The sequence below is a fragment of the Lithobates pipiens genome, unplaced genomic scaffold (assembly GCF_037356315.1).
Source record: "Lithobates pipiens isolate NorthernLeopardFrog02 unplaced genomic scaffold, aLitPip1_a1.2 Scaffold_19, whole genome shotgun sequence".
Taxonomy (NCBI): Eukaryota; Metazoa; Chordata; class Amphibia; order Anura; family Ranidae; genus Lithobates; species Lithobates pipiens.
Genome location: NW_027507764.1, coordinates 371,204,298 through 371,348,476, shown reverse-complemented (window position 1 = coordinate 371,348,476; position 144,179 = coordinate 371,204,298). Strand labels below are relative to the sequence as shown.

The window sequence follows — 144,179 nt, the reverse complement described above, 5'->3', positions numbered from 1 at the left end:
GTTGGCGGCTGGCTTGTCAGAACTCATAGCCCGCCAACTACTGCCATATAAACTGGTGGACTCGGAGGCCTTTCGCAAATTTGTGGCCATTGGAACACCACAATGGAAGGTCCCAGGAAGGAAGTATTTCTCAGAGAAGGGCATCCCAGAGCTATATGGCCATGTTCAGCGGCAAGTGAATGTATCTCTGGCACACAGTGTCGGTGCCAAGATACATCTGACCACAGACACGTGGTCTAGCAAACACGGGCAGGGAAGGTATATCAGTTTTACTGCCCACTGGGTGAACCTTCTGACGGCCGTCAAGCATGTAACCCGTGGCACCCGTGTAGATTTGGTTTTACCGCCACGGATTGCATGCAGGCCTGACTCTTCTTCTCCTCCTCCTACTCCATCCTCCTCCCTCTCCTCCTCAGCTGCCTCCTCCTTTTCCGCTGCTAGCGTCTCTTCCACTGCACCGCCCAAGCTCCCCAGAACCTATTCCACATGCCAGGTGAGACGTTGCCATGCCGTGCTGCGTCTGTTGTGCCTGGAAGCAAAGAGCCACACTGGCCCGGCACTCCTTTCAGCTTTGCGTTCACAGGCAGATGAGTGGCTAACACCGCTCAATTTGACAGTTGGTAAAGTGGTGTGTGACAACGGTGCCAATCTGCTTAGCGCATTGAAACAGGGCAAAATCACGCACGTGCCGTGCATGGCACACGTCTTAAACTTGGTCGTGCAGCGATTCCTTGTCAAATACCCTGGGGTCCAGGACATCTTGCGGCAGGCAAGGAAAATCTCGGCCCATTTCAGAAGATCTTACACGGCCATGGCTCGCCTTGCTGACATTCAGCGGCGACACCATCTGCCGGTCAGACGTCTTATTTGCGATTGCCCGACGCGATGGAACTCAACCTTCTATATGCTTGATAGGCTGCTCCAGCAGAAACGTGCAGTTAACGTCTACCTGTATGAACTCTGCGAAAGAAACGGTTCTGGGGAGCTGGGTTTTTTTTCACCGCGCCAGTGGCTGCTCATGCGCGACACATGCAGACTTCTGCGGCCATTTGAGGAGATCACCAAACTGGTCAGTCGCAGCCATGGCGCCATCAGTGACATGGTACCTTATGCCTTCTTTCTGGAGCGTGCATTGCGTCGTGTCATTGATCAGGCTGTGGAGGAGCAGGAGCGGGAAGATGAGGAAGTCGCAATGCTGGATGAATTCCCAGGGGGGGCTACTCTATCTGAGACAAGTCAACAACAGGAGTCTGATGAGGAGTCAGAGGAGGATGGTGCCGGGGCGGATGAGCAGGAGCAAGAAGAGCATGCTTTAAACCTTTCTGGGATCCCTGTTGTGCGAGGATGGGGAGAGGAGAATGAAGAGGACGACATTATCCTGGATGATGAGCAGGAGCCAGGCCACCACACCGCTTCCACTTTAGTGCAAATGGGGGCCTTCATGCTCCAGTGTTTTAATAGGGACCCCCGTATAAAAAGCATGAGGGTCAAGGACCAGTACTGGGTGGCAACGTACTTAGACCCCCGGTACAAACACAAAATGGCGGAAATGTTACCGCCGTCGCAGAGGGCTGTCAGAATGCAGCACTTCCAGGCCTTGCTTCGAGAAATGCTGCATTCTGCTTTTGCGTGCGCTGGCAGAGGAGCAATTCCCACTCCCAGAGAAGGATTTGCGGGTACCAATCCAACAGCGCCTGCAAGAAGAGGCCGGTTTGAAGATGTGTTGGTGACTTCGGATATGAGGTCATTCTTTCAGCCGACCCATCGACAGGTGTCATCCGGATCCAGCATCAGGGAACGCCTAGACCGTCAGGTGTCCGACTACATTGGGTTAACGGCCGATGTGGACGCTCTGAGGAGTGATGAACCCCTAGACTACTGGGTGGGCAGGCTTGACCTCTGGCCAGAGCTTGCCCAATTTGCAATCGAACTGTTGGCTTGCCCCTCATCCAGTGTCCTGTCCGAAAGGACGTTCAGCGCAGCAGGGGGGATTGTGACCGATAAGCGTACTCGCCTAGCTCACCACAGTGTTAACTACCTCACATTTCTAAAAATGAATGAGGCATGGATCTCGGAGGAATTCAACACATGTGATCAGTAGACCATGTATATGTCTATAAACAATTTTTGGAATCAAGCACACAGACCTTCTTAATTCATTTGGCTCACTTCCCTGACCCAAAAAAGCACACCGTACTATATGCCCCTACCCTCCTCTTTGAAGAGGTTGAGCGGTGTCATATTTCTACTGGGGCTGCTTATTATGAGGGGTTCCCACCATCCCTGTGCTGTGCTGACTTCCTCCTGGGTGTTCTTATTATGAGGGGCTCCCACCATCCCTGTGCTGTGCTGACTTCCTCCTGGGGGTTCTTATTATGAGGGGATCACACCATCCCTGTGCTGTGCTGACTTCCTCCTGGGGCTGCTTACGGTGCTGCTGTCAGCGCTGTATGTCACGGAGCTGCTGTCAGCGCTGTATGTCACGGAGCTGCTGTCAGCGCTGTATGTCACGGAGCTGCTGTCAGCGCTGTATGTCACGGAGCTGCTGTCAGCGCTGTATGTCACGGAGCTGCTGTCAGCGCTGTATGTCACGGAGCTGCTGTCAGCGCTGTATGTCACGGTGCTGCTGTCAGCGCTGTATGTCACGGAGCTGCTGTCAGCGCTGTATGTCACGGAGCTGCTGTCAGTGCTGTATGTCACGGAGCTGCTGTCAGCGCTGTATGTCACGGAGCTGCTGTCAGCGCTGTATGTCACGGAGCTGCTGTCAGCGCTGTATGTCACGGTGCTGCTGTCAGCGCTGTATGTCACGGAGCTGCTGTCAGCGCTGTATGTCACGGAGCTGCTGTCAGCGCTGTATGTCACGGAGCTGCTGTCAGCGCTGTATGTCACGGAGCTGCTGTCAGCGCTGTATGTCACGGAGCTGCTGTCAGCGCTGTATGTCACGGTGCTGATGTCAGTGCTCTGTATTACGGTGCTGCTGTCAGTGCTCTGTATCTCCTGCACCCTCTTGTTTGCCTACCCTGGTCCCTGACCTTCCCTCTCCTCCATTGCCTTCATTAGCTCCATAGTCCTGAATTGTCAGAACAATTTCCCAAATAAAAAAAAAATGCTTGTAGTTATCGATCCCAAATTCACCTCATACATGTATTATGCTATTGTCCAGGTGGTGGGACTACGTGCTACCCCCTAATAATTACCCCGTGGCCGCAAATTCGACCTAAAGGTTTGCGAAATTCGCCTCCCATTGAAGTCAATGGAGCCCGCGGCGAACGGTCGTTTTCGCGAACGTTTGTGTCCGTTCGCGTTTCGCGTTCGCGAAACGTCCCGTCGGAAGTTCGTCCATCACTACCCGTAACCTGGTGTCCTTGCTGAGATCTAAGAAGCCGTGAGAGAAGTTTATGGTCCGTGTTAACCCTTTTGATACCTGCTTGCATGACCACCTGTTTGCACAGGGGTCTATTCCAGTCTAATGCTGGAAAAGTAGGGGACAATAAATTGTGAGCTGCCAGGGGAGCCACGGACGAGGCAAGTAAGGGCTCATGTACACTACAGCTTCTAAAATTGAGTTTAGGAGCTTTTGGTGTCTTTTGCCTAAACTCAACTCCGTAAAAGCTTGTGTCCATGGACACTTAGCCTTTTACAAGGGTTTAGAAGCTGCTGTGGTTAGAGGTTCAGCCTCCCTCTCCTGAAAACGGAAGAATCCCGTTCAGGATAGGAACGTCTTGGTAGGCTGCGCTTTTCCTGCGGTCAACCTAGACTATCTACACATGAGCCCTAAGAACCCCAGTCACATCGAGGGCAGCTTTGAATTGTCGAAGTCACAACTGAAAATTTTTTTTTTTATCGTTGTGGCACCGCAAAGTCAGCATGGTATCAATTTGAACACTGCCATTGCCAGCCATAGGATGCGACTTGTCATGCGATTTGACCTGGTAACTTGTATGGCAAATCACTACAAGTGTGAACAAGGGGGGGCTAAAACTACTTTCCCCAGTCAATGTAAATTAGTATCTTACCCTTGCAGTGTAAGGGTGCAATTTAACTTTCTCTGGAGCTGGCCTTTTATCTTAGGAAAAATTAAGGGAATTCAAAACTGGTGCCAGGGGTTACTCATCACTGCTTAGAACTTTAAAATCCTCAAATTAAAGGTAGTCATGTTAAAAAAAAAAAAAAAAAAAAGTTTAAATATGTATTTTTCATTTGTAGAGAGCTATTAACTCATACTTTGAACCTGAAGTGGAGAGCATCTTGCAGCAGGGGAATACACAGCAAGAGACACAGGAGGGAAATCAAAGTGAACAAACTATCTCCGAAGGACAAAAAATGCCTGAAACCGCCCCAGATTGCTGGTAAGTTTAAAGCTCGACTGCAAGATAAAATTACCCCCCCCCCCCCCCCCAAACACTGCATTAAAGAAACTTTCCTAAGGCCACCTATAGTAGTTTTTACAAATCGATTTCATAACTTGTTATACCAATGAGACTTGTGAGACATGCTCTCCCTGCTTCTTAAAATTTGTACATCTGGATGTCTGCTGTATGTGATGTTGCCCTTTTTTTTAATAAAAAAAAAAAATTTAACGTTCATAAAGCCAAGGTCACCTATCCCTGTTCACGTAGGACACATGGCTGCATGCGCTGTGTAGGACCATAGGTTGCTGGTGCAAGGATGTACAGGTGTTGCATACATCCTTGTGCCAGTAGCCTCATAGATGTCTATTTGGACACATGGCTACACAGCCAGTGTCCCAATGTGACATTGGTGCAGGTGTATGACCATGAATGCACCCAGGGTCAATTTAGGGACACATACCCGCATGGATGTCACATTGGTAGACAGCAGCTGTGTTTGTGCAGCTGCGTGTCCCAATAGACCTCTATGGGATTGTCAGCATGGGGATCACCCATGCATCCCCATGCCGGTAAGACAAGGGGCACACAACTAATTGCCCTGTGTAAATGGGGCCTTATTCAGCTCCAGTGTTTTGCTTTTGTCTGTTAAGGTTGCTTTGCGCTCTAAAGCAGTGAAGGTCTACAGTGTATTCATGTGCTTTTACTAAATGAAAAATGCTGTACATGCAAAACTTACAATGTTTTCTCTAGTCATCTTCCAGAACGGCACACATCTGAGATGACTGGTCCACCTGTCAGCATTAAGGTTAAAAGTAAAAGGCCCCCTGCACCTCAGTTCTTGTTTCCCAGCAGCGAAACATTCAATTTTTTTTTGTTGGACCTTATGGTCGCCTGTCTTTTGGGATGATGGACGTGTAACCTTGCCAGTGGCTGCATGACATATCTTTTTCACTTATTCATGACACGCCTGGTCTGCATAGGTGTAGCCAGAGGGTGGCTATCGATGTTGGAGCCCTGAATCTGGAGCCTATAGCCACGAGTCTCTTGCGTCACTGCCTAACCAGCGGGTCATAGCTGGGGTGGGATTAGAGGTGGCGGAGAGAGGCAGACGGACGAGCAGAGATCAAATCATCTCTGTCCGCTCCATGTCACCACTCTTCCGCCCTCACAGCCGGGCCACTTCAATGTGAGAGCAATGTGCGGCGGGGAGCAGAGAGATTACATAATCTCTCATTGCCCGCCCTGCATCTCCACTCTCCTGCCGTCACTAAATGGACAAGTGCTGCCAGCCTGCCACCAATGCAACGACAATTCACATTTGGTAGCACTGGCATGGCAAGTGACAAGCCACATCAGGTGGCAGGAAATGTGGCAAGTGACACACCCAGGGCTTCCACTGATTCTGCATTATGGCGATTTGAACCACCTCATTGTATATTAGAATGTAACACTAGAAACAATGCGCTTCAATCACCCTGACACCATATCAACCATGGTGCCATGATGATTGAAAACACTACCACCAGCCTTTGCCCACAGAAAGTTGCTTACCAACTGTGTGGCCCCCTTCCTCCTTGGCCTGCAAAAAGGTTGGTGACAGCTGCTATGGGCTCTAGCCCCAGATCTTTTGCAGACCTAGCAATGCCCCCGCTGGTCTGTCTACCCAATGAGTGCCTTTTAGCCAGGGCTCGACAAAACCCGGGCGCCAGGTTGCATTTGCGACTAGAATTAGCGACCTGGGGCAGCACAGCTGGGGGCATGCTGTCTCCGCGGACCCCCCCCCCGCGCGATCGCGTCGGGCCGCGCTGCCGGCGGCCGGTAATTGAGCCCCCGGCTTTGAGGCCTTCTACGATCCTATGGTTACTTCTGGAATCTGGTGCCCTCTTGTGGTGGCCATTGGAATTACAACCAGAAATGCTAATGTATGCAATGCTAATTCCCTAGAGAATAAAATGGTGGTCGTTGCAATACTGTCTGTCACACCGTATTTGCACAGCGGACTTGCAAGCAAATTTTTTTGGGGAAAATGTATTTAATAAAAAAAAAAAAATAAGACAACAGTAAAGTTAGCCCAATTTTTTTTTATATTGTGAAAGATAATGTTACGTCGAGTAAATCGATACCCAACATGTCACGCTTCAAAATTGCGCCCGCTCATGGAATGGCGACAAACTTTTACCCTTTAAAATCTCCATAGGCGACGTTTAAAAAATTCTACAGGTTGCACTTTTTAAATTACAGAGGAGGTCTGGGGCTAGAATTATTGCTCTCTCTTCCGATCGCAGCGATACCTCACATGTGTGGTTTGAACACCGCTTTCATATATGCGTTCGCTTCTTGGCAAGCTTGGCGGGACAGGGCGCGTTTAAAATATTTTTTTATTTATTTTAACTTTTATTTTTATTTTTTTCACTGTTCTTTAAAAAAAATAAAAAAAAAAAATAAATAATTGTGTCACTTTTATTCCTATTACAAGGAATGTAAAAATCCCTTGTAATAGAAAAAAGCATGACAGGTCCTCTTGTATATGAGATCCGGGGTCAGAGAGACCTCACATCTCATATTTACACTAAAATGCAAAAAAAAAAAAATTTGTCATTTGGAAAAAAAAAAAAAAAAAATTCCCTCTAAGAGCTATGGGCAATGACTTGGAGACAGGTGAGGGGCTTGGGGCTATCTTCCCCCATCACTCGTCTCCATGTCAGGCCAGGGACAGGTCCAGATCGCCGTCACGGACCTGGCTCCTAACTTTTTTAGCTGGCTCCTAGATTCCAAGCAAATTTGTCAACCCCTGCTTTTAGCCATTTGGCTTAACCAATGGCAGCGCTTCTCTGTTTTGCCAATGAACTATATAGGGCAAAGCGTGGACGTGTGGGCGTACCTCTGATGAAGTTGGTTCTGACAAAACTATCATTGGACAATACACAATTGTGGACTTTTACCTTGTAAGGAATTCCATTTTTAACTATTTTTGCACTGGATACTCGCTATTGAGCCAGAATTTTTGTATGTAGCATTGCAAATACTCCATTAAATTACCAAGAGACAGTATTGGAGTCTTTGCTTCTTTGCATATTTGCACTTCCTGATATTAGGGTCATCTGACAAACACTTTGTGTGCGTGTGTGTGTGTGTGGAGGCTTTTGGAGGGAGACACACAGGACATCCGGACTTCTCAATGCGGATCTCTGATCCAATAAGCACTCTGTGGCATCCCCTCCCCCCACCCCCCGAATAAGGGTGGTCGCTGGCTTTCTGGTAAGCCTTTTAACTTGCTGTGGTGATGGGCAACACGTGGTCAATTACATAATCCAGGCTTCATATATCATGGAACTTCAGTAATGAACTTTTCCACTGTTAAAGGATTGATTTGGCACTGCACTTTACAGCATAGTGTTTATGCATTGTATTGGTAACACAGTGAGTTTTTATAGTAGACCGTCACTTTTTCATTTTTGTATTGGTTACACATGCAACTATCAGCAGACATAGCTATTTTTGCACATTTACACCTTATAGTCATGTACACATTTGTGTTTGCATTGTATAATTTTTAGCGCTGCTCTTTATATAGTGTTACAGCCTGAAGAGTAAGCAACCTGCAGACCCTTTCAATTAAGGTGAATTTTTTGTTGGTACTGGAGGATAGTGTGCTTCTGAGGCAAGACCCACTGTATCTTCCCAAGGTCACTTCCCAGTTTCATAGATCACAGGAGATTTTGCCCCCTTTTAATTTTTTTTGTGAAAACCCAAAAAAGAAATTGATTTGCTAGGTGTCAAGTGTTTACTGACATACCTAGATAGGGTGAAAGACTTCAGGAAGTAGTCAACTTTTAGTTCTATTTAGTGGCCCCAGAAAGGGAGGACAAGCATCTAGAACTACAGTGGCTCAGTGGATCAGACAAACGTTGGGTATAGCCTATGAGCAAGTAGGGTTCCCAATACCGGCAGACCTCAAATCCCATTCCACAAGATCTCTGGGGGCCTTGTGGACAGTCGGAGCCTCAATAGAACAGATCTGTTGGACAGCCACATGGGCGAAGCATGACACCTTCCTAAAACAGAGTGGAACTTCTATCGCCTCAGTATCTGACATTTGGAAGAAAGGTCTTACAAGCGGTAGTCCTACCCTAAGGTAGGCCTTGACATTCTTCATCCGCTCAGATGTGCCATCCTGGAAGATGACTAGAGAAAATTACCAGTTACACTTACTGGTAAATGCCTTTCTAGAAAATCTTCCAGGACAGCAGACTTGCTTCCCACCCCTGGTTTGACGTTAGTAAAGAAAAGTTTCCAGCACCAGGATACCCTATTACTTTGGCAGAACTGAGGTGCAGGGGGAAGGGAGGGGCCTTTTAACCTCATGTTGTGTTTCCTGTCAGGTGGACCAGTCATCTCTCAGGCCGCGTACACACGCGCGGACTGTTCGCCCAACCTTGTCCGCTGAACAGTGTTTGGGCGGACAGTCCGCTCGTGTGTGGGGCTTCAGCGGACAGTTTCAGCGGACAGTTGGCCGAACAAGGTCTTACGGAAATTCCGAAAAACTGTCCGCTGAAACAAGGTTTCAGCGGACTGTTCGCTCGTGTGTAGGCTTGTTCGGCCAACTAAGTCTCGCGCATGCTCAGAAAGGATTTCCACGTCGGAAGGTTGCATTGCAGTGTATAGGACGTCGTATTTTTCGTCCCGTCGTACGTGCCGTTCACGTCATCGCGCACGGTTTCAGCAAACTGTTCGTCCGTCGTGTGTGGCCATGTCCGTCCATGCTAAGTTTGAGCGGACTGTTCGCTCAAACTGTTGGACGGACAAAGTTGGGCCAACAGTCCGCGCGTGTGTACGCGGCCTTAGGTGTGCCGTCCTGGAAGGGTTTTTTTTTTCTTTTTCTTAGAAAAAGCTATGTGTAACTGGTAATTTTTTAGGAATAAGACTGGTAGATATAAATACAACAAACACAATGCAACCTACTTCCTAGCAAATAAGCAGAAACTATGGTCTGAGATCATTAGAAAGTTACTTAACTCAGTAGGCTCACAATACTCCATAGGCAATGGCCATCCCAGGCTTAATGTATAAGCAGATGCTAGAGATCAGCCGAATGCTTCTTTAGGTATAACTTCTGGCAGGTACATACTTTCCTTGGTGTGTCATTACAGGGTCCTCCTGTCAGCATAACCTGATGACCTTCCTTTTCTTAAAACTTTCCAAAAAAAAAAAAAAGACAATTCCACCTGAGCATGCCTTATTAAATTTGTCTGCTATAGGTGAAACCTCCAATTCAACATCTAGATGTCACTGTATCATTCATTGCCATAGGTCATATACCGTATATACTCGAGTATAGGCCGACCCGAGTATAAGCCGAGGCCCCCAATTTACCCCCAAAAAACTGGGAAACCTATTGACTCGTGTATAAGCCGAGGGTGAGATATGCCTGTCCATCCCTGTGTGTGTCCGTCCATCCCTGTGTGTGTCCGTCCATCCCTGTGTGTGTCCGTCCATCCCTGTGTGTGTCCGTCCATCCCTGTGTGTCCGTCCATCCCTGTGTGTCCGTCCATCCCTGTGTGTGTGTCCATCCATCCATCCCTGTGTGTGTGTGTGTGTGCGTCCATCCATCCATCCATCCCTGTGTGTGTGTGTGTGTGTGTGTCCATCCATCCATCCATCCCTGTGTGTGTGTGTGTGTGTCCATCCATCCATCCATCCCTGTGTGTGTGTGTGTGTGTGTGTGTCCATCCATCCATCCATCCCTGTGTGTGTGTCCATCCATCCATCCCTCCCTGTGTGTGTGTGTGTCCGTGCAGCCTTGTGTGTCCAGCCTACCTGTGTCCCAAGCCTCCGTCCGGTCCCGTCCCGAGCCTCCGTGTCGTCCCGTCCCGAGCCTCCGTGTCGTCCCGTCCCGAGCCTCCGTGTCGTCCCGTCCCGAGCCTCCGTGTCGTCCCGTCCCGAGCCTCCGTGTCGTCCCATGCCAGGATCGCCGCTCTTCGTCGGCGCCCTGGCGGCCATTCCCCTGTTCAAAAGCCGCGCCTCCCTCCTCCGCCTGTGATAGGCGGAACACTCAATTTCCCAGCAGTCTGTGTTCCGCCTATCACAGACATCGTCTCATCCTCGTCCGTAGTACGAGGATGAGCCGATGTCCGTGATAGGCGGAACACTGACTGCTGGGAAATTGAGTGTTCCGCCTATCACAGGCGGAGGCGGAGCCGGAGGCGCGGCTTTTGAAAGGTAGAATGGCCGCTGTCTGTCTGCTCGACACGCTGTTCGGGCAGTCAGACAGCGGTGACTCGAGTATAAGCCGAGGGGGGCACTTTCAGCCTCAAAAAAGAGGCTGAAAATCTCGGCTTATACTCGAGTATATACGGTATGTCAAAAGGTCAAGCTGTGTTTTGACTAGGTTACAGAACAATAGACTGATCCATAAGGAAATAATTCAGAATGGCTGCACTTCCAAAAATCCTTTTTAGTGAAGCTTCAAATTACCAGTGGTTGACAGATGGAGCAGGAACAAATGGGTATACCCTTTTTGCGCAAATGTTAGCTCTTCGTCATTACCTATTGGAACTAGTCGCCACAATTGCCTACAGTATCTCACAAGTGTGTACACCCCTCACATTTCTGTAAATGTTTTAATATCTTTTCATGTGACAACACTGAAGAAATTACACTTTGTCACAATTTAAAAAGTACCCAAAGTAGATGTACAGCTTGTATAACAGTGTAAATTTGCTGTCCCGCTTACACACACAGCCATTAATGTCTAAACTGCTGGCAACAAAAATGAGCACACCCCTAAGGCCTCATGCACACGAGACGCAGTTAAACGCGCGTTCAGATGCAGTTGGACAGTTTTTTCAACTGCCCCTGAACTCATTCAATGTTATCCTATGTGTCCATGCACACAGTCTCGTTTTTTTCAGTTTTTATGCAGTTGCGTTTAGTCTCGTTTTTCCAGAAGCAAAAAAATGCGTTCAGAAACAAAAATTTCCATATTTCAGACGCAAAACGCGGTAAAACGCCGCTACCGCGTTTAGCCGCGTTTGCGTTTATATGCGTTTTTAAAGGTGACCCTTTTTTTTACATTAAAAATCTCAAAAATGATTGCAAATGATGAAAAACCATTAGAAAAATATTTTAAACAATTGCAATTGCAAGTGGACAATCCACAACTTGTGGCAGGTGACGTGGCAAGTGACGTGGCAGGTGACGTGGCAGGTGGCAGGTGACGTGGCAAGTGGACAATCCACAACTTGTGGCAAGTGACCTGGCAGGTGACGCGGCAAGTGACCTGGCAGGTGACGCGGCAAGTGACCTGGCAGGTGACGCGGCAAGTGACCTGGCAGGTGACGCGGCAAGTGACGTGGCGAGTGGACAATCCACAACTTGTGTCAGGTGACGTGGCAAGTGGACAATCCACAACTTGTGGCAGGTGATGTGGCAAGTGACGTGGCAAGTGGACAATTCACAACTTGTGGCAGGTGACGTGGCAGGTGACGTGGCAAGTGGACAATCCACAACTTGTGGCAAGTGACGTGGCAAGTGACGTGGCAAGTGGACAATCCACAACTTGTGGCAAGTGACGTGGCAGGTGAAGTGGCAAGTGACGTGGCAAGTGGACAATCCACAACTTGTGGCAAGTGACGTGGCAGGTGACGTGGCAGGTGACGCGGCAAGTGACCTGGCAGGTGACGTGGCAAGTGGAAAATCAACAACTTGTGGCAGGTGACTGGCATGTGACGTGGCAAGTGGACAATCCATAACTTGTGGCAAGTGACGTGGCAAGTGAACAATCCACTTGTGGCAGGGGACGTGGCAAGTGACGTGGCAAGTGGACAATCCACTTGTGGCAGGGGATGTGGCAAGTGACGTGGCGAGTGGACAATCCACAACTTGTGTCAGGTGACGTGGCGAGTGGACAATCCACAACTTGTGGCAGGTGATGTGGCAAGTGGACAATTCACAACTTGTGGCAGGTGACGTGGCAAGTGACGTGGCAAGTGACGTGGCAAGTAGACAATCCACAACTTGTGGCAGGTGATGTGGCAAGTGACGTGGCAGGTGATGTGGCAAGTGGACAATCCACAACTTGTGGCAGGTGATGTGGCTGGTGACGTGGCAAGTGGACAATTCACAACTTGTGGCAGGTGGCATGGCAGGTGACATGGAAAGTGGACAATCCACATCTTGTGGCAGGTGACGTGGCAGGTGGACAATCCACAACTTGTGGCAGGTGATGTGGCAAGTGGACAATCCCTAACTTGTGGCAAGTGACGTGGCAAGTGGACAATCCAAAACTTGTGGCAGGTGACGTGGCAAGTGACGTGGCAGGTGATGTGGCAAGTCACGTGGCAAGTGGACAATCCACAACTTGTGGCAGGTGACGTGGCAGTTGGACAATCCACAACTTGTGGCAGATGACATGGCAAGTGACGTGGCAGGTGATGTGGCAAGTCACGTGGCAAGTGGACAATCCACAACTTGTGGCAGGTGCCGTGGCAAGTGACACGCTAAATACAAGTACACTGCAGCTCTCACAGCTGCTGCTACTCACTCTGGTCTCACAAAATTGCTGAAATAGTTAATTTTTGAGCTGGGGAGGGTCTATGATGTTAGCTTAACTAAACGCTTCTAGACGCAAACGCGGTAAAACGGCGGTAAAAATCGCGGCAAACCGCGCGTTTCTAAACGCCGGTTTCAACATGTGTCCAGCAGCGTTTGCATCTGCGTCTCGTGTTCATGAAGCCTAAGTGAAAATTGTCCAAATTTGGCCCAATTAGCCATTTCCCTCCCCTGGTGTCATGTGACTTGTTAGTGTCTTGGGTGTGAATGGGGAGCAGGTGTATTAAATTTGGTAGCTTGGCTTGTGTGTTTTCCTTTTTTTTTTTTTTGCCCTCTAATACCGGACACTGGAAGTTCAACAGGGCACCTGATGACAAAAAAACACCTGAGGATCTGACAATAATTGTTGCTATACATAAAGATGACCTAGGCTATAAGAAACTTGCTAGGACCCTGACACTGAGCTGCAGCATAGTGGCCAAGACCATACAGCGTTTTAACAGAACAAATTCCACTCAGAACAGGCCTCGCCATGGTCGACCAAAAGTTGAGTGCATGTGCTCTGTCATATCCAGAGGTTGTCTCTAGGAAATAGATGTATGAGTGCTGCCAGCATTGTTGAAGGGGTGGGGTCAGCTTGTCAGTGTTCAGACCATACGCTACACACTGCATCAAATTTGTCTGATGGCTGTTGTCCCCAAAAGGAAGACTCTTCTAAAGATGCACAAGAGAGCCCACAAACCATTTGCTGAAGACAAGCAGTCTAAGGACATGGATTACTGGAACCATGTCATGGGGTCTGATAAACATATTTGGTTCAGATGGTGTCGTGCGTGTGTGGCGGCAACCAGGTGAAGTACAAAGACAAGTAGGTCTTGCCTACAGTTAAGCATGGTGGTGGTAGTGTCATGGTCTGGGGCTGCATGAGTGCTGCTGGCACTTGGGAGCTACAGTTCATTGAGGGAACCATGCATGCCAACATGTACTGTGACATACTGAAGCAGAGCATGATCCCCCTCCTTTCGGAGACTGGGCTGCAGGGCAGTATTTCAACATAACGAACCCAAACACACCTCCAATTCCCCTGTCTTGCAGAAGCTGATGGTAAAGGTGATGGACTGGTCAAGCATGTTGAGACTTAAACCCGATTGAGCATCTGAGGGGCATCCTCAAACAGAAGGTGAAGGAGTGCAAGATCTCTAACATCCACCAGCTCTGCGATTTTTTTATTTTTTTTTTTTATTTTTTTTATTTTTTTTTTTTTTTTTTTTTTTTAAATGGAGGAGTGGAAGAGGACTCCAGTTGCAACCTGTGAAGCTCTGGTGAACTCCATGCCCAAGAGGGTTAAGGCAGTGCTGGAAAATCATGGTGGCCACACAATATTGACACTTTTTTGGCCCAATTTGGAAATTTTCACTTAGGAGTGTACTCTTGTTGCCACCGGTTTAGACATTAATGCCTGAGTGAGTTATTTTGAGGGGCAAATTTAGCTATACAAGCTGTACACTCAGGGCCGGCGCTACCACTAGGCGAAGTAGGCAGCCGCCTAGGGCGCACTACTACCTAGGGCGCAACCACGGCCTCTGTCCACTTGAGCTCAGCTCTCCTCTCCTGTGTTTCCGCCGGCGCCACCAATCCCCCATGTTTCCCCTTGAGCGCCCCGCTGTGCTCACATGTTTTCATCTCACAGCGCCGCTCAGGGACTCCTTTGCTCCATCCTGTCCCTGTGGAGCGGCGCTGTGTGTCTCTATGAGTGCAGCGGAGGGGCGGGGCGGGGCTCGGCGGAGATGGGAGCATTGAGAGGTCTGTCAGCTGACCTCCCGCCCGGCGGGGACATCATGGAGTGGATGGATGGCGCTGGCCTGGAGGGACATCGTGGAGCGGGTGGACGGCGCTGGCCTGGCCCTGGCGGGACATCGTGGAGGCGGAGCGGGTGGACGGTGCTGGCCTGGCCCTGGCGGGACATCGTGGAGGCGGAGCGGGTGGACGGCGCTGGCGTGGACTCCTGAACACTTCTGCACACCCAGTGCTGAGGAGAGGCCCGGATTATGGTCGCTGAAGCATCAAAGAGCAGAGGTAAGGAGGAGGGTGGTTCTTCCCTGATCTACATTGAGCTGTATGGAGGGGGTTTGTGTGTGAGTAATGCAGGAACTAGGAGTCAGGTAGGTCAGTGTATGTGTCAGTGTATGTGTCAGTGTATGTGTCAGTGTATGTGTCAGTGTATGTGTCAGTGTATGTGTCAGTGTATGTGTCAGCGTATGTGTCAGCGTATGTGTCAGCGTATGTGTCAGCGTATGTGTCAGCGTATGTGTCAGCGTATGTGTCAGCGTATGTGTCAGCGTATGTGTCAGCGTATGTGTCAGCGTATGTGTCAGCGTATGTGTCAGCGTATGTGTCAGCGTATGTGTCAGCGTATGTGTCAGCGTATGTGTCAGCGTATGTGTCAGCGTATGTGTCAGCGTATGTGTCAGCGTATGTGTCAGCGTATGTGTCAGCGTATGTGTCAGCGTGATGGTCAGCGTGATGGTCAGCGTGATGGTCAGCGTGATGGTCAGCGTGATGGTCAGCGTGATGGTCAGTGTGATGGTCAGTGTATGTGTCAGTGTGATGGTCAGCGTATGTGTCAGTGTATGTGTCAGTGTGATGGTGAGCGTATGTGTCAGTGTGATGGTGAGCGTATGTGTCAGTGTGATGGTGAGCGTATGTGTCAGTGTGATGGTGAGCGTATGTGTCAGTGTGATGGTGAGCGTATGTGTCAGTGTGATGGTGAGCGTATGCGTCAGTGTGATGGTGAGCATATGCGTCAGCGTGATGGTCAGCGTACGTGTCAGCGTGATGGTCAGCGTATGCGTCAGCGTGATGGTCAGCGTACGTGTCAGCGTGATGGTCAGCGTACGTGTCAGCGTGATGGTCAGTGTCAGCGTATGGGTCAGTGTGATGGTCAGTGTGATGGTCAGCGTATGGGTCAGTGTGATGGTCAGCGTATGGGTCAGTGTGATGGTCAGCGTATGGGTCAGCGTATGGGTCAGCGTATTGGTCAGTGTGATGGTCAGTGTGATGGTCAGTGTGATGGTCAGTGTGATGGTCAGTGTGATGGTCAGTGTGATGGTCAGCGTGATGGTCAGCGTGATGGTCAGCGTGATGGTCAGCGTGATGGTCAGCGTGATGGTCAGCGTGATGGTCAGCGTGATGGTCAGCGTGATGGTCAGCGTGATGGTCAGCGTATGTGTCAGCGTGATGGTGAGCGTATGTGTCAGCGTGATGGTGAGCGTATGTGTCAGCGTGATGGTGAGCGTATGTGTCAGCGTGATGGTGAGCGTATGTGTCAGCGTGATGGTGAGCGTATGTGTCAGCGTGATGGTGAGCGTATGTGTCAGCGTGATGGTGAGCGTATGTGTCAGCGTGATGGTGAGCGTATGTGTCAGCGTGATGGTGAGCGTATGTGTCAGCGTGATGGTGAGCGTATGTGTCAGCGTGATGGTGAGCGTATGTGTCAGCGTGATGGTGAGCGTATGTGTCAGCGTGATGGTGAGCGTATGTGTCAGCGTGATGGTCAGCGTGATGGTCAGCGTGATGGTCAGCGTATGTGTCAGCGTATGTGTCAGCGTATGTGTCAGCGTATGTGTCAGCGTGATGGTCAGCGTATGTGTCAGCGTGATGGTCAGCGTGATGGTCAGCGTGATGGTCAGCGTGATGGTCAGCGTGATGGTCAGCGTGATGGTCAGCGTGATGGTCAGCGTGATGGTCAGCGTGATGGTCAGCGTATGTGTCAGCGTGATGGTCAGCGTATGTGTCAGCGTGATGGTCAGCGTATGTGTCAGCGTGATGGTCAGCGTATGTGTCAGCGTGATGGTGAGCGTATGTGTCAGCGTGATGGTGAGCGTATGTGTCAGTGTGATGGTGAGCGTATGTGTCAGTGTGATGGTCAGCGTATGTGTCAGTGTGATGGTCAGCGTGATGGTCAGCGTGATGGTCAGCGTGATGGTCAGCGTATGTGTCAGTGTGATGGTCAGCGTATGTGTCAGTGTGATGGTCAGCGTGATGGTCAGCGTATGTGTCAGCGTGATGGTCAGTGTGATGGTCAGCGTATGTGTCAGTGTGATGGTGAGCGTATGTGTCAGCGTGATGGTGAGCGTATGTGTCAGCGTGATGGTGAGCGTATGTGTCAGCGTGATGGTGAGCGTATGTGTCAGCGTATGTGTCAGCGTATGTGTCAGCGTATGTGTCAGCGTATGTGTCAGCGTATGTGTCAGCGTATGTGTCAGCGTATGTGTCAGCGTATGTGTCAGCGTATGTGTCAGCGTATGTGTCAGCGTGATGGTCAGCGTATGTGTCAGCGTGATGGTCAGCGTGATGGTCAGCGTATGTGTCAGTGTGATGGTCAGTGTGATGGTCAGTGTGATGGTCAGCGTATGTGTCAGCGTGATGGTCAGTGTGATGGTCAGCGTATGTGTCAGCGTGATGGTGAGCGTATGTGTCAGCGTGATGGTGAGCGTATGTGTCAGTGTGATGGTCAGTGTGATGGTCAGCGTATGTGTCAGCGTATGTGTCAGTGTGATGGTCAGCGTATGTGTCAGTGTGATGGTCAGCGTATGTGTCAGTGTGATGGTCAGCGTATGTGTCAGTGTGATGGTCAGCGTATGTGTACGTGTCAGTGTGATGGTCAGCGTATGTGTCAGCGTATGTGTCAGTGTGATGGCCAGTGTCAGCGTATGTGTCAGTGTGATGGCCAGTGTCAGCGTATGTGTCAGTGTGATGGCCAGTGTCAGCGTATGTGTCAGTGTGATGGCCAGTGTCAGCGTATGTGTCAGTGTGATGGCCAGTGTCAGCGTATGTGTCAGTGTGATGGCCAGTGTCAGCGTATGTGTCAGTGTGATGGTCAGTGTCAGTGTATGTGTCAGTGTGATGGCCAGTGTGATGGCCAGTGTCAGTGTGATGGTCAGTGTGATGGCCAGTGTCAGTGTATGGGTCAGTGTGATGGCCAGTGTGATGGCCAGTGTATGTGTCAGTGTATGTGTCAGTGTCAGTGTGATGGCCAGTGTGATGGCCAGTGTGAGTGTATGTGTCAGTGTCAGTGTGATGGTCAGTGTAGGTGTCAGTGTCAATGTAGGTGTCAGTGTGATGGTCAGTGTAGGTGCCAGGTGGGTTAGTGTAGGTGCCAGGTGGGTTAGTGTAGGTGCCAGGTGGGTTCGGTGTAATTATCAGGTAGGTCAGTGTAGGGGTCAGTGTGATGTGAGTAGTGCAGGAAGTAGGAGTCAGGTGGATTAGTGTATGTGTCAGGAGGTCAGTGTAGGGGTCAGATAGGTCACATGTGTAGCAAGGGCAGGGTAAAGTGGAGTCGGGCGCAGCGGGGGGGGGGGGGGGGGGCGGCAAAATTAGGTTTCGCCTAGGGTGTCAAAGATCCTTGCACCAGCCCTGTGTACACTAGAGCTGCATGATTAATCATACAGAATCATTATCGCGATCTTGTAAAAAATATTTCCCAATTCTTTCTATGTAGAGAATTCTCTCTGCTCAAGCTGACAGCCATCAAGAGGGGAAGAAACAAAATGGGCAGTCTGCCAAGAATCACAACATTCTTTAGCCGTGGAACTTAAATCGGGAGTCCGCCGTGTTTTTTATTTTTATTTATTTTAAAAGCCAGCAGCTACAAATACTGCAGCTGCTGACTTTTAAAATAATGACACTTACCCGCCCAGTGCGCCCGCGATGTCGGCACCCGAAGCCGATCTCTCGATCGTCTCTCGGGTGCTGCCGCCGCCATCTTGGGTATGGGAATCAGGAAGTGGAGCCTTTCGGCTTCATTTTCCGGTTCCCTACTGCGCATGCACGAGTTGCACTGCGCAATAAGGATGGTCCCCGCTGTCTCTGGGATCCGTGTGTTTCCCAGCAGGCAGCGGACCTTCGGAAAGGGGCGTACCTTCTGCAGAATCTACGCCGGAAGTGGGTGCAGATACCTGTACTGTACAGGTACCTGCACCCCCCTCCCCCCTGAAAGGTGGCAATTGTGGCGCCGGAGGGGGGGAGGATTTCAATGAGCAGAAGGTCCACTTTAGGGTGGACCTCCGCTTTAAGTACAAACATTGTAACAATTTTTTTCTTTCCATCAAAGGAATATACTTTGGTGTGAAAATGAGGGAGGTTTTACACTAAACCTTTTTCTGACATTTGTTTTCAAGTTAAACCTTTTTCTAGTAAAAAAAAAAAAATTGGAACCCCCAAACATTGTGTATTGGTGTTGGTTTTTTAGAGACCCTAGAGAATAAAATGGTCATTGCAAATTTTATGTCTCACTGTATTTGTGCAGCAGTCATTCAAATGCAATTTTTTTTAAGTAAAAAAAAAAAAAAAAAAATAACTGGTAAAGTTAGCCCAATATTTATTTATTTATTTTTTGTAAAGATGCTGCGAGAATCGTGATCTTTTTATTCTAAGCAAAACATTATTCTTTTGGCCAGAATCGTGCAGCTCTACTGTACACTCACTACTTTTACATTGTAGCAAAGTGTCATTTCTTCAGTGTTTCTCATATAAAAAAAAGTGAGGGGTGTACTCTCTTGTGAGATGCTGTATATACTGCTCTGTGTCATCATTTGGGTTACAGGTGAACTAACCAATTTAAAAAAATGTACTCGCTGGTATCGCAGAGAAAACCCGGCTGGAGTTCACGGTGCATACACAAATCTAATGTGAAGCGTTAAGTCCACTGCCAGAAGAAATCTGATTCGTCAAGTGAACTTGAAGCAAACGCGACACATTCAAAATTGTTGTATAGTAACATACACAAAATAGAAAAAAAGGAACATGTACACAATCGCGTTGATGTTGAGAACAAATTATTTTAAAAGCCAAGTGTTAGAACATCATTAGGACCAATACTGACTCGGGGTGTGTGTATGTATATATGTGTATGTATTATATTTTTTGAGCAGCTCATCCTATGCTTCCAGGCCAGGTGTGTTAGATGCCTGTGTAGTTCATATTTGCCTCTATCTCGGCATACAATGCTTTCAGTTACTGAACAAGCATGCAGCAAGTAAATTTGTCTAAATGACTGATCTGTTTAGAATAGATTTATTTCCTCTATCTTAATCCTATTCTATGCATCTTCTCAGCTGCATAGGGGCTTAGGGCTGTAGTATTTTTGGCATTTGGTTACCATAGTAGTCGGGCTACTAGGCTTTTAGGAGTGGTAAGATGGCAGTGGCAGCCTGAACAGTCTCTTTGCTAAATATCCTTTTTGAGACGGCCTGTATTTGTGTGATTAAAAAATTTCCTTTTTTTTTTAATTTTTTTATTTTCTTTTTTCCAGCATAGATCTAACCAGCGATGAGCCAGTTATCATTCATACAGCAAAGAACACAACCGTGAGCCCGAAAGATGAAAGCCATTTTATCTTTGTTACATGGAATATTGATGGGCTTGACTTGTCCAATCTTCCAGAAAGAGCTCGGGCTGTTTGTTCATATTTGGCTTTGTAAGTACTTTTTATGAATACATTTTTAGTGCATTTAACTCTTCCATTTGCAATCTGTAGATAAACCTTCCCCTGCATGATGCCTTGTTCTAGGGGCACAGTAATCTACACCTTCCACTGTGACTGCTATAGAGGCATAACTAGAACCTTCCCTTTTGAGCCAAGTGACAGAATGCCTGGGCCTGGTTACAAGTATGACCTTTGCGACCCTGGTAGTTCTGCCACTGGTGCCGGTTTGGGATTTTATTTTTTTAAATATTTTTAGGCGCCCCTTAGAACTTTGGTGCACTATCAGGCATCAGACCTCTGTTCCCTTTTGAGACAAAGGAAACTGGGGAGCTATAAAGTCCTGCAGTGATATAGACTGGGAAGCTACAAATGAAGATTACCTGTTGCTGCCTAATACTGTCACGAGAGAGAAAGATCATCCCTCCGTGTGCAGAAGCGACCGCATAGGTAAGTTGCGCCCACAAATGTAAACAGTTTTCAAACCACACACGTTTGGTATCACCACGATCATTGAAGTGAGAGCAAGACCTCTAAAAATTTCTACAGGTTACCTGCTTAGTTAAGTGTCGCCTATGGATATTTTTAAGTATCGTAGTTGCTAACGTAGTGCCATTCCATGAGTGTGCGCAATTTTAAAGCATGACATGTTTGGTATCTACGAAGTGTAAAATCTTTCACATATAAATTTATTCATGAAAGTGTATTTCTTTCAAAAAATTACACTTGAAAGACAGCTGTGCAAATAGTGACATAAAATATTGTAAGCAACAAGTGTCAGAAAAAGGCTTGAAGTGGTTAATTGAGAACTCCTAGCATGGCAGTGTAGGGGTATGGTCATTCAAAAAGGTGGAAGTATGGCACTTTTAAACCACATAGAAGGGGACTACACTAGTGCCCAAACTCGCCTCCTCCTTCAATTGACTATGGCTGCTAAGCAGACCATTGCTAGAGCCTGGAAAACCCTGAATCTCCATATAGCTGAAATGAAAAATAGAGTGACCCAAGCTATGATCCATAGTAAGATCGAGGCAACGTTATTAGATTGTGTCCCTCGCCACTCTCGAATTTGGACTCCTTGGGCAGATAACTTTCTCCCTGCAGATTTCGACACAAGCCTAATTGTACCATAAATCTAGTCCACACTAACTTTGAATGGTTCGATGGTCCTCTGGGCTCCCGTGCGGTCCCGCCGACACTGACTCTTTCTATCCTTCTTTCTCTTGTCACCTCACTGCTTTTTCCTTTGTTCACCCCCCCCCCCCCCTTTCTCCTTAGCCTCTGGCTAAAAATTCTCTAGTTATGTTTCTTGTGACCAGAACAAGGTCCTTAGGCTGACTTTCCTCTGTACCTTACACTCTCCTGTATCTTACTGATTTGATTACTGTCCTATCTTGGTGCTGGGTCGGGGGTTCTCCTCTTTGATACTGGATATCCCCTTAGCAGATATATTATCGTGTCTCCTTGTTCCAAACTGGAGTGCGCTAACAATTTGGTTGGAGATGTACAGTTATGGTTGTATATGTACTAGGTTTTCCATATCATGTGTTGTGAACCATACTCGCAGACAGATTATTTCTGTTTGTATCTAATGTTCTTGTGGTGTTCACAATGAAAAGTTTGAAACAAAAAAAAGTGGAAGTATAAAAGGCAGATGCCAAACTTTTACAAACATAAAGGCCACTAGGTCAATAAAATAGTGTCATAGTTACAGAAGAGGGTGACATTTTATGCACCAGTATGCACCAATATTATGCGATAGTAAAGCAATAGTTATTAAATTTTCATTAATGTACACTATGTTCTAAAATGGAGAACGTCTTAATTTTTAAATGTTGAACTTTAGATGACCTCTGCTTCTTTCTGATATTTTTTTTTATAAGATATTTTACTGGGTGAAAAGTTTATTAGTATACTTCATAGTTTATAAATTCACTAATTGGAAGAAAACTTTTGACAGAAGTGAAATATAGCTGACAAGATACCGTCCAAGATAAGAAAAACAGGTGGTTAAAATAGGTGGAATATGGGAAAGTTTTGTACAGAACATTAAATTTAAGTTTGACAGGGTCAAACAAAGGTCTGCTTGAGCCCTCATTAAAACTGTTAAAATCATTCTATAAGGAAGTACACGTGTGTGTGTGTGTGTGTGTGTGTGTGTGTGTGTGTGTGTGTGTGTGTATAAATATTGAATAAGTAATTGGTATGTGTGTATGACATTACCTTAATGTATATAAACACAGGGTTGTATAGTGAAAAACATAACACATCTGGTGGGGTTATTGAAAGTTCATACTCTCAAGGTCATAAGTCTGTAATTCTTGAACTTGGTTAAATCTTAAAGTTGAGGAGGGTCTGATAACACAGGTGTCTTTAATTGGGCAAAGGCAGTTATAAATCATTTTAGTGAACATATAGGAATTCTGGGAGTAATTAAGTTTATCTGGTTGTAGAGCAGGTGTCAGATTTATGGTTGGTTACATTAACATAGATCTTGGCGACCAATCGCATGTAGGAGAGATGATTAAGATAAGCCTTGTAAAAGGGTATATTAATGCAAGCTCTAAAATTGCTAGTCAGATAGGAGCTCCTAAAGCTGAACTCTGTGTATGCAGCCCTATTGCAAGGGTCATAGAGGTCAGAACCAATGGGCAAATATCTGTCCGAAACTTGTCTCCTCGTACGAGTCAGAGAAGACTTCTTAACTTGTTCCAGAGTGTGGTCTCAGGTGAATTTCCCTCACGAACGTGGTCGAGCTGGAACCCAGAACTCTGTGAGGGCACCAGACCACTGGTCGATCAACTGGTCCCTATCGGGTGACGGGTTCCCAAGAATTGGCAGAGAAGACCCATTCTGCTTCAAGGTGAGAACAATTCACAATTGTTTCAATTTGGTTAGTGAATAAGTATACCTATATCTAATATGCTTGCATTGTAAGAAACTGTATAAATTATGCCTTTAAAAACAGAAAATGCACAAAACAAGTGAGGAACAAATGGTCAGACACTGGAGTCAATGTCTGTGACTGAAATGTTAGACATCGCCTAAAGGAAATGATTTACATACAGAAAAGCCAAACTAAAACCATTGTTAGAGGTAAACCTGATAAAACAAACCAAACCCCCCTGAAAGACATAATGAGCTGGTATGCATTTCCTACTAGCTCGTTATGAAATGCTTGCTGAACTAAGCCCTGCGGTGGTGCCCGCACACTGCTGAGACAGCTGACCTCTTCCCCGCTGTTTCTTCCAGGTTTGCGGGCTCAGGCACGTAGTGGCCCAAGCTAAACTGTGCAGGTTTAGGAGATATTTACAGTATCTACAGGCAAGCCTTGTTATAGGCTTACCTGTAGGTACAATTAAAGACTTCCTCTTAACACCTAAACAGAAAAAAAACAAGGTTACAGTGGGCTAAAGAAAAGCAATCATTGACTGGATGAAAGTGATATTTAGTGATGAATCACAAATCTGCTTTGTGCAGGGTGATGCGAAAATTAAATGTGTGAAGATTAGTGCCTGAAGAAAACATTCTACAATCCATTGATTTGGAGTTGCATGTTGGGTAAGGGTACGGGGGAGATGAGTCACTAAATCTTTAATAAATGCACAAGTTTATATTGGCCTTTTTTTGGCTGCTTTTCTTCCATCAATTGAAAGGATGTTTGATATAATTTTTCAGGATGATGCTCCTTGCCATAGGGCAAAAGCCATGAAAACTCCCCCCACTCCCCCCTAAATTAGGCATGTCTGATTTAGAGGTGGGTTATTCACAATTTTTTTTTTTTTTTTTTTCTTTTCCCCACCATTAAATCAACATTTGAGTGGTGATTCCATACTTTGTCAGGGGCTGTGAAAACAATTCGCAAAAGTGATGACTGAACAGATTTTAGAAGCAATCATTTTCATGTCTCAGGCACAATGATCAGAAAGTGATCACTCTGGGCCCTTAATAGGATATGAGCCTTCCAATACTGAATCTTGCATTCGCAAGCCACATGTCTGTAAAATACTGTTCATGCTTTCTACTGTCCTGGCTGTAGCTATGTCTGACAACTCAAACTAATGGAAAAATTTTAGGGCTGAGCCACAAAAATGGTTGAGGCCAGTAAAACCCTGCAATTGAGCTTTGCTTGTGCTGCCTCCTTTAGATGCAGCAACTATAATGTGGCTTACCTGTAGGTACTGTAAATATATCCTAAACCTGCACGGTTTAGGAGATATTTACCATTATATGCATGCGCACTGAAGAAATTGCTCGTGCCGTGACTGGCGGCTCCCGCACATGCGCAGGAGTGACGTCACTGTGGCTCCAGCCAATCACAGTGCCAGAGCCTGGAAGTAACTCTGGGAGACATGTTGCCAGTCACAGCAATGTGCAGGCTGCTGCAGAAGCTTTGCTCTAAGGTAAGTACGTCATAATGAGCTAGTATGAGATGCATACTAGCTCATTATTCCTTGGTCTGGGGGTTTGCAACCACTTTGAGTCACTACTATAACAGTTGCAGTCAGAATACATATACTTCTGTTTTCTGTCTGAGAGTGATAAATCCTCCGAGCTCTGCTACCTAAACTGGAGCAGCTGTCACTCTTGGAAGTACACTCAGTGCAGCAAGCCATCACCTAGCCGACTGGTATGTTCAGATTGATGGCTCACAGGAAGCCCAGGGTATCATGGGACTCAGTATGGTTGCAAATGGTACAAGTGGCCAGAAGCATGTTGGACATGTGCACAGCATGTGGGATTAATAGAAAGGTTTGTAGATTTTTGGAACATATAGTGATGCTGCTTTTTAAAGAGTCATTTTGTGTAAGGATAATGAACCATACTTCATATTTCTTGTATCCCTATAACAGGTACAGTCCAGATGTTGTGTTTTTGCAAGAGGTTATACCTCAATTGTATGACTATTTAAAGAAGAGAGCGGTTAGCTACACAATCATTACAGGTATGGTTTTCATTTGGAATCATTGAATTGTGGAATTATGACATGCTCTGCATCCTTAAAGGGGTAATAAATCCTAAAACAAATGTAATATCGCAGCTTACCACTCAAATTTGGCTTTTATTTTTTATTTTATCCTTTATTTTTTTTTAACGCTCCTGATTTCTGTTCACTGGCACCATACCAACTCTGGTCTTCGTCTGTCTTGTAATTTAGTTAAGCCCACAGTAGCTTTCCCTGTACTTAATTCCAAACATGTGCTTTAATAGCAGTTTCCGGTTACTACGGAAAACTAAGTGCAGTGAATCGGAGCCAATCCTGTTGCTTCCTTACTCCAGAATCGAGGTAAGGAGTATTGCGGCATGCCGACTGACGCAGCCCCAGCACAGCAGTTGCATTTTTGCAGCAGCATAAGATTGCTGAAAAACTGACAAATGGCTCAAGCATTGGTTGATGTCATTAGAAAAAATTACTCCCAAAGCAAGCAGGTAAGGAGATATTCATCTAGCGCAGTGGTGGCGAACCTTGGCACCCCAGATGTTTTGGAACTACATTTCCCTTGATGCTCCACTACACTGCAGAGTGCATGAGCATCATGGGAAATGTAGTTTCAAAACATCTGGGGTTGCCAAGGTTCACCATCACTGATCTAGCGCAAACAATATTATAACCTGAAATTGTCCATGTACAGAATACTAAGAATGGGGATACAACCCCTTTAAGGTTCTTAAAGCTCTCTGTTTTTACCTGGTGATCCGGCTAGAAACACTGTTCGTCTGTCTCTCAACTTGTGTTCAACCAGCCTGTTGGAAAATTTATGTTCAATTCATGCCTCCCGTTATAGCCACCGGTGCTGATGAGTGTATTCTAACATGGAAGTCTCCCAGCTGTCAAAATACAATGGCTCTTCAGGAAGGATTCCCCCTATCCAGCTAAAGTCTGCGGACCAGGAAATGTATTTTTTTTTTTCGCTCAATCAGCCCACTGGTTGAATGAAAGAAAATGAATCCTGTATGCATTAGCGCCCGGTTCTCTGTGCTGGCCCAGCTCCTCCCTACTAACCTTTTCATGTTGCTGCTACAGGAGTAACGGGGATTACTGTAGTGACAGTTGGCTGGGTCTGCAAGATGGCGCCCCGCAGCAGTCCTAAGACCCCTTTCACACCACACCGCCGATAGCGTGGGCGGTAAAATGCCACTATTTTTAGCGGCGTTTTACCGCCGGATTTGCAGCACATTTTGGCCGCTAGCGGGCGCTTTTACCCCCCGATAGCAGCCGCGAAAGGGTTAAAACCGGTGGCAAATACGCCGCAATAGCGGCGTTTTGCCGGCGGTATTACAGCGCTGCCCCATTCATCTCAATGGGGAGCAGCGGTGGAGGAGCGGTAAACACACCGCTCCTTTACCGCTCCAAAGAAGCTGCTGGCAGGACTTTTTTCTGATGTCCTGCCAGCGCACCGCTATAGTGTGAAAGCCCTCGGGCTTTCACACTACAGACAAGCAAGGAAAAAACCTAATCCTGTCCAGGCAAGATTACTGGATGTTTGCTGTACATGATTGAAGTTGGCACTGCTTAACCTCATTTACTAAGGTGAAAATCTACTTTGCAATGTAAACATGCTCTACTCCTTTACTGAATCAAAACCACCATGTCAGACTTTGAGATAAAATATTAGTGAACTCCACAATGAGGTTTTTTATTGTGATTTTTGCTTTATTTGAAATTGTGTATTTTTAGGAAATGACTGTGAATACTTCACTGCTATTATGCTGAAAAAATCCAGAGCGACACTAGTAAGCCAAGAAATTATTCCTTTCCCAAACACTTCCATGATGAGGAATTTACTGGTGGCTAATGTAAGTGGGTTTTTTTTTTTTTTTATGAATGGCAATGACACAATAAGATCAGAACATACAGCATTTTACATATTTCATATATGCAGCCTGTATGCTGAGTGGCAATGCATGTACTCATTTTCCCAAGCTTTAAGGTTTACCAGGTTTGAATCAAAACAGCACGTATTACATTCATTGCAACTGTAGTTTATTACTAATAATCTGTCACAATCTAATACAAAATTTTCACTGATTTCAATTTCTCCATCTGTATATGCACTGTCTGCATGTTTACCTGAGCAATTGTGCAAGTGTCTATGCCCGTACAGTATGTGTATTTATATTATACAGGATTTATGTAGCGCCAAACAGTTTGCACAGTGCTTTACAGCATGAGGGCAGACAATAGTCAATACAATACAAGAGGAATCGGTGTGTATTTAGGGGGGGTGAATATACATCTTTAACAAGCTTATAACGCAGTGAATGGCATGCAGGTGAATCATCTCGTGACTGTTCCTATTTAAGTCATCATTTTGTGTTTTTTCATATTCCATTCTTGGTACCTTTCACGGTGAAATTACTCTTTAACCACTTAAGGGCCGCCTCACGCCGATATACGTTGTCAGAATGGCATGGCTGGGCACAAGCACATACAGGTACGTTGCCCTTTAAAAGCCCAGCTGCGGGTCGTGCCTGCCACCGCTCTCGCGACCCGGTCCTGAGCTCCGTGACCCCCCGATCACCGCCAGTGTCCCGCGATCGGGTCACAGAGCTGAAGAGCGAGGCGAGGTAAGTGTAAACAAACCTCTCCCCGTGCTTCCTAGTGAGCTTGTCACTGATCGTCTGTCCCCTGTCATAGGGAAGGATGATCAGTGACGTCACACACCAAGCCACACCCCCTACAGTAAAAAAAAAAAACACATTAGGTCACACTTAACCCTTACACTGCCACCTAGTGTTAACCCCTTCACTGCCAGTGACATTTTTACAGTAATCAATGCATTTTTAATCGCACTGATCGCTGTATTAATGCCAATGGTCTCAAAATTGTCCGTGTCTGCCATAATGTCGCAGTCACAATAAAAATCGCTGATCGCCGCCATTACTAAAAAAAAAAAAAAAAAATTAAAAAAATGCCATAAAACTATCCTATTTTGTAGACACTAGAACTTTTGTGCAAACCGATCAATAAACGCTTATTGCGATATTTTTGGTAAGTAGAATACGTATAGGCCTAAACTGAGGAAAAAAAAATGTTTTACATATTTTTTTGGGGATATTATAGCAAAAAGTAAAAAATATTGCATTTTTTCAAAATTGTCGCTCTATTTTTGTTTATAGCGCAAAAAATAAAAACCGCACAGGTGATCAAATACCGCCAAAAGAAAGCTGTATTTGTGGGGAAAAAGGGCGCCAATTTTGTTTGGGAGCCACATCGCATGACTGCACAATTTGTCAGTTAAAGCGACGCAGTGCCGAATCGCAAAAAGAGGCCTAGTCCTTTAGCTGCAAAATGGTCCAAAAACGCGTTAGAGAGGGGTTGGTGGCTAGTCTTATCCTGTAGCTTCTCCAAATAAGCTAAAAATCAGGGTACAAAATAATTGCCAGTATTGGTCTATAGACTACCTGCAGGTGTTCTTTCCCCATTAGTGACCTGTCCCTTGGTCTAAACTATGTTGTGGTGGCCAGCTTGTCTATAGGAAACGACTTTACAGGTCATCCATTAGTCAAGTGTGAATGATGGCCCTAGAATTAATACTATGCACATTTTTATTTTTATTTTATTTTTATTTTTTGTACATGGTGCATGCATTTGCATCCCTAAAATGTGTTTTTACACAGGGCTTGTAATAAAAGTTTGTAGGTTGTGAAACTTTTGCTAGTAAAGGGAAAAAAAGGGGGTTGAGAAGACCCTGTGTAATACCATAGCACAGATGATGGGTTATTTTTAAAGTGGGAGTAAATTCCTATTATGTTTACCTATAGGCAAGCCTATGACGAGGCTTACTTATAGGTGCAGTAAATGCTTCCTTAATGTGTACTGTTTTGAGAAGATATTTACTTTAAATGCAGCCAGTGAAGTCACTGGTGCATGTGCTCGGAAGGAATGCCAAACCTATGCCGTTTCTTCAGTCGTGACGTAAACAGCGACTGTCGCATTGCATGAGTGACGTCATCGCTGGCTGGGCCATGCATATCGCCAAAGCCCTACACTCCGCTTGAGTGCTTTTGTCATATATACCACTTCCTCCCGGTCTGAATATAGATATCAGATATTCCAACCGCTCCCAAGCACAAAACAAGACGAGACTTGTTTCACTGCTAACATTACTGATTTATTAGAACCAAAATGCCAAGTATTTATAATACAGTAGAAGAGGAGGTTTCCCCCCCCCCCCCCCCCCGCTCATATTCTAACAATACAACTGTAGCCAGAAACAGAATTCACCTGAATGCAATTGCAGGACTAATTGGCACAAACAATAGATGAAATACTCTTCAAAATCTGTCAAGCCAGACTAGACTCATTTTACATTATACAAGACAAAAAACAGGTGGCTGGAGTTGATTATATTAGCATCTAACACTGTTTCAGTCACTATTGCTAATATGGCATATACATATCCAGAGTCTGTCTTGGCCTGACTCCAATCTAACACCACCTCAGGGGTCCTCAGGCACACAGCTCACAATGAACTGTTCCCCCAAATGCCAGGGACCATAATCGCAAAGCAAGAGGCTGGCATTCAGTCCTCTCAAAAAAACCTCTGTCCCAAGTGAGTCTGTCACACCCGCAAACACAGAAGACCGGGCAAGAATGGAAGCACCTTCCGCAGTGACAGCGCGCCATTGCGCAATGCATATTAGCACTTTATGACTTAAACTGTCGGACAATTTTTTTAAAATTTTATTTTATGCAGTTTGCTACCTCTTTAAGCCTTAAGGTTTTTCACCTTGATGCATTAGGGTGCTGCCGCTGTGACCCCCCCCCTTACTCCAAGACGGAACAGAGTTCCACTGCGTCAATGGACGCAGCAGCGGGACTCGGGAGCGAGCACACATGGGTGCCCCCAGGAAAAGCGGTTTTCCCTGGAGGCATCCGGTGAAGAGGTGGGGCCGGCAGGGGACCCCAGGACAAGGGGATTGGGTCTGCTCGGTGTAAAACCAATGCACAGAGCAGGTAAGTATAGAAATGTTTTTTTTATAAAAAAAATAAAAAAATTAAGCTTTATAACCACTTTAAGATTAGCATTCATATTTGCCAGAACACCAATTGTTTTTTTTTGTTTTTCTTTTTTTATTGAATGATCACATCACAAAAATACAATGTTTGGAGCTGGGGGGACAGGCGTGTGATGTGTGCATATAGTGAAACAAAGATAGATATATCTCTAGCCTCTCGACAGGGTGACACCCCCCCCCCCCCCCTTCCCGCCCTCTGAGATCAGGCACATCTTGTAAGAATGCCCAATCGATTCTATTTTTGATGGTATTCCCTGTGCTGGGTGTTTTTTGCAAGGGAATAAGCCTTGCTTTTACAGGTGACTAGCATGAATAATTTAGGGACTTTTCTTGCTGTGTAATTTGGCAGTGTTTACGGACTATATGGATTATACTGTGATGTCCTATGACATCAGATGGGGGGGGGGGGGGGAGAGACCCTTTATGTTGTGTTTTGATTGGGGGATAGCACTAATATATCTCTTATCTAGTCCTGTGTGGCTCTGAAACGTTGCACCTTTTCTTTTTTTTTCTTATGCAATTTTTCTGCAATATGCTATTCGGACAACATTGGGGATCTGTGGTGTGCTGGCAAATATGAACGTTTATCTGTGTTTGTTCCAGTTGCCAGCTAGATGATTCTGCAGCACCCGCTACTTTTGAGCCTGATCCAGAAATGTGGGAATATTAACATTCTCTTGTGACTGGGTTCTTAAGGGAAATTTAGAGGCAGTTTAGACAGCTTTTTTTTTATTTTTTTATTTTTTTGGGCCATCTTTCTCCCATTGATGGGTTTACCTTCAATTTTGGTCATGTAGACTAAGCCAGGAGTGAGAGGACCTATCTCCAAACTTGAGGAAAATCCCTGCTTACACAGTTGTTTCAAACCAGCATCCCTATCAGATTTCCCCACTAGCCCTGTTCTCACAACAACTTAAGAATTTGGATTTCCTATCACTTTCAGTGGTTACTGGGACAAATCAAGAGGTTGAATCTCCCCAGCAGGGAGCAAACCAAACACAAGTTTTGCCTTTTCATGCCCTTTAAATGGGATTTTACTTAGACCTAGCATAACTCAATTAAATTGTGCCTTAAAGTGTCAGTAAACTCTCCACGGTTGCTATCTGGTTTCTCTGCAGGCTACTACCTGATTGTATTCTGTGATGGGGGGCTTCCCTCGTCTGCAGTTTCATCTGGTGGTTGGCTCCACAGCATTGAAGGGTCTCATGAAGCCACCCTTGCATGCACACTCCAGCCTTTACAGGGTGTACTTGCATGTTGTTGCTCTGCTTATGCAGACCAGGGGGCAGTCATGTGACTTTTGTGTGTCTGGATGCACATGCTTCAGTCTCAGCCAGGATGCACATTTAATCAAAGGCCAAGGAACGAACTAGATGTGAAGGTAAATTGGCTACCTGGCGCTCCAGGAGGAAATGCCCTTAGTTTGTAATGTACATTTGATTAGTCAGTCTTTAGGTAAAAACAAAGTTAAACCACGGTAAGGGGGTGATTTGAAGAGGCAACTCTGCAAAACATATAAGAAACAAGGGGGAGGTGCCTCTCTAAGTGTAGTATTAAAACCGTATCATTTACTGAACAAGATTAAAAACCCTTACAAGATATGACAAGCATGACTCTCACTTATAAGTATGTAGTCCTGCCAGTTCTACTGCGTCCCACTGGCTCTCTTCTTTCCCAGCTACCTGGATCATGCGAGGAGCCTGTGGGACGCAGGAGAACTGCCAGGACTACCTACTTATGAGGAGCACGACTCCCACTTATATTGTGTAAGTGTTTATAATCTTGTGCAATAGATGGTACTGGTTTAAAATTACACTTATTATGCACTTCTACCTTAACGCTGCCTTTTGCAGCAGTAATTCCCATTTTCTTTTTTGGGCTGTTTATCCTTATATGTAAGTGGTGTTTTGTGTGTGTGTGTGTGTTTGTTTTTTTTTTTGGCTCTTTCAATGTTCCCTATTATCAAAAATGCTCAGCTATGATTTAGCCAATGTCTGTAAATCTCTGACCGGCTGGTATCTCAAGCATCCACCTAACCCCTCCTATATCTCATTAACTACAGTGCATCTGGAAATATTCAGAGCTTTACTTTTTCCACATTTTGTTATGTTACAGCCTTGTTTCAAATGGATTACATTTATTATTTTGCTCAAAATGATATAAACTATACCCCCATAATGACAACGTGAAATAAGTTTTTGAAATCTTTGCAAATGAATTCAAAATAAAAAAATGAAATCGCAATGCCACATGGGTAGCACAGTTGTGTAGTGGTTAGGACTCTCGTCTAGCAGTAAAAAAGGGTCCCTGGTTTGAATCCCAACCACGACACTACCTGCCTGGAGTTTGCATGTTCTCCCTGTGCCTGCATGGATTTCCTCCTGGGTACTCTGGTGTCCTCCCACACTCCAAAGACATGCAGGTAGGCTAATTGGCTTCTGTCCAAAATTGGCCCAAGTATATGAATGGGGACCTTGGATTGTGGGCTCCTTGGGGGTAGGGACCGATGTGAGTGTGCAAGGGATAGGGACAATTGTTGACACTCAGGTTGAACTGGATGGACTGGTGTCTTTATTCAACCTTACTAACTATATAACAAGTATTCACAACACTCAAAATTCAGCTCAGGTACATCGTTTCCACTGATCTTCCTTGAGATGTTTCTGCAACTTGGAGTCCACCTATGATAAATTCGGATAATTGGACATTATCTGGAAAGGCACATGTCTGCCTATATAAGGTTCCACAGTTAACGGTGCTTGTCGGAGCACAAGACAAGGAATTGTCTGTAGAACTCCAACACAGGATTGTATCAAGGCACGGATCTGGGGAAGGGTACAGAAAAATGTCAGCAGCATTTGAAGGGCCTAGCCTACATCATCCATAAATGGGGGAGGTTTGGAACCACCAGGACTCTTCCTAGAGCGGGCTGCCTGGCCAAACTGAGTGATTAGGGGAGAAGGGCCTTAGGGAGGTGACTAAGAACCCGATGGTCACTGACAGAGCTCCAGCATTTCTCTGTGGAGAGTAGAGAACTTTCCAGAAGAACCATATCTGCAACACTCCATGAGTTGGGCCTGTATGGTAGAGTGGGCAGACAAAAGCCACTCCTCAGTAAGGCACATGACGGCCACCTGGCATTTGCCAAAAGGCACCCGAAGGCCTATTGGACCATGAGAAACAATTCTCTGGTCTGATACAACAAAGATTGAACTCTGGCCTTAATGGCAAGTGTCATGTCTAGAGAAAACCAGGTACCGCTAATCACTTGGCCAATACCATCCCTAAAGTAAACCATGGTGGCAGCATCATACTGAGAGGATGTTTTTCAGCAGCAGGAACTGGGAGACTAGTGAGTATTGAGGGAAAGATTAATGTAGTATTGAGGGAAAGCTGAATGTAGCAATGTAGAGAGACATCCTTTGATGAAAATATGCTCTGGGGCAAATCATCTTCCAATGGGACAACGACCCTAAGCACACAGCCAAGAAAACAAAGGAGTGGCCCAGACTTGACCCTGTTTGAACATCTCTGGAGAGATCTGAAAATGGCTGTGCACCGACGCTCCCCATCCAACCTGATTGAGCTTGAGAGGTCCTGCAAAGAATGGAAGAAACTATCCAAAAAAGGTGTGCCAAGCTTGTAGCATCATACTCAAAAATACTTGAGGCTGTAATTGGTGCCAAGGGTGCTTTTAACAAAGTATTGAGCAAAGGCTGTGAATATTTATCTAATGTAAATTATATTGTATTTATAGTGTGTGTGTGTGTATATCTCTAATGTATTGTTTTTGAGAAAAATTAATTCCAAAATGGATTAAATTTAAGGCTGTAACAAAATGTGGAAAATGAAGCGCTGTGAATTCTGTACAGATGCACTGTATACCGTTATCTGTCTTTGGTCAAACTTGTTCCCACTACTCCTGTATGTACACTGAAGATGCTTACGGTTCCCTTCTAGGTTAAACTCTGCGGCAGTGACATCTGCCTCATGACCTCCCACTTAGAGAGCACCAAAGATCATGCAAATGAGCGGATGAAGCAGCTGGGCATTGTACTTCAGAAGATGTTAGAGGTTCCTCCATCAACCACTGTGATATTTGGTGGTGATACCAACTTAAGAGACAAAGAGGTCTGTATAATACACAACTCTGTTGCCCATTTTATCGCTTTCTTATTGATCGACCTTCTACATTAGAAGATGTCATGTACTGTTTTAACACTTCAGCTCTCATGCCTGTACACTGGCTATGAAACAGAGCAATTCTCCAATTTTACTATGGACTGATTGATTTCGTTTATAGTCATTACTTAACTTTTTATTTTTTTATTTTTTCAAACAATTTTTTTGTGATATTTGTCTTGAAAAATGGGTTTGATTTATGCAATTAACTAAAAGGCCCTTTCTTTTTTTTTTCAACTGTTGGCTTAACTATTTGAGCACACTGGACATGCTACCAATGCCCAAAAAGTGCAAAGTCAAGTGCACAGATCATGGGAAGCATGTCCATTCTTCTGCCCTCGAACTGCAGATGCTTGTTGGGATCGCTTGGTGCTCCTCATTCCAGCATCCGGGTGTTGGCTGTTGCATTTTCACTGTCTGTGTTCACCTGCAAGGTGATTGATCTGGTCAGTCACCCGAGATAAGCAAACTAAACACTCTATCTGTTGCTTGCGATGGACAGTTACCTGCATTGTAACTAATCAAGCCTCCCAATTGTCTGCCCTGCTTTGCTGTTGGATTTCCCTGTGTATTACCTGGATCGGATATTGGTCTATTCCCTGAACTCAGCCTGCCTTTTATCTAGACTGTCATAGAATCACGCTCTGTCTGCTAAACTGCAAGTCTGTTTGCTCTATTCATGTCTACCCTGGTGTGGTGGCCAGGCACTATAGCATTGTGTAAAAGTCCTGGGGGAAACAAAGTACCGGTAGGCCCGCTTGCCTTAAGGGAAAGGGGGCTGCTATAGGTGAAGCACATAGTAGCTAGCTATAGTGTCTGACCACCTACATTAAGGTAGATGTGACAATGCTGTTAAGTAAGCTGATGCCCAAAAAAGGGCTCCAGGTACATTGCAAAGTCAAAAGCCGGAAAAAATGCACAAGAGGGCCAATAGTGTAGTTGCTATAAAACATATGGGACGTACAAGCATTGTACAGAGCAGCAAGGGTTCTCTAGCAGTCTCCACGCGCTGGCCAGGGCTGACAGGGAAGCTGAACTGCTGCAGTGTATGAAGGGCAGGAAAGCCACGAGTCCATCGCTAAGCTCTGTCCGACAAGACCCCACTCTCCAATGTGATGTCAGTCACGTTGCTTGTGCAGGAATGCATTTCGACATGTTTATCTGCATAAAAGAATACAGGATGAATGATATGACTTGGATATTGACCCTTCCTTTCCCGCTGAGAGCTGCTGTACCAAGGATTACAAGTTCAGGCGTTTAAACTAGTTGCGCTTAAAATAATTTTTTCTCTAGTTGTCTGTCCAGGACAGCACTAGAAAGACAGGCTCCACCTCCGGAGGCAGGAAAAACATTAAAATCGATAAAGGGCAGCTTCCGTCCCTCTTCCCCAGTCTGTTTCCTCCACCGGAAGAGGAGGCTGGATGGGAGCTCTCCTTGCCTTGAGCCTAGGTAGGGCTGCCTGTGGGGGGAAGGAGGTCTGCAAGTACCTGAACAGGAATGGCAGGCATCCGAGTCCCCCGGTCAGGCTGCGTAGAGCTGATACCGGCATTGTCCTCTAGGATAGCCTCTAGGGACTTTGACACACCACTTTCAATTTTACGGGCATTGGAAAGTGGTGTGGGGGAATAATCGGATCCTTTGGATGCGCTAAGTGAGAGAGCATCCAAAGATATTCAGGGCCAAGGGACAAGTTCACCCAGATACAGGCTCTAGCTCGAGGAAGTGGATGCCTTATTGGGGGTTATCGATGAGTGAGGATCCCACCTGCATCTGGAACAAGGTACCTGAAGTTGACGCAGCCTTTTCCCAGTGCGCTAAATCAAGTGTCCTGAAGCAACCCATGGCCAAAAAGTTGGAGGTGCTGCTGAAAAGGTCATAGGAAGTAGCCATGACAAACCTAAAGCCTGTGATGGCCACAACAATAGTGGCTCGTAATCTAGAGGTCTGGCTGGAACAATTGCAAGGGCGTTTAGATAGTGGGACCTCTAGGAAGGAAACTTTGGCTTCCCTTCCTATACTGCATAAAGCAGCAGGCTACACGGCAGATGCTTCTGCAGAGTCAGTCAAACTTTCAGCAAAAACCGCTGACCTCAAAAATTCATCTCATAGAGCGCTATGGTTGAAATCCTGTTCAGGGAACCCGGCCTTGAAAGTGAGGCTATGTGGTATCCCCTTTGAGGGAGACCTTCTCTTGTTTGGGCAGGATCTAGAAAAGGTTCTGGATTGCACTGCAGACAAGAAGGCCTTCGCTACTAAAAAGGCACCAGGGAAACGCTTTTTTTCTTCCCCAAAGGCAGGGACAGTCACAAGGACAGACCTCTAAAGGGTCAGCTCCTAAAAACAGTGGGAAGGGGGAACACAGTTTTTTTTTGTTTTGTTTGTTTTGTTTGGGGGGGGGGGGGGGGGGAAGACTGGAGCAGTTCCTCCCACAGTGGGAAAAGACTAACCCAAATACTTTTATACTGAGGATAATCAGGGAGGGCTACCGAATGCACACTCCGCCTATGAGGATGTGTGTGACCAAACCTCCCAGAGATCCTCAGAAGGCGATGGCCTTGCTGTCGCACATTGGCGGTTTTGGTAGACCAGCGGGCTCTTGTGCCCGTGCCAAGACGGGAGGTAAACCGCGATTTCTACTCGCATGTGTTTGCAGTGAAGAAACCGTCAGGCAAATTCCAGCTAATTTTGAATTGAAAGTTGCTAAGCAAGTGGGTGACATACAAAAAATTCCAGATGGAAACCATCTTTACAGTAAGGTCAATTCTTCCCCCCAGATTGTTTCATGGCCTCTCTCGATCTAAGGGATGCCTACCTACACGTCCCTATCCATGAGGAATATCAAATATTTGAAGATAGCGATTCAGTTGGGAAGGCAGATCTGACATTTACAGTTCTGGGCTCTGCCATTCGGCCTATCCTCCTCCGCCAGGATATTTACACAAGTCTTGGCGGAAGCATTGGCTTCCCTGAGACTGAAGGGGATCGCGGTCATACCGTATTTGGACGACCTTTTATTCTTTGCCCCCTCCGAAATTCCAACTACAGGGAGACCTGCGGGTAGCCATTTCCTTTTCTAAAAAGTTTGGGGTGGTTGATAATCGAAGAAAAGACGCGCTTCATCCCGACTCGGGCCTTACAGTACCAGGGTTTCTTGGTAGACTCGGTGTCATAAAAAATCTCTCACAAAGGAGAAAGTAGAAAGGGTGAAAGCGACTGCAACTTTGTTGCAAAACTGGGCAATTTCCCTCTGCTCAGCTATGTCAGGACTGGGTCTGCTGGTGGCAACAATTCCTGCAGTTCCTTGGGCAAGGGTCCCTTTCAGGTGCCTTCAGGCCGACCTGAACAGCTGGGACGGGGCACAGAAATCCCTAGACACAACCATCCGCCTATCTTCAAAGACCAGGAGGTGTCTGTAGACAACAGACCCCGTACTAGATTCTCCTCTTTTCTCCACCACAGTGTCTGTCCGCATCACTACGGATGCCAGTGCTTGGTGCCTTGGGGGCCTATTTGGGGTCAGAAATAGCCCAAGAATGCTGGAGGAAAGCACGGTCCCAAAGGTCAGGCAACTGGAGAGACTTGCAGGCGATCTGGGAAGCGTTAAGAACATTCTGAAGGGTCACCACGTACAGGTTCTCTCGGACAGTGTGGTAGCAGTCTCGTATCTAAACAAACAAGGTGGAACGAGATGCCTGTCCTTAATCGGGCTAACATGGATGATCTTGTATTGGGCTTAGAAAAACCTAGGGTTGGTCACGGCAATCTGTGGCCCTATATGTTTTTTAGAGCAACCCCTGGCATTAGACCCGCTAGTTAGCAGGTTCTTTAAGGGGTTATATGTTAGCAGCATTGCATGTTTCTACTACCTTTTCTGATGTGATACAATATTTCTCTCTTCCTTCTCCCTCTTCACTGCTTCTATCCCTTTTTTCCCCCTCTGGGTTCGCAGGGTGTGTACGCTGGTTCAAGGTTGATGGCCGCCTAAAGCTGTCCCAATGACAATTAACTGGTTGTCCCTGAAGGTTCAGGGCATGAACTCTCCCCATAAGAGGGTGAAGGTTTTTAAATATCTGCGCAAACGACAAGTTGACATTGCTTGTTTACAGGAGACACATTTTTCTGAGACCTCCCATCCTAGGTACTTCGATGCTCAGTTCCCTCAGGTATTTTTTGCAAATGCCTCAACTAAACAAAGGGGGGTCCTCGTGGCTTTTCGCAAATCTGTTCCATTTAGTTGCACTAAACAGATCGCAGACCCTGATGGGCGGTACCTATTGCTCCAAGGCACTATTCATGGCATGGAGGTTACCGTACTAACGTACTATGCCCCGAATGTAAATCCGGGGCCCTTGACCCATGTCTGCACCCTACTTATGTCCCACGGCAAGGGCACCCTCCTTCTTGCGGGTGACTCTAACCTTCTACTAAATCCCAAACTAGATAAGCAGCCGCCCGAGAGAAACGGACAGTCGGCAGGGGCTAAAAAATTCATGTCCTCCTTGCAAACACTTGACTTGGTTGACCTGTGGAGGGAATGTCATCCTCAGGGCAAGGACTACACCCATTACTCTCACCCCCATCAGGTCCACTCAAGGATTGACCATATGTTTATGCTCAGACGTCACCTTCCGTTAGTGGTATCGGCCTCAATCTTGGCTGTTCCTTGGTCGGATCACGACCCGGTGCTAGTTGTCTGTCACTCTATTCTGGATAGACCTAGATTTTCTCCCTGGGTGATGAATGATTCCCTTCTTTCGCATGCAGGTGTGACAGCGGATATTGTTTAGGCTTCGGAGGACTACTTTCGTGAAAATTTGGGCTCGGTGCAGTCACCAGTGGTCCTTTGTGAGGCTTATAAAGCGGTGTTACGGGGTCGGATAATTGGTCTGGCTTCGGCCCGTAAGAGGGCAAGAGAGATAAAACAAAAAGAGCTTGAGTCCCGATTGGAGTCACTATCCGAGAAGTTTAAACAGTTTCCCACCCCGAACAACCGTAAGCTGTTGGACATAGCCAGATCGGAGCTTGACCTATGCCTTACTGAGGGTGCTGAGCGTATACTGCGCTGGTCCTGCCAGCGGTGGTATGTGAGAGCAAATAAGCCAAACCGTATGTTGGCTAACAGACTCCGAACCTTTGCCCCTAAATTGAACCCGATTACCCTACGAGATCAAAACAATGTCCTATCAGGGAACCCGAAGCATGTTCTGGAGGAATTTGGGTTTCGCCTTGCGAAGCTATACGCGGCACCAGAGGGTAATGCGGCTCAGAGCACGGCAGACTTCCTGGAAAGCCTTTCGCTCCCATCCTTAACGGGGGCTCACATTGCCCTCATGGATAGGGATATTCAGATCACCGAAGTTCTACAAGCAATAAAGGAACTTGAAGTGGGAAAACGTCCTGGGCCTGATGGGTACACCGCGCTTTACTATAGGAAGCTGGCATCGGTAGTAGCCCCTCACCTGGTGGCAATGTACAATTCGGTCAAAAACGGCTGCCCTCTCTCCCCAGATCTTCTGACTGCAAATGTGGTGATGATTCCTAAACCGGACCGTGACCACTCATCTTGGGCCAATTTCAGGCCGATCTCGCTCATCAATGTAGATATGAAACTCTTGACAAAAATCTTGGCGACTCGACTAAACTCTTTCCTCCCCCGTTTAATAAAAAAGGACCAGGTTGGCTTCGTACCACAGAGACAGGCGGGAGATGCAATTCGACGTATAGTTCAACTCCAGCATATAGCCCAGGCTCGCTCCCAGGAATCCATGCTTCTCTCCCTCGATATGAATAAGGCCTTTGACTCCTTATCTTGGCCCTATCTCATGTCTGTCCTACGGCACTATGGATTCGGGACTTCATTTATGACTTGGATGTTGGCCCTATATGATTCCCCCCCGAGCAAAAATTAAATATTACGGATTTGAATCCCCCATTTTTACTATCCACTGGGGAACCCGCCAGGGATGTCCGCTGTCACCCCTTCTTTTTGTGTTGGCACTGGAACCTCTGACGGAGGCAATAAGAGCTCACCCAGATATCCGGGGCATAGAAATAGCAGGTTGCCCCCATAAGATTTCCTTATTCGCTGATGACATTCTCATTTGTCACCTCTCCTAGAACTTCCCTGCCAAACTTACACACACACTGTTGCAATCCTTTGCATCTCTCTCAGGACTCCAGATTAACTCATCTAAATCGAAGGCATTGTCGACTAATCTCTCTGTGGAGTTACTGGGGGACTTGCAGTCGGCCTTTCCTTACCAATGGGTTTCCTCTTTGCCTTATTTAGGAATCCGTCTCACATCGACATACCAGGCTTTATATCAGGCGAATTATCCACCATTATTCAAAAAATTTACGGATATGTTGTCGGCGTGGTCCTCCTTACCTCTTTCATGGTTTGGGAGAATAACGGCCATTAGGATGGCATATCTCCCAAAATTACTTTATTATTTTAGGGTTCTCCCCATCCCAATTCCCTCCCATGTCCTCAATATCCATCAGCGTAGGATCCTGCAATTTATCTGGGGATCGTCTCGCCCCCGTATTAATAAACAAATCCTGTTCGCCAACAAAAGTAATGGGGGCCTCTCAGTCCCGAATATAAGAGGCTACTACGTGGCTGCTACCATTGCTCCGCTCTCTCACCTCCACGAGACGTATCAACTCCCGCTCGGGGCGACTATTGATCTGCTTGAGACGGACCCCGTCCCAATCTCTTCATTACCATGGCTCCCACCTGCACATCGCCCTAAGATTACAGGGCCTTGTATGATTCATACGCTACGAGTTTGGGACTCTGTGAAGTACTCGGCGGGGCTGGCTTCTCCCCATCTCCCGCTGTTGCGACTTCTACGTTGCCCACTTTTCCCTCCAGGCCTTCATGACTCCGTGCAATTCAAGTGGTGGACCATGAATGGCTTCGGCGATGTACACTCCTTGCTTACTCCCACAAAAATTTTACCATATGATGTTTTACGTTCATCACACGATATACCTCTACGGGAATATTTCAGGTATCTACACATCCGTCATTTCCTCCAGTCTCATTAAATCTCAGGACGCCCCATACAGGTTGACACCGTTTGAGAGCATCTGCAGATCCAGGCCCCACTCTCCTGGTCTGATATCTATGATATACTCAGCTCTGGTTTCTAAGCGGAGACCTCCTGTGCGGTCTTACCATTTGCAATGGGAGAGAGAGTTGGGGAAGAAGCTGGACCCGGAGGATTGGCAGGCAATGACCCTAGCCATATCCAACTGCTCGCGCAATGTGGTAATTCTGGAAAATGCATATAAGGTGTTATACCGGTGGTATTATACCCCGACGCGTCTGGCTCGCTTTGTTCCAACCTGTTCCCCACTTTGTTTTAGAGAATGTGCCCAAGAGGGCACTATGGCCCATATTTGGTGGACCTGCCCGCGGGTGTGCAGACTATGGGTCAGGGTGTACGCATTGCTCCGTAGCCTACTTCGAGTAAATCTTAAAAAGGATCCATTTGAGGCACTCCTTGGCAAACAAATCACTGAGCTGTTACGCCCAGAGCGCCAATTGGCGCAACATCTCTTTACTGCAACTAAGTTGACAATAGCCAGAGCATGGAGAACCCCGGCTCTGAGTTTCGAGGCAGTCAAGAACCGCCTGAATGATGTTATGGTCAATGAAAAATTGTCTTCTGTTCTTTCTGACACTCACGCCAAGTTCCTGCGTGTCTGGCAGCCCTGGATAGCATATAACTATTCTCCTAGATTTGATGTTGCTTTATTATCAATGTAGGGACCGGTGGTGCGCACCCTGTGAACCCATTCTCTTCCCTCCCTCCCCTCTCTCTTCCTCGACCCCCCCCCCCCCCCCCCTCCTTTTCTCTTTTGATCCTACCTACTCCTCCCCTGCTTCTCATTCAACAACCTCTTTTCATCTTCCCTTGACTCACTCTACATCTTCTTCTCCCCTTCTCTCTCTTGTCTCACCAATTACCAGTAGATGATTACTATGGGCTGTTAATGCACTGTATGACATGCTTCTGTTGCAGTCCTGTGAAAACCCGGGTTCACCCGCACGCAGGACATGTTGGAATCGTTCGGGCAACAGCCTGCTTTAATTACTACCATACAGTGAAACACCTGAACTGTTATTTGTACGACAGCCTATTGGATTGGAATGTAAACTTGTTCATTAATACTAATAAAAACCTTTGTAAAAGAAAATTCAGAAGGAAAAAATCTTTACGGTGAAGTCAATTCTTCCCCCGGATTGCTTCATGGCCTCCCTCAATCTGAGGGACGCTTATTTTACACATCCCAATCCACAAAGAATCTCAAATTTTGAGGGTGGCAATCAAGTGGGGAAAGCAGGCTGTCATTTTTCAATTCAGGGCCCTGCCACTCGGCCTGTCCTCCCCCTGGATTTTTATGAAAATCCTGGTGGAGGCACTGACCCCCTGAGACTGAAAGGAATATTGGTCATCACCTATAACCATGCACATAGAGAAATAGGAAAATTTAGCGGTGCTAACAAAAATGAAACCAGAACTGTGAATCAATACTTAAATAGTACAAGTAGCACATATATCACCCAGTGACATGTGACAAAAATAGTCCATAAAATGAAGTGAAGATAAATGAAAAAAAAATATTATATTATATTTAATTTATTTTTTATTTTTTTTTTACAATCTTCTTAAATCTTCAACCACACCAACGTGCTTGTGACACCTCTCCCTGTGAAAAACGCACTCCCCAACTTATATTGCCTCCCGCTCGTGTTTGGCTCGAGAGCAAATTTAAACCACACTTGGGTCAAACACGCCCATCCACTATATCTTCGTGGTTCTAATGAAGACCTCTCCATATGTGGGAAAAAAAGTGCTCCAAATAGCGTGATAACGTTTCAACCAGTTCATTCAAAATCACATCAACGCTTCAATGTTTACACTCACATTTCAAACGGTATAAATCAATCGGCATCAAACGACAGAAAACCACAGCAGACCGATAAAGATGGCTCAGCGGTGCACTACGGCCGCAGCGGACCTGAAGTGTGCGCTTATAGTATGTCTCTCACCCACTCCAAAGCCCCTGTTCTGAGTTGTTGTGCTGTTTTCAGCAAGCGGCGTCTCACGTCAGTAGAATTGAATGCCATGTAGCAACACATTCAATTCTACTGACATGAGATGCCATTTGCCGAGAACAGGGACTTTGTTCATTCAACATCACTTAATTTTATGGACTATTTTTGTCACATATCACTGGGTGAAATGTGATATTTATACTATTTAAGTATTCAGTTGTTTCATTTTCGTTGGTGCCACTAAATCATCCCATACTTGGACTACCTTTTTTTTTATTTTTTGCACCCTTTCTGGAAAAGCTGGGGTATTTGATAAATCGGGTGAAGTGGAACCTAACCCTGACACAGGCCTTATGGTACTTGGGGGTTCTTGGTGAACTCTGTGACACAGAACATTTATCTCAGAGGAGAAAGTAGCGAAGGCGACGGCAGCTGTTTTTCAGAACAATCTGTCAGTTGCCATGATGGGTCTGGGTCTTCTGGCAGCAACAATCTCTGCAGTACCATTTTCAGGTGTCTCCAGGCCAAATAGCCTGAACAGCTGGGACTGAGCGCAGGAATTGCTGGACACAACCTGCTGTCTCAGGGCCCAGTTCTATTACCAAAAATATAGACCGGAGAAAAATTGTCAGCTTGGTGTCTGAAGAAAGCCTCCTGAAGTCTAAGGAGCTCAGACAGGGTGGTAAACGCAATTCTTTCCAGTAGAAAGAAGGTAACCCAAGCAATTTGTTGCATTTTGGAAAGTTTTCTGTTCATGGTTAGATACCAAAAAGGTGTCTGCAAGTATTCCAGCTGTCTTGGAGTTTTTACAAGAGGGTGCGGCCCAAGGACTGTCCATTGGTAACTAAGTGACAAGTGCAGTTATTGGCTTCGTGTTGTGTGTTTTGGTGTGCGTTTTTTTTTTTTTTTTTTTTTTTTTTTTTTTTTACCTTTAACAAATGTTATACAATTGATCTCTATTGCCAAAATTATAGGGACGCCTGCCTTTACACGCACATTAACTTTAATGGCATCTCAGCCTTCGTCTGTAGGGTTCAATATTGTGTTGGACCACCCTTTGCAGCTATAACCACTTCAACTCTTCTGGGAAGGATGTCCACAAGGTGTAAGTTTATGGGAATGTTTGATTATTCTTCAAGAAGTGCATTTGTGATGGGCACTGATGTGGACGAGAAGGCCTGGCTCAGTCTCTACTTCGATTCATCCCAAAGGTGTTCTGTCGGGTTCAGGTCAGGACTGTCCAGGCCAGTCAAGTTCCTCCACCCCAAACGTGCTCATCCATGTGTTTATGGACCTTGCTTTGTGCACTGGTCCAAATCATTTGGAAGGGGGAATTATGTTGTGGGGTTGTTTTTTTAGGTGTTGGGCTTGGCCCCTTAGTTCCAGCGAAGGGAACTCTTAAGGCCTCAGCCTACCAAGTAATTTTGGACAATTTCATGCTCCCAAATTTGTAGGAAAAGTTTGGGTATGGCCCCTTCCTGTTCCAACATGACTGTGCATAAACTGGGTCCATAAAGACATGGCTGAGTTTGGAGTGGAGCAACTTGTCCTGACCTCAACTCGATAGAACACCTTTGGGATGAATTGGAGCAGAGACTGTGAGCCAGGCCTTCTCGTCCATCAGTGCATGATCTCACAAATGTGCTCCTGGAAGAATAGTCAAACGTTCCCATAGACACACTCCTAAACCTTGTGGACATTCTTCCCAGAAGAGTTAAGGCTATTATAACTCCAAAGGGCCAACACCATAATTGAACCCTATCAACTAATGACTGGGATGCCATTAAAGTTCATGTGCATGTAAATGCAGGTGTCCAATACTTTGGACAATATATTTGATCAAATAAGAACTTCAGACAAGATGCTGGATAGTGGGTGGGATGGATTTTTAAATCCGGTTTCAGATGTTGGTCTGAATATTGAAGAGTTTTTTGCTTCTTGTACCTCAATCCTGAACTGGGACAGGAAGGGAGAAGATATCTCAATGAGGCTACAGCAATAAATACATGACACTGGTTCTAACCCTGTTGCACTCCAAAGTGTAAAAGAAAATGGTTGGTGTTTCTCATTAAGACACTACACTGATGGACTGATCACATTCTATCACCATTTTGTATTTTTGCTTGTTTCATTGACAGGTTGAAAAAATAGGTGGCCTGCCCAGTCCCATCTTGGACATCTGGGAATTTCTGGGGAACCCTGAACATTGCCGTTATACGTGGGACACAAAAATGAACAATAACTTAAAGGCTAAATACACCTGTAGGATGCGCTTTGACCGAATACTGTACCGCTCTGCTGTAGATGGCATCCTAGTAGTTCCTCACTCTTTGGAATTGATTGGGACTGAAAAACTGGATTGTGGTAGATTTCCTAGTGACCACTGGGGATTATTGTGTGATTTTAATGTGATTTTATGAGCTGAGAAATGTTTTATAATTTGCAAATTAAATGTTTTTTTAGAACATGAAAGCATTTAGAAGTTTTATTGAATTTTCAAGTAACCTCTCAAAAAGCAGGTACATGAATATAAGCTACCAACACTATTTATTTAGTAGGTTGTACCAACTATGCATCTGATGCCTTGCATCACCTATCATGAATACAAATACAGAGCTTCATATAACAAGGAGTGTACCTAGTAGGCAGATTTGGTGTTCTCAATTTATGCTCTAAGCATGTTCAGTGTTTCTGCAAGATGGCAGCCTACAGGATGGATTAAGTAGAAATGGCTTACTTACAAACTTTCAAGCAAGTGGGGGTTTGTTTTCTAACAAAATTCATATCCTGCAACCCAAAATGACGGCCTTACAGAACTGACCGTCCGTGCTGTAGATGTCATTTAACTATAGTGAGGTCAGCAAGTGGTTAATGGTGGCTTCACTCCTTCCTTATTCTAAGACAGCCTGTGACTGGCAGAAATCCTCCCACACCATCACATTTCTACAAAATAATAAAGATTTGAATTCAAATATATAGATTTGTATGCCAATTTGAAACAGTTTGTTTATTTTTACTCTATTCCAAAGGCTGTTTTTTTTTTTTTTTTTTTTTTTTTTTTTTTATATTTTTATTTTTTGTGAGACCAGCAGTAGAGGACTAGAAGCTCCTCCTGATTTTTCCCTGCAGACAAGCTAGGCAAGAGCTGGGTCATGTGATGGCTGTACTTTTTTCACATAGGAAAAGGGTACTTGGATGGTGTGGGTTTTTTTTTTTTTTTTAACCATTTCAATACAGGGCACTTGTATACCCTGCCTGCCCAGACCAATTTTCAGCTTTCGGTGCTCACTTTGAATGCCAATTACTCAGTCATGCAACACTGTACCCAAACAATTTATTTTTTCACACTAGAGCTTTCTCTTGGTGGTATTTTAATCACGACTGGGTTTTTATTTTTTGTAAGCGAAAGGGCGAAAATTTTGAAAACTTTTTTTTTTTTTTCTAAGAATATTTAGCAAATGAGTAATTTTTTGTTCATACATTTTGGGCCAAAATTTACACTGCTACATATCGGTAAAAATAACCCACATAAGTGTATGTTTGGTCTGTGTGAAAGTTGGTCTACAAGCTGTGGTACAAATCATTGAAAATTGATCACACCTGATGTACATAGTTACATAGTTGGTAAGATTGAATAAAGACACCAGTCCATTCAGTTAAACCCAAGTGAGTGTCTACATTTGTCCCTATCCCTGTACACTGTATCTCATTAAGATGCTCATCCGTGGTCTTATTTATTTAAGGCGCCCATATAGCGCCATAAATTTGTATGCAGTGCTCCACGCATACATCGCACACTCGCATCAGTCTCTACTAGGGGTGCAACGGAGCGGCACCGATCCGCGGTCTCCGCCTTAGGAAAGGCCGCGGCTTCGGCCTAGTTCTGGAGCGGCGGACATCTTGGTACACCCGTCAGCGTTTACAATGTGATCGCTCCATCACGAAACGATCACCTGTAAACAAACCGTCAAGACGCTGGTTCCTTTCTCCCATCTCTGTACTGATTTGTATAGTGGAGGGGAGAAATCGGATGGCAGCCACAGCCATCCCAGCAATACATACCCTGCCAGTACTCTGCAATACATACCCTGCCGGTGCTCTGCCAATACTTACCCTGCCATACCCATCCATGCTCATCCAATATTACATTGGGGGAGATGACGTGGATATTACAGTGGGTGAGATGTATATTGCAGTGGGGACTATATGGTGGTGGCATTTTCACAGGTTTTTGCAAATTCAATTATTTGCTGATCCGAAAAATGATCCGATCCTTTACTTTGATCCGAGGAATGATCTGACCTGTGAGGTTTTTTTTGATCCATTGCACCCCTAGTCTCTACCCTCAAGGAGCTCACATTCCAAGATCCCCAACACGCATTCATATATTGGGGCCAATTTTGGACAGAAGCCAATTAACCTACCAGCATGTCTTTGGAGCATGTACTGAAGGCCTATCACTTCTTGAGGCCCTGAAATGTCAGGAAAATACAAATGACCCCTTTTTTGAAAAGTAGACAGTCCAAGTTAAGATGTGTGATGTGTGTGGGTTTTTTTTTTATATACAGTTTGATAACTTTTCTCACAGCATATGCATACTTGCAATTACACCCCAAAATACATTCTGCTACTCGTCCAGAGTATGACGATACCACATATGTGAGACTTTTTCCCAGCCTGGCCACATAGAGAGGCCCAACATGCAGGGAGCACCATCAGGTGTTCTAGGAGCATCAATTACACATACAATTTCCTAACAACCTATTACATTTTTGAAGGCCCTGAAGCACCGGGACAGTGGTATTACTCACAAAATGCTTTCCAAAATGGGGTCAAACACCCCAATATATAAGCGGAAGCATAATGAGTCTTTTGAATGGTTAATTTTTTTTTGTTTTTTTTTTCAAAAAGTTTTTGGAAAAACGTGGAAAGAAAATAAACTGTGTAAAAAATAAATATATAATAGAAACATTTTGATTAGAGGCCCAACGTGCAGGGAGCGCCATCAGGCGTTCTAGGAGCATAAATTACACATTTAGTTTCCTGAATACCTATCACACGTTTGAATGCCCTGGAGTACCAGAACAATGAAATTGCCCACAAAATGACCCCATTTTGAAAAGAACATCCCAACTGGTGATAGGTACTCCACATGGACTGGTGAAAGGTCCTCCTTTATTTGGGGGGGAGGGGAGGGGGGCGCAATCGCATACATTCCTGCACTTTTTCCTCCAGGTCTCCTCCCCATACAATGAGGAGAACCTCAAAATTACACTACAGCCGTTTGACTTTTATGACCGGCTGTGATTGGAAACAGCCGGTCACGTGGTAAAGGAGCCAATTTGTCTCTTTACTCTTTATCCTGATTGGGCAGGGGCTCTGTCCTGAGGAACATGCCTGGTCCCTGATTACTGAGCTGCGGGCCCCCGGGTCCTGCAGTGGTTGCAAGAAGCTGAGGCCATCATGACTTCCACCCTGGATGGCAGGGTGTTTTTGTGGATGTCATTTGACAATGGCCCGGTATGGAAGTGGTTAAAATGAGTGTCCTCCATATACAGAAATGGAAGGGACAATGTAAATTAAACTGTGTGTGTGTGTTTAGTAACACTTTAAAGTGAGTCTTTGAGCAATGTTTAATTTTTTTAATCCTTCATAAAAGACATATGCTTAGTGACTGCTCTGGCCCTTATTGTTCAGAACAGCCTGTTTGCACCCCTTAGATCTGATGTTGCTTTTTTAGCCCCTTGATGCCACCACTCCTACATACTGCCCAGTGTTAGACCCACAGTGGGATGGGGGTCCTTAGTTTAGAAGTCTAGACCCTAGTAAAAAGGTGAAACCAATATCAGAGGGTGCATAGATTTGGCTTTTCTAACCTCCATGTGGTGCTTGGTGTTGGGTGGGACTATAAAAAGTCTGGCACGGTTCATTATTCACGCAGATATACATTGGTAAAGCGACACGGGTGCACAAAACAACGTACCTGTACGTTGCTGCGAGGTCCCGTGGACTTTGTCTGCCATTGGCACGGAGAGGCAGAACTGTGGAGATTCCTATGTAAACAAGGAATTTCCCTGTTCTGCCTAGCAACATGACAGGGACCTACTGCTCCTAGTGATCGGGAGCAGTGATCTGTCATGTTCTAGTGAGCCGCCCCCCCCCCCCCCCCACAGTTAGAACATGCTGAGGGAACACAGTTAACCCCCTTGATTGCCCCCTAGTGTTTAACCCCCTTCCCTGCCAGTGACATTTACACCGTAATCGGTGCATTTTTATAGCACTGATCGCTGTATAAATGCCAATGGTCCCAAAATAGTGTCAAGTGTCTGCTGTATCTGCCACAATCACGATTAAAAATTGCAGATCGCCACCATTACTAATAAAATTATTTAAAAAAAGGCATAAATCTATCCCCTATTTTGTAGATGCGATAATTATTGTGCAAACTAATCAATATATGCTTATTGCGTTTTTTTTTTTTGCCAAAAATATGTAGAATAATACATATTGGCCTAAACTGCGGAATCATTTTTTTATATATATATTTTTTGGGGATATTTATTATACTGTAGTAAAAAATATATATATTTTTTTCAAAATTGTCAGTTTTTTTGTTTATAGTGTAAAAAATAAAACCTGCAGCGGTGATCAAATGCCACCAAAAGAAAGTGCTATTTGTGGGGGGGGGGGGGAAATACTTCATTTTTGTTTGGGTATAACGTCGCATGACTGCGAACCCAGACTGTATTTTGAAGAGTGATCAGATGAATTGCACTTAATTGCAAGGTCCCTCTTTGCCGTAAAAACGAAGTTAATCCCACAAAAAAAACATTTCCACTGCATTTCAGCACTGCCACAAAAGGACCAGCTGAGATGTCAGTGATTCTAACACGGGTGTTAGTGTTGATGAGGACAATGCTAGAAATCAATCCTTAATGCTGACTGTGTTTAGATTGTTAGAATAACAGACTGTAAGCTTTAAAAGGAGGGTGGTGCTTGAAATAATTGTTTTTCCGCCTGTTAACAACGGTTACTTGCAAGGAAACGTGCAGTCATTGCTTTGCACAAAAATGGATTCACAGTCAAGGATATTGCTGCTACTAAGATTATACCTAAATCAGCCAACCATTTATCTGATCATCGAGAGGTTCAATTGTTGTGTAGAAGGCTTCAGAGGGCCTAAAAGTCCAGCAAGCGCCAGGACCATCTCCTACAGTTGATTCAGCTGTGGATCGGGGCACCCACCACCCATGCACAGCTTGCTCAGAAATGGCAGCAGGCAGGCGTGAGTGCATCTGTACACGCAGTGAGAAGACTTTTGGAGGATAGCCTGGTGTTAAGAAGGGCAGCAAAGAAGCCACTTCTCTCCAGCAAAAACATCAGGGACAGATTGATGTCCTGCAAAAGGTACAGGGATTGGACTGCTGAGGACTGGGGTGAAGTCATTTTCTGCGGCGATTCCTCTTTTCCATTGTTTGGGGCATCCGAAAAAAAAAAAAAAACCTTGTATGGAGAAGAAAAGGTAAGCGCTACCATCAGCTGTGTGTCGTCATCCCAGCAGTAAAGCATCCTGAGACAATTCATGTGTGGGGTTGCTTCTCAGCCAAGGTCAGGGATGGTCAGGGACTGCGGACATGGTACAGGAGATGGTCAGAGACAGCAGACATGCTACAGGAGATCACTGCAGCCTCACCAGTGCCCATCATATGCAGCCTCACTGTGCCCAGCAGCTTACCAGCGCCCATCATGTAGCCTGCCTGTGCCTCACCAGTGTATATAAACACACATAAAAACACACACACACGTATATAAACATACACACACCTAATACTCACATGCACACATATAACACACATACATATAAACATACATACACACACACACACACACATATATGTAAACATGAACAAATATAACACACACACGTAAACATGAACAAATATAACACACACATGCACAAACAGAGGCATACAAACATATCTATATATATATATATATATATATATATATGACAGTCTTTTTAAAAATTGGCATGCTGGGTACTGCACTCTAGGGGGAGGCAGAGAGCACAGCACACACTGCTAGACGCCTCTCCCTTGCTTTCACTTTTATAGTAAACAGCGTGCCCGAGCTCCTGCACAGCTGATTTACACATCGGCTGAGGAGCCATATGCAGGCACCACTGGGGAGAGGGGGACTTTACAGCTAGACCCCACGAGCGCCTGCAGCATGGGGGAGGAGGGAGGAGATGAGGAGAGACTAAAGATGGAATGACACCCCTGTGATGGGCGGGGCCAAACCCAGCAGGCCCAGCCCCATTTTTGGCACCAATATCTGTGAAAATTCTCTTTCGGCTTTTTGCTGAAAGGGCCTTTTTCGGCCGATATGTTTCAGCGGCCGAAATTTCAGTGCATCCCTACATTTTGGGTCCGTGGCCGGGAAACTCTCAAGACCTTAATCCCATTGAGAACATGTCAATGCTCATAGTTACATTAGTAGGTGAGGTTGAAAAAAGACAAGTCCATCAAGTCCAACCTATGTGTGTGATTAGATGTCAGAATTTACATTGTGTATATCTCTGTATGTTGTGGTCATTTAGGTGCTTATCTAATAGTTTTTTGTAACTATCGATGCTCCCCGCTGAAACCACCGCCTGTGGAAGGGAATGCCACTTCCACTTCCTTGCCGATCTTACAGTAAAGATCCCTCTACACAGTTTAAGGTTAAACCTCTTTTCTTCTAATTTTAATGAGTGGCCACGTGTCTTATTAAACTTCCTTTCGCGGAAACGTTTTCTTTCCTAATGTGGGGTCACCAGTATGGTATTTGTAAATTGAAATCCCCTCCCAAGCGTCACTTCTCCAGAGAGAATAAGTTCAGTACTCGTAACCTGTCTTCATAACTAGTCCCTTTATTAGTTTTGTTGCCCTTCTCTGTATTCACTCCATTTCCAGCACATCCTTCCCGAGGACATTGCTGAGCCTATCATCTACTAGGACCCCTTTTCCATCCTTGATTCCCTCAGAAGTTCTCCCCACAGTGAGTAGATTGCATTCATATTTTTGCCACCCAAATGCATAATTTTAAATTTTTCTACATTAAACCTCATTTGCCATGTAGCTGCCAATCCCGTTAATTTGTTCAGATCTACTGGCAAGATTTCCACATCCTGCGAATAAGTTATTGCCCTGCTTAGCTTAATAGCATCTGCACATACAGATGGGTACCAGGACAGAACTCTGGGAGTCCCCACTCTCCACCCCTGACCATTCTGTGTACTCCCCATTTATCACTAACTGCTGAACTCGCCCTTTTTTTTAATCCATGTACTCCCCCCATGGTCCATGCCAAAAGACCTCAAATTGTACAGTAAATGTTTATGGGGAACTGTGTCAAATGCTTTTGCAAAATCCAGATACATGACATCTACTGGCCTCCCTTTTACCTAGATGGTAGCTCATCTCCTCATAGAAGGTTAATAGATTTGAGAAAGAGAGAAGTGTTTACAGGCAAAACCTAATTTCTTCAGACACAAGGCCCGGGTACCATTCAATTCAGCCTAAAAAACCCTTTGAATGGATCCGGCTTCATAGCTAACCCCAGCAAGGATTGCTCCAGTGGAGCTCAGCACAACATATCTTCACTCATGACCATCACCTTAGACACTGACGAAAAAAACTGAGGTACTCCCAGTAGTGGGAGGGGTTATATAGGTAGTGGACTTCATGTCTTAGGGCGTGCCAGTGTCCATCACCTGAAGGTGGCCTATAACCCACATAGTAACTACTATGGCTCTGTGTCCCGTGTGTATGTGTGTGTGTGTGTGTGTATATGTATATGTATATATATATATATATATATATACACACACACATTTTCATTCTTGATTGTTTTTTCAGTTGAATTTAACTGCAGATAATGACCATAAGGTATTCATTTTTACAGCAGTAACAGCAAACATTTCACACTGGGGCATTTTTTTTGGAGCTAAAGGGCTAAAAATAGCGCCTTTAAAGCGCCTGAAAAATGCCTCTCCTGCAGCCCCAGTGTGAGAGCCTAAGTGCTTTCACATTGGGGCAGTGCGCTTGCAGGACGTTAGAAAAAGTCCTGCAAGCAACATCTTTAGGGCGGTGGGGGAGCAGTGTATACACCACTCCTTAACCGCCCTGCCCATTGAAATCAATGAGCAGCGCTGCCGAAGCGGCTGCAAATCACTTTGGCAGAGGCACTTTTTCGAGCGCATTAAAGAACTTTCACACCCGAGGGGTTCCACAAGTTACTTTGGCACCAAAGAGTGAGAGATCAGACTTGAATGACTTTGCCAGATATATGGTACGCTGTGAGCTCACTACCCTCTCAAGGTTTGATGACTGTCCAGAGAGCTACAGGGCCTGGAGATCAACCTTCAAAGCTGCTATTACTGATCTCAACCTTACTACCAAGGAGGAACTTGATTTTCTCATAAAGTGGCTGGGGTCAGAATCTGCAGATCATATTAAAAGACTGAGAACAGTGCATGCTGACCACCCAGATGGGTGCTTCTCTTCAGATGTTGACACGTCGCATCCTCCGCTCACAATGACGGGGACCGGACATGCGGCGACTTATATAGGGACATCAGCGGATGATGTCCCCGCCCATTATGGTGTCACAGTCCCAGAGGATGCTGGGACTGTGACATCATAATAGGCGGGGACATCATCCGGCGATGTCCCTATATAAGTCACCGCACGTCCGGTCCCCGTCATTGTGAGTGGAGGATGCGACGTGTCAACATCTGAAGAGAAGAACAGAAGGCGACAGAAGACCGGGCCACCGCCTGTAAAAGAGCTATAAGAAGGCGCGGTGGCCCGGCAGAAGAACCGAAGAGGGGGACAAGACCCCCGAAGTCGAAAGAAGGGCGGCGGCGAGGAAGAAAGCCGGGCTCCTCTGCTAGCAAAAGAGCTAGAAGAAGATAGCGGAGGAGTCCGGCGAGAAGACCCCCGAAGACGGAAGACCCCCCGGAGCTGTGCAATAAACTATTTTATCTTGTGTGTTGTGTTTTTTTTGTACTTTATTTTACAGGTGAATGGGTAGGGGTACATTGTACCCCATACTCATTCACATAGGGTGGGGGGGGCCGGTATCCGGGGGCCCCCTTATTAAAGGGGGCTCCGGATTCCGATAAGCCCCCTGCCCGCAGACCCCGATAACCAACGGCCAGGGTTGTCGGGAAGAGGCCTTTGTCCTCATCAACATGGGGACAAGGTGCTTTGGGGTGGGGGGCCGTGCGGCCCCCCCTTCCCCAAGGCACCCCCCACGTTGAGGGCACGCGGCCTGGTATGGCTCAGGAGGGGGGGGGCACTCGCTCGTCCCCCCCCTTTCCTGGCCGGCCGGGTAGCGTGCTCGGACAATGGTCTGTTGTGGACCTGGGGGGACCCCCACGCCGATTTTTTTCGGCGTTGGGGTTCCCCTTTAAGTCCATACCAGGTGGCGGGGCCAGCGACGTCTCCTTCGCGGGCCCCGCCTACCTGGAGACCCGCTCGAAATGAGCGGACTTTCCTCCGCGTGTGTGGGCGAGTCCGTTCATTTCAAAAGTAGGGCGGATAGTACGGCGGACTTAGTACGCCATATTAGTCCGCTGAAAAAGTGCCGTGTGTGGGCAAGTAGTCCGTTCAGAAAGTCCGACGGATAGTCCGCTACGTGTGTACGCGGCATAAAGAACAGGCCTGAAATGAAAGACCATTTCATCACCTTTATGAAAAGGATCTTTGACAATGATCACGCCAAACCAGCCCCACCAATTCAGACACGATGAGTGCTGGTACCTGCCTTTCTTCGGAGTGTATCATCCACGTAAGCCAAAGCAAATCAGGGTAGTATTTGACTCCAGTGCCGAGCATCAAGGTGTATCCCTGAACGATGTTCTTCTCACTGGTCCGAACCTAGCCAACAACCTTGTAGGTGTACTTATGAGGTTTAGAAGAGAGCCGACACTGAACAAATGTTTCATTGCTTCACTGTGCGTGAAGACCATAGGACAAGACCCCCGAAGTCAAGTCTATTTGCAGCCCATGCCTCATAAAATATATACGTTGGGGTGTTTGCTTTCCAAAATGGGGTAATTTTGGGGGTAATTCCATTGTCCTGGTGCTCCAGGACCTTCAAAAGTGTGATGGGTAGGAATGAAATGAAATGTGTCGTTTATGCTCCTAGAACGCCTGAAGGTACTACTTCAATGTTCGGCCTCTGTATGTGGCCAGGCTGTGTAAAAGTCCTACATATGTGGTATCGCCATACTCGGGAGGAGTAGCAGAATGTGTTTTGGGGTGTAATTTTTGCTATATACATGTTATGTGTTAGAAATATCTTATAAATTGACAACTTTGTTGGGGTGTTAGCGTTCCAAAATGGGGTAATTTTATGGGAAATTCCATTGTCCTGGTACTCCAGGGCCTTCAAAAGTGTAATAGGTGGTTGTGAAATGAGATGTGTCATTTTTGCTCGTAGAAAGCCTGAAAGTGCCACTTCAATGTTGGTGCTTTCTATGTGGCCATGCTGTGTAAAAGTCTCACACATGTGGTATCGCCATACTCGGGAAGCGTAGCAGAATGTATTTTGGGGTGTAATTTGTTGTATGCATATGCTGTGTGTGAGAAATAACCTGATAATATGACAATTTTGTAAAAAATTATAATAAAAAAAATCTTCATTTTGCAAAGAGTTGTGGGAAAAAATTACAACTTAAAAAAACTCACCATGTTACTTATTTAATACATTGGAATGTCTACTGTCTAAAAAGGGGTCATTTGGGGGGTATTTGTACTTTCCTGACTTGTTAGAGTCTCAAGAAATGAGGTACACCTGATGTACTGAAGGCCTGATCAGATGTGATCAATTTTCAGTGATTGGCACCATAGTTTGTAGACTATAACTTTTACAAAGACCAAATAATATACACTAATGTGGGTTATTTTTTTACCAAAGATATGTAGCAGTATAAATTTTGCTATTAAATTACTAATTAGCAAAAATTTATGACAGAAACAAAGAAAAAGGCATTTTTTTTTCCACAAAATGTACGTTTTATTTATAGCACAAAAAATAAAAAACCTACTAGTGATTAAATACCACTAAAAGAAAGCTCTATCTGTGTGGAAAAAGGGACGCAAGTTTCATATGGGTACAGTGTTGCATGACTGAGTAATTGTCATTCAAACTGTGAGAGCGCTGAAAGATGAAAATTGGTCTGGTCAGGAAGGGGGTGTAAGTGCACTGTATTGAGGTGGTTAACCACTTGACCACTGGGCACTTAAACACCCTTAATAACCAGACCAATTTTCAGCTTTCGGTGCTCTCACATTTTGAATGACAATTACTCAGTCATGCAACATTGGACCTATATGAAATTTTTGTCCTTTTTTTCACACAAATAGAGCTTTCTTTTGGTGGTATTTAATCACCGCTCGTTTTTAAATTTTTTGTGCTATAAAAGAAAAAATACCGAAAATTCTGTAAAAAATGAATTTTTCTTAGTTTTTGTTATAAAATTTAGCAGATTAGTAATTTTTCTTCATAAATTTTGGCCAAAATTTATACTACTACATATCTGCAATTTCTGTCATTGGTATGCTATTTGTGTAATATTACTCTAACAATCAATAAAAAATTATATAATAATAAAAAAAAAAAAAGAGACAGCCCTGACTGTGCTAGCTGTAGAAATGGCAGATTTCATACTGCGTGAGCTAGACATTCAGATAGATGACGCCTGATTCTGCACAAACAGCAAAGTTGTTCTGGGCTACGTAGACATAGAAACGTTTAGTCTGGTTGTATATGTCAGATGCTGGTTAAATGGTATGTTCACATGAATGGTGTGAAGTGGGCAGTTTAGATAATAAATGGATCAGGGGGAATTTGGCCTGTGGGCTAGTATAAACAGTGGCTGAGGAAACTTTTTACCATTATCAACTTTGTAGCTCTTAGGCCCCTTTCAAACGGGCTCTCCGATCAGGTCCCCCTGTCAGTTTTTCAGGCGGACCTGATCAGACGCTCCATTCACTTCTATGGAGCGGCGGATGTCAGCGGTGACATGTCCACCGATATCCAATCCGATCCTGTCTGTGCAATCCAGACGGATGTAAACCCTATTTTCCATCCATCTGGAGAATTGGATAAAAACGGACAGGCGGTCCATTTTCATCCGATCTCCAATAGTGGACAGTGATCCTCTGACAGGTCCGTCTCTGCACAGTGAGCGGAGACGGACCTGCCATCCTCCTGCTCAGCGGGGATCAGTGGAGCAATCCCCCGCTGCGCAAAATGGAGTCCCCCGGGCAGAAAGCCTGTGTGAAAAGACCCTTAGATGTTATGCTACCAAAATGCTAGGAGCTGTTAGTCCGTGCTAAATTCAGTGCTGAATCAAAAAAATTTATTTGCGATTGCATTCTAATATTTTTACATTCTATTTGGAGCCCATGTCATGTATAAAGAGCAGTCTTGAATCAAAAAAATGTATTTACGATTGCATTCTAATATTTTTACATTCTATTTGTATATTTTGCCATGTATAAAGAGCAGTCCTCCTGTCCAGCATATAAGGCACTTTTAATTGTTTAAAATATGATATAATATAAACCTGACAAAAGATCGTCACCGGCTTTCGATGGAGCCGGTTCACACATCTCCGGATTGGCTGCAGAGTGGATTGCACAGGGGTCATGTGCATCTTTGGCTTCATTTCAGGTCCCAATTCAGGAAAAAATTTGGACCCGATTTGTCCCTAAAATGGTGAACAGGGATGCACCGGACCCCTGCCGTCAGCTGTATCTGTTTCAAGTGTGAACCGAGCTTTAGACAATGCCCACCTTTTACAATGGCCACCAATCATTGCAAAGCACAAGGCCACAGGACACTCCCTACCATTTAAGAGCCAGTTGATTGTGTTTTCTCCTCAGCCCAAATGTTTCCAGTCCTCCCCTGGACTGGATGGGCTGGTAAATAGAGATGTATCATGATTACATCTGCCAACTTCTTTCTTTCTTTCCTGTGATTAAGAAGCTAGCTGTGTGCATTGACATTGCATGTGTAAAGAGCCAGGCTCACCTGCAAGTTTCATTATATGGTTGCAGATTTTTGTGGTCTGCTAAATTGCCAGTTAAAATATACTCTCTTTTCCATTGACATAGGAAGTCTTTTATATTTATCATATTATTTATTTAGGATATTCTTCTTTCTACAGGATGATTGGACACTTATAGAAAACTATAGGCCAGCTCAGAATAATTGCCTCCCTCCTTCCTACTACCAGCAGGCCTATGTAGCAGGCATGTTGTAATGTAATTTCTCCTTTTGGTCACAAGATAGAGACAGAGAGATGCTGACTGGTCCTTCCAGAAACACTCAGACACAGAGCATACTGGGAAAAAATGGGAGGTTCAGGAAGTGCTGAGGGGATGGAAGAGAGGGAAGTACTAAGGAGAGCAGGCTTACAAGAAAGAGTGCTGACAGAAGACAAAGGAGAAGAGATTGCTTAAAAGAGAGGGAGATACCAAAGCTCAAAGTCCTTTTCTGGGACACAGTCAGGGCCGGACTTACCATTGGGCTTGACTGGGCTCAAGCCCATGGGCCCCGACCAATAGAGGGCCCGTGGGCCCCGACTAGAGTATTTATACTGTATATGTGTGTGATTTTTTATTTTTACACAATTTTCATTCAATATTTGACATTCATGAAGATATTTTTCTATTTACTTTTTTGAACTTGGTAGTTTTTGATATACCAAGTGCAGACATCTCAACTCTCCCGCGAGTCACGGGAGTCACCTGCATTTTGGGTGCGGGCTCCCGGTCCTCCGCGAGCACTGGGTGATCTCCCAGCTGCGCCTGTCACCCAGCCACAGACAGAGCAGCCCCAAGCGGCACACACAGCGGTCAGAGAACACTGCGTCTATCACATGAGCTGGTCTAGGAGGAGGGCAGAACTTTTGTCACAGAGCGGCCAAAGTTTTCACACTGAATTCCGAGACACAGCAGGGATGCCTGCTGTGTAATCCAGGCACTGACCGTAGTAAGGCACGGTAAGGCTGCGACTATGGGCACGGTAAGGCTGCGATTATAGGCACGGTAAGGCTGTCATTTTGGGCATGGTGAGGCTGCGATTATGGGCACTGTAAGGCTGTGATTATGGGCATGGTGAGGCTGAGATTATGGGCACGGTAAGGCTGCATTTATGGGCATGGTAAGGCTGTGATTATGGGCACGGTGAGGCTGCATTTAATTGGGGGGGGGGGGGGGGGTTCAGCGGTGGCACAAAACCTCCCTGAAATGAGTTTGCCACCTCCCTGAAATTCGTTTTTGCAGGTTGGGATGTCTGCAAGTTTGTCCTGTGAAAGCACTTGACTGGTATTCTTTTTCTTTTGTATTAATACATAGGCTGCATGGACCACACTGACTAATGCTTAGTACATATGATGAGATTACCAGATGAATAATCGTCTGTTTTTTTTGTTTTTTTTTCTTTGCATGCTAGTCTCATATCGAAAATGAAGAGTTAACTAAAGTTCCGAAAATCCTCATACAACAATAAAAATTCAGAAGTGATGTAACGTGTTGTAGTGTATTTGAATTGTATTTTTGAACGACAACCACAGTGATTAAATGAAAACTGTATAAAAAAAAAAAAAATAGAAAAAACAAAAGAGAAAATAATAAAAACGTATTTGAATATAAAAAAAAAAATGGCCGTAGGCAGGGCTCTATGGACAATCAGCCAACTGTCTTAGTATTAATTGCAGTGTGATAACAATAAGACCACAGAACATGATATCATTGCAGTTTTAGATCAGGGGTGCCCAACCTTTTTAAGAGCGAGGGCCACTTAGGCAACTTGGTAACCAGTCACGGACTACAATGAGCGGAGGGGGCGGATGACAGGTCACAGCTACTCTATAGGCCAGTGATGGCGAACCTTGGCACTCCAGATGTTTTGAAACTACATTTCCCATGAATTCTCATGATGCTCAACTACACTTCAGAGTGCAGGAGCATCATGGGAAATGTAGTTCCAAAACATCTGGGGTGCCAAGGTTAGCCATCACTGCTATAGGCCCTCCGATCCGATCCACCCAGATGGAAGGGGGCGAACTCCCTTCTATTATTTTTATCAGATTTTTAGGACCAGATTGGAGGCAGGCGGGAGTAAACGGACAAAAGTCTGTTTACATTTGCCGCTCTGTAGAGGTGAATTGAGGGTCCGATTGGGTAGGGCCATCGTGTGAAAAGGGCCTAAACTGCTTTCACACTGATGATTACCCACACCATGCGTGCAGGGTAGTGCTGTGGGTTAACTGAACTTTGCCATGGACTCTGCCTGTGGCAAAAGCCAGCGCTGTACAGGAAGCATCAGCTTATGGGCTCTGCAGCTGTTTTCTTTCTCTACCACCAGCTTCATTCACAACACCTATACTGTGGTATGACGGGTCGGCAACCTACTATCTGGGCTTGCTAACCTGCCATTCCAGAGCAGAAGGTCGCGGGCCACATCCAAGGGGCCCACGGGCCACATGTGGCCCCAGGGCCACTGATTGGCCACCCCTGTTTTAGATGAACCAAAACTCTTCCTAGACCAAGTTCTGGCGAGGTGTGTGGCGGATTGCCATAGCTCCGGTCGAAATCAGGATAAATAAAAGCTTTCACCATCCCCCTCCCCCAAAAAATGAAAATCGTATGATCTGGTTTCGTACGAGAACATTTTTTCATGATTGTCCCATCGGATAATATCGAATGCACTGTAGTCATCAGCTCTCGAAAGCTGTGTACTAACGATCAGATATCATACTATTGCAGTACTTTTCATACGGTTTTCTGATCGTGTGCACGGGCCATTAATGAGTTGGCATATTAATACAGTTTAAAACATTTTTACCTCCTTTATTAGCAATAAAAGCTGACAGGGGTTCTAATTCTTCTCTACTGTATCCATCCCACTGCTTGGTTTCATGAGATAAATGCTGAATATTTCGGAAAAATACCACATGCAGTATTGCAAGCGTTTTTATTTTTTTATATTTTTTTTAGTGAATGGCAAAACATTTTTTTTTTAAAAGCTATGCAGCATTATAGCATTTCTTAAAGCGGTAGATACTGCTTTGTGAATGGAGCCCTATGCCATCAGTGCCTGTTGAAACACAGGAAATGGGATTGTGGAAATGTATGTTAAAATATTCTTTTAAATATAAAAATGAATGAGGTTTGGGGATGTTCACACAGAGCAGCATGCAACATCAGTTGCTTGTTTGGGGATAAAGGACAGCTTTAAATTGGATTTGTCATCATCCACATGTCATATGAGTAAAACTGCTTGTCATTGTCATTAATATGTAATGTAAGGCATCCAGCACATTAAAATCAGTGAGCGCCTCCTCCTTATCTGCCATCATCTGTACCCATAGGGATGCATGGATCTTATCCACAGGGCCTTCTGTGTCCCGGCCCCACCTCCCACCCCCTGCAGCATCAGCAGCTCCACCACTCCTCTCACCTCCAGCTCATCTATGAACAAGAGAGAGGCATTGAGAGAAAGACATCAGGCAGCGAGGGATGCATGGCCGTACTGACTCTCAAGCAACTGCCAGCATCTCATTTCCACCATCAGCCTACCAGGTAGGAAACAATGGACTGTGCCTTTCTTTTCTGAAGCAACCATTATTAGTCTTGCCTTGCTAATCACAAATCATTGACATCTCTGTGTCTGTTACCCTAAGGCCAGAAACTGCACTATCATGCTCTATGTGCAATATTGGTTCAGGGTGATTACCGAAACACAATATTGCAATGATGCACTTTTCTGCCTGACCAGTCTTGCTTGTAAAATGAGGTTTGTGTATCAATCATCTGACAGCTACAAGACGGTTCTACCAGTACCATCTGCAGTATACATACACTTAGCAATTCAATTACAGTTAGTAACGTGTAATCCAATGCTGTACTTAGAATTGGTAATGTACTGTACTTCTATTTGGTTATGGAAATGATCTGTTACTGTAGCTTTTGAATAAGCTTAAATAAGACAGCCATTTTGGGAGATGTGTAATATACACTGTAAAGTAATATATTGATGTATGCAAGGGTGATGGATAATTAGCAGTGCTGCAAAAGAAACTTTGCAAAGGATCTAGAAAGGTCTTTAAACCCGTGGTTCCTGACATTATTGAGACCAGGGCTTGGTCAATTCTTCCAAAGCCTACCATGCCCCAACAATAAAAAAAAAGAGAAAAAATGTTTATATTCACACAGTAAAAGTATGGGCTTAAAAATATGTACTGAAATCCTGAAAGACACTGGATGGAGTGTCACTGCATGGAGATGAGACTTCTGGAGGGGGTAAGGGGACTTTGCAGCAGATTTGGTGTCCCTGTAGAGGGTGAGATTTCTTTATGGGGTTATGGGACTGTGCAGCAAACTTGATGTCCCTGTAGAGGTTGAGATTTCTGGAGGGGGTTGAGGGACTCTGCCGCAAGCTTGGTGGCCCTGTAAGGGATGAGGTTTGTGGAGACAGCAAGGGGGACTGCGGGAGCTAGGGTCTCTCTTTGAGTCTAGGGGCACTGTAGGCGGCTGGTAGGAACTGGGGGCACTATGGGACAGTGTTGGAGGTTTGGCACACCATGGAAGGGCTGGAGGCTCTACACAAAGCTTGGAGGCATTGTAGAGTGCTGAGTGTCATGGTAAGCAATTAGAGGGCACTTTGGGGGCTGAGGTCTCTCAGAAGGCCTGAGGGCATTGTGAGCAATGGTGGGAGGTTGGGTGGCACTATGGGAACTGGGAGGCATTGTATAAGCTTAGGGGATCTGCTGCTGGCTGGAGGCCCTGGACGATGGAGGCCATAAGAGCGAGGGGGGGGGGGGGTTTAGGTCGCGCTATGGATTGTGATTCTGGTAAGAGCGGCCCCTATTTTAATTTCAACCCAATGTGGGTGGAAACAGAGAGGTAAAGTGGGGGGGGGGGGGGGGGGAAATAGGCTTGGCGCTATACCGTTTAAAATTTAAAATTCAGATAAGCAATAAGCAGGAATTTTCCAGCGTGCTGTATAATAAAATAAAAATAGAGATAAAAATAAAAATAAATATGTGTTACCAACTAGTATAAATGTGCTTATCAATGGATGTCAACAAACGATCATTATATCTTAGAAACCATAAATGTCATTGGAATCATAAATTAATGAGCCATAGATCAATTAAAGCAACATACAGTTACTAAATGCCAATATTAAAGTGCAGAGTGCCAGTGAACGAATAGTGTCAATGTCAAAATGCAAAAATACAATCACTAGTAATGTGAAAAAAAGGAACTATAAGGGTAAAAGGTGAAAACCAATAGTATGAAGATTGGAATATAAAATATATAATATATATAGTCCGATTATCTGTTCCACATATCGGATCCTCACATGGTGCAACTGTGGTTAAAGGTACGCGCAAAAGTAATTACATAGGATAAAAATGCGTAAAAATACAAAAGGTGAAAAAAATGTGATAAAATTAAAAATAAAAATAACACTAAAACTGAAAAGTAAAAATAGAAAATGAAATAGAATTGATGGTAAATAATGTCCCAAAAAATGATGTCCTAAAAAATGAGAAAAGTAGTGGGGTATCCTCTATAAGTGGAGGTGAAGGGAAGAGGGAAGGTGACTTCAACTGTTGCTCCCGGTGCTCTGTGACCACTTATGCAATTGCTCTCACCAGAGTTATGACCCCGTCCGGGGTGGATCAGCCTTCACAGTATCAGCCACTGTGTTGCTCTCTGGCTTGCCTCTATTGTGGTTCTGGGAGTCCCTCGTTCCTCCGTTCGTATGCCGTGCTCGATTATATGTAATGAGTAAGAGGCATATCCATGGTGTAGTATATTTTTTTTAAATTCCATTTTTATTAAATAGACAAAATTACTCACAAACATTCGTTCGTATATGCTTCAAAAGGAAGGGAAGGAAAGATCCCGTTCGGCTGCCTCGCCGTATGAGTTAGAGGTGTATGCTGTCTGACCACGCCCTACGCGTTTCGTCATCAAAGACGTCCTCTGGAGCGGCCATCTGCATACACCTTTTTCTATATATAGGGTGTAATGTGCCAACACGCATGCGCGGAAGACCCCGCCGCCATTTTGATTGAGGGAATGCCCTCTATTAGTGTAATACTGAACTTATTAGGCTAGGCAGGTGATTGTTCAATGCGCCTGTGTTGATATAAATATATAATGCCGAAAGATGGTTGGACATTACTCCTGTATATATAGGGGGAATCTATGTGTCTGGGATTTGGCTATAAAAATACTGACACTCCTTACATTAAACAGAACATGATATAAAATACAATGAAAATGGAACATGGAATAAAAACATTAAATGAATTCGTAAATAAAGGGAAAATGGAAAATGCAGTGATATAAATATGAATACAACAGAGTGGTGTAAAGCATTTTTTTTTTTTTTTTTAAAAGGAGTTTTTTGAAAAAGAATTTTTCAGAAAATTATGTGTGTACATTTATCCCTTCATGGAAAATTGGGAAGTTCCTAAGGGAAGTGATATGAATATTACAATTAGATTATGGAGGTGAAGTGTTGTGCATTAGTTTACTTATGTTTAGAAAATATTTCTTGAAATACTAAAATTATTTCTAGAATAATTAAAAGTTTCGATTGGGAATAAACATGAGGGTATTGTGAAAATAATGGATAAAAGAGAATATGAAATTGAATAAGAGAAATTATAAAATATAAAAGATATATATAAAATGTAAAGGGAGAGAAAAATATAGTAATGATGGAAATGTTAAAACTCCCAATGATTTTGTGTTCTTTATCCTTATATTTTACCAAGAAAATAATTAAAAAGAATTGAAAAGAAGATGGGGTATATGTTATTTAGGAACCTTGAATGCATAACATTCGACCCTTTATGCAGACTGTGTGAGTAAAATCAAGAATAGGGTTTAGGTGGAGATGGAGTTAATGGAATGAATATAATATTGATATAGAAATTAATATAAAATAGTAAAAATATTAAAAATATATGGGTATATTCTAGACCTTGTTGAATGTATTACATTCGATCTGTATAAGGTATTAAATTGGTTGAAAATTAAAAATTTGTTAAAAAACAGTTAAGATCTAGATCAATATTCATTCCTGCAGGATGTAAAGTTTCCATGTTAAAAATCCATCTGGTTTCATTCTGTGAGACTTTTATAGTTTTGTCTTCTCCTCTCCAATGACCCTTAATCTTGTCAATTGCGTAAAAAGTCATTTTTTTGGGGTCCTGATTGTGAAAGTCTCTGAAATGCCGTGAGACGCTATGTTTGTCATATCCGTTTCTGATATTTTTGATGTGTTCCCTGATTCTTTCGTGTAGTTCACGCGTGGTTCTTCCCACATATTGCTTGTGGCAGGGACACTCTATGACATATGTGACGTGAGTGCTTCTGCAGGAAATGAGTTCTTTTATGGAAAATTTCCTTCCGTTGGTGGTAGAGGTGAAGGTGGTAGTTTTTCTATTAGTTTTTTTACTCTTACGGCAAGGAAGGCATTGACCGCACTTGAAAAATCCTTTCAAATGTTTAGCGATCTTTATATCTCTTGGGGGGTCAATTGTGTTCTTGACTAATTTATTTCTTAAGTTAGGAGCTTTCCTATAGATAAAAGAGGGATTGTTGGGTAAAAGTTGTTTCAATGTATCATCTATTTTTAGAATGGGCCAGTGTTTCTTTATAATTCTTTCTATTTCCTTATGTTGTCTGTTAAAACCCGTAAGGAAAGCTGTCTCTATATTCTTTGTTTTTTTCTTGGTTCTTTCACTTTCTAACAGTTTTTTTCTTTCCATTCTTATTATACTTTCTTTAAGGCTTCGTAGATGTGATTCTTTATATCCTTTCTTCATAAATCTTCCAATGATCACTTCAGCCTGGGTGTTGAAATCCTCTCTATTTTTGGGTATGTTGCCAATCCAACGTGGATGGTGGCAGCTTGAGGTAGGTATATACCCATTGCGATCTGTGGATTTGAAAAAAGTCCTTGTGCCCAAGGTACTCTCTGATTTAAAAATCTGTAGGTCCAGATAATCAATGCTCCGTTCATCCCAATTTCCTGTGAAGGTGATGCCATATATATTGTGGTTAATCTCCTCTAAAAAAGACTGTAGTTCTGAATGTGTGCCTCCCCAGATGATAATAATGTCATCTATGTACCTTTTATACATTTTAAGGTTTCTCCTCGGTATGCCGTAAATCTGTTCTGCTTCCCAATGATCCAAAAAATCGCTTAGCCAATCAGTGGTCTCCAGTGAAAACAAACTAGGAGAACCTGTTTTAGAGTGTACAGATGAGCACTAAGTGCACTGCGCTGAAATAAGGACATGGCTTATACTGTCCATAGTATAAAAGGGAATATCTAGCAGACGTAGAAAGTTGTGTAGCACACCTGGATACTGGATAAGAACAGATGACAAGAACCACTTCCTGGATGCAAGTGCACTGATGTTCTGTAGTTGAAATGCAAACATATTAAGCAGCTGCTGATTGAGAAAAAATTTCCTTTCTGCTAAATGGCGACAGTTACATGCTTATGGAAATTTGGCCATTCCCTGCTGCACTGGCCAGACTTCCATTAATGTATGGTCAACTTGGTCAGACGTGTATTCTTACTTGAATCTTGGTGAGCATGAAACCTTGCCTCTGTGCAGGAGCTTCCTGTAATAAAGACCTGTCAGTGCAGCTATCTCTCCTTTAGCAGGGTGAATGGTCTTGTATCCGCCTCCTCCTGTAGTTTTGTACAGACAGCCTGTAGTGGGTGGGCCTGCTGAATCCCTCCCATTGCTCTACTAATATTTGGGCTTGTAAAGGCATTTGGTGCACTCAAAGTGGATTATATCCTGTGTGGCAATAAAGGAATACATTTAAATGAACATTAAAATGGCAGGAGTCCTACATACATTTGCAGTTGCTGAGGAGCATTAAAGCTGAACACCAGGTATGATCTTTATTGCTAACTTACTATGGTCCAGCTTGGAAAAATATAAGAATGCAAGTTTCATAAAGGAATGGTTGTGGGGCTTTAAATTAATTGCATGAATCAGTCATGTACCTCCATCCCTATAATGTAAGAATGCATATCTCATGTCTGATGGACCAGCTGGAAATCACTGTAGTAGTAATCGGGGCTACTAACAGTGAAAGTTGCAATCTTTTGGGTTTACACGAGGGGGTGTCCCACTGGACACTGACTACAGAGGTTGCTCGATTGGCACCACCACCATACAATGCTTTTGTGTTTTTTTGTTTTTTTTATCAATGAATAAAAGCATTCTCTGACATAGATAATACTGACACTCACTTTCGAGACACATGCAATGCTTTATTGAATCAGGATAGAATATACATGATTTCCTCTATGCTCACGCGTTTCAGCTCTGTGCACGCCTTAATCATAGCTGAAACATGTGAGGGTGGAGGAAATCATGTATATTTTATCCTGATTCAAAGCATTGCATGTGTCTCAGAAGAGGGTGCCGTTATTATCTATATCAATCATAGAATGCTTTTATTAATTTTCATTAATAAAAAAACAAAGCATTCTATGAATAGTAGTGGTGCCAATCGAGCGACCTCTGTGGTCAATGTCCAGTGGGGCAGCCACTCGTATGAACTCACATGTTTAAAATATGATTAAGGCCTGTACAGGGCTGAAACACGTGAGCGTGGAGGAAATCATGTATATTTTATCTAGATTCAATCAAGCATTGCATGTGTCTCGGAAGCAGGTGTCGGTATTATCTGTGTGTATTAAGGGTTGAGCCTCCCCCACCGTTCACCGTATCTTACACTGTCAGCAAGTTATTTCAGGTGAGCAGCAGTTTGCTATTTCCCTATTCTTTGATTGACCAAGGTAGAGAGGAAGGAAGGTTATGTCACGTAAGCATGACCTGCTGACAAGAAGTAACTCACACCGTTGTAACGCCGACTACTACAGTGATTTCAGCTTCCCTTGCAGTCCATCGGTTATGAGTAATGCATACTTGCATAGTGCCAAGCAGGACAAATGTAAGTATGCACTAAATATCATCCTTGGAGTTTATTTTTAAGGTACACTGCATTAAGGCATTGCATCCATTATGAAAGAGCTGAAAATGGACAAAAAAGAACATGAGTCTTTTTATTACCACAATGTACAGCATATGTGGCCGATGCATTGCCTGCTAAATTTTGTTATGGTGTGCCATTCATAGCTTTATGTAGCGCTATTTCTAATCAAGTTTTTGCACCTAGTACCAGTTGGGTCCAGTACCGGGGGAGGAAAATGTGTCTACATGTGTATATGGTGGTCATGGTGAGGATCTTGGATAGAAAGGAGTCTGCTCAAATACGACAATTATCCTGTAAAATTTCTCACTATGCTCTAGTGATCAGGTGTGGTTCCAGCGATAAAAACTGGCCTACTCAAATAAGACAAGGCTAATTTTCATCTTGTGAAAGGATCTCATCATGTTTAATAGCCATAAAGGAGTCAGTAAACCTTTGTGTGTGTGATCTGGCATTCTTTTGAATGTCTTCTAATTCCACAGTCACAGTCATGCTATTTTACATTTAGGTGAATGTGCACCAGGTGAATATGACAGCTGGCATGCACCTACAGCTTTCAACAAGGCTGGCAAATTTATTGAACTGAGCTCTTCATAATATTTCAACTGTGTTGCGGGCTGGTATCTCCATAGCAAGCGGGCAGCGAGAGTGCAGTCCCCTGCCATGTAAATACCAGGCCTTAGAGTACTGGGTGAGTACATTAAGGGTAGTCCTGCCGAAATACAATGGCTTTATCCAATTTTGACTACCTTTACTGACATAACTTCCAGGACCTTCTAATTGATAGGAGTTAGCTGCTCATTAATGGACATATATTTTTACCCCCCCCCCCCCATTTAGCTAATGTCCAAGGTACATAAACTTTTTAAATTATAAACAAGAAACACAGATAAAGAGTAAACATTCTGATATCCTGAGAAAATGGTAAAGGCTCTCTGGATATCTTTATGCCAGTCAGATGGGGAGACTTGAGGCGCTTGTTGGTTAGTATCAGGATTTTTCATGGGCGAGTTAACTGCTCTGGTATATTTGTGGGCAGGTTTTAACAGTTAGGTGCTGTCCCGACTGGGAGGATAGAAGTTAATCCCATGTCCAGTTTCTTGGTCTTTTTGGCAGGTTCCTGTCTGGGTCTGGCCCATTTGTCCTTTGTCATATAGATTAGGTGAGTGGTCCAGCTCAGGGGGCTTAGGAAGTTCAAAGAGTTCTAATGCAGCTGTGGGTTGTGAGACCCATAGGGCATTGAGATGGAGGATTAGACCCGGAGTAGCAGAAGGCTGTTGTGCATCGCTGTCCACATGGAGGACTAACAGTTGTGTGAGAGAGTCTCTGAAGGGCTATGATTACTGGATGACACTTTTACAGTTATACTGGGGCAGCACTCAAGCCTGTAGGAGTAGGGATGTTGGAATAACTTGGTATATGTATGATGGACTCTGAGATGGTTTTCTTTTTCCAAGTAAAGTAATAAACCTTGTCCATGCTTGGTATGAAGTTATTAAGGAGGTGTATTGCAAGTACCTGGTACACACAGTTAACCAGTCAGTCTTAACACGTTGGGGGATGAAGGTAATCTTGTGGAATGGATTAATTTGAAAACATAAGTGGTTGTCAAGAGTAACAGAAGTTTAACAAGCAGCCTGTCGAAAGCATGTACCTGTTATAGGTGTAACGGCCTCCTTCCACCAATGGTCTGTCCCCCATGGCAACCGGAGCGTATTGCACTGCAGAGGTTCCCATCTTGTAAAGCGGTGCTGAAGGTCAAGAGTTAAGTTGAGTGCAGGTGTGGAGCCTGCAGAGAGGCCACAGCAGGGCCCACTCCGCTGCTTGATAAAAGGAGTGAAAAACGCTGGACAGGCAGTTGCGGACATTGGCTCAGCGTGTCATTCCAAAATGCATGTTACGAAGAAGGTGTACATTGTCATGTCAAACCGAGAGTTGACTGGAAAACAGTGTCAAGTGTACAATGGGGTATGTCCATCTCTAAGAGTAGAGGCTCTCCATAGGGTTGAGCATTCCCCCATGGCAGTCTCAGCCTTGTCCCAGGGGGGTATTGATGGAGATGACGTAGAGCAGCGGTACCTCATGTGTGACCCATCACAAAACATGGAGGCTGTCACAAACAACTACACATACAGTACTTCAGTCAGAAATGGACATTTAACATTTTTACTGTCTTTGGAAACCGTGCTTACCAGATAAAATGTCTTCAGCTTTCATACTGGTGAAATGGATATTTTGATGATGGGCAACTCCTATCCTCATATTGATTAGTTATTCCAAATTAATAACTACTGCAGTAGGGAACAGACACAAAAGATATGCTCAGCATCTTTCCAAATAACCGTTCTTTATTATGACGCATTTGAAGGTTTTTATACACATGATTACGTAGGTATCACATTAATATTACAATTGTACGTTTATGGTAACAAGGGGCGTTACATAGGCAGGCTAATTCTAATCAGGACATGAAAGAATGCAAAACATGTACTGAAAACATTATTAGTGCCGTGTGCACAGTGAGGGCATTGTGCAATACATATAAAATAGAATACAATTATATAAAGAACCTACAAATTTCCATTACACTGGCATTAATTTTTTGGCTAAATCATTATGTTTGTTGTTATTATTAGCTTGTCTATGGCCTCTTTGTTTATACTGTGTCCATTGTTTTCAGGTCACACCTGTTTACTAGACTTAAAGTGGTTCTAAAGCTAAAAGTTTTTTTTTTTTTGTACCTTAATACCTTCCCTACATTAAGATTAAAAAATGTTTTTGCTGTGCCCCTCCCCCCCAAACAACACTTACTTCACTGGTAAGTCGAGGAGAAGATCAATTCAGTGCTGTGCCCATCCTTCTATCCTACTTCGAATTTTCTTGTCACTGCTGTCAAAATGAATATTATAACAAAAATGTTAGTACGAGCTGCTAGTGTATAGCTAACTTTAATGTTTAGTACTTGCAACAATAGGGTCCTCCTTTAGGGTCTTCCTTTGAAGTGTGGGCAGAATCCCACACAAGTAAACACATGCTGGTAGGCCAGTTTGCTCCTGTCTAAGTTGGCCCTAGTATGTGTATGTATTAATCTGGAAAGGTAGTAACCTTAGATTGAAAGTAGGAACTATGTATTGTAAGCCCCACAAGGGCAGGGACAGATGTAAATGTACAATATGGAAAGTGCTAAGAAAATTGCTGGTGCTACATATATTCCTGTAATAAATAAATTATGCAAAGACAATATGAGCATTTAAAGGAAACGGATGTGTGCATAGTCCCGTCCACCTGTTTGTGGATTTTCACAAGCAAATTATATATATATATATATATATATATATATATATATATATATATATATATATATATATATAAACACGAAGAAGGATTGCTGCACAAAAAAATTATTTGTAAAAAGAAGATTACATCAAAAATATCAAATACCATATATATATATATATATATATATATATATATATATTATTTTCTCTGCATATCAATAAATCCATCCATGTATTGATAGCAGCAGCAGCAGCAGTGTTAAAGTATGGACCGCAAGGCAAATTGTGTCACTGAAATGATTAGTAAGGGTTGCCACTTGACTTTGTGCTGAAGTTTGCGATAATTTGTGAGTGAAAGCACAATATGATTGACTATGATTCAAAACAAATGCAAGGTAGGTGGAGGAGGCAATTACCAAGAAAAGATTGTGGGGTAAAAAGGCCTGAAATCCCAGCACTAGCTGGAAATGTCTACTGCTAAGGCCACTTTCACACTGAGGTGCTTTTTACCGCTAAAACAGCGCCTGTAAAGTGCCTCTCCTGTCACACTAGTGAGAAAGCCTGAGTGCTTTGAGGCTTTTTGTTGCTTTAGTAGTCTTTTACTTTTGATAACATTCCAAATTCTGGGTACAGATATTTCAGATCATGGTTAGTCAACTTCTTCAATACTATAATATTTCCCACTTGTAACGAAGTATGTGCATAGTGGTACATACACCCTTGTGTCTGCTTCCAAATGGACCCTCATAAGGAGATTCTGTAGAGTTTGCCAGTGAGGGGAAAACACACAAAAACCCTCTCCGGGACCCCTCTCCTGCGCAGACCACAGACCCAGAACCCCGAACCCCAGAACCTCTCTCGTGAAACCCTGCATCATCACTTCACCTCTGAGAAGCAACCCTAAAAGGGGACTCTACCTGCCTACATGGGGTTAGGGCCATACGTGTTTAGGGACATATACCACAAACATAGAATTGTCTGCTTTTAAATGTTAAAAAACTTTAATGTCATTTTGTTTCTAAAATAACATTCATGTTATTCTCTTCTTATTTTACAGGCATAATACAAGAATATGAATAAGCCACAAAAGTGTAAGAGAGATAATTGAGGGCACACAGTGAAGTAACCTAGAATCATGACTCTGTGCCTTTGTACTTGGTTTATTTGGCTGTGCACTGTTACTGGTAAGACAATTCACTTGTATTTAATATGTGTTAATAAGTATAATTTAATACATGATTTTCATCACATGTTTATTAAAGCTGGTAATAACAGTGTGCAGGCACCATGCAGTGCTGGCAAGTACCTGTGTTAGTCTTAATACTGGTCACTATGGAACTCCTAGGAACCTAGACCTAGGCTTTGCATGGAGCTTTAACTGCACATTGAAGTACTGGCATTTTACAGTTGATTGACAGGAGGTGGGACAAGGATCCAGAAGGGTGGGCTGAATCTTGACTTCAGAATCAAATTGCCTTCACAGACACTCAGGTTTCTAATTTATGATTATCGCAGATAATTGCAGGCAGAAGTTATCTGCATTTCAGCACAGGTGTTACCTTAGGAATGTTTTTGGCCAGATCTGGTTCATTTTAGGCATCAACTGTTACCTCCTCTGGATAGGTTTTACATTTCTGCAATTAAAGATGATATAAGGGAGCCAAGACTAAGTTAATCACCTGTTACCTAAACTAAACGTTGAGATAGACTTCAAGTAGCACTATAGGCAAAACCTTTTTTTTGTTTCATTTTGAATCAAGCAAAGGAGGGTTCTTTTTTTTCTGCCATCTGTGTCCCATTGCGGAGATTAGCCTTCACTTCCTGTCCCATTGCCAAATAGGAAATGAAAGGAAATCCCTGAAAATTTAGTGAATTCCTTGGGGACTCACAGGTCACCAGAACTATTCCCAGTCCCCATTGGAAGATTTATCCTCTATTACGTTTCTGGGGACAACCCAAAATGTTGAATTTTTCTTTTACTTTCAATGATATTGGTAAACAGGACAAATCGAGATGGTGAAGCACAGACAGCAGTAAAAACTGGCAAGCTCGAATCCCTCTCCACTCTATCCAAAAAAAAAAAAAAAAAGTTTTGCCTTTTAGTTATACTTAAAGATTACCTTCAGACCATAACTAGTGCTAAAATATGTGCACGCTAATATGCATTGTATATGTACACAATACCATGTCTGTATTGATGAGCAGACAGGCTGTGGGGAGCAACATTCCACTCCAGCCAATTAAGTTTTTTTCTTGATGAAACCCCACTAAGATTTTTGCAACCGCTACAGTTATCCTGTTTTATCTCATGATACTTTTCTCTAAATAAAAAAAAAAAGTTCAAGCTACAGCCATTAAAAAGACAAATTTGGTTATTGGCTATTTTTTCATAATTATACCCCAAATATATTCTGCATGCTAAAAAAAAAAAAACACTCAACCACCATTAGCAATGTAATTGTTTAAAGCAAATGCCCCCTTCCATTGGTGGTTAGTGGGAAGAATGCCCCCTTACAGTGGCGGACAGAGTACAACCTCTTCAGGCAGCTTGAAGGATCATTGGTTTCATGCAGCTGGCTCTGCCAAGTGACATTGACCCCAGAACAATGGAGGCACCATCAAATGAGAGGTCAATCAGCCACAGCTCTAGCAATCCTGGTTGAGAATGGCTAGTTGAATTAATAACCTGCTACTATTGGGTCAGGCTTTACAGCTCTGGCTGTTATACTCCGACGTACTGCCTTAATATGAAGTGGCTCCATATATTCATAAAATACTCCTGACTAATTGAAAGTCAGGAGATGGTTAGTCATGTATAAACTGGGGTAAATAACCATTTGACATCAGTGTGCTGATACATTTTATTATGAATAATATTGGAATCATAACCATAATATTTCTTCATTATGTAGTGGTTAATTTGTAGCACTATGGACACATTCATTACATTGATGCCATGCTGTATCTCCTTAAATACTATATTATGATTGTATTACTATTAAGATTTAAATAGTTCTTTCTATAGCCTGCACTGTTTTAGCTAACTGTACATCTGTAATAACTTAAATTTGGTGGTAGGGTTTTATTTTTGTATAATAAAATTGTAAAACCTAATAAAAATGTACCTGATTAAAAAAAAAGAAAGAAAAGAAAATTAGGAAAATGTGTAGTATAACACTTTGTTTTTCACAACCTCCAGGATATCTATGTGACCAGTGCCGAGAGGGTGCCTCCTTTGCCAATGCAGCTATAACTGCTAATTTACAAAATACGCACCTCATTAGAATTCCAAATGCCAGGACTATGTCAGAGTGTGCTATAGCCTGTTGCAACCACTCAGGCTGTGACCTTGCCTGGTTATTGGGCAGACAATGTTACATTGTGGACTGCCAACATAAAGAGAGCTGTGAACCCCAAAAATTCGAGCACATGCAGTCGTACTTAACATTTGTTCTTAGGCCTTCTCCGAGATTTATTTCCTTACCACTTTATGATAACTTTGTGCCTAATGGAAAATATTTGCTTGGAGATCAAAGTGATCCAGAGGAGGATATGGCCAGTTTTAAGGATCTGTCCTCCCTAATCAAGAACCCTGGTCTGGAGGAACTTGCTGACTACACAGATGATTATGGTGCTCCTCAGCTGGATCTTCTCCATCCAAACCTAAATGAAGCAGACAAATTAAAGCCTGATTTGGACTTCATAAGTTGGTTAATGCCTGATGCAGTTAGGAACACCACTGCTGTAGAGGTTGGCAGACGTAATGATGATGATTATGATGCAGAACATCCAAAACAAGATTCCATAGTGAATAATGTTGTGTTGAGCAACGTTTCTGAGACATTATCTGGAGACCAACTAACCACTGCAATAGCAAAAGCAGACACAGTTTTGCACAGAGGAAGGGAAACCAATGAGGAGGTAAGCTATTTTCAATTTTTTTTTTCAAATTCATTATTTATTTGCAAGCTTGCAGACAATGGAAATTTTATTCAGAATACAAAAATAAAATATTACAATATTGCAAAAGTTAAGGCAGGGCTGGTATCGAGCCAAGTTTAGATATTCAACTTTATATCACATTTGTTGTTGGTCTTATTACAAAAATCTAATGAAGTGTTCAGGTACATGTTTTCACTGATTGAAAAGCTATTTTCAGTATGTAAAACAGGAGGTTAAGCGGACCATAGGTGAAGTGGTAAGAATATAGGAATAGAGGTAAGTAAAAACTAGGGTGAAGGTGCATGGGTAGGTGGGGACTGGGATGATGATGATGAAAATCTGTTCAGGAGAAAAGCCAGGTAAGGGGAAAATGAGAGAGGAGGAAAGCAGAGAACCACTGGAAGAGGAATAGGGATGTATAAAAGGGTCATAAAAAGGGGAGTCCACAGGTAAGGCCCAAACATGGTGGGTTAAGAAGAGGAGAGATAAAAAAAGAATTTAGGGTGAAGGAAAACTTGTACGATGCAGAAAACCAGTGCAGATATTTCCTGCCAATAAACATTTGCCTTCCTGAGAGTAGAGAAATCAGATTCATTAGTGCCATGTCTTATTGAACACGTCTAAATTGTTGTTTGTTGGGAGTGAGAAAAATCTGAATGCAAGGACGGGGTTCCTTTTGCCACGGAACCGGAAATACAAACATTGACTGCATTTAGGATGTGTCTTAAGATTTTCAATATATTTTCGTGGATACTGAGTTCTTGTTCAGGAGCAAGAATGACGGTTCAAAAGAAGTATGGCAATTAATTGCTGGAAGATTGAGGATTTCAAGGTAAAGAGCAGTATTTTCCGGACCTGTTGTGATGTGAAAGCAGTTACTAAATCCTGTTCCATTGTGGAAGAAGTTGTGTAGGAATTTCAGTCATGGAGCGTGCACCTTTCAAAACAAATCAGCAAATGTAGTTATAGTTACCATATTTTCTGATAAGTGCCTTTTAAACTGTATGTATAGAGTACACATTTTACAGTGTTCACCTTATAACATCTTTTTTTTTTTTTTTGATAAATCATGCTTTTAGCTTCCAACACTTATCCCCCAATCTGCTATACTGAATGAAGTCTTAGTTGATGTTACAGAGAGGAGTGCAAACCATTCAACTGAGCAATTGGTATCAGCGCACCAGGTGGATGCAGAAAATGCAACCACTGCTATGCCATCATATCCATCCATTACCAGCAATGCACTGGCTACCTCCACTGCCCAATATCCAAGTAAGTTGATGCAATGAGGACAACAATCAATATTTCAAATGCATGTATACAATAACTGAGAGACTGTATAAGCGCACACAAAGGATACATGTACATTTAGATAAAGTACACTTATCCTGACTATGTAGCCCCTCTGATAAAAAGGTGTCTGAACTCCCTTCCCCAGCCTAAGTACCTGACCATAACAGCTGCAGCCAACAGCAATGTTCACAACCTCCTGCTGAAATCTTCCTTACTGCCAGCCAAATAGACTTCCTGTGGCAGAGAAACTAATCCTTCCTTGCTCTATCCAAAATGAAAAAAAATATTTTGGCTGTAGTTCTGCTTTAAGCTTATTAAGTACAATGAAAGGTGAATGCAGAATACAAGCAATTCTAGCTGCACTGCATCGCATGACAATAGAAATCACATTTTCAATGGTGCCCAATGCCCATTCACATCAATGCAATTCTGCATGAGACGATTATGGAAAAGGCTCCTGTACTACTTTGGTGTGATTCCCGAATGTGATTGGCCCCATAGATTATTCAAACTACTTAAAAGTAGCATCCAAGTTGTTCTAAATAATTGCACTAAAATTGTAATCAAAATTGTATTTTAGCAGTGTGAGCCTAGCCTGAGAAAATTCTATTCTCTAAAATGATCTGGCTGGTAAAAACATTTTAAGGAATTTCTATTTTTTCAGAATGAACAGAGTTCAAATGCAACTCCCATGTAATTTATTTTTTATATATTTTTTTACCTGGTATGCATTGCAAATGAAAACATGTTAATTCAGAATAATAAGAATCCCTAATTCATAAACGGCTTAAGGGTCCTTCCACACAGGATGCTAGGCTCCGTTCAGCAGGAGATCCATGAGCAGATCAGCTCCTGCATTGAAGGATAACAGGATGGATGTCAGTTTCATGACATCCATGCCTCTCCAGTTCGCCTTTTGATGGCAGACTGTGGTGGACCAATAATGGCTGTATGGCAAATGTAAATGGGCTTGTGTCTGTTTAGATCAGGCTTCCTCTGATCCAAAACATTTAGGACAGACTGGGAGGCAGGTGGTTGTAAACAAACACAAGCCTTCCCATAGACCAGCATGGAGCTTCTGATCAGGTCCACTTGAAACACAGGTCCACCAATTGGGCCCACACTGAAGAAAGACTAGACCTGACCAGACCAGACCTGATCAGAAGGCCCTAGTGAAAGGGGCCTTAGGATGAGCCAAATGAATCATTACATTGCTGAAACATTATCAAATATAATTTTTTTCACCCTTAAAATGGTTGTAAATGTAGAAGGATTTTTTAACTTAATGCATTCTCTGCATTCCACCCCCCCCCCCCCCGACCCCTTATACTTACCTGAGTCCGTTACTGATCCACCGCTGTGCCTGAGAACAGCGGCTCTCTCCACTCTATCCCTCCTTACTGAACATGAAGGCAGCAGCAGGAGCCTTTGGCAAGCTCCTACTCTCAGCATCTCTGCCCGTTCAGCGAGTTTTAAGGTATAACTAAAGGCTTTTACTAAACTTTTTGTTTTGTTTTGTATAGAGTGGAGAGGGATTGGATTCATCCTCTCCATTTGTCCTGTTTACCCTCATCACTAAGAATAAAAGTCAATGAAATGCCAACATTTTGGATTATCAACAGAACAGGAATAGAGGGGAAATCTTCCCATAGGGGCACCAGGTCAGGTGACCCTGGTGACAACCAAAGATTTCCTCAATTCTGAGAGATTTCCTTTCACTTCATTCTTTGGCTTTGGGACAGGGAGTAAAGGAAAATCTCCCAAATGGGGCAAAGAAAAAAACCTGACAGTGGTTATAACCATTCCTTACTCTATCGAAAATGGGAAAAAAAAGTTTTCCAATATCAAAAGAACAGGAATAGTGAGGAAATCTTCCAATTGGGGTTCTGGTGACATCCAGGGATTCCCTCACTTATGAGTGATTTCTTCTCACGTCATGCTTTGGCTTTGGGATGAGAAGTAAAGGAAATCTCCAGAATGGGACAAAGAAAAAACTGACGGGTTATAAACATCCCTTGGGCTCCATGCACACTATAAGCTAAAAAAAAAAAAGCCAGAAAAAATGCTGGATGAAAAATACTGATAATAGGAGTATTAGCATTTTATTGGCATTTTTGCAGTACAAGAAAGAGCTCAAAAAAGCTGTTAGTAGCATTTTAGTAGCAACTAGAAGCAGCTAAGAGCAGTTAGGAGCATTCAGCATATTTTTCTGCAGGAAAAACACTCAAAGAAACTCTACAAAAACATTTTTTTTTCTGCTCCTAAGAGCTGAAGCTCAAAAAATGCTAATAGTCTAAAGTAGTATTCATGGACACATAGGATAACACTATTTAGCTTATAGGAGCAGAAAAAAACTGCTAATAACCGCTTCACGGAGCTCAAAAAAACACTAGTGTGCATGGAGCCTTACTCTATCCAAAATGAAAAAAGAATAAAGTTTTACCTATAGTTTTTACCTTAAACATAAATAAATACAGCAGGGGAATAATTGCAATCATTTGATGGACATTTTTGCGTTTGCTTGGGGTGGCTTCTGTCAAATGAAAATAATTAAATAAAACTAGATAACTTGACACATAATCTTGATGGAAAATAGTTGCTGATATTAATAAAATTAGGACAGGGCGTCTTTGAGGCAAACGACAAAGTGCTTGATGCTGAAATTCTTTACATGTGTTTGTTTTTTTCTTGTTCATATTAGTGCTCACAGTAACCACAGCTGGCAAAATGGATGTGGATTTACCAACTCAAGAAGTTCAACTTAATGTCTTTGTAAGCCCCGAACCCCAGGCCAGTGAGTTCCTATATACAAACTGATATGTAGATCTGGATGCATTTATCTGTGTACTGTATGTTAGTCTTTAGTGTCACCTTACCAAAAGGCAATATTGTTTATGGCTAACTGCAGTTTTGTGTATCACTTGTAGATGTGCCTTATGCATATGAATGGAGTTTGATAAAGCAGCCGGCAGAATTCCATGGTGAATTGAAATTGAAAAACACAAGGTCACCGATAATGTCAAATGTAAGCAAAACCTTTGTTTACTATGTGCTAATCTTCTTTGCATAATCCATACATTCTAGTGTACATGTTTTGCGGAGGTCATTTAAAGTAGAACTATGGCCTACCATCGTCACTTATAGTTTTCTCCTGGTTCCCCTACAAAGTTTCACAAATACCTGTAGATCCTGCCAATTGAGTCCACCAAATTCAGCTTCCTGTGATGGTGTGGCAACAATGCTGCACTGCTCCTGAATTCAGAATAGAGTTGCCACCCCCATGTAGGCTAAGCCTGCTTGAATTACAGTGGAATGAAAACATGTTTGAGGGGGCAAGGCTGTCAGCAGTCTTACTGCTAATGTACAAGCCTATAAGTTTATCATTCCGTAGCTGGCCACACCTAGTTCTGCTTTCTGAATTGACAGCAATGCCCCTTTGTTTAAACGCTCTCACAGTGTCTGGGAGGGGGAACGTGTGAGACACAAATAAAGGCGAATATGGATCATTCAGGGAAGCTAAAGGAAGTATTTGGTATACTTTAAGGCTTGTGCATCACATAGTAATTTGATTTGGTACTTGTTCAGACAAGTATAGCAATACCTGCCTTTAGTGTGCTTTAAAGGCAGATTAAAATAGTTTCAGATCACTTTTAAGTTACTGTTAAATACGTTTACAAGAGAGAGAAAGAGAGACTGCGGACAATTCTGCTTGTCAGTGTCTCACTATATATACACTGTGTGTGTATGTATGCAGGGCCATCTTTAATTTTGATTGGGCCCTGGGCAAACATTTTCTTGGGGCCCCCCCTCCATTCTGAGACATACAAAAAATAGCAGGTAGACTCAAAATCAGTTTACTGCAGCAGATCACGCAGTGATTGCAATTGTTTGCCAGAGGTTACAACCTATCCTTACTGCTCGCTGGCTGGTTGCTAGAGGTTACAACATATAATTTCTGCTTGCTGATTGGTTGCTAGAGGTTAATGCACATCATTACCACTTACTGATTGGCTGCTAGAGATTAAAGCAGATCACTACTGTTCGCTGATTGGTTGCTACAGGTTAATGCACATCATTACCTCTCACTGAGCAGTGGAGCAATCCTAAATAATTGAGCAATTAAATTTAAAAAAAGCCCCTGAAGTAAAGGGGCACATTAATACACATACTACAGGAGAGTGTCAGAGAGTGCAGACATACTAAAGGAGAGGTTCAGAGACTGCAGACATACTACAGGAGACAATCGGAGACTGCGGACATACTGCAGGAGACAATCGGAGACTGGCGACATACTGCAGGAGACAATCAGAGACTGGGGACATACTGCAGGAGACAATCAGAGACTGCGGACATACTGCAGGAGACAATAAGAGCCTGCGGACATACTGCAGGAGACAGAGACTGCGGACATACTGCAGGAGACAGAGACTGCGGACATACTGCAGGAGACAATCAGAGACTGCGGACATACTGCAAGAGACAATCAGAGACTGCGGACATACTGCAGGAGACAATCAGAGACTGCAGACATACTGCAGGAGACAATCAGACACTGCGGACATGATACAGGTGATGGTCAGAGAAGTTTCAGCAACACACAGCTCAGGGTTTAAGCAGTCAGGCATTTTATGGGTGCAAGGACATACCTGGCCAGCCAAACTCACTACATACATTTAGAGGTATGTGGGCGGGGCTTCCATTCTCTGATCTCACTACAACAGCTGGGAGCTCCACTGATGCTTTGTAGGGGGGCCCCGTTACACATGAATTTAGGCCCCGATTAAGGTTTTGCAGAGTGCACAGAGGACACGGGAGGCTGTATTCTCGTGCTAGCCAGCTCAGAGGGGGGGGGGGGGGGGCAGGAGCTCCACTGACGCTCTGACCCCGCCCCGTGCAGCCTGTATGCTTGGAACAGAGCGGCTGTAGTGAGAGCCAGTGATCGGAGTGGGAGCGTCAGTGGAGCTCACGGTCCCGCCCCCTCTATACTGGCTGGGGAATACAGAGGTCCGGGGGCGGGGCCGGGAGCTCCACTGACGCTCCCACTCCGATCACTGGCTCTCACTACAGCCGCTATGTTCCCAGCATACAGGCTGCACGGGGGCAGGGTCAGAGCGTCAGTGGAGCTCCTGGCCCCATCCGCTCTCAGCTGGCTAGCACGGGAATACAGTCTCCCGTTTCATGTCCTCTGCCCACTCTGCAAAACCTTCATTGGGGCCCCAATTCGTGGGTAGAAGTGCGGGCCCCCCTACAAACATTAGGCCCAGGGCAGGTGCCCCGTTTGCCCTGCGCTAAAGACGGCCCTGTATGTATGTATGTATGTATGTATATATATATATATATATATGTGCACATGTACAAAGCAATGCACAGAACAATACAATAAAATCCAGTGAAATCACCACCGCACTCTGAAGCTATCAGTATAAAACAATCAAAAGAGGTTAAAATCCAATTCTTCTGTATTGATAACAATGTAGGGATACATTTTTAAAAATAAATCCATTGTAGTGAATGGCAGCATGCCCGGAAGGGATACTTTGTATATTAGCTGCATTATGCGGCTTAATGGCAGCGGGAGGGCTGGGCAGGAGAGCCATTCTCATGATAACAGGGAAGGAGGGGGAGAGAGAGGACAGAGGGGAGCTGCAGATGACGGAGGCACGTAAATTAACCATGGTAATTAGGGCTCAGAAGCCACTGGAAGCTGTCAACTGCTTTATTGAAAGCCACATAGGGAGATTGGTGCTTGTAACTCCCACCACAGCCACACCGATCATCCCCAACTGGCCATCAAATGTCCCTTAATCTCTGGGCCCCTGTGGTCTTACTCTGGCTCTCTGGGCCCTCCTCTAGCTTGCTGTGTCCTTCACGTGCTCCTCTGGCTCCCCGGGTCCTCTTCTGCCCCCCCCCCCCCCCGGATCTGTCAGGATGGAGAGCGGAAGAAGGAGCCAGTAAATATGTCATTTACCGGCTCTTTCCTTTTTTGAATAAACAGAGTCGGTGATCACTGACTCCGTCTATTCATAACTGAGCATTGTAAACTGTGTTCATGAGGCTTCAGTTTATGAATGAACAGGAGCCTCTGTTTCCTGTTCATTCGTCTTCAGTGCAGCTGAGGCTGCTGAGATAGGGACTGGGGAATCTGTGTCCTCAGTCCCTTTTCCTGTCTCAAAGGGGAAATGTCAGGGGTCTGTTTTAGACCCCTGATATCTCACCAAAACCCCCCACAACAGGGCTGATTAAAAAAATAAATGAAAGTCTTGTAATGAATACATATAAAAAAAATGTCATTGTAAAAATAATAATAATAATAATAATAATAAAAAACTAAAATAAAATAACCACTGACACCCTCCACCCCCCCCCCCCCCCAAAAAAAAAGAAAGCATTGTAACAAAAAGAAAGTAAAAAAACAAAAATAAAATAAAATGACTGACACCATCCACTTCCCTACTGATATGATTCACTGCCATCCTCCTCCCCCCTAAAGGATTTGTGAAATAAAAAAAAAGAAATTAAATTGTAAAAAAATAAATACATTTGTAGAAATTGTATAAATAAATAATAAAAAAAAAATACTAACACTGTCCACTGCTCTACTGACACCAGCCAGCCATAACCATCCATTTTTTAAAGGCAGGGCCTGGGGAGGGGCCAGGGGTGGGGTTGAGGGTGGCGTTGAAGGGAGCCCCATTAGGTAGGCTGTACGGGGCCCCATGATTTCTGTCAGCAGCCCTGGGTCTCCAGTGTGATTTCAGTCCAGCTAAAGCATCTGGTTGGATGTGATGATCTCAATTAGATGAAAGAATGTCTTGTATATTTATATTTATTATGTGAATTAAATGTTTTAGGTCACAGCAGGCCTGTATAGATTGAAAGTGGCTGTGTTTGGAGAACATGCCTTTGGAGAAGGATTTCTTAACGTTACAATCAAGCCAGGTACAAATTTAGGCATTAGGAATGTTTTTTTATGTTGTATTTTCTGTACGTTTGGTATGTTTATGCTCGGGAAGTGTAATGCTTGCCCCTATACTTTATGTGCTTAAGAGTTTTTCCAGGATTTTTTGGAAGGAAGTTTTATTGCATTTTACAAGATAAAATGCATATAACCATACATAGAAAGGTCAAAGTTTGCATCAAGTTACAGGTGCTTCTTTTATACCAGTAGTACAAATACCATAGGGGTACCTCTGATAATTCTGATATGTAAATTAAACTCTTTAACAGTTTATTAACAGTTAACAATTTTTGAAACCACTCAAAAATATTTGTTTTGTCATTTAACACAGCATCTTATTTAAAAAAAAAAAAAAAAAAAAAAAATATATATATATATATATATATATATATATATATATATATATATATATATATATATATATATATATATATATAATGCCTACAGATTGCAGATAATATATCTAAAGATTTTTTTGGTACTTTTATTCTTATTGATGTGCACTTGGGTGCACTTAACAAACGTCTGCTTTTCTCAAGGGGTACATATTATAGTTAAAAAAATAACCTGTTGGACACTAAAACTAAAGACAGAACTCTATCCATCTGCAGCCTATCCCTGTAAAAGCATTACATACAAGGAATCAGAGGTATTCTATCAGCTGATCTAACGGCGATACATTAAATCTTATTGATTATAGCAGGCAGTGCCAGATTTATACTTCTTGCACCTATCCCCTCCTGCTATCCAGTGCACCAGGGATATGCAATTAGCGGACCTCCAGCTGTTGCAGAACTACAACTCCCATGAGGCATAGCAAGACTCTGACAGTCACAAGCATGACACCCCCCGAGGCAGAGGCATGATGGGACTTGTAGTTTTGCAATAGCTGGAGGTCCGCTAATTGCATGTCCCTGCTGTACACTATGTTGAGCCACCCCACCTCTAGCTATTCAGTCATAGTATCACAGTAACAAGAGCAGGGTTAATGGCTAAACTTGAAATGCTGAGGTTGGAAGCATATGGGCTGAAAGTGACAATATGGCACAGTCTGTTTCAATAAACCCAAGGCCAACGTCTGGAGAATTAAAGCAGAGCATTATGTAGTACATAAGTAGAGAGGTAGGCAGTGTGTCATAATATAACTTTTTATTATTCTTGGGATAGTAGTGTTGATAATCAACAACATGATGTGTGGGTAGTTTAGTGCTTCCCCTGGCAGACAGTCCTGGTGTCCCACAGCCCCTTTTCACGGTTTTGGGTTTACATCGAATGAAAACCAAGGTGAGCCAAACCGCTGTAGAATGGTTTGTTTTATTGCATTTACATGAATGATTGTACACTGCTTTTATTTGTTACTTTTATTAAAGGCTAAGTTCACCTTTTGTTTACTTTTTTTTTTCTAAATTCCTGTTTTTCTATGTACTAGTATAGCATTAATGTACTTCTTTTTCAAAAATATCAAAGCTTTCCATTAATTCTACATACACCTACTTCACCGTCTTCATTGATGTTTCCCAAAAATATCCATTAGTTCTGCCTTACTTCCTGGGCAAGACTATAGGCCATGACACAAGAAGCAGTGGACCAGACCTAATTAGCACACACCCTGCATCATCCACCCTCCTACCTACCACCCATTTCCAGGTGTATGATTACATTTCATTGAAAAACAATCAGTGATCACCCTTCTCACTAAATACATAGGCAACAATTTGTTTTTTCCCTTCCCTTATTTTAATCTTGCATAGATTGTTCAGTTGCCCATTTTGAAGTGTTTAGGAAATGAGAGATGAGATAACAGCCTATGCAGAGATGTACTTATATAAAGATGGCCATACACTATGCAATCTGATTGTACAAACTCTGTACAATTTCGTTTAGTTTAACCAGATCTATGGTTTAGGATTACCCACTTATCTATCCATTCACTCTGTATCCAATCAGACAGATCCTTGCACTACAGAGTTGATGGTAGATCTAAAGGAGATTGAACAATCAGATTGTATAGTGTTTGGTGAACCTTACAAAACCCAGGACACACTTCTCTTGTTTTCAATACTACAGCTCTATCCACATGGGCTGTTATCTCATCTATCATTTCCTGCACACTTCAAAATTCCAAATGAACAATCTATGCAAGATTAAAATTAAGGAAGGAAAAAAAAATCTTTGTCTGTGTATTTAGTGAGAAGGGAGATCACTGATTGATTGCATTTAATTTAAAAAACATACAGCTGGAGATGGGTGGTAGGTAGGAGGTCAGCTGGTCAACACCTTCCTGTGTCATGACCTATAGTCTGCCCAGGAAGTAAGGCAGAACTAATGGATATGTTTGGGAAACATCCACGAGGACAATAAGGTAAAGTGTATGTAGAATTAATAGAAAGCTTATTTATAAAAATTTTTGCAAAAGAAGTACATTAATGCTATACTGGTACATAGGGGAGCTGGAATTTTAGAAAAAAAAAAAGTGAACTTAGCCTTTAAAGTTGATTCACTAAAGCCAAAAAGACTGTGAACTTTTCAAGTTCAGTTGCACTCATTTTCTCCAGAGCTTTGTAAATGTGGTAAGGCTTCATTTTGTAACGACTACCCAATCAGGTGCAAGGAAAGTAAAATAAACAGCATTTTTGCTTGCACGTGATTGGATGATGGAAATAAGCACAGCTTTACCACATTTACTAAGCTCTAGGGAAAATTTGCGTAACTGCACTTGCAAAGTGCTCAGTCTATTTGAATTAGTAAATCCACCCCAAAGTTTACTTATATTTCTAATTATTTTAGCTGCTAGAGTAAACCTGTGGCCAGTTGCAGTTGTGTCTCCAAGAACACAAGAAGTGTCCTCACCTTCAACTTCTGCCTTTATTGATGGACGCCGTAAGCATAATTATTTCCTTCAGTTTAAAAAGTGCAATGTGGTGTTTAATTTTCTTATTTTATCAAAGCAATGAGTTATCTTATGTCTCCAACACAGAAAGTAGCGATGATGATAAAATCATAGCATACCTATGGGAAGAAATTGGAGGACCTTCAGATGAACTGAAGACTGTAGGAGAGGAATCCGTTTTGCATCTTTCTGATCTGGAGCCTGGAAACTATACATATAGGTGGGGATATAGGAATATTTTGGTTTACCTTTAAATGTAATTTTCACATTAAGGAATGCACAGAATTGTTTGGAGATGTTAAACAGAAATCATTATGGGAGTACTGACTGCCATTTAAAAAAACAAAAAACAAGCAGTCTTTAGTAGGTGTTGAAGCAGAGCTGAAGATCACCAAAAGCCTTTTTTCTTAGGTAAATATTAGAAGAATATTTTGTATTTTCATTTCCATGTATTGCATGGAGCTCTAGACCTTTTTTATGTGTTTTCCGGGCTATCTTTTCCTGCTTTGTTGAAAAATGCATGTTGTCTACATAGCTCAATAGCTCAAAGTCAGAGTTAGATACTTAACTGAACGGTGCAGTAGCTCAACCCATCTCCTCTTCCTTTATACAAATGTTCAGTTGCAGACAGACAGTAAAAAAGCAAAAAGCTTATACTGTTTTATAGCTGTACCCTATAGTACACATTACTGATAATACTTAGATTTAGTGAATTCTATTTAGTCGTCAGCTCTTATCATGGGCTTGGGTATTCAAGCCTTGGCTGGGTTCACTCTGTTTATTTGTCTATGACAAGTATTAGAAACTAATGTTAAAATAAAAATAAAATACGCTGCGCTAGATAAGTCCTATACCTAATAATCTGTGCCTTAATCTTTAATTATAGATGCACAGGTGAATAATAAAGTACATAAATAATAAAGACACAGCTGGTATAAAGTGCAATCTGTGGCAAGCAAATAATGCGCACTCAAATGTAAAGACACAACTGGAAAAAAAGTGTACAAGTGCAAATAGTGCCAGAACCACACTCAATAAATTTGATTAAAATATATAAACCTAACCATTACGTGGTGCCAGATAGCAGACTGTGTTAAGCTGTGATGAGAAACAAAGTACTGATGGTGGTGAGATAGATGCAAAACGATGTGATCTCCAGTGATCAAATTAACAACATGCTTCTACATCCAGCCGTGATTCTGAATCACGCATAGGTGAAATCCAGAAACCCCTTATGGTAATGAGCTCACCTTGGAGCATGTGACTAGCTTTTACACTAAGTCAAATCACGCATATGAACCACTATGGGTTTCTCAGCTGTTTCCCTGGATCAGAAGTTTCCTCAATGCAGTATTCAAAAAGTGCATGAAAAAGGAAAAAAAGCTGCAATATCATTTTAAAATTTTATTACACACAAGTTAAAAAACGCTCCCCCGCCGGGTTACTCACATATATAAGGTGCGTCAGTGCACCATACTTCATAGAGCCTAATAGATACTGAAAACAGTATGGGTATGGCTTGTATTTCCTCTAGGCAGGTATACTGTCTCTCACTCCGTCCTGGCCCCTCCCCTTAGAAACGAATGTATTACTTTTTTCTTTAGCATATATAGTGCTACCCTCAAAGGGGCCACTGGTAATGAGTCCTAACCTAAAAGTACAGAGGCTGCCCACCACCACAAGCACCAGTCCATTAATGTCTTTTTCTAAATGTATTGTTTGAAGAAAATATACCAGGATAAAGATCGGGCATGGGATAATCCAAAATGATTAGCATATAGCATTTACAGGACAATTTTCTCCTTAAGTAAATGTGAATGTTGGACAGTCTAAACTCCCACAGTGAAGACCATGAGCTAACTTTCTGAACAGGCTAAGACCTCACAGCTAAAGACCATGATGCAAGTTTCTGAGCAGTCTAATGCTGCGCACACACGATTGTTTTTTCCGCCAACAAATGTTCGATGTGAGCTTCTTGTCGGAAATTCTGACCATGTGTAGACTCCATCGGACATTTTTTGTCGGAATTTCCGACAACAAAAATTTGAGAGCTGGACAACAAAATCCGCTGTCGGAAATTCCGAGCGTGTGTACACAATTCTGACGCACAAAATTCCACGCATGCTCGGAATCAAGTGCAAGACGGAAGTGCTGATATTCACACAGAGTTCTGACAAACTAATTTCTTTATTATTTCTTGTGATCTCATGAATAAATTTTTTTGTTTTTTTTCGCCAAATCTTCAGAATAATGTTTTTAATTTTTGTTTATAATAGTCCTTTTCTTTTTTTTTGGAAATCAAGATCTCCTGTTTTTTTTTTCTAGTGATCTCTATAATCTTTTTAGTTTTTTTTTGTTTTGTGTGTCAAGTTACCACAACACCATTATTATTTTTTAACCTCAAAGAGATTGGTAGGTGTTAGTGTCCCTTGTTAATTTGACATTATATTTTTGAAATGTACCTGCCTACTTACAAATAAACTGTCCTTTTTTAATTATAACACATAGCCAATGATTTAAGAAAAAATATATACATTTATTAGGGGTCCTAACAAAATAAAGAGGAAGGCAACGCTGGATAAACTGGTGAAATTAGCGAAGCCTTTGCACCCCAGGGCACACATCAACTATTTGACAGGCAAAATTGGGAGCCTAAGGACTCCATTTAATAGGGAGCACAATCCAGTCCAGGACTTTGAGAGATCAAGAACAGGAGCAGATGGCATATATGTCCCCAGGCTGTGATCTTACCACAGCCCGAATATTTTGCCAGACTAGACTGAACCCAGGCCATCACTTTCTTGTCTTCCTTACACGCTTGCTTCCACCCTTGCTTCCAGACTGTGGTTCTGGTGTTAGAGTTGTGGCAGGAGGTGTAGGAGGAGGAGGATGGTCCAACTCACACAGGTGGATTTTGCTTGTGATTTCGCCCCTCAACCCCTTATTTAGGGCCATATATATCAGTTCCTCACAAAAGAGGCATTGGCCCACCTCCATTTGCTGCATTTTGTTGGCAGCCATGCAAGCATAGGCCTCCAGAAGACTGGTGGGGGTTCTGAGGGCCGCAGAAGCCTGCCAAATTAACCCAAGTTCTGACTCTTCCACGCTCCTCCCCTTCCTGGGGCCTTTTTTGTTGAAGGTGGAGGGGAGGTCTTTCATCAAACTTCTAATAACACAAGATTAGAAGAAGGAGCCCAAAGGGTAGCGCACTGGCTATTGAACTTCCTCTTTATAGTGTCGTTGTATGTGTTTTACGTCAGAGCGTTCTTGGCGATCAGAATTTCTGACAACATTTGTGTGACCGTGTGTATGCAAGACAAGCTTGAGCCAACCTCCGTTGGAAAAAAAATCCCAGGATTTAGTTGTCGGAGTGTCCGATTGTGTGTATGCAGCATTAGGCTTCACAGTTATAAGACTATTGTTCAAGAATCTTTGGTATCTGGTTACCTTACACCTATGCACAAGTAGGTAGACAATGTGATGTCCAGAACACTGCCCATTCACAGGGTTCAATCTAGGGTCTTTAATCACAAGTCCTCAGGTCAGCTGCCACCTTACAGCTTTCTGTGGACACAGTCCAATGATTAAGACAGTACTTCTCTAAACCAGATCCTTTGTGGTGAGGTCCTGCACACAGCTTCTAAGAAAATCCATCCAGGCTCTCAGCTCTGACACCAATGAGACCTTAAGAAGATATATATATATTGTACATTCACATCAGTCCCTGCCCGCAAGGAGCTTATAATCTAAGGTTCTTATCTCACATTCCTACATACCTCATACACATTTAGACAGGAACCATTTTATCTACCAGCATGTCTTTTTGGAGTGTGGGAGGAAACCGGAGTGACTGGAGAAACTAATTGTGACCGATGACTGATGAGTGTGAAAAAAATAACTTATTAGCCACTACACTGGTGTACTGTATAGTGGTTGATAAGCTCTTATTTTCAATGGTCAAAAATATGGGTAGATGTCAGCTCCAAATTGATTAGAAATAATATGGTACCAACATCCCTTAATTTTGTAGAACTGGTAAATTGGAGATATGGGACTTTAAAGGTACATCATATAGACAATCACTCAAGTTTCATATACAAAGTATAAATTATTTATTTAATAAACTGATAAAAAGTAAGGAATACAGTTTAATCACAGTCATAGGTACATACACACCGCCTATCACTGACAATGAGATACTGTAGTCACATACATATTGGTATCACGTCCAAATATTTCGACGTGTTTCGTCGATGTGGCTTTGTCAGGAAAAAGGACGTAAAGATTTAATTAACAAGTATAATGGAGCACATTTCGCTCAGCTTTAGGTGTATATGAAAAAGAGAAGAAAACAGTGTTAATATACAATATACCTTCAACTTAATATAGTACAAGTTTGCACACACGTGTCTATGAATCATTCACAAATCAAGTAAAAACCAAATGAAGAGAACCCCCTACCTCAAAAAATGGGGCATGAGAGTAAATTCAAATGGGAAATCCCCCTGAATAGCCTAACTCCAGTCCAGAAACCTTTAAATGTACCTTTTAATGTCCCATATCTCCAAATTACCAGTTCTCTTATTTTCAGTGTTAGCTACTTTTTAAGTATATGACTAGGAATATGAGCTATACAACTTAATTTATATTAAAAAAGGTTTTATAAAAAACATTACTAGTTGGAAAATGGCAAGTTTTTTTTGTGGGTTCCTTATTTTTTTTTATTGCAAGTTAGTGTATTTATATTGAGTTTGTAATGATGCTAGATTTAAATATGTTTTTCATCTTTTGACAGGTTAACTATAACTGACTCAGATGGGGCTAAAAATTCTACTGAAGCCTCTGTAATGGTTTACAAACCTGTAGACAATCCACCCATTGCCAATGCTGGACCTAATCAAATTATAACACTTCCCCAAAATCATATCAATCTGAATGGAAACCAGAGCGAAGATGACCATCAAATTGTCAGCTATGAGTGGTCGCTGAGCCCCAGCAGTAATGGGAAAGTGGTGACTATGCAGGTATTATGGATCATGTGTATGCCTGTTGTTGGTATTTGAGGACAATAGCAAATGTGGACACATCTTATGTAGGAAATTGCAAACACTGCAAACAGACATTTACCTTATTCAGTTATCAGCACAGATGTTTTATGAAAATCAAATTAAGAAAAACTGTAAATCGCCATCCAATCTTTTTTTCTCCTAGGTTTCCAGTATAGATAAAAATATTAAAGGGGGATGGGAATGGCTTATATAAGCAAAAAGATTTTTGTACTTACTGTAAAAGCTTTGACTTAGAGTTCATTGAGGGAAATAGAATTGTAGAATAGTCTATGACATGCCGTTTATAGGACACTTGCAGCAGTACATAAGGCCACATAAAAAAGGGGGCTCTAAGTAATATACAAGTGTAAAAATCGTATTTCCTTTATCATCTTTCGAGGAACACATGATTGTAGAATAGTCTGATATGTGGGACCTCCAAAAGCAGGGATGGGCAAAGCCAACCAATCGATGTGGAATTTAAGTAGCATCAAGGCCTAGAGGCCTAATTAAGAGCAAGTTGCTCAATATGGAGAAGAATTTTGTCTGGAGGAGACATATTCTATCAACCTGGTGTTTTAGATCAGATCCAACAGACTTCCAAGAGGGTACTTGAAGAAGCATAGAGTTTCTACCAACAATATGGATGAGAAATACAGGTGGAAGAATACTTCTCAAAAAGGAAATTAAGTTAGACCAGCAGTTACATTTTTCAAAAAGAAAATAACTTTGAAGGCCTAAGCCTAGTATTCCAAACCCCCGGGAGGCAGCCCAAGGTGATTAAGTCACTATAAGCAGTCAATTAGTGGAACCAGATGATTTCAAAGTAATTACATAGAAAAGGGATCCTCAAACTACGGCCCTCCAGTTGTTGTGAAACTACACATCCCATGAGGCATTGTAACTGAGCAACTGGAGGGCCATAGTTTGAAGACCCATGACCTAGAAGAAGCCTAAACAGAATAATGCTTCTTTCAGGCTGAAACAGTAGTAGAAAGAAAGGGAAATTTCAGCCCCAGAAGAATTTACCGCCTTCCTGATCAGGCCATTTTTTGCGATACGGCACTGCGTCGCTTTAACTGACAATTACTCAGTCGCATGACATTGTACCCAAACAAAATGTAAATAGAGCTTTCTTTTGGTGGTATTTGATCACCTCTGCGGTTTTTATTTTTTGCGCTATAAACAAAAACAAAGCGACAATTTTGAAAAAACACAATATTTTGTACTTTTTGCTATAATAAATAAACACATTCTTCATCAGTTTAGGCCAATATGTATTCTTCTACATATTCTTGATAAAAAAACACCGCAATAAGCGTATTTTGATTGGTTTACGCAAAAGATATAGCATCTGCGAAATAGGGGATAGACTTATGGCATTTTTATTATTATTATTTCTTTTTAGTAATGGCGGTGATCTACAATTTTTATTGGGATTGCAACAGACACATCAGACACTTTTTTTTGGGACCAGTGACATTTATACAACAATCAGAGCTAAAAATAGCCACTGATTACTGTAAAAATGTCACTAGCAGGGAAGGGGTTAACACCAGGGGGCGATCAAGGGGTTAAATGTGTTCCCTAAGTGGGGGGAATGTGGCTGACTAAAAACAGGCGAAAGATCGTTGTTCCTACTTAGTAGGAACACACGATCTGTCTCTTCTCCTCTGCCAGAACCAGGATCTGTCACGAGTGATCGTGCGTGACTGCGGGCGCACCTGCTACAGCATCTTAAAGAGCCGACGTACAGTTATGACGGCTCACGCAGAGGAGCCATTCTACTACAGTATAACTGCGGCGGCTGGTTGGGAAGGGGTTAACCGTCACCACCCAAGGAGAAAATTGCAAGAAAATTTAAAAACTACTCAACAGCTTCAACTGTAAACTAATTTGTGGTATATCATTCAGCCCAGGTTCATTCACTAAGTGAGTTTTATAAGACTAGGCATACCAGAGGTTGCGTTGATCTCTGAATCTTGTAAAAATGTATTGTAAACTGAGGCATAATAGTGGGAGGCAGTGTTATATGGCAGCCGGCTTAATGTTTTTTGCTGTGCCAGTGTTCAAACATCCTGTATGTGGCAGTATAACTTTTAAAGACTGTTGTACAATCCTGGTAATGTAGACAAAAACCCACCCAAGCTCTACCGCATGATTGTAGAATGATGTGCAAAATAACGGTGCTCAGGCTTCTTTTGTCCCATAAACATCAAAATAGTAGGAAATGCCGGAAACTCGATTGCTTCTTCTTAAATCTTTATTGAGCACTTTATGTGCCAGTAAATGTCCTGTATCTCTAAGATGATTGATCAAAGGTTGTAAATAATCATCAACCCATTCACTACGTTTTCCTAATAGGGATCCAATACCCGCTACTATCGGGCATCCCTTAACAGGGGATTGCTCTTGTGCACATTTGGAATGTAGTGGAATTTTGGGGTCACAGGTTTATCTGCAAATAAGAAATCAATGATCCGCTATTATAATACCCCAATTTCTCCACCATCATCCAAAAGTTGAAACAAGCCCCTTTTGAATACGGTCAGTAGGATCAGAATCCAGTGGCTTATAGGTGCTGGTGTCATTGTGCTTTTAACTTATGAGGTCTGGAACAGGTGAGAAGATCTGTTGGGGAGGGGGATACATACCATACTTCAGCGGGAGGTGTGGTGGATACACAGATTGAATGCTCGATTTCCTAGAGGAATGAACAGTAGAAGGGATGTGAATTTGTTTTTAACCACTTCAGCCCAGGAAGATTTGTACCCCCTTCCTGACCAGAGCACATTTTGCGATTCGGCACTGTGTTGCTTTAACTGACAATTGCGCTGTCCTGCGATGTTTTACCCAAACAAAATTGACGTTCTTTTTGCCCCACAAATAGAGCTTTCTTTTGGTGGTATTTGCTCACCTCTGCGGTTTTTATGTTTGCGCTATAAACAAAAAAAGCGACAATTTTGAAAAAAACTCAATATTTTTTACTTTTACTTTTTGCTATATTAAATATCCCCCAAAAATATATATATATAAAAAGATTTTTTTCCTCAGTTTACGCCAATATGTATTCGTCTACATATTTTTGGTAAAAAAAAAATCTCAATAAGTGTATATTGATTGGTTTGCACAAAAGTTATAGCATCTACAAAATAGGGCAGTTTAGGGTTTTATGGCATTTTTATTATTATTATTTTTTTAAATTTTTTTTACTAGTAATGGCGGCAATCTGCTATTTTTATTGGGACCGCGACATTATGGCAGACACATCGGGCACCTTTGACACATTTTTGGGACTGCTGTCATTTATACAGTGATCAGTGCTATAAAAATGCACTGATTACTGTAAAAAATGTCACTGTCAGGGAAGGGGTTAACCACTAGGGGGCGATCAATGGGTTAATGGTGTTCCCTCTCTGTGTTATAACTGAAGGGGGGAGGGGACTGTCTAGGGGAGATGACAGATCCTCTGTTCATACTTCTCCCCTCAGAGAACCGGAAACTGTGTTTACACACACAGACCCCGGTTCTTGGTGTTTCACCAGCGATTGCAGGAGTCCGGCAGTGATCACGCGTCCCCCTAGTGGCCATAGGGCGAAGCGACGTGGCATAACGTTATTTTGCCTAGCCGTGCCATTCTGCCACAGTAAAACTGTGGCAGCTGGTCGGCAAGTGGTTAAAGTAATACAGTTTGATTCCACAATGGGTTAATTTTTCCCTAGAGTTTTCAGTCTGTGTTTCCATTTTTCCCTCCTCTCTTTCTCTGGTTCTGCAAACCTCACATGATTTTATTTGTTAATTGATTTTAAATTGAATTGTACCGCTCCTTTTTTTGGAGCCTTGCCAGTGTCGGCTGCCTTTGGCCGTTGGCGACTTTGGGACGCTCTGGGCCGTTCTTGGCAGCTTTCGGCGGCTTTTGGCCGCACTCTGCCGACGAGAGCGCCCGAAAGCTTTTGAGAAATGCCGAAGGCGGCCGGAAGCTGCCCACAGGCTCACAATCGGCGGGGGATCGGCGTATAACACGCACCTGCGATTTTCCCCTGATTTTAAATACGGTATGTGATTTGGAACTGTCAAAACAGTGTGAACGGGGGCTAAAAGAACATTTTCTGGCAGCCATTGTCTTTGAACTCCACTGCATTGCTGATCCCTGGCTGCTGCAGGTTTTTGACACCTCCAGATGTGTCAATATCCTTTCCTTCCTGCTGCACACTGTGGTTCTCCTTTTAGAGGCTCGTACATCCTGTAAAGCAGGGATATGCAATTAGTGGACCTCCAGCTGTTGCAAAACTACAAGTCCCATCATGCCTCTGTGTGTCATGCTTGTGGCTGTCAGTCTTGCTATGCCTCATGGGACTTGTAGTTCTGCAACAGCTGGAGGTCCGCTAATTGCATATCCCTGCTGTAAAGATATATAAACTGTCAGAAGGGTCTACAGAGTGTGCTGGGAAGAACAGTTATTGAAAGCCTAGAAAATGTTGAATACCTGAAGAAGCCAGGGATAAGAAAAGTGTGTCGAGCACAAGCCACTGGAAAGGTTAGTATATAGCATCATTTTGATGATTTTAGTACCTATCCTGTATTGACCAGGTCACAACAATGGGTTTTGGGTGTGTGTGTGTATACGTTGTATATACATTTTTGTATTACATTTAAATATTTTATACTGTAAATGACAAAGTATTCACAAAGCACCATTGTCTACAAGTGATGGTGTTTGTTGGTTTTATTTATTGGCGAAACATTTTTAAAACATCCTTGTGGTTCTTGGGTTAAATGTGATTTGAACTTTTATATTACACAGGGTGTACGTTCCCCATACCTTCAAGCTAAAGCAGAACAGCCTGGAGAGTATATATTTCAGTTGACGGTGACAGATTCTGCCAAGCAGCAGTCTACTGCTCAAGTAATTGTAACTGTGGAGCCTGGTAGGTGAGGTGACGAATCGTACGTGTTCTTGTGAGTGACTTGCTAAAGGGACAGCTCTGATTGTTTGCTTGCTCAAAAAAGTTACGTGTGGTATGGTATTCTATATGATGTAATGATAAACATTAGTGTGCCATTATTCTATAAAATAAGAGTGCCTGCCCACATTCCTGTACTCTGCCCAGTGAGACTACCCTTAATGGCCAACTAGCTGGTAGTTGGGCAGGACAGAAGGCATGGAAGTGAGTTTTCTAGTAGTAAAGTAAAGCCAAGCCAATGTCAGAGGGGCCCAAATATGAGGGTTTTGTTGGTCAGTGAATGTAATAGAGAGGGTTTTTTGGCTAAAGAAGGTAAGAGATGACATTTTCTTTTTTGTTGCTTTTGGAAAGAGCTTTCATTTTAACTACTTCAATACTGGGCACTTTCGCCCCCTTCCTTCTAAGGCCAATGTTCAGCTTTCAGCGCTCTTGAATTTTCAATAAGAATTTTGCGGTCATGGAACACTGCACCCAAATGAAATTTTTATAATTTTGTTCACACAAATAGAGCTTTATTTTGGTGGCATTTATTCACAAATCAGTTTTTTTTTTTTTGTGATATAAGCGAAAACAGAGCGGAAATTAAAAAAAAAAACTATATTTTCTACTTTCTGTTTTGAAAGAAATCCAATAAAATCAGATTTTGTCATAAATTTAAGACAAAATGTATTCTGCTACATGTCTTTGGTAAAATCCTGTTAAGTGTATACTAATTGGTTTGTGCGATCAAGGACATATGTGCGCAGATGATCATGTGCAGTACAGATGTGCGCAGATGATAATTGGGACATATGATTTCACTGTTACATATGGGGGACAGGTATTTTTACTATGTGGGGACAGTGTTTTGGGGACATTGTGATTCTACACTGTGTGGGGACACTGGACCAGTGATCAGTGTGTAAAAAGCTGTAAAAAACAGCTCATACTCACTGATCACTGGCTGGCTGCAGCGATCTCCTCTCCTCACTGACAACTTCCATGTGAGGAGAGGAGTGCCGATTGCCTAGCTGATTGGACACAGTCGTCATGTGATCAGGAGGGTCCATCACAGAGGCCTCCTGGTGATCGGAGATGCACAGTGTCTGCGTGACATGAGCGCATCCGGATCGCGCCGATGCGAGGGCATGCACACGAGCGACCCCCCTTCTTTCTGGGGGACGTTCCTGAACGTCCACTCAGAAGGCAAAAGCTCCCACCCACCCGTATATGTGCAGTGGCCCGGTGGGAGATGGTTAAGCATTTAAAATGGCAGGATCCCAATAAGGTCCCATAAATAGTCCAGGCAGATTAAGTTTAGTTATACTCCATCTCCAGTTATGTACTTTTATAGCACCCAAAACTGACATCACAGCAAAATCCATACCAATATTTTTTTGGACATGAATAACTTAGTTACTGTATATAGTGGCTGTATCTTTAAGTGCCCATGGTTGTTGCCTAGTTTCTTAATTTCTCCCCTGCCTGAGCCTTAAGTTTTGAAAAACTGGGAGGGCGCACCCACCTTGTGCATTACCAAACATAAAATGTATTAAAATAGTAAACCCAAAAGTCATACAAACAAATGTTAAAAGAAAGGCTTAACATTGCTCCAAACATTCGGAACCATGTCTTCTAGACACCTGCAACCTGGACCGGATGTTGGGAAGAACCAGATGGCATCACAAACGGCTTACACGTTACGAGAGAGTACCCCCTTCATCAGAGCCTCAGCAGTAGCCACACAAGGACCATGTATTGTGTTGAGCCTTAAGTTTACCTGTTCTGAACACTTTCAAGAATACATATGTATATATAGTCTTTCTTGACATGGATATGTGAGTTGTATCCTGAGATAGACTGTTCAGGAGGCTAATATTTCAGGATCTCAGGTTTCCCACACAGGTTGCACACCTAATAAAGTAATGGCCAATATTCTCATGTTAATTTAGTTATGTTTTATTCCTGCAGAAAATAATAGTCCACCAGTAGCAGAAACTGGGCCAGATAAAGAACTGACTTTTCCTGTGGAATCTACAACACTAGATGGAAGCAGAAGTAAAGATGACCATGGCATTGTGTCCTATGAATGGGAGAACATCAGGTATCAGTTTATAAAGCAGAAGAACAGAGTGAAGATAAATCAGAATCAATAATAAAAAGATAATGCAGGCCTAATATTATCTATGATCCTTGTACAGTTAAAGATTTCTGTGCATACATAGAAAAATAAATCTAGTTCTTAGCTGGTAGCAATGGATACGTTAGTTCTGTTACACCATGAATATCAATAATCCCTTATCATTCTCTATCTGCTCTAGTTCTAAAGAGAAGTATAGGTTATGTTCAGTGAGCATTTATTTTGAGTTATTATTGTATATTATAGGGAACGTCCAAAAATGTTAATTGTGACGAAGTAGTAGCCTAAATCAATGTACATTTTTTTTGGTTTGAATTATTTGTGCAAAAAAGCAGTCCACCTCTTGGAATGTGATGGTGTCTAGGCACTGCTATGCCTACAGCTTCATAACTGTATACGCTATATTGCCGAAAGTATTGGACCACCTGCCTTTACGCACACATGAACTTTAATGGCATCCCAGTCTTAGTCTGTAGGGTTCAATATTGAGTTGGTCCACTCTTTGCAACTATTACAGCTTCGACTCTTCTGGGAAGGCTGTCCACAAGGTTTAGGAGTGTGTCTATGGGAATGTTTGATCATTCTGCCAGAAGCGTACTTCTAAGGTCAGGCACTGATGTTGGAGGAGAAAGCCTGGCTCGCAGTCTCCACTCTAATTCATCCCAAAGATTTTATATCGGGTTGAGGTCAGGACTCTATGCAGGCCAGTCAAGTGTTTATCAAAATTATTTAAAAAAAAACTGTGTCTTTGATAACTGCACTAATAGATTCCAATTTTAGTAGGAAACACTTTTCAAGCTTGTTTGATAAATGGGCTTATGGAGGTACAATGGGAAAAACAGCATCTTGCAAAGGGATCTACTTATGCAGATTTTTTTATTTTAATTCTACACTCATTTTGCTGTTGTGTTAACATAGATTTGTCCCTTTTTACAGTGGGCCCACCACAGTGATAATTCAAAACAGTGATAAACCAGTGGCTGTTGTTTCTGATCTGCACATTGGAACATACCGCTTTCGTTTGACTGTCAAGGACCAGCAAGGGTTAAGCAGCACAGCTGCTGTCTCCATTACAGTTAAAGAAGGTAAATACTATCAGTCATATCTCATTACAATTAAGGCGTGATAATGGCCTATGGTTAGACACACAAACTGTGCCTCTATACCTGCTGATGTACAGAATGCAACACAGAGTACAATATTATCCCAATATACAGTATTATTATCCTGAAGGATCGTTCCTTCAGTTGTCATTCCCCTTTCTTAGAATTTCTTCCTTGAGCAGGAAGTTTGTTAGAAAGCAAATAACATTGGGGTTGATTTACTAAAACTGGATAGGGCAACATTTGGTGCAACTGTGCATAGTAACCAATCAGCTTCTAACTTCAGCTTGTACAATTAAGCTTTGCTGAAAAAACCTGGGAGCTGATTGGTTTTGATGTAGAGCTGCGCAAGATTTTGCACTCTCCAGTTTTAGTAAATCAACCCCATAATGGGGTAGTCATTCTTGACTATTTCTTGAGCTGGGAGTTTAATGTTCTAGGGGGTTGTTAAGGATAGATTATAAAACAAGTTTCAGTTGATCAGTCTGAATTGAAGTAGAAAGAAATTAGTTCTTCAATTTTGCCTCCATCAGTTCTTCTTCCTGTCACCCATCTGAATCTTGGAAGTGTTCAATTCTGGGATCCTCTTCATCTGTATGTTATGCATGTCTGAACTATTATCCAGTGCATCTAGATGCCAACCTATATGAATTAAAAGACTTTATGGACCTAAGGCCGCGTACACACGCGGGGACTGTTCGCTCAACTTTGTCCGCTGAACAGTGTTTCAGCGGACAGTCCGCTCGTGTGTGGGCTTTCAGCGGACAGTTTCAGCGAACAGTCTGCTGAACAAGGTTTTTCGGAATTTCCGAAAAACTGTCCTCTGAAACCTTGTTTCAGCGAACAGTCCCCTCGTGTGTAGGCTTGTTCGTCAAACAAAGTTCCGCGCATGCTCAGAAAGAATTTATACGCCGAAGGTTGCATTGCAGTGTATAGGACGTCGTTTTCTAGTCCCGTCGTACGTGCCGTTCACGTCATCGCGCACGGTTTCAGCAAACTGTTCGTTCGTCGTGTGTGGCCATGTCCGTCCATGCTAATTTTGAGCGGACTGTCCGCTGAAACTGTTTGACGAACAAAGTTGAGCGAACAGTCCCCGCGTGTGTACGCGGCCTAAGAGTTTTTTCGGCGCTTTGATGTGGCATGGATGGGATTAGGGGCAAGACTGGCTAACCAGGAAATAGCAGCTGGGGGCAGACCGTGGCAAAATTCACAGAGGAGACACAGAGATCTCTGCGTGTCCCCTCGATTAGTGAAGGTGAGTGCCTATAGAAGGGCTGAGGAGCAGGGTCTAGGGCAGTGGTTCTCCACTTTCCTAGTGCTGTGACCCCTTGATAAAATTTCCCAAGTTGTGGGGACCCCAACAGTAAAATAATTTTCATAGCATGGATTGTCAGCACCCAAGACAAGACAAGTAATTTGCTCCCCTAACCCATGTATATATTTAGCGCTCCCTGAGTCCATTCCACTCGTACAGTATTAAAACCCCTTATGGTACATTGTGGATGTACCACTCTTTCTCTTTGTTATCCTTTCTTTCCCTTTTATCTCTCTCTCTATCCTAATTTCTTGTTTTTTTTTCCCCCATCGCTCTCTCTAGCCATCTTTCTTGTTCTTTCTCTTATTCTTCAGTGGCAGTGCGGGGAGGAGTTCTGATCAGCTTAGGTGCTCTTGATCAAGGTCATCTGCTGATCTGAGAACTGTAGTGGGGACTTTTAATGGATACTGTGTTACTGTGTCTCCAGCTTCGCTGTGTCTCCGACTTAGTGGTTTCTCGCAGCAGTAACACCTATGCCGAAATCAGGAGATAGGGTCTCCTTCAGCCCCTCCCATTTCACATTCCTCACCAGTCAGCTGACCTCTAGTCTCTGCCCCCCAGACATGCCATGAACTGAATGGGCGACTGCGAAGAAGCTGAGTGGGCGGCCGCAAGCTCCAGGGACAGCCCTGCTGGGTGGCCACGAAAAGGCTGGGAGAGCGGTGCGGGCTTCAGTAACAGCCCAGGATTTGTTGACCCCTGGCAAATCGTCATTCGACCCCTCTGGGGGTCCCGACCCCAGGTTGAGAACCACTGATCTAGGGAGCTGCCTGTTCTTCATCAGAGCTCCCGATGGTGGAGATGAGTCCAGTTGCTGGCAGCTCCCAGGCTTTGGCCCTCTGAATCACCCAGGCAAGCAGGTACTGGAGTACAAACTAATTATTGCTTTGTGTTTTCTGCAATTTATTAAGTTTAACAAAATACAGTATATGTTGTTAGATTGAACAGAGTTCATTACAAGTCTAGATGTCGTGCCATTTTTATTTTTTGATTTGTTGAGAGCACCCAGTACTAATGCATCAAAATAATTATTTGAGACATGTTTAACCACTTGCTTACTGGGCACTTAAACCCCCCTCAGTCCCAGACCAATTTTCAGCTTTCAGCGCTGATGCACTTTGAGTGACAATTGCGCGGGCATACAACACTGTACCCAAATGAAATTTTTATCATTTTTTTTCCACAAATAGAGCTTTCTTTTGGTGGTATTTAGTTACAGCTCGGAGTTTTATTTTTTGCTAAACAAACAAAAAAAGATGCAAAAAAAAAAAAAAAAAATCATGTTTTAATAGTTTGTTATAAAATTTTGCAAACGGGTCATTTTTCTCCTTCATTGAAGTGCGCTGATTAGGCGGCACTGATAGGCTGCATTGGTGGGCACTGATGGGCTGCATTGGTGGGCACTGATGGGCTGCATTGGTGGGCACTGATGGGCTGCACTGGTGGGCACTGATAGGCATAGTTAAGGCGGCACTAATAGGCACAGATAAGGCGGCACCGATGGGCACAGATAAGGCGGCACTGATGGGCAAAGATGGGCACAGATAAGATGGCACGGATGGGTGGCACGGATAAGTGGCACGGATGGGTGGCACGGATGGGCACTGATAGGTACCACAGATAGATGGGACTGATGGGCACTGATAGGTGGCACTGATAGGTGGCTCTGATAGGTGGCACTGCTGGGCACTGATGGGCGGCACTGCTGGGCACTGATGGGCGGCACTGCTGGGCACTGATGGGCGGCACTGGGGTGCAGCACCTTTGAGGCAGATTGGGTGGCACTGTGGGTGGCACTGTGGGGTGGCACTGTGGGGTGGCACTGTGGGTGGCACTGTGGGTGGCACTGTGGGTGGCACTGTGGGCACTATGGGCACTGACAGGGGGCACTGACGGGGGGCACTTACTTTTTCTTTTATTTTACTTCAGGATGGCACTGCGGGAGGCAGGTGGGCACAGGCAGGTGGCAGGTGGTCCCTTGTATTGATGGCCGTGATCGGGACTGATGTCCCGATCACGGCCGCCGGTGATCGGCTTTTTTTTTCTCTCCTCGCGCTGTCAGCGCGAGGAGGAATAATAGCCGATTACCGGCTCCGTTCTATCACATGATCAGCTGTCATTGGCTGACAGCTGATCACGTGATAAGGGGTCGGGATCGACCCCTTACACGGATCGGTGATCAGGCGAGTCTCACGGACTCGCCGATCACAGAGCGCGCCGCGCGCGCCCCTCAGGGGGCGCGCAGGCCGCTCGTAACCAGGACGACGTCAATAGACGTAGTCCTGGAAATGTAGGTCCGCGCTAATGCCGTCATTTGGCAATAGCGCGGATCTGAAGTGGTTAAAGGCTAAGTTCACTTTTTTTCTAAAATCCAGCTCCCCTATGCACCAATATAGCAATTATGTACTTTTTTGGCAAAAATATCAAAGCTTTCCATTAAATCTACAGACACGTACCTTACTGTCCTCCATCCATGATTTCAAATGTATCTATTACTTCTGTTTTACGTCCTTACAGACTGTAGGCCATGACACAGGAAGGAGTTGATCAGCTGATCTCATTAGCATACATCCTGCATCATCCACCCTCCCACTCCCAGCTGCACATTTTTTAAAAGAAATGCAATCAATCAGTGATCACCCTTCTCACTAAATACACAATATACAATCAGATTGCATAATGTATGGCCATCTTTATACAAGTACATAGGAGGGAGTGGACAGAAACACTCAGCTATCAAGCCCCGTTCACATCTCTGCATAGTAGGAACTCGCATTCCCACGTGCATTTTTTTTTAGCAAGGTGGGGGTGTTTTGGAGCATTTTCACTCATCACACATAGGGCAGCCCTTCCATCTCAATGGGCTGCCCTACACATAGCAACCTTTTTTTAGAGCGGAGTTGGGATCGTTTTTTACTGCGATTTTTGGTGCAGTGCATTTCTAAAATGCAAGGAAACGCATAGATGTGAATGGAGCCTCATTATTCTTGTGTTATCGCACCAATTTTACTTTCAGGACCCATTCACATCTAGCATAGTGTATTTTGTATCTCGTTTTTCCTGTGACACGCATAGAGCAGCCTGCTGATTCAAATGGGCTGTGCTATATGTGGCATGTTGGCGTTTTGTGGGTTGCGTGTTTTTTACTGCGCGTTATGCAGCATTTGCCATTCATTTTTTCACATGCCAAAATGTGCGTTTGCTTCTGTGTTGGTGTGTTGTTAACAATTAATGGCACTGAAAACCCAACTAGTAATTTTAGGTGTATAAAGGTGGCCATACACTATACAATGTGATTGTACAATCTTCTTTATGACATAAATTATGTAGTGCAATGGCCTGTCTGATTGGATATAGAGTGATTGGCTAGATAGGCGTTTTCTCCTATTATATAAATTTGGTAACTCTAAAGGAGATTGTACAAGATTGTATAGTATATGGCCACCTTTATACACCTAAAATTACTAGTTGCGATTGTGTGTAGGGCAGCCCATTCAGTCCATGATGAGCGAAAATGCTCCAAAACACCTCCCCCCTTGCTACAAAAAAAAAAATGTGGGAATGTGAATTTCCACTATGAAGGCATGTGAACAGGGCTTGACAGCTGAGTGTTTCTGTCCACTCCCTTCTATGTATTTGTATAAAGATGGCCATAAATGTAACTTAATTGTATAATGTGTATTTAGTGAGAAGGGTGATAACTGATTGATTACATTTCATTTAAAAAAAATGTGCTGCTGGGAGTGGGAGGGTAAATGATGTAGGGTGCGTGCTAATGAGATCAGCTGGTCAACTTCTTCCTGTGTCATAAACTAAAGTCTGTAAGGACGTAAGACAGAAACAATAGATACATTTGGAATCATGGATGGATGACAGTAAGGTACGTGTCTGTAGATTTTATGGAAAACTTTGATATTTTTGCAAAAAAGTACATGAATGCTATATTGGTGCATAGGGGAGCTGGAGCCTTTAAGTATAAGCACATAGTGGCTTGACTACTCTGTTGAAAATATGCCCACAGTCCTGGTGGTTGCAGTACAGGGATCATATACAGGCTTCGCTAATCGGTTATTTAGACTTCCCCTCCATAAATGTACCAAAAATGTCCCCCCTGATATATAGAAATTATAATATGGCATACAGCCAAAACCTTGGGTAATACCATTGATACATTGACTTTAACTAGTACACCTCTCTGGTTCAACACACACTTTAAAACGTTGCCGTTACACTATGGTAGGGTGGAGAGAGATCACATATATTCATCACTTACTATATATGATAATGGTACAATTGTGTCTTTTGAACACCTGAAAAATAACTCTCACTCTTCGACATGCTTTTGGACCCCTTTTTCACACTGGGGCGTTTTGCAGGTGCTATAGCGTTAAAAATAGCGCCTGCAAACCGCCCAAAAACAGCTGCTCCATTCACTCCAGTGTGAGAGCCCGAGGACTTTCACACTGGAGCTGTGCGCTGGCAGGGTGTCAGAAAAAGTCCTGCCAGCAGCTTCTTTGGAACGGTGAAATCAATGGGGCAGCGCTGCTATACCGCCGGCAAAATGCTACTGCGACTGCGTTTTGCGGGTGGATTTAACCCCTTTTCGGCCGCTAGCGGGGGTTAAAACCTCCCCGTTAGTGGGTGAATAGTGTCAATAAAACGTCGGTAAAGCAGCGCTAAAAATAGTGCCGCTTTACCGCTGACGCCCAGTGTGGCACAGTGTGAAAGGGGTCTTAGGCCCAATTTAGATCACAGACTCTGGGCATACAAGTTTCCCTTTCTGAAAACTGACCACACTTAAAATCTGTCCAAAACAGGTGACAAGCATACAGTATATTGCTTTATCCAAATTCATATCCCTGCTCCTTTTGGTTTCAGTGGTTCAGGGAACCAAAATTAATTTTGAGGAAGTGGGAAAAACCTTCTTTCCTACAATTATTTATACACTGAACCTTTACTCTCTATACTATTTAAACCATAGATTACCTTACACGCCTTATAAAATGTACAAATTGGTATTCAACCATTCATCCCAATGCTACCATCGTTCTGAAATACCAGCAGATGTTAATTTATTTTTTTTTGGTAATTTTCCAAAAATACACCCCCTTCCTAATGACAACTCTGGGCTTTAATTTGCCATACAAATTGCTCATTATAGTAAAAAATGACATAATGAGAACATACTCTAAACCAGGGCTCGACAAAACCCGGTGCCAGGTCGCATTTGCGACTAGAATTAGCGACCTGGAGCCTGGGGCAGCACAGCTGGGGGTATCCTTTCTCCGTTGACCCCCCCGGCATGATCACGTCGGGCCGCGCCCCCGGCTTTGAGGCCTTCTGCGATCCTATGGTTCCTTCTGGAATCTGGCGCCCTCTTGTGGTGGCTGTTGGAATGACAACCAGCAATGCTAATGGAGCTTCCCCTGCCTGCCAGCCTATCTCCTTCCCTTTACTTAGAACCCCTGAACACTATATATATTTTTTATTCTAACACCCTAGAGAATAAAATGGTGGTTGTTGCAATACTGTCTGTCACACCGTATTTGCACAGCGGACTTACAAGCGCTTTTTTTTGGGAGGAAAATAATTTATTTAATAAAAAATAAAATAAGACAACAGTAAAGTCAGCCCGATTTTTTTTTTAGATTGTGAACGATAATGTTACGCCGATTAAATCGATACCCAACATGTCACGCTTCAAAATTGTGCCCGCTCATGGAATGGCGACAAACTTTTACCCTTTAAAATCTCCATAGGCGACGTTTAATAAATTCTACAGGTTGCACGTTTTGAGTTACAGAGAAGTTCTAGGGCTAAAATTATTGCTCTCACTCTACCGATCACAGCGATACCTCACATGTGTGGTTTGAACACCGCTCTCATATATGTGTTCGCTTCTGCACGCAAGCTTGGCGGGACAGGGCGCGTCTAAAAAAAAAAATTTTTTTTCTTATTTTAACTTTTATTTTTATTTTTTTCACTGTTCTTTTAAAAAAAAAAATGTGTGTCACTTTTATTCCTATTACAAGGAATGTAAAAATCCCTTGTAATAGAAAAAAAGCATGACAGGTCCTCTTATATATGAGATCTGGGGTCAGAGAGACCTCAGATCTCATATTTACACTAAAATGCAATTTTAAAAAAAAGTGTCATTTGAAAAAAATAAATAAAATAAAATGTCCCTCTAAATGCTATAGGCAATGACTTGGAGACAGGTGGGGTGGGGGCGCGGCACTATCTTCCCCTCACTCGTCTCCATGTCAGGCCAGGGACAGGTCCAGATCGCTGCCACAGACCTGGTTCCTAACTTTTTTAGCTGGCTCCTAGATTCCAAGCAAATTTGTCAACCCCTGCTCTAAACAGCTGAAAAGACTCTTGCTTTTCTCTGCTAGAAAAGTAGTTTTACTAAAAGGAAAAATTCCTCAACACCAGATTGAAGGACCTATGTTACAATTGTTGAATACAAACAAATTGGAATCAGTAGCGCTTACCCGCCTAAAGCTAAGTTCAATCTGACAGAAGCCAGCTATTTGCCAGGCTTTTGTCAAAGGGGCATGACTGAAAAAGGTAGGCAGACCTTTTTCAGCCACTATTAAAATGACTGAAATTGATTTTAATATCTGTTTCTTAGGCTGGCCATAGATTATGCAATTTTCTTTCCTTCAACCACGCTTAGAAGGAAAGAAAATTGATTCCCCCATCAACACTGTCTTTCTGGCTGTGAGGTTTCCACTCTGTCGAAATTAGAGTGATTGCTGTTACTGTATGAAAAAACCTGACAGGCTGGTTGTACTGAAGTCGATTGGTGGATCGACTTTATAGCAACCAGCCTGTCCATAGATTCATTTAAATTCAGCTGGTTCCTGTTGAACTGGCTGAATTTCAATTCATGCATGGCCCACTTTACCTGTAATGATGTTTACTTTGGGGTTGATTGACTAAAACTGGAGAGTGCAAAATCTAGTGCAGCTCTGCATAGAAACAAATCAGCTTCATTTTTTTTTAGTCAACGCTTAAAGTGATATTAAAGGTTGGGGGTGTGTCCAAGTTGGTGCTGTGAGCAGCTGCTTCTGCTAGAGCTCTGCTTGACCGTTGGCTCTTATTCAGACCCAAAGTGCTCTTACTCTCTGATTTCCCAGCCCAGGATACCTGAATGAGGTGCAGATCATCGGGCGCAATGACCGGTAAGGGGGAAAAGTTGAAATTGCCATTGATCCCATAGATTCCCCAGGCGCACCCTGGGCCCCACGTGGGGCCCCACGTGGAGCCCCACATCACTCACAGCACACACAGGGCCTCACAGATGGACCCTATGGAATCGGCTGACTCCCGACCTCCCAGGCAGGCGGAGGTGATGGTGGCCACCCCATGGCAAAAATTGAGGGTGTACAAATGGATGTAGGCCTCCTGTGGCAAGATATAGACAAACTCAGAACTAGAGTTAGAGAGACCGAACAGAGTCAGCAACACGGAAGACTGGGTCGCAGAGCATGGTGCTGCTCCCTACACACTCCAAACTAAAATGAAGGCCCTGGAGTATAGAGCTGAAGATGCAGAGAACAGAGCAATCTCTGCATCGTGGACCTAGCTGAAGGAGCTGAGGGGACCAATCCCACCTGCTTCGTGGAGGACATATTGTGGAACCTTCTGCCTGATGCTCGTCTGTCTTCCCATTATGTGGTGGAAAGGGCACACCAAATCCCGCCTAAGCCTGCGCCCAGGGAGCCCCTCCGAGAACCTTTATCCTTCGCCTGATTAATTTCAGGGACAGGGATGAGATTCTACTTGCATCCAGGAACGTAGGTGACCTGAGCTTTCAGAAAAACAAATTGATGATTTTCCCTGACTACTCAGTGAAGACCCAGAAGCTCAGAAAATTGTTAAGGTGGCAATGAGGGTGTGCAACATCCCCTGGTGTAATTTTTCCGGCTCGCCTGAGGGTCCAGGGCGGGGAAACAATTTGCTTCTTCAACTCCCCCAGAGAAGCATCTATCTGGCTGGATTCCTTGCTGCAGGCCCTGCTGACCCGAATGTGAGTACCTGTTAACTCCAGCTGCATCCTCCCTTGGGCCCAGGCCTCTGAAATTGCCAGCCTGGCCCATTGCTGAAGCATCACTGGCCGGATGGCTGCCTCTGTTGCACCTGTTGTGCCTTATTCACACATGTGGGGCTTGCTGCATCGGTTGTGCCCAATTGCCCCACCTGCAGCAACCCAAGTAAGTGCCCCTGACAGGGACAAAGTCAGGAGATCCCTGCGATCTGACTTCTTCCCCTTATTTCCTTCCTCATTGAGGCTGCAGTAGAACTATACTACAAATACCTACTGATAGATTACATTTACCGTTATGACATCAAACTGCCTTCTTTTTTCCTCCTTGTCCCTTGTCCCATGCAGCATGTTTCATTATCCCAGAAGATGTCTCCGATGTAGAAGCTGCTCTGACTGCCGCTCAGCCCCCAGATACTCTCCGGAGGGTTGAGGTCACCTCTTGCACAGGACCCCCTTTTGCAGCTGGCGAGCTGATTTGGTTTGGGTTGGAAGCCCTCCTCATTTTTAAGGGGGATGGGTGGGGGGAATGTTGCCCCACCGGGTCTGGTTTATTTTTACGGTTTATGTTAATTTTTTGTTTTAAAAAAGCTTTCCTAACTTTGCTTGATACTAGATTCCAAATGTCAGCATTACACTGTTTTATACTTGATCCCTTCCGGGTCTAGCGGGTGTTCTCAGGGAGGACCAAGTCTCAAGATCCTAATATTTATTTCCCAAGTGCAATTTATGCCTTCCCTTAATATCTTAACCTAACACCAGGGGACTGAACTCTCCGGTTAAGCGATCCCTGGTGTTCCAGTTTAATAAGTCATACAACCCATATATTTGTGGGCTTCAAGAGACCCACCTGGTGGGCAGTAGAAATTCAGCCCTCAAGAAACCCTGGATTGGGTATCATTACCACTGTACACACTCGAATTTTGCAAGGGTGGTCAGCATATTAGTGCTCAAATCACTTCCCTTCAGACTATTAGACCTGACCCTGGATCTGGAAGGCAGATATGTAATTATTTATGCACAAGTCTGTTCAATGAGGTGGGTTATCGTGGGTCTATATCTACCACCCCCAGCGTCTCTGTCTCTTCTGAATCAGATCACATTGAAAATAGCAGAGTTTGAGAGGGGATTTATCCCCAAACACTCCACTATGGAGAAATCCAGAGCTCCCACATTTGGATTCCATCCAAGATCCAGGGGCATGGACTAGATTTGGGATTAAAAAACTATCACAAGTTGCACCCGAAGGGATAATTATTTAATTTGCCGAAATAAGAAAATGTTGGAATATACCTGGGAACTACACTTTTAGATACAGTGCCTTGCGAAAGTATTTGGCCCCCTTGAACTTTTCAAACTTTTGCCACATTTCAGGCTTCAAACATAAAGATATAACATTTTAATTTTTTGTGAAGAATCACCAACAAGTGGGACACAATTGTGAAGTGGAACGAAATCTATTGGATAATTTTAACTTTTTTAGCAAATAAAAAACTGAAAAGTGGTGCGTGCAAAATTATTCGGCCCCTTTACTTTCAGTGCAGCAAACTCACTCCAGAAGTTCAGCGAGGATCTCTGAATGATCCAATGTTGTCCTAAATGACTGATGGTGATAAATAGAATCCACCTGTGTGTAATCAAGTCTCTGTATAAATGCACCTGCTCTGTGATAGTCTCAGGGTTCTGTTGAAAGCGCAGAGAGCATCATGAAGACCAAGGAACACACCAGGCAGGTCCGTAATACTGTTGTGGAGAAGTTTAAAGCCGGATTTGGATACAAAAAGATTTCCCAAGCTTTAAACATGCCAAGGAGCACTGTGCAAGCGATCATTTTGAAATGGAAGGAGTATCAGACCACTGCAAATCTACCAAGACCTGGCCGTCCCTCTAAAGTTTCAGCTCAGACAAGGAGAAGACTGATCAGAGATGCAGCCAAGAGGCCCATGATCACTCTGGATGAACTGCAGAGAACTACAGCTGAGATGGGAGAGTCTGTCCATAGGACAACAATCAATCGTACACTGCACAAATCTGGCCTTTATGGAAGAGTGGCAAGAAGAAAGCCATTTCTCAAAGATATCCATAAAAAGTCTTGTCTAAAGTTTGCCACAAGCCACCTGGGAGACACACCAAACATGTGGAAGAAGGTGCTCTGGTCAGATGAAACCAAAATCGAACTTTTTGCAAACAATGCAAAACGATATGTTTGGCATAAAAGCAACACAGCTCATCACCCTCAACACACCATCCCCACTGTCAAACATGGTGGTGGCAGCATCATGGTTTGGGCCTGCTTTTCTTCAGCAGGGACAGGGAAGATGGTTAAAATTGAGGGGAAGATGGATGCAGCCAAATACAGGACCATTCTGGATGAAAACCTGTTGGAGTCTGCAAAAGACCTGAAACTGGGACGGAGATTTATCTTCCAACAAGACAATGATCCCAAACATACAGAAAAATCTACAAAGGAATGGTTCACAAATAAAAGTATCCAGGTGTTAGAATGGCCAAGTCAAAGTCCAGACCTGAATCCAATCGAGAATCTGTGGAAAGAGCTGAAAACTGCTGTTCACAAACGCTCTCCATCCAACCTCACTGAGCTCGAGCTGTTTTGCAAGGAAAAATGGGCAAGTATTTCAGTCTCTCGATGTGCAAAACTGATAGAGACATACCCCAAGCGACTTGCAGCTTTAATCGCAGCAAAAGGTGGCTCTACAAAGTATTAACGCAAGGGGGCCGAATAATTTTGCACGCCCCACTTTTCATTTTTTTATTAGTTAAAAAAGTTTCAAAAATCCAATAGATTTTGTTCCACTTCACAATTGTGTCCCACTTGTTGGTGATTCTTCACAAAAAATAAAAATGTTATATCTTTATGTTTGAAGCCTGAAATGTGGCAAAAGGTTGAAAAGTTCAAGGGGGCCGAATACTTTCGCAAGGCACTGTACATGCAGTTGATCCATGCTTTATTGGCTCAGTTCCCGGGGGGGGGGGGGATTCCACAATTGATAGAAACATAATTAGAGCAAATGGTAAGGAAAAAGACCAAAATGTGAAAGCTGGACAAGAGATGTTCCAACATTAGTAGACAAAAACTGGGAAGATATATGGAGATCTCCACTCCAAATACTAGTATCCCCGCAAGATAAATTAATACAATTTAAAATAACACATAGAAGTTACTATACGCCATACAAACTATACAAAATATTTCCAACGGAAACTCAAAACTGTTGGAGATGTGCAGGTATCCCAGGAAACTTCATCCACATATTCTGGTCTTGTCCAAAGATAGTGATATTCTGGAGGGAGGTTTTGAAAGTAATTAATATAGTAGTCAGTAGACAGTCTCTTTAAATCAAGAGGCAGAGATCTGCCTATCAGGACTAGTAGGGAATAATATCATCCATATATTGAGGTGAATACAGGTGGGCCTGTTGCTTTTTTTTATGCTAGAAAGACAATAGTGCTGAGTTGGAAGAAGGTGGAAGCCCCAACATTAACACAGTGGAGAAATTTAGTAAATAGTAATCTACCATTATATAGGGAGACATATTGGAATAGAGGACATGGAGAGAAATACGAAAGAGTATGGGCAAGCTGGATAGAAAATTCCATAACGGCATCAGGATAAAAAGGCATCAGGATAAAAAGGCATGGAGATAGGGCAAGCCACACCAAAAGGAAAAAAAATGGGTAAGAGGGATATGAATGTATAAATGTATATGTATAATTTTTTAGTATTTGAGGAAATGACTATGAATGGATTTTATGGAAGCTCATAAGAGAGCGATGAATGTAAATGGTGAAATGTATAATGGATATGTAAAAAAAAACTAATAAAGAAATATTTAGAAAAAGAAAAAAAAAAGAAAAATAGCAGTTTGCCAATGATAACATTGTCGTTTTGGGTGATTTTAATTTGGTCCCTGACTCGGGCATGGATAGAATGTCCACGGGTGGCACTTTGCATTCTGGGCTGGTGGAATAGGCGGAGACATACGGTCTGACGGATGTGTGGTGATGGAGACACCCTCAGTCTCGTGCTTACACCTGTAAGTCTGCATCTCACCGCTCCTTCTCCAGGATTGACCTGGCCTATGCTGGTAGAGCTGTTCTGCCTAGATTCATGGATATTAAGATACTTCCCAGGGATATATCAGAACATGCACTGTTGCTTCTGAGCCTGGACCTGTCCACGGCCCTGGAGGATACATTGTGGAACTTTTTCCAGATTCTGGGTGTCAGATGCTGCGTTGGATTGGCAATTTCGAGGTGCACTGCTAGACTGCTGGGCCGTCAACCCTGGATTGGCAGATGTGCTGGTGGTGTGGGACGCCTTCAAGGCTTAAACAAGGGGACAGTACCAGACCATTATCACTAAAAACTCGTAGAGAGAGAAGAGCTGACTTGAGCAGAGATAGAAGCGGGTCTGCAGGAAGCGAGATTTGTTAGATCTAGGGACCCTCAAGATTATGTTAGACTACAGTCTCTGACTGGGGAGGTGCACTGTCTTCGCACCTCTCTCACTCAAAAACTAATGCTGGCCCAATATCAACACATATTTGAACAAGGGGAAATATCAGGGAAATTGTTGGCCTAGCTTTCTCGGGAGCAGTCATTCCTGGGGGGGGGGGGGGGGGAATGTTGCGTCTCGCACATACAGAGCCCCAATGGTGATCTTCTATATGACCCTGAAGATATAAACAGCTGTTTTGTCTCATTCTACCAAACTCTATATAGCTCCAGGGTGACCTATACTAGTAAGGAACTGACTTCTTACCTAGAGCCCGTTGGTATCCCTGTCTTGACTTCGACCTATCGCAACTAACTGGGCGACCCTATCACAGTGGAGGAAATTCTAAAGGCACTTAAGACACTTCAATCAGGTAAAACCCCCGGCCCGGACGTTATCCCTGTAGAATTTTACAAACAGTATGCTGGAGAGCTAGCTGTTAGACTCCACGCCATGTTAACTGAGTCGCTAACTGCTGAGGCACTTCCGAGCTCCCTGAGTGAGGCTGTTGTTGTGGTAATCCCTAAGCCAGGAAAAGACCCCTCCTTATGCTACTCATATTGCCCTATATCATTGACAAAACATGGATGCAAAACTGCTGGCCAAGGTCTTGGCCAACAGATCAAGCGTGGTCATATCCACACTGGTTCATCCAGATCAGACAGGGTTCGTGCCCGGGACTTTTCACACATATGGCTAGGGCGCAACCAGAGTTGGTAGATGTAGTGGCCTCTCTTAATGCGGAAAAAGCAGCTTGACACATTTCTTTGAGGCCATTGAAACATCATGGATGCCCTCTGTCACCGGGGTTGTTCGCCCTGGCATTGGAGCTTCTGGCCTCTGGCCATTGCTCTAAAGGCCGAGAGGGGGGTAAGGGGCATAGTGGTGGGCCCACTGGAAGAAAAGCTGTCCCTATACGCAGACGATACCCTGCTTTATCTTGTGGATGACTCGTCTCTTAAGAAGTGTCTAGATATATTCGAATGGTTTGATCGGTTATCAGGAATTTGTATCAATTGGGATTGGTCGTCGGTGCTGTTTTCACTGCACCCCTCTGTTCCTCGCCCCAGACACAGGCATGCCCCTTCAATGGGTTGATGAATTCACCTACTTGGGTATTAAGATCAGTGGTAAAATGGGTGAATTCATAGAGAAGAATATATATCCCTTCATGTCCCAGCTCACAGTTAAATGTACGGCCTGGCGTGTCATCCCACTCACACCGGTTGGCAGAATTAACTTGCTAAAAAAGATATTCTTACCAAAATTCCTGTACTTCTTCCGTAACATCCCTTCACATATACCTAAAGCCTTCTTCCGGTGTCTGGAGGGGGTACTGACTTCATTTATTTGGGCTCAAAAGCCACCTAGAGTAGCAAAGCATATCCTATACCTTCCTTTATCGGGAGGAGGATTGGCGCTACCCAACTTCCTCTTGTACTACTGGGCGGCCGCCGTCCTCACGATGCGATGGTGGTTTTCTCAGCCCAAACAGAATCTGACAGTAAGACTGGAGGTAGCTATTCTAGGGTCCTATGCGGCTTTGAGTAACTTGGTGTTCAGGGGGGTGAAAGCTCACCGCTCCTTGACTGCCCCCATGAAGACTATGATCCAGGTTTGGCAGGACGCTAGGGCAATATATAACAATCCAAATCATGTATCCTCACACACAACGCTCTGGGGGAACCCAAAGTTACCTCACCTATATGACATCCCGGGCCACTCTCTGTGGGCCAAACGGGAGATCACTACCTTAAAAAATATCATACTGAATGGGAAGAACATGTATTTTCAAGAACTAAGATGACTATATTCGCTACCCAGCTCATTTGAATTTAGGTACTGGCAACTAAGACATGCAGTTGGGGCCCAGTTTAAAGAATTGCTAGTCCCCGAGTCTGACTCCATAGAGTGCCTGTTGACCTCCAGCGTGATGGGAAAACCCCTTTCCACCCTGTATCTATACCTGATGGTGGCTCATGACACTAAACCCACTCGATCCCTGTACAGGTGGAGGGCAGATATTCCAGCCCTGGGCGAGGATAAATGGGAGGACTGTGTATCTACTTTTATTCCCTCCATGATAGCAGCCAAAGGTTTATCCAACTCTGGTTCCTAGACAGGACGTGCTACACCCCGCATAGAATGGCCAACATATGCCCACAACTTGACCCATATTATCCTAGATGTAGAAGTGAGGTGGGGACGTTTTGGCACAAGTTCTGGTCCCCAGGCTCCAGTCATACTGGGGGGAGGGGGGGTGGTCAGGACGTTGAGTTATTTGAGCGAGGTCCAGATACCGTTGGAACCTATGGTGCTCTTGCTGAGCTACCTGGAGGAAGTCAAGGGGGATAGATATACTAAACTTGTGTATTACTTTCTCCTTGTTTTATGCAAGTCGGGAGATACTTCTCAAATGTAAATTGGCTAACCCACCCACACTTGACTCCTGGTGAATGGCAGTTAACTCAGTATTGCCTCTATACAGACTTACCTATGCCAGAGTAAATTTGACAAGGTGTGGCTTGAATGACAATATTCTACACAACAAGTTGATATATTTGCTTATGTTCCCCTTTGTAAATTGGTTTAACATGAATCGTAGGTTAATAACTCTCAATTGTGGAATATCTTTATAGACAATACTTTGTACTGTACATGCAGGAATATATTTTGCTTACTGTGCTATAATGCTGAGGGATATGAAAGGTCTCAGCCAAGTTTATGAGAGCCAGGAGAGGGGAGAAGAGCTGCTGCAGAGTGCACAGTGCTGGACCTGGTTTAGGGGAGTTGAAGGGGGAGCTGCATTTAAAGGAAATGTACAGCCAAAGCTTCTGTGGAGTGCAGTTCATTCTGCACTCTTATGACCTGTTTTCAGCAGACAGTAGGCTGACGTCACAGAGCTGGTCTGGGAAAGATCGCAACCATATGGTTGGGATCCGCCCACATGCCTGGACCATCACCTGGCTCAGCCCCTCAGCGAGTTGTTGAGAGCCAAAGCCGGCAATTCCTGCCCCCTCCACAGCCCAGCACTCCAGTGAGCGTGGAGGGCAGAAAACTCTGAGAACCAAGTGATCGGTGGTCTTTGGTCGCTTGGTTCTCAGTCTTAGTGAGGGACAGATGCAGCACTGGACCAATGTTGCATCCACCTAGATAAGTATGATTCCAAAAAAACAACATTCCCATACTTTTCTTTTAAAAGGTTTTTTACCGTAATGCATAGAATGCATTAGGTAAAAAAAACTTTTACCTTTACAACCACTTTAATGGAATAAGCTGAGGTTAGAAACTGATTTGCTACCATGCACAGCTGCACCAGATTTTTCACTCCAGTTTTAGTAAATCAATCCCTTTATGTCAATTATTGAACCTCTTTTACATCTGTGGGTTATAGGGAGGAACAAGAGAAGACTAAAAGGTGATTGTGAGCTCAGGCAGTGTATGCATAATGCTAGAAATGTCATTTTTATTGTTTTATTGTCATAACTTTTTCATAAATAAAAAATATGTATGCACATAGCTCTTAAGGTGATTAGTCAATTCATTTTAATGTGTGCTCTTTCACAATTGCAGTTTGAGTCAGAGTGAAGCACCATTTCAGAGACATATGTTACTGAAATATTTACTACATTCCTATAAAACAGTATTGTTTACAAAGCCTCTAAAATTAAAGAGTTCCTGCTTAAAGTGGAGCTTCAGTCTCTGAAGTGAAAATTAAAAGTCAACAGCTATAATTGATCCCAGGATCCAGCGGTGTGCTCACCCCAGCTATGTTCTCTGTGTCTTCCCTTGCTGGTGTCTTTACTATGGGCACCCGGCTGTGACAGCTTGCGACATGTTCGAGCGACACTGCGCTCTGTGACTGGTCCCAAAGTCTTCTGGGACCCATCATGTGTCCCAGAAGACTTTGGGAGGGAGGGGGAAGGAGAATTCCGCTTCCGATCCCTAAGGCAATGAAAGCGGAAGTAGGAGCGAGTACCTGTCAAAATGGGTACCCGCTTCCCCCCCCCCCCTCCGCAAAAGCTCCATTTCACTAGCAGGAGCTGGGGAGGAGGTCTTAAAGTGGAAGTACCTCTTTTGGATGGAGTTCCGCTTTGATGTAAAGATGTGTTATTGTGTAGGCTAATAAACAAAATCCTAGATCTCCAGAAGGTTTTACTCCCTTCATGACCAGGGCATTTTTTGCTAGTCAGCACTGTGCTACTTTAACTGGCAATGTGCTACTTTAACTGGCAATTGCTCGGTCGTGTAACACTGTACCCAAATTAAATTTATATGATTTTTTTTTTACACAAATAGAGCTTTCTTTTGGTGCTATTTAATCACCACTGGGTTTTAAAACTTTTATTATATAAAAAATAACAAGTACTGCAATCGGACACAGCAGTTGCAGATTGCGGCATGGCGCTCCCCAAGGGGTGCAGGCAGTGCATATGAATGAGGTAATATACTGGTATGTCGTGTGCCACCGGCCAGGAGCAAAATTACCGTTGGTTAATTTTTACATGTTTTTTTTTTTTTTTTTTTGCTTTTCTTAATTTTTTTTTTTTTTTAGATCTATGTTTGTCCTGAGCATATTTGAATACACTTGGTGTTAACTGACTCACTACCTCTTCTGGAAGTCCATTTCAAGTTCCAAGCCTTACCTACACTTTCAGTGAAATAACACTTTCTAAGATTAGTTTTGAACTTTGCTCCTGCTGTTTGAGATCATGTCCTTGTTTTCTGGATCTTGGCATTACTGCCCTCCTGAACCCTATTCATCCCAGGGGCGGATCCAGAGTCTAGTCTTGGGAGGGGCACTGCCAGAAAATATGTTTTTTTGGGGGCAATTTATCGGGGAAATGGCTGGTGTTGGCGCTTCAATCATCATGGCACCATGGTTAATATGGTGTCAGGATGATTAAAGCGCATTATTTCTATTATTACATTGTTATATAAAATGAAATAGTTAAACTCCCCATAATGCAGAATCAGTGGGAACCCTGAGCATGTCACTTGCCACCATCGCCTGTCACCAGATGCAGCTTGTCACTTGCCACCATCGCCTGTCACCAGATGCAGCTTGTCACTTGCCATGTCGTCTGTCACCAGATGCAGATTGTCACTTGCCACGTCGCCTGTCACCAGATGAAGCTTGTCACTTGCCACGTCGCCTGTTACCAGATGCGGATTGTCACTTGCCACGTCGCCTGCCACTAGATGCGGATTGTCACTTGCCTCGTCACCTGCCACACGTTGCACACTGTCACTTGCCACACGTTGCAGATTGTCACTTGTCACGTCACCTGCCACACGTTGCAGATTGTCACTTGCCATGTCACCTGTCACGTCACCTGTCACACGTTGTGGATTGTCACTTGCCACATCACCTGTCACCAGATACAGATTGTCACTTGCCACGTCACCTGCCACACATTGCGGATTGTCACTTGCCACGTCGCCTGCCACACGTTGCGGATTGTCACTTGCCGCGTCGCCTGCCACACGTTGCGGATTGTCACTTGCCGCGTCGCCTGCCACACGTTGCGGATTGTCACTTGCTACGTCGCCTGCCACACGTTGCGGTTTCTCACTTGCCACGTCACCTGCCATGTCACCTGCCACACATTGCAGATTCTAACTTGCCACACGTTGCCGACTGTCACTTGCCACGTCACTTGCTACATGTTACGGATTGTCACCCGCAGGCAGACCACCCGCCCGCCCACTCACCTGCATTCTTGGGGGAGGGGGCAATTGCCCCATTGTCCCCCTGGATCTGCCCCTGATTGATCTCCTTGATGTATTTAAAGGTTTCAATCAAGTCTGCTCTTTCCCTTTCTTTCCTCCAGATTGTACATATTACTGTATATTTGAACTCTTTGTTTGGAAGGACTGTCTATGACTTAAATGTTTATTTTCACTTACAGGGAAAATTAGCCCTCCTAAGGCTCATGCTGGTGGAACACGTACCCTCGTTCTTCCCAATACTTCCATTTCACTAGATGGATCAAAGTCTGTTGATGATCAGGGGATAGTATCTTACCAGTGGAGGAGAGATGGTCAGAGCCCAGCAGCAGGGGTAAGTAAATAAGGAAATTTAGGATATTTCAAAAGGGCCACCCACATTTAAATTCACCTATAAGCAGGGCTTTTTTTCAGCTGGAACTTGGTGGAACTCAGTTCCACCACCTCTGGCTCAGGCCTTCTGCTCCCTGCTCACCACTATCACATGTAAAACACAGAAGTCCAGCTTCACAAGTGACAGCTTGGTTCTCACTGAGTGCAGAATGGGGACAAGGCAGATGCAGGTGCTGGGGTGCAGTGCAGATCCTGATACCCCCACTGGATGATCCCCATGCAAATGAGAGTGTCAGATACACCTACAGTGTGCGAGAGGTACTAGAGCTAGCTGAGTGCTTCAGCTTAATACAGCAACACAAGTAAGACACGTGGAAGATGGTGGAGCTTTTAAGGAGGGAGGGAGAAGACGAGGGCATTGGAATAGGGGGTTGCACACAGAGCTGAAGAGGGGTGAAAGTGAGAAGTGGATAGGGAATGCAGAGGTAAGCAGCTGTGAAAAGAATGCCTGAACTTAGCAGTCTGTGTGTAGTGCATGCCTAAATTCTGCACTCTTTTTGTAATGTGCTTCTGGTGTTTAATGCCCCTTTGAAGCCAGTCATACATGGGTCGAATCCTGAACAAATTTTCTTTAAAAAAAATCTGACATTTTGTGCATTTTGTGATCTAATGGTGCTGCCATTGATTTCAAAGTTCAAACAACCAAGCCTTAAATTCCACCTCATGTTGCTAGAGAAAAGAAAATTTGTGGCTGGGAATTTTCATTTCTTTCCAGGTCACAGCTCATGCACATTTCTTTTTCGATTATATTTCCTGCATGATTCTCCCATCATTAATAAGAAATTTGTTAATTTTTTCAAAAAATTTCCAACATGCCCGATCATGCAGATTCAATGGCTGCACAAAAGTAATGCCAAAATTAATAGTTATGATTTTCATGAGAAAATTCTTTCGGAATTAAACCGATGTATGGCCTCCTTAAGACCCTTCCTTTGATGCATTTTGAAGGGTGTGTGTGTAGGCGGGAGGGGAATTTTGGGGGGGGGTGGTGGTTGAGTTCCTGCACCTATTTTCTGAGAAAAAAAGCCCTCGCTATAAGAGAAGGCTGGAGGGCTAGTTCACTTGCTGGTTTCATTTATCCACTGAAGACTCAAGCAGCAATGCCATCGTTTCTAGCCCTGTTCTTGCCAGTTCACCAAGGAAAACTAGGGTGTTTCTACCCCCCCCCCCCCTTCTCAAAGAGACTTCACCTGTAACGTGGGGCAGCCAAAGCTAAGTTTAGTTAGGAAAAGGACGTTATTGCATGTGATACATGTGCTAAGTCTACAGTCTGCTGCTCAGAGCCTGGTCTGAAGTTATTCAAAGGGGTGCATGTGAGGTCTTGGCATAATACTAAAGAACTTGGGTCCATAACCACAATATGGGGCATGTGTAACATCACTATGACAGAGATTCATTTAAAAGACAAGAAGGAAGAGGTAGTTACCATAAATAATTGTAAGGGAAAAAATGCAACCAGTCGTTGGCATAGTACCTGGTTAGGTGACAGGTTCTTCACTATTGATGGTGTCAGTGCATTGATTCCCTCCCTAGCTGTCCATCTCTTCCAGTCGTTGGGAGTGGACTAGTGAGATCAATGGCCTGGTCACTAGGTACGAGAAGAGTTATATTCTCGGTGGGACCCCATTCTGTTACTGGGAGTGAGGTAACAGAGGTATGCTGACTCTTGGAGTGGTCAGAGGCTCAGCCTGTCCCTCCAAATGCACATACATACATCATATATACATCAGTGCAATTGTGTAGGACATGGGACAAAACTCTTCTACATGTAAAATCATCTTTTTTTTTTTTTTGCTAGAAAATTACTCAGAATCCCCAAACATTTTATATGTTTTTTTTCGCAGACCCCCTATCGAATAAAATGTCTGACGTTGCAACTTTTTATGTCACTTGGTATTTGAGCAACAATTTTTCAAATGCCTTTTTTTTTGTGGAAAATTTGTTTACAAATAACAAAACAGTAAAGTTATCCCATTTTTTTTTGTATAATGTGAGGATGATGTTACGCCAAGTAAATAGATACCCAACATGTCACTCTTTAACTTTTTTCAAAGGGTACCAGTTTAGAGTTACAGAGGAGGTCTAGAATTGTCGCTCTTGCTTTAATGCATGCGGCGATGCCTCACATTTGCGGGCGTGCCCTACGCGTGCGTTCGCTTCTGTGCGCAAGCACACGGGGACGGGGGCGCTTTCAATATTTTTTTTTTATTATTGTTTATTTTACTTTCATTTTTTTTTATTTTTTTTTTACACTTTCTCTTCAATTTCTTTTTTTTTAATCACTGTTATTCCTATTACAAGAAATGTAAACATCCTTTGTAATAGGAATGGTGCGTGACCCCACATCTCTCCTCCAGGCTGGAAAGATTGAGATTGAGAAAAAAAAAACATTACAGATCTCTTTCTTTCCAGCTGAGATCTTGGCTTTGTTTACTTCCAGGGCCCAAAGGTGATGTCATAACGTCACGCCCGGGCCTCCGATGGTCATAGAGATGCCTGTAAGTTACGAATAAGCGGCTGAACTGCTGCTATGATTGTTCCTATGGTGCAAAGAATTACCGGCTGAAAAAAGATTATATCTGAATGATGCCTGCAGCTGCAGACATCATTCAGTTATCCCCACTGAAAGTCAAAGACGTCATATGAGGCAATTGGGATGGAAGTGAGGAACTCCGCACTTTGGGTACTGCAGACATGTGGCTGAATTGGAAGGCTGCCTTTATGTTTGACTCTACCCATGACCGTGGCTCCTGCCTGGCCCAAGGCATACGTGAGCACGCCTTTGGGCAAAGGGTTATTCCACATGCAAGGGTTGGTGACCCTGTTCAATGCCTGGCATAGCCCAAAGAACTCAACCCATGTCCATGTGATCTTAGCTTGGCACCCAACAAGGAGGGAAAGCATGGAGGATGTGACAACCAACCTATCTCTACCCTTGCTGGCAAAATTCACAATTAAATACAAAGCATTTGTATTACTGTTCTTCTAGTGTTGAACTTTACACAGCTCTGCCACACAACACAGCCCTGTGCCAGTGGAGAACACCTGATTTTTCTCTGCTGCAGCTCAGTAACACTTGGATCAGACTGGACTGATGTCAAACTGTTGTAGTATATTAACAAGTGCATTGATGTGTGTTGTGTTAAGACAGCCTAAATCATTTGATTGGGCCGCTTAATGCTCCAAATCACACTGTGTATCATTTTTTTTGTTAAGTAGCACACCACAATGCACAGTAGTGTATTAGCATGCCCTGCAATGCATACAGTATCTGTTGGCAAGGTGGATTTGGGTGTCATTAAGAATAAATTACGCCTTTTAGGTCTCCTCCCCACCCCCAACTTGTGATTGGACAGTAAAAGGAGGTGCAGCAGACTTATGAGCTCATGTCATTCTCCTCTTTGCACTGCAGCACAACTGATTGACTCGTTGTGCTTCTTCTCTCTCCCTCAGTCCGAACTCTGCTAAACAGTGTCTATGCAACTCTAAATTATATTGATTTAATACATCTGATTTATGTTTTTCTCCCCTGTGAACTGTACAAAAATAATTTTTTGACAGGAAGTGATGGACTCGTCTGAACACAAACCAGTTCTTCAGTTGACTAATCTGGTGGAAGGAATTTATCTGTTTCATTTGAAGGTCACAGATGCAAAAGGAGAGTCAGATATGGACACAGCCACAGTGGAAGTGCGTCCTGGTATGAATGTTAATACAACGCCAGGGAGATATACTTTGTAGCTCATATGTTTGTTCTCGCAAGCGTATATATAAATGTATTAGTGATACAATATGCAGTGCAAAGTGGCTACATTTTGACCAATACCAAAGAAATATTTGACACAATAATATCTGGACTCTGTGTCATGCAAGTCTGTCAAATCTGAAAGATCCGAACTATGGCAGGGAATTATGCAATACTTACTATTAATATCTTGTGTAGATGTACATTAACTTCTCATCCTGCTCCATAGTTCTAAATGGCCTAATCTAACAAATAATAGGCACACGTGCAAAGTTAATTAGCTTTTGTATGCCGAATACATATTTGATTGCAGGTAAAGGCCTCTTATTACATTTACATACCAGTATGCTCTCTTTATGAATGGGTGCTGTTCATACATTAATTCTATTAGTGGACAGCGATTATCGTTCATAGTAAGATTTGAAATCATCAATCATTTGAGATCATGAAAGATTTGTATGTGGTTATAGTAATTAAATTGGACTTGGCCTATAAAATGGTAAAAGTTACAAATGAAGGCACTTTATTTTGCTTGTAAGTGCTTGTGTTGGTCTTCAGAGCAATCCCTGTGACCCCGTGGTACTCTTTTGATCATAGACCCAGGCAGGACATGGAACCATGTCATCCATATAAGTTGAAGAAGAATTTCAGCTTGGACTAATGTAATTATGTATATACCATAACTGGCTGAAGCCCCTGGAAGCTGGAAACCACTGAAGTAGATACCACTACTCCAATGATCGCTTCTTGCTTACAGGTCCCATGCTTGTGCGGCTGCTCTCCTGCATTATAAACACAGGAGGTTGGCTGCTTAGCATGGGCACAATTCAGAGAATGCTTTCCAGCTCAGCCGCTCAGCAGGGAACCCAGAAGCAAATGGAGATCGCTGGGACATCGACCAGGCCTGATTTCTTGTGAACACAAAAGATCAGCCGCTCGTCATGGTGTAATTCAGAGAATGTTTTTCATTCTCTGAATTCATGAAAATCGTCTGATTGGACAAGGTGGAGAGTGTGACATCATTGCAACACCTGTTCACCTAATCCAGTTGGAGAAGGTTTTTCATTCATTCGGAAAATGCAAAGCGTTTTCAGAATAGGGCATCCATGCTGAGACCTAATGAGCTCACCATGTAGCAGAGTAGGGATGGGCGAACGGTTATGCTCGGGCCAAACTTTGGTTGTTCGGACGTTCAGCGAACAACGAACCTTATGTAGTGTTTGCGGCAAATTCGAAAGCCATGGCACCCTGTTAAAGTTTATGGGACACTAACATGAAAATCAAAAATGCTCATTTTAAAGGTTTATATGCAAGTTATTGTCATACAAAGTGTTTGGGAACCGGGACCGGGTCCTGCCCCCCCCCCCCGTCCATTAGCCAGGCCCTTAGGGTCTGGTATGAATATTAAGGGGAACCCCGTAGCAAGTGGAGATCGCTGGAGAAGTGGTGTCTACAGTAATTTCCAGCTTTCAGGAGCATTGGCCAGGTATAATATACACACAGTTACAAGCAAGCTGGACCAATGTAACTATGTGTTACATACCTGTATACCAAGGTCTGGAATTCTTACATTTAAAACCCACACTTTCTGACAAGTCCCACTAATTGTCAGTCTTTTGTCAAATGCTAGTGCTTCTCCTGCCCTCCAAAATCTGGTAGATGTCAAGGCCCCATGTAAAGCCTGGGCTTAGGATCCAAGTAGCTCCACAAGGTCCCAAGAATTGGTTTGAACACCAACTCTAGTACTTACAAGTACGACAAGGCGCCTTCACTTCAACCCTGTCACAGAACAGCCCAGGTTCAACCTAAGATACTTATTGATCACTTTTTCCCACTTTTAAATAATCATAGATACACATTTTCCCACTATATTCCTCTTTATATTACAACATGGCTCTTTGAAATTGGTTCATAATTATAAATTTACCACCACGTGTCTGTGATCTTATTTTTCCTGCTACAGATCCAAAGAAACAAAACCTGGTTGAACTCATTTTAGAGGTTGCAGTCAGTCAGCTAAGTGAACAACAGAAAGACACTTTGGTGAGACAACTGGCTGTTCTTCTCAACGTCCTTGACTCTGATGTTAACGTTCAGAAGATACAAGCACATTCAGATTTAAGGTATATGTACAGTTTATTCCATTTCTATTCCATTAAGCAGATCCCTGAACTACATAGTTGTTAGTAGATCTAAATGAGATTGTACAATCAGATTGTAATGTGTATGTTTAGCTTAAAGCCCAGCTCCAGGAAACTTGCAGAGGGGTTTCGCATGTACTACAAGAGTTAATTGCTTGTTTAGTCTAGGGGAGTGAGTAAAACCAATTCTACTCAACTGCCCCTCTACTCTCCCAGCAGATGGGGTTCCTCTACACTCTGGCTGTGAACTTTTGTCCCTCAATATCATCATGTTCAGTGCAGGGCTATAGACCTTTCATGATCTTGATGACATCAGGACTTTAGACTGCAGGGGCATAGGGGAGAGGACGCTGCAAGCAGAAGACACTGCGGGATAAGTCTAGCATCACAGAGGATCAGTTAAGTAAATCTACTTTAACTATTACACTTTTACAAGAATTTAAACCTTACAGCAGTGCTCATCAACCCTGTCCTCAGGGCCCACTAACAGGCCAGGTTTGCAAGATAGCTGAACTACATCACAGGTGATATCATTTGTTGCTCAGTGATTGCAGTATTCTAGTCTGCATCTCTCCATGGTAATGCATAAAACCTGGCCTGTTAGTCGGCCCTGAGGACAAGGTTGATGACCACTGCCTTACAGTATGAGCGCAGCCCCATTATAAGGGATGCTTTTCAAGTTTCGCGAAGTTGGGCTTTAACCTTGCTATAAACAGCTCAACCCCACCCTGATTAAATTGTTTAATGCGATTCAGATGAGGATAAAATTGTTAAGAGGTGCACATAGGCAACAATAAGTGCTTACAATATCAGATGCACCAGTTGTGCCCAACACATTTACCAGCCTGACCAATCCTTCCCTCTGCTTATTGATAGCAGGGAAGATTATAGTGACTGTACATGTGTCATGTCTCCTCACTGGATGAGTCTCACTATAAACAGTAGCTAATCAAGAATACACCCCTACTTATTCTCAGGAAGAGATCTACGTGTCTACCCGGGCCTGTGTATTTGGGCTTTTGTTTACATCAGGGCTGCTTCTCTCCCCATTCAAGTCAATGGGAATGCAAAAGTAGCTTGAAGCAGACTAATGCAGTTTAGAAGGAGGTTAATGGCTGGTTACAGAGGAACTCTAAATGAACTCAGAGATGCCTCAAATAGATCTCAAAAGCAATACAATACACCTGAAAGTAACCTGCATTTCCCTAGTGACGCAGCCTTTAGCCCGCGTTCACATTGGGCCGATTTGGCATGCAATTTGCCAAATTGGCGGCTATTGCTGGCAATGACACCATCTGAATTGGTGCGGCGCCGCACCGATTCCCAAATGTCGTTTTTATACTACTTTTGGCAACTTTGGGGGCGATTTGAATAGACCTGGAACCCGCACAGATGTCTCTCAAATTGCCCTCGAATTCAGACTGCTGAACTTGCACGATTTCTAAACCACAGCAGTGTGAACTTAGGCTTAGAGTTAAACAATGAATAGTTATAAGCAACACAAGATACATACAGTAGAGAAAGTACTAAGATGGTCCTTTCAAACTAGAACTCACTGAACAAGTGATAGTTTCAATCAGCAAGATAAAAAGAGAAACACGGGGAAGCGTACAACTGATGCGGTAAACATTTATTAGAATAAAGTATAAAATTAACAATGGTTGCACCCACATATTGCATGTAACTAGAAGCTAGAAACACAGACATTGGTGAGCTATCCCTTTAAGTGTAACATGATAAATCAGTGAGCATACATACAATATATCAATTATTATAAATAGAAATTAGTCAAAAAGTCCTATGACAATACAAATGAAAGTCCATAAATGGAAATCAGGCCACCATACAAGTTAAGCACTCCACTCTTGTGATAATTCCCGCAGGGGTTCCACCACATCTGTGCTCATGCCTCTTACACATTGCATGGGATCTCCAGATAATAAGAGATCAAATAGCGCTCAATAGCAAGGGTGGTACAAAGGCCTCCAAATCCCACCAATATGATCACTCACAGTCAGAAACCGTAAAGGGAATAAAGAAAACAAGGGGCAAAAAACAGTGTAAAACTGCATAAAGTTTAGAATGTATTGCATTCATATAATAAAGACTGAATTACAAAGCAACAACAATGGCTCTGATCATCTGATGGGCATGATTACGTCACAAACCAGGCGCGCCGTCCAACGTGTTTTGTCAGTAGGCAGACATTGTCAGGAGAAGAGGGCTTTTTGTTTTCATGTAACTGGAAGCACCTTAAATACAGTATGTAAAAAGAAACTGCGCTAAGAGTTAAAATAAACCTGCAGACCAATAAAATCATCTCAAGGTTGTGTGTTGGAAGCAGCAATTCTCCTGTATAACACCAGTACAGTGAATGAAAACAGAAATATAGAATTGCGCTAAACCTGTAAAGTAAACAGTAAACCGAGCGTTGAACTCACTCTGCTCCAGTGAGAGTGCATTCCACACTCCGTGATGCGATGTGAAGAGCAGGAAGCAGGAGTGCTTTGTCTACACTACAGGCTTTCCCTGATCCTCTGTAACGGGGGATCACAGACATTTGGTAAGAAGTGATTCTTTCTATTGTGGTGGTGGATTCAACACGGGTCTTACTTTATCAAGCATCTGAAGATTCGGTTCATTTGTGGATGGACTCTATCAATCTATTTTGCACGGGTGGATGTTATATTTATTCAAGTCAAACACATATAGACTTGTATTTTTTTATTTCTGTTTGGACATTGAAGGATTCTATTATTATTTATGTTTCACAGGTTTTTTTCACTTAAATCCTCTTTGGGATATGCTTTGAGTGTGCATATATTTACTTGTTTGTTAAGTTCACATTATTCACACTGAAACTTGGACACACTTAAAATTGATGTGTTTTATTCATCAATTTGTGGTTCACAGCCGTTTACTTTACAGGTTTAGCGTGATTCTATATTTGTTTTCTACTTTCTGCTTTCTTTTTTTCTACCTTGAATACAGCCCCATCTTGCTAAGTTAGGAGAATCACTCACATCATGGCCAGTCATTTTAAGGTGATTGCAGCTTAAGAGCCGGGTTCACACAGGGGCAACTCAGGATCCGACTTCAGGTCGCCCCTAGTCGCCTCAAGTCGCGCTACATGTAAAAAGCAATGTAAGTGAATGAGAGCCGTCTTAATGCACACCACTGAAGTCGCTCCGACTTCAGAAAAGGTTCCTGTACTACTTCTATCCGACTTCTAGGCTACTGGTACCCATTGATTTCAATGGAAGTCACCTCCAAGTCGGATCTCCATCTATATTGAGGCGATAATGTCACCTCTCACAGAATAATCAGCTCTCGAGAGGGAACTCCACGCCAAATTTTAAATAAAAAACCGGCATGGGTTCCCCCTCCAGGCGCATAGGTCTGGTATGGATTTTAAGGGGAAGCCCCCCTACGCCAAAAAAACGGCGTGGGGGTCCCCCCGGAATCCATACCAGGCCCTTATCTGAGCACGCAGCCTGGCCGGTCAGGAAAGGGGGTGGGGACGAGCGAGCGCCCCCCCTCCTGAACCATAGCAGGCGAATGCCCTCAACAGGGGGGGTTGATGCTTTGGGGAAGGGGGGAGCCCTGCGGATCCCCCCACCCCAAAGCACCTTATCCCCATGTTGATGAGGACAAGGGCCTCTTCCCGACAACCCTGGCCGTTGGTTGTCGGGGTCTGCGGGCGGGGGGCTTATCGGAATCCGGGAGCCCCCTTTTAATAAGGGGGCCCCCAGATCCTGGCCCTCCGCCCTATGTGAATGAGTAAGGGGTACATCGTACCACTAACCATTCACTCTTTTCCTCTGTAATGGTTTGTGCGACGACTTATATAGGTATGGGGCGTGGTCACCGGGTGATGTCACGTGGTGACCCCGCCCCTTTATGACGTCACAGTCCCAGCATACCCTGGGACTTGACGTCATAAAGGGGTGGGGTCGCCATGCACATTGCACAAGCCATTACTCGGATAAGGGTCTGGTATGGATTTCGGGGGGACCCCCACACCGTTTTTTCAGCATAGGGGGGGCTTCCCCTTAAAATCCATACCAGACCGAAGGGCCTGGTATGCTCCCGGAGGGGGAACCCATGCCAGTTTTTTATTAAAAATTTGGTGTGGAGTTCCTCCTTGAGAGCTCATTATTCTCTGATTGGCCACGGCCAAAGTCGCCTGGCCTGGGGCGACTTCAAGTCGTGTTGCAAGTCGCCCCAAGTCATGTTGAAGTCAGTCCAAGTCGTGCTGTTAGTCATACTCAAGTCGTGCCCAAGTTGCCTCCAAAAGTCACGCTGGAAGTCGTGTTGCCCCTGAGTGAACCGGCTCTAAGGGGAACACGCCCCCCATAATGTGTAGCCATGCCCATCTGACCGTAGGAGTGCCTTGTGTAAGCCAAGGAACACCAGGCTTTGGTTTTCAACTGAGCCCAGTGTGGAGTTGATTTGCCTGCCTCCCTTAAGCCTGTCAGCCTGCAGTGAGAGTTTCAGTCTTCATGCTGAAGAATCACTGGACACAATGTGAACAGTTTTCCCACATTAGCAAGCATTCAAGGCACTTCTGGTTACATGTTGATTTAATACTTTGATATACTAATGGTTTAAATGCGCTAGGTGTGTGCTTCCCTGTGTTTCTCTTTTTGCTCTTATCTAGTCTTATCTTTGTGCAAGGTGTAATCAGGGACAGAAAACCTTGCTTCAGAGACCTGCAACTCCAGTAAAACCTTGGATTGCAAGTAACTTGGTCTGTGAGTGTTTTACAAGATGAGACTTTTTTTTTTTAAATTTTAACTTGATAAACAAGGGAGGTCTTGCAATAAGAAGGGGGGCACATCCCATTTTAGTAAATGAGAGCGGTTTTAATTAGCACTACTGAAGTCTTCTTGACTTTAGAAAAGTTTCTTGTACTACTTCATGGCGACTTCTGTCCGACTTGTGACTTTAAGGAGGGTTTGTGGAAAAAAATGCTTATGCTCAAAAAAGCTCTCAATAACTTGAAGCTCAAGCACAAACTTATTCAAGCTGAAATAAAAGCTCAAATGCCTGTAAAAGCAGCTTTTTTGAGCTGCAATGTGCATGATTCCCAAGTCGGATCCTCATCTTAATTGATGTGATTTGGATCCGACATTACAGGAAGATCACCAGGGCATTCCCTGAAGTTGCCTCAAAGTTACATTGCGATAATCTTTTTTTTTTTTTTAGAAGGACTTAGGAATAAATAGTTGTGGAACGAGTTTCCATTATTTCTTATGGGGAAATTTGCTTTGATATACGAGTGCTTTGGATTACAAGCACGTTTCCGGAAAGTTTTACTGGATATTCATTTATTTATTTTTTGTTTTTACCTTTTCACCCTGTTGATCTTGTTTTTTCTGTTATGTAGCATAGATAAAGTTTTTATCATTTGGATGATAGTTTAGATCAGGCATGTCAAACTGGTGATTCATAAGGCTGTTCTATAGTCAAACCCTAGTAGTCATGGTGCCATACATCATTTTGAAGCCTAAGCCTCATAAACCTTGACACTCCTGCATTTAGCTTTTCTAAACCTAGGGTAGACTATTTGGAAAGAGCAAACAACTTTTATGATTCCCAGATTACTTTTTCCTAAATTGATCTGCTTTTAGTTGCATTTAGCCACGAATGCCCTAACAAATCCTGGACACACAGAAGTCTACTTTCGCTAAATGCAGCAAAACTGACTTTTCCTCAAACACAGGCGAATGCATAATAAAAAATCTTTACATGCATTTATATACAGTTGAAGATGTCCATTAAATGTATATAAATGTGTTTAAAGAGCCAGTGTGATTGAGTTCAAGTACCAATGCTTTTTCTCAAGTAGTGTCATGTGACAGTTTTTTTTATGGCTCATTCACACCATACATGCATGAAAACTAAAGGGAAAACAGCACAGATTTCATTTGAAAGTACCGTAAGTTTTTACAGCCTGTTCAGTGCGATTTTTAAAAAGAGTCCTGTGTGATTTCAGTCCTGTTCAGATGCGATTTCTAATCTCATACACTACAATTCGCATTGGAATCGCCTGAACCACTCAGCGAAATTTCACCATGAACCGAGTCTGAAGGTATCGGAGCATTTGCATGAGTACAAGTACTTTTGCAAATGCTCAATGTAGGTATTCTTGAAACGCTACCTAGTATTTCAAGAAATGTTTTATAGCCCCTTTTTCTGGGATTGCAAATTGTAACGTGCAGTTTTTGCTATAATGTTAAGTTCTGAAGTGCCATACTTTTTTTCTAGAATTTATCAGGTGTGGCCCTGAGTAGAAATAATCCAGATGTCTTGTCAACTTGAATCAATAATTGTTGTATTGCCTTGAATTAATGAGAATCTTCTTATCTTAAATGTCTGACTGTATTCTGTTAAAAAAAAACAGCACTGTGATCCTATTCTATGTGCAAAGTGGACATCCCCTTAAAACATGGAAGGCAATAGATGTTAAACGAATGCTTCAAAACCAGCTTTTGAAAGAAAAGGCGGATTTTCTATTGTACAAAGTGCTCAGAGTAGACACAGCTGGTAAGTGTACTATATGATTGTACTTATCATCTATACTTTGTATTTTGCCTTTGTGTATCTATCATCTATAAACAATTAAAAAAAATAGTAATGTTTCATCAATGCCTTTAACCTTGATCCACATAAAACATGTGCTCTGCACTTGTCTGCCAGGCTTTCAAAAGCTGCCCACTGACAGATGGCAGAAGGACATGGAAGCACAATCTGAATGAAGAAAGAACTTTTGTATAAAAAGATCTTTCTACATGGCAATGCATTAACCTATACCTTGCATTGTTACTTAGTTACATAGTAGGTGATGTTGAAAAAAAGACACAAGTCCAACCTATGTGTGTGATTATATGTCAGTATTACATTGTATATCCTTGTATGTTGCGGAGGGGAAGCACTGACCATAACTGGCTGAATGGATAAAATATTCTTAGGTCATGGATGGTGCTTAGATCTTTTAAAAGTCTCATGTTACTGATTAATAGTGTGGGAAATATGAACTATAGGAGGACCATGGTAACTAGATCTACATCTATACAAGGTTTGTCTTTGTTTCCAGGTTGCAGTACACACTAGTTATATAAATTTTTCTCTGTATAATAGTATGCCTTCTGAAATGTTCTGGACATGGACACTGTGACCCAATAACAAAAACCTGCCTTTGTTATCCCTTTTGGATGGAAAATTTCATCGAGCATTATGTCAGTGATGGGGAAAGTAATTGCGGTGAGTACATTCCTTTCAAATATTTGCTTTCCTGACAGCTCCATGTCAACCTACCATTGGGTATGCCCTGCCCATACCCCGACCTTTCAGGACCTATGGTAACTCATAAATTTGACTCCCTCTTCCAGGCTGGTGTTGTTTTCTTTTCCTCTTCACCTTTATTTCTCATTATCGCATAGATTTTTGACAACTGTTAATTTGAACAAAATGGTTATTTAATCAGCCAGAGGTCACAATTAACCTTGTTTTGTTTCTCCATCATCCCACCCTAGTTAGCTATGTAATTACCAGTGGTAGGCTGACATGGAGCTGTCAAGAATTGTCAAAAAATTGAATATCAAATGCTTACTGCAATTTTCTTTTCCTGACCAGCTCCGTGTCATCATAAACTCCCACCCAGGTGCAAAAAAAATCTAGCTACGTAACACCCACCTGGCAGAGGGAGTCAAATTTGTGAGTTGGGTCCTGCAGGTATGGGCAGGGCATACCCAGTAGTAGGCTGACATGGAGCTTGTCAGGAAGGAAAATTGCGGCATTTGATATTCAGTTTTCCGTTTTGTCTACTTCCCATAATCTTCAGTCTTTTATAGGCCTGAAAGACCTGCACTGATTTCTGTATGTGCTTTCTCCACCTTTAAGTTATTTGCTAAATATATTTATGATGTTATAATTATATTGCTGGATTCATATAATGGGCCTGATATATCAAAATGCAGTATCCTCTGCTGCCTTCTAAGGCTCCATGCACACTGGAGCTCATAAACTGCAGTTTATTGGAGTTTGGGTGTTTTTTTTTTTTAAAAGCCCATAAACTCCACTCTATGTTAGCCTATGTGTCCATGCAAACATGGACGTTTTTTAGCTTTAATGAGCAGTGGAGTTTATGGGCTTTTTTCTGACCACCAGAAATTCGCGTTCAAAATTCAGTTTTTCACCGGCAAAAAATGACAAACGCTGATAAACGCTCATAAACACTCATTAATTAGCATTCGGCGTTCTATTTTTTCAATGCATTGTGGGAGTTTGGAATGCACTGTGGGATTTTTGGAGTGTCCTCTGTGTATTTTTATTAAAAACGCCCATAAACGCTAGTACAAAACGCTGTTAAAAGCACGTTTTTCAACCAGCATTTTCTGGCGTCCAGAAAAAGTTTTTTGAGCTTCAGTGTGCATGGAGTCTTAAAGTGACATTGCAAGAATCGGCACATGTGATAATAACACTTCATTAGGGAGAAAAAAGTTTATTGAATTGTTTTACGTTTTTAAGTGGAATGTTTTGTGCTATTTTATTGCATAAAATGTTTTCCTGATGATTTTAACACCTCATTTAAAAACTTCCTCACTATATGAAAAAGTTTATTTTGGATATACTTGTGTTTTATAGTTAAATAAAAAATTGCAGAATGAGAGGTAGCAATATTATAATTTTTGGGGTAATTTACTGAAACTGGGGAGTGAGAGATCTGGTGCAGCTGTGCATGGTAGCCAATCAGCTTCTAACTTCATCTTGTTCAATTAAGCTTTGACAAAAAAAAATGAAAAAAAGAAAAAGAAAAACCTGGAAGCTGATTGGCTTCTACACAGAGTCGCACCAGATTTAGCATTCTGTAATTTTAGTAAATCGACCCCAGTGTCTCTCCCTCTTAAGATTTCCCATGCTTGAGAGACTGAGATTTCCATAAAATCCAGAACCCCACCCTCTTAAAGGATAAGTTCACTTTATAAAAAAAAAATAATAACAAAATAAATGTACATTTTTTTTGCAGGTAAAAAAAAAACATGCATTTATTCATTTATATATTTTTGAGCCTGTAAAGCATTGCAGCAGCAATCGGCAGATCACGGGTACCATGCAGATCTATCCTATGTATCTGTGTAGCAGTACATCCCATACAGGCAAGCAGATACACTGACAGGATGTATCAATGAACTACCACAGTGCCGTGGTAGTTAATTGAGAACTACAAGCTGACAACTGCAAAGGATGTCAGGGCTTGTAGTTCATTCAAACACAGAGCTGTGTGAACGAATGATTCTGCCATGTGGGTGGAGCCCCTGCATGGCCAGCTGACTTCAAAAAGTGACTGCTAGTACGCGGAACTTCTCACGTGTCACATGTTCCCAAAGGTGCACTCATCCTTTAAGCTGGTCATACAAGTAGAACTTTATTAGAAAGTTTTCATTTAAAGAATATTCGTTCAATTTTCTGTTAGTAGACTCAAATCGACAATCCTTTTCGAATGCAGTGACCAAGAAAGTTTTTCGAATGAACGAATTTCTAATAATAAAAGCAGTCCATTTACTCCAAAATCAAATATTAATAGCAAAAAATTTTGAAGTACTATCCAACGACATTCATTATGTCATTAAATGCACTGACGAGAATTTCCATACAAAAATCTACCAGTGTATGACCAGCCAGACCAGACCTTCCCCCACTTTATACCCTAAATGCCCATATATCTACTCAAGGGCCCCGGGAGGCAAGTGTTCTAATTTATGAAAATTCTGGCAAAATTAGCATTTATTCACATACACATTTGCATGTTGCAAATTTTCTGCAATTTCCTATGTCTGGTAAAGAGATTGAAGAGCACTTGGAGAGACTCATTTTGGAGACTTTTCCCCTTTTTTCCTTTATGTATTTTTTTACTTTTCCCCTTTTTTTCCTTCTATGTATTTTCATGGAGATGGAGACACTTCTGCATTTGACATTTTTTTTTTACTTTGAACAGTATCTTTATTGTAACAAAAATAACAATTTACAAACAGACTATATGCATAAGAAATGTCAAATATGCATTGACGATCTTACCAACGGTTATCTCTTAACAGACATCTTGTATATATTATAATACATGTAGAGACACGCATTTACACATATAACAAAAAAGATATTAGTAATAGTAATCATGGTACATTGTTGACATATGTGTCCTCATCACTCAGTTTCCATTAAATAGCAAAAATGCTGGGGGAGGGCAGTATTTGGATATGAAAAGGAAGGTTCGCCTTGCTAACTAAGGGTTTCTGCGGCTTGTAGCCACCTATCCCAAATTGTATTATATTTTGACGGGCATCCTCTGTGCTTGTATATAAGTTTTTTTTTTTATGGTAAGCTTCACTTCTGTTACCCATGTACTGAACCCAGGTGCATTAGTTCTCATCCATTGCTTTCCGTGCAGAAAAAAGTGTTTAATTTAGAAAGATTTTAGTGAATTTGTTCATATCTGGCTCTGGGTATATCCCCAGCATGCAAGGTCTGCATTTGACATTTTTAATAAATTGTATCCCATAAGCAAGATTTGTTAATATTGGGTACTAATTTATTTTGCAGATTGGAGTGTACTTTATATTACTGTGCTGACGTTTGCCTTGGTTGCCTTTCTTATGGGCATGGTCTGGGTATGCATCTGTTGCTATAAAAGGTAAAAAACATTACTGGATTGACTAGACTTCGCTGTACTGTATTTGCCACAATATTATTAGACATCAGTCGCTTATGCTGGAAAAGTTTGGTTACATTTGGGGAAGTTAATAACTATAATACTACAAAAGCTAGGGTAACTGTAGTAATGTAAACAGGGAGACCATATATTTCCGAACCAAAAGGTAGAAATCTTAGAAAAAACAAAGACAATCAAATAGATAGGCTAGTTTCCAACAAAGGGATCTATGGGCTAGGCAAGCTCATACAAAAGACTCCCAACACACTGTACTTCCAACGCATTGCAGAGCATTGTAATAAAACAGCAGTAGCCGAAAACTGTTGGCCTGCCTCTCTATAACTTAAGGCTAGATTCACACCTATGCATTTTTAGTGCTTCTTGCATTTTGCAGATTTGCACTGCAGAACGTGTTCCACAGGAAACCATGTTAAATGGACTGCAGTGCAAATCTGCAAAATGCAAAAAGCACTAAAACTGCATAGGTGTGAATCGGGCCTTATACTCCATGCAACAGCACATGAAAGAAGGAAGGAGGAGTGCCCCTCTTCTGATCATTCAGCTGTTTTTTTCTGAATAGATGTAATCAGGGGATCGAATATTGGCATAAAAGTACAGAGTCTGTAGACCAAAGCTCTACCTGATGGCTGCACAAGGTAAATATGAAACATAGCAATATTTTGTATTTACCGGTCTAAAAAAAATTATATATTTCTAAACTTTATTCATAAACCTAAAGGAAATACATACTGATACAAAAACATATTATTTCCCGTTAATTACTGTATCATCCAGTGTTCCATAAACGCAACTGACATCCAAGGGTCATTGCACTGAATATGTTATTTTAATGCAGAACTAAGTTTTTAGGAAAAACACATTTAGAGTCTGCAATGTTACGTTCGTTTTTGACATACAACATTTTTTCTGTTCACATCAGCCGGAAGAGAACCAAAATAAGAAAGAAAACAAAATATACTATTCTGGATAATTTTGATGATCAAGAAAGAGTGGCACTGAGACCCAAATATGGTAAGTAAAAACAAATCTGAAAAATCAGTTTTATGACATGCATTGAAGGGTACACATGCAAGTGATTACTCTCCTGACGTGCAGCCACAACTAGCTGTGGGAAACTCCTATTGCTTTCAATGGTGCTGCCTCCCATAGCTAATTGCCAGGAACCCCCTCTGGGGTTCTCGCATGTAATTGGCGTCTGGTACATTTGCAGATGTGAATGTACCCTACGTCAATATTTGTGTTTTCATGATATGATCATTTTGATCACGGTTTAGGGCAGTCTTACTATGAGAAATCTTTTTTTGGCTACCATTACTATAGAACCCCAACACTACAGTCTTAAAATCCAAAGTTATAATTTTTACCTTCTTTCTTCTGCCCCTCCTTCATTCCTTCACTTGAAAATCACCACCACTATTTTTTGAACATTCTATAATATTATTTTTAACAGCAACCTCTACATTGCGCTGAAACTAAGTGGGAACTGAAACTCTGAATACAACTTACTGTTTTTTTTTCTTTTGTTTTACAATAACATACCGTATTGTATATATGTGTTAACACAACATATAAAACATTGTGACACAACATATGTATGTGTGTATGTATTGTAAGATCGGGATTATCAGACTCAAACGGTAGGTGCACCAGTCCAAAACTGTATTTTTAAGGGCAGGGTAGCCAACTTTTATTTAAAAAAGAATGGAAAAGTTCACAAAAGACATCAGTAGCCCACGCAGGGGGTTCCACCATTACTGCAACTTGCACAATCAGAATACCTCAGCCTCCTAGTTTACGCTCTTGCCACTCGGATGTTTCAGGCCTCCAGCCTAGGCCTTAGGTCTGTTCCTCAGACCAAAAGAGTTCTTTAGAGACAAGCTCTCTCATAACTTACTCACGATCAGCTCCTTGCTGCTCTGTCACTAAATCTGCCTCCTGCAGACATGCACACTCTGGCTGCCCCATGCAGCCTCTCTAAGACCCCTTTCACACTGGAGGCATTTTTCAGGCATTTTGGCTCTAAAAATAGCACTTATAAAGCGCCTGAAAAATGCCTCATCTGCAATCCCAGTGTAAAAGCCTGAGTGCTTTCACACTGGGGCTCTGTGCTGGCAGGACGTTAGAAAAAGTCCTTCAAGCAGCTTCGAGGCGCATTAGGAGCATTGTATACACTGCTCCTAAAGCGCCCTTGTCCACTGAAATCAATGGGCAGCGCCACCGAAGCGCCTGCAAAGCAGTGGCACTTTGTAGGCACTTTTAACCCTTTATTTGTCCGCTAGTGGGGGTTAAAAGCACCCGAAAAGCGCAGCAAAAATGACGGTAAAGCGCCGCTAAAACTAGCGGTGCATTACCGCCGACGCTGGCAGTGCGAAAGGGCTCTAACTCCTGGAAAGGTTTGGAGTCCACCTGACTCCCATGCTCCTGTCTGTTAGGTGGAACCCTGAGTCATAGTCAGATCACAATTAATAGCCCAGCACACAGCTGTGCAATCAGGATGCCTGCCTCTCCAAAAATCTGGCGTAAATCAGCAATCTTCTGAGTAGCACGGGGTCCCAATGCTACATATCCCTCCCCCTTTGTTTCAAACCGGAGGGAGGAACACATAAACCCGTCACTATGGATGGGACACCCCTGTGCCAGCCATTAGCTGCGTAGGCCAAAACCTTTTTCCGGGTATGTTTCCACCAAAACTTCACCTTTGCCATCTTTGTGCCAACTATCAGCAGCAGTCCTAACCTGTCCAACCATCTTTCTAAAGGGGCACGCCACCCACATCTTCTGGGTGTGCTTCCACAAGCACTTCTTCCTGAACCGTGGGTTCTATCCCTTCTACCTTCTGGCCTCGGGATCCTTCATTTCTTGTTACCTCCCCCAGACCTACTCTCCTGGGACTGTTGGGGACCCACTTCTATGACGCCTGTCAGGGACTGACCTCTCTCACTACCTGACTCAACACTAACCAACATTATCTGTTTCTCAGGTTCACTAACTCCTGTGTGGTTACCCTTGGCAACCAAACCATCTGAGATTAACAAAGATTCATCTGCTTAACCTCAATAGAAACTTTCCACGCTGGATTACTCAACTCAATACTGTCAGTGTCGTCAGGGCCTCTTGTCCCCTGGTTTGTTAGGACAGTGTCTATGGAGGGACCACCTACAAGCAATCATTTATTCTCCATGGGACCTTTCCAGAGTTTCACATCGCCTCCAATAGCGACTGTCCTACCAATGAACATTTTTCGCCACATATTTGCACACCAATCTCTTCAACCATTTCTATGTCCATTAGTACATCAACCAATACCTCTGAGTAGCCTGATAGTGCTCTAGAGTGCTTCTCATACACCACATAATTAGGAAGCAACCCAGCGCATCGTGAGACAAAATTCAACATGGTTTTACACACTTCCCGGTTATACTTGCCCGCACTGTTATTTCCTGTCAGAGTGTCTCTGGGTACCTCAAACTGCACCTCTTTGCGAGTAATGGACAGAATTCCCACTACTGTGGCATCTGTTCCGGGCCTTTCCTTCACATGAGGTCTAGTGGGTGAGGCAGTACAAGTGGCATTGCTAGGGGGTGCGCCAGAGGGTGACACCAGGCTCAGACTGGCACCGGCGCTGCATTGAGAAGAGTGTCACGGTGACATGTACACAGGCTGGGAGGAAGAGCCGAGGAGGTGGAGGGACGCTACACTACAGCACCTGCCCTGAGGTATGCAACAGGAGTATTGCAGAGGAGGGGGACATAATGGTTGGGGGGGCGGCATTGGCAGGTAACAATTATGCTTCTGGGAGTGATGTTAGGGGCTGCTCTTTGTCTTGGGTTAGATAGGACTTGCACTAGAAGTAGGAGGGGGCAGATTTGAAGTTTGCCCCCCTCCCAAAGCACCCCCTAGCACATATCCTCTAACCAACCCCCGATCCCATCCGGCTCCACCCACACCTCTGATCCCATCCTGGCTCCTTCCATCCAGCTCCACCCACACCCCTGATCCCATCCTGGCTCCTTCCATCACCCCTGATCCCATCCCACCTCCATCCATCCCCCGATACCATCCATCTCCACCCACCCCTGATCCCATACCCTCTTTATCCATTTCCCGAATTCCATCCCATACCTGCTCCATCCACCCCCCCCCCCCTCGATCCCATACCTGCTCCCATCCCAGCTCCATCCATTCCCCTGATCCCATCTCGGCTCTATCCATTCCCCTGATCCCATCTCGGCTCCATCCATCCCCCAATCCCATCCCGGCTCCATCCATCCCCGATCCCATCCCGGCTCCATCCATCCCCGATCCCATCCCGGCTCCATCCATCCCCCGATCCCATCCCGGCTCCATCCATCCCCCAATCCCATCCCGGCTCCATCCATCCCCGATCCCATCCCGGCTCCATCCATCCCCGATCCCATCCCGGCTCCATCCATCCCCCGATCCCATCCCGGCTCCATCCATCCCCCGATCCCATCCCGGCTCCATCCATCCCCCGATCCCATCCCGGCTCCATCCATCCCCCAATCCCATCCCGGCTCCATCCATCCCCTCTGATCCCATCCCAGCTCAATCCATGCCCTGATCCCATGCCTTCCCCTGATCCCATCCCAGCTCCATCCATTGTGGTGGGTTAAAGGGGGAGAGCCACACCAATGCGCTAGCCTGTTTAGGGCTGGGGGTGACATCATGTATTACCGCACCAGGTAACACCAACCCTAGTGACACCACTGGGCAGTACATGCGCCATTTACCAACCACTGCTCAGCCGCACCTCGGACCACACCAGCAGGAATGGACCTCATCATGCCAACATACAGAGAGACTTTCACCATGTCTGTCATTTCTGATTCCTCTAGCAGTTCCCCTGAGTGCCTTCAGCACACAACTGCCGCTGGAAGCACTCTCGCAGAGTACTGTGAGATCACTTTCCACAAAAGTAATCAACATTGCGGTAACCAATTTTTTATCAACATTGCTTAAAGTGGACCTTCAGTAATTTTTTTCAACTTTCCCTCTATTAAATCTTCTGCCCTTGTTTTAACTTTGGATAGTAAAACATTTTTGTTTCTGCCAGTAAATACCTTATACAGCCCACTTCTTGTTTCTTGTCTGGTAAAAAGCCTAGGCTTATGACATCATGCACAGCTCTCTCTCTCACTGTCCTGAGAGTTTGCCAGGAAGAGAGGGGGGATGAGTCATAAGAGAGCCAATGAAAGTTGCAGAGCTGGAGGTGTGCCTCTGTAAATCCAGTAAGTGAACAGGCAGTAGCTTCAGCTGCCCACAGTTAAAATGGATGCAGTCAGATTTAGTGGAGGGAGATTTCTGCAGCATAATTGGCAAGTACAGAGTCACAGTATATATAAAATAATATGCAAAGTGGTTAGAGGGAAGCTTCAGTATGGCAAAGATGTTTATATTACAAATTATGTGAGCAGACTACAGTTCTTCTTTAACATCGCCTGTACCACCTGCCTGCACTGATTGGTACTATGCAGTACCAGGCCGCCCATCTGCAGTGGATACATGGTGTACAGCAAAAAGGTTTTCACCAATTCCAACAACATCCCACATCTAAACATAGAGCTTTAGGGACTCTTCCCTCACTAGCAATGTGGAGGGGCTCATTTGCTATAGTATATAGATCCTGGCCAACACAATTTCAACGATTTTAAACAAAAAATTTACCTACAGGCAAACAAATCTATGAAACCTGTTTTATACTTGCCTGGGTCCCTCACCAGCACTATTTTCCGGTATGGTGGACCGTTAATGCATCACTGCAGATGTACCCAACAGTCCCACTGTGCTGACATCATCGTCTACAGCCAATAGTAAGTGTCCGTGTCATGCAAGCAGTGGTGTGGGCACCCAATAGAAGGTCAAGAGTTTGTGACCATGGGTTTAGGTGACTAAAAGGGGAATTTTAAAAAAAAATTTGGCCAGTGATTAGTTAATGGGGAATAGGAGAGTGTGTGTGGGGAGGTGGGACAGCTCAGAGTTCAGTTTTACCAGACTTCACATACTAAAAGGCACAGATAAAATATTCCCAATACCGGTTGTTAGCATGAACATACTTTTTTAAGGTAAGAAGGATTAGATTCAGCTAAACTGTGTAATATAAAGTGCTAATTCATTGATCTGCCATTCTTTCTGTTGGACAGGTATAAAGCACAGGAGCACAGAGCACAACTCCAGCCTTATGGTTTCAGAATCGGAATTTGAAAGCGACCAAGACACAATTTTCAGACGCGACAAGGCAGACCAAGAGAATCCAAAAAATATTTCCAGCGGATCCCTTAGGAATGGTGCGCCTTTTAACTTCAGCTCCAAATGTAGATGAACTGGATGAGAAGGAAAAGAAATGTGTTTTGTGTCTGACCAAACTTGAGGCGGGAAGCCTTCCTTTTTACAGATCTGTTTGGTCTTAAAACGAAGATTAAGATGTTCAATTAAAGAAAAAAAATATATCTTTTGAGCATCTCTAAGAACAAAACCTAAGGATAAATGCTAGTGTTACCCATCAAGACTATCAATGTCATATTTGTTGGGGAGCAGTAAAGGTTGCTGTCCTGGAAGACGCTGTGCAAGTGAAAAAAAAAAGAATAACATCACAAAGCAAATTGTTGGATTAGAGGTAAAGTGGATTTAGGTCACCCTTTTATTGTTTTTCAGCCCCTTAAGCCAATAGGTGTTAAGGGGGCTTTGGCGTACAAATGCAATTCATATTACTTTCCTGAAAAATGTATAAAGACATTTGTTTTCAGGTGCTGATAAACACACCTTGCATCGTCTGCATATATCGGGGCAAAAGTTACAAGCCCAACAGACAGACCATAGTAATGTTCATCAATCCTAATATGATACATCATCCCTTTTCTTTAAAACAATGTATTTCTGAAACATGATATGTTTATTATTTCTTGTATACGTGAAGATTTTTTTCATATTTACACTCATAATGTAGACATATCTATATCTGCATAACTATGAGTAACATATGTCTATACAGTATAAACATATAACTATAAACCGTAAATGCAAGCAATTTTTAAGTGTAAAATTCTCATTCAAAATCTTTTGATATTTTTTTTTCTATAATTTCAGTGATTTTTAAGATCACAAAGCAAACCCTTACCTTTCTGCAGTAAATGTCCTTTCCAATGTATAGACCAGGAGGTAGAACTTCAAGT

At 43.3% G+C, this 144,179-nt stretch overlaps 2 protein-coding genes across 3 annotated transcripts in view; both read left to right on the top strand.

The window, feature by feature from the left end:
• The window catches only part of TDP2 (tyrosyl-DNA phosphodiesterase 2), a 52,001-nt gene extending 5,869 nt beyond the window's left edge, over positions 1 to 46,132 (top strand). The window contains exons 2-7 of the mRNA XM_077492285.1: positions 4,207 to 4,349; positions 20,215 to 20,379; positions 25,239 to 25,330; positions 27,065 to 27,183; positions 34,369 to 34,539; positions 45,799 to 46,132. Of these exons, the coding sequence (XP_077348411.1) occupies positions 4,207 to 4,349; positions 20,215 to 20,379; positions 25,239 to 25,330; positions 27,065 to 27,183; positions 34,369 to 34,539; positions 45,799 to 46,080 (972 nt within the window). The 3' untranslated portion in view covers positions 46,081 to 46,132. The remainder of the gene's footprint in view (positions 1 to 4,206; positions 4,350 to 20,214; positions 20,380 to 25,238; positions 25,331 to 27,064; positions 27,184 to 34,368; positions 34,540 to 45,798) is intronic.
• A 15,933-nt stretch (positions 46,133 to 62,065) lies between these two features.
• On the top strand, positions 62,066 to 143,759 carry KIAA0319 (KIAA0319 ortholog). 2 transcript variants are annotated; one of them, XM_077492284.1, is made up of 22 exons: positions 62,066 to 62,304; positions 66,540 to 66,666; positions 73,108 to 73,234; positions 75,250 to 75,971; positions 77,072 to 77,264; positions 79,987 to 80,079; positions 80,213 to 80,310; positions 84,137 to 84,224; positions 87,031 to 87,123; positions 87,221 to 87,353; positions 91,929 to 92,157; positions 96,986 to 97,109; positions 99,096 to 99,228; positions 100,201 to 100,349; positions 120,161 to 120,312; positions 123,933 to 124,071; positions 126,080 to 126,239; positions 132,664 to 132,806; positions 133,401 to 133,523; positions 136,860 to 136,950; positions 137,909 to 138,000; positions 143,151 to 143,759. In XM_077492284.1, exons 3-22 carry the CDS (start codon positions 73,186 to 73,188, stop codon positions 143,327 to 143,329), a joined length of 3,183 nt encoding a protein of 1,060 aa, XP_077348410.1. In that variant the 5' UTR covers positions 62,066 to 62,304; positions 66,540 to 66,666; positions 73,108 to 73,185; the 3' UTR covers positions 143,330 to 143,759. The 2 variants fall into 2 exon arrangements, with proteins under 2 accessions (XP_077348410.1, XP_077348409.1); XM_077492283.1 differs by lacking the exon at positions 66,540 to 66,666.
• The last annotated feature ends 420 nt before the right edge of the window (positions 143,760 to 144,179 follow it).

What these genes read in the sequence shown, in the direction of transcription:
- KIAA0319 (XM_077492283.1), top strand. Translation starts at nt 73,186, where the DNA reads ATGACTCTGTGCCTTTGTACTTGGTTTATTTGGCTGTGCACTGTTACT. An exon ending in TATGAATGGGAGAACATCAG is followed by an intron (nt 99,229 to 100,200) that starts GTATCAGTTTAT and finishes CCCTTTTTACAG; the next exon opens with TGGGCCCACCACAGTGATAA. An exon ending in CACAGTGGAAGTGCGTCCTG is followed by an intron (nt 124,072 to 126,079) that starts GTATGAATGTTA and finishes TTCCTGCTACAG; the next exon opens with ATCCAAAGAAACAAAACCTG.